Source organism: Dermacentor albipictus, chromosome 5, assembly GCF_038994185.2.
Source record: "Dermacentor albipictus isolate Rhodes 1998 colony chromosome 5, USDA_Dalb.pri_finalv2, whole genome shotgun sequence".
NCBI lineage: Eukaryota > Metazoa > Arthropoda > Arachnida > Ixodida > Ixodidae > Dermacentor > Dermacentor albipictus.
In genome coordinates, this window is record NC_091825.1 from 77,630,856 (window position 1) to 77,775,034 (window position 144,179).

At 46.2% G+C, this 144,179-nt stretch overlaps 1 protein-coding gene, 1 long non-coding RNA gene and 1 pseudogene across 3 annotated transcripts; 2 read left to right on the forward strand and 1 right to left on the reverse strand.

Moving 5' to 3' along the window:
• Window positions 1-10,203: 10,203 nt before the first annotated feature.
• Window positions 10,204-65,914, reverse strand: LOC139059909 (DCC-interacting protein 13-alpha-like). Of its 2 annotated transcripts, none has more exons than XM_070538468.1 (21): window positions 65,481-65,914; window positions 63,360-63,458; window positions 61,073-61,132; window positions 60,159-60,233; window positions 57,088-57,175; window positions 52,097-52,138; window positions 50,079-50,191; window positions 44,270-44,448; window positions 42,815-42,973; window positions 38,724-38,808; window positions 38,505-38,602; window positions 37,607-37,736; window positions 34,888-34,964; window positions 33,306-33,440; window positions 30,557-30,684; window positions 24,530-24,638; window positions 22,920-23,006; window positions 19,763-19,850; window positions 18,315-18,365; window positions 14,885-14,938; window positions 10,204-10,746 (listed from the first exon to the last, which is right to left on the reverse strand). In XM_070538468.1, the coding sequence occupies exons 1-21, from the start codon at window positions 65,532-65,534 to the stop codon at window positions 10,600-10,602; spliced, it is 2,058 nt and encodes a 685-aa protein (XP_070394569.1). In that variant the 5' UTR covers window positions 65,535-65,914; the 3' UTR covers window positions 10,204-10,599. The 2 variants fall into 2 exon arrangements, with proteins under 2 accessions (XP_070394569.1, XP_070394568.1); XM_070538467.1 differs by having other exon boundaries at window positions 10,204-10,749.
• Window positions 30,594-64,381, forward strand: LOC139059911 (uncharacterized). The gene is made up of 3 exons (XR_011514493.1): window positions 30,594-30,723; window positions 49,665-49,752; window positions 64,107-64,381. It is a non-coding gene; the product is annotated as an uncharacterized lncRNA (long non-coding RNA).
• On the forward strand, window positions 59,044-60,136 carry LOC135899034 (uncharacterized; annotated as a pseudogene).
• Window positions 65,915-144,179: the final 78,265 nt, after the last annotated feature.

Consider the following 144,179-nt stretch of genomic DNA (forward strand, 5'->3'; position numbering starts at 1 on the left):
AGTTGGAAATATATTTATTTTGCTTTGAAAAAAAGAATGAACTGTGTCCGATAGAGAACAAAAATAAACAGATATAATATGAACAAACTAAAATTTCCAGCAATATATTTATGCTAGTTTATATATAACTCACTAGTGTATATCCTGGGCATGCCTATTTATGGACAGCCAGCGGACGTTCAAAATGGGATGTCCCATGGACATCCCGGTGGGATGTCCTTCGAACATCCAAACAGGATATGGACTTTTCATGTACGTCCCACGGACGTCCGTGTTGGATATCCGGATGGATGGACGTTGGGACTTATGGTGGACGTCCCACGGATATCCGTGGTTACTTGGGTGAAAGGGCACAATCGTTTACAGACGCTATCTCTTTACCGAATACGTACAGTGAACGCCACTGCGCGCGGTTGCCGCGATGGAGTCTCCCGAACCGGCTTCTTGCGTGAAAGGTAGGTAAACGCCGAGAGCAAACTATGTGAAATAGGTTCTTATAGTGTTTGTGTAACTAAATGGAGCGTAATAGAACGAAGCCTCAATGCAGCGATCGCGCAGATTCGCAGCGACCGACTGCGCGTCTGCATGCTTGTCCGCGCACTGTTTCGATTTCTCCGCACGCGCGTTTTCTCGCCGTGCCATGAGCTTTAGGTCGCAGAATATGAGCATTTGACAGTATACAAGCAACCATTGTTGCGTGGGCGCTATCAGAGCTGTTCAAAAATAATTTCATTGTAGAGACTTCGATGTCTACGGGGACTGTAATATGCCGTCGCGACGATTCAATCTTTCTTTCTTCTAAATACTTTGACCTTTCAATATTATTCCTCGAGTTGCGTCGCACTGTATGTTTATCGGTGTTCTCAGCGTGCAATTTCCCGCTGCTCCTTTTTTGTAATCCAGTGCATTAATTCATAACACAAACATGACCATATGCCATGCTTTATTTAAATGTGCTTCTAACCGCTGCCTTTCCACTCCACTGAACTTGCCAGTATCTATAGCATCGACAAGTTCATAGACCAAACCGTCATGACATTAGTCGGGCAGCGGACTCGGGCGAGCGTCTCAGTGCGCGTTTTCAGAACATCGCAGACCGGGCGCCGTAGCAGAAATCTTCCTCGCGTCTGTGCTTGCTGCATACCCGAGTTGTAGCCGATGACTGTTTGCCGGTTTTATGTTTCGCGAGCCAAGCTTCACGCAGCGTCTTGTTCTGCGGCTACGTGTGAATAAGGCCGACACCGGCCTCCGTTACGTGCGTCCGGCCCTGCGGCACCGAGCAGTAGCCGACCATGTTGAGCGCCTTCAAAGGCAGCCACTACCTATTGTAGTGCTTTGAAGCGTTGTGAAGGAGACACTCGAAGCGGGGAAATTTCGCCACTAAATGAGGACCGCAGCGTACGAGGGAATTTAAACTCCTTTTGAGCTCGCTTCGGCGCGCCCGAAGCAGCCGACGCGGCCGCTATGTCCACGTGATCCCTCCTAGCACGTCACGCCGACGGTGGCGCCCGCTTTTCCAGTGGTGGAGCTCGAGGCCAATACGCCAAAAATCGTAGAAGTGAACAACCCCTCATGCCAGGCGTACACATCTCATCATTAAAGGGACACTAAAGGTTACCAGAAAGTCAAGTTAAAGTGGTAGAACAAGGTTCTAGAACGTCTAAGGCGTCAATCTAATCGCGAACAGAGCTTTAGTAATCGAGAAATTGAGGTAAATGCATGACACGATTTGAGACGCATTCCGGTACTAGCCCGATGACGAAAGCACTCCTCATAATTTGTGTTACTAATACTCAACTACTCGTATTAAAAATATCATTTCATTCGATTATAAGACGGAAGAAAATGCTACTTGTCTACGTCTTTGATTCTAAGAAAAAATAACATTTTGACGTTACCCTTCAGTAATATGGGTATGGTGTCTAGATACACTATAGTATGGGTGGTCGAAAGGTTTCGTTTTCGCTCGATTCTGCGCCGCGCAAGCTTCGGAGTTTCAGTAGTTTCGTTATCGCGTCGTGCAGTGCGGGTTCTGCTGGCTCGCGAAACTTTCATTTGGAACAAACGGTGAGAATGCCACGTCCTTGTGATGTCGTGGGAAGCCCTCGTTGCTTTTCCGCTCCGGAGAGCCGGTGTCGAGGCCGCCGTCGTAGTACGCAACGAAGCCGGCAGCGCGAGCCCTCAGCAGCAGGTGCTCAAATCGCTGAAGTTGAGCCCAGCATCGCGAGCCAATCTGTCGTTGTCAGGGTCCATTGTGACGAGCGTCGAAGTTTGCGTCATAGAATGAAGTACCAGCTTATGGTCGCGCGTTTCTCCTTCCGTTAGCCACCATACTCCCGCTTTCGCTCTGCTGTCGGCTCTGTTTCTGGCCGCGCGTTTGCGTTTTGCGTAGAAAAGCCGTAGCGCCGTCTGCGGACGCTGTTCTACTCACCGATGGCGCAACGTCACTATGAGACCATGTCAGTACTCGATCGGAGGGCAGGCGATTAGAACTGCGCTAGAGGTACGCGGACGCTTCAGAACGCATTTTCCCTTAAAATAAGTCTCTCCTTGGCACGAAACAAGCGTTTCGAGGTTTCTGGGATGGTATTTCAACAGTCCACGTTCACTTAATAGTAACGTTTAGTGTCCCTTTAACAGAGGTGTTGGTCGAGATAGATGTTGCTTTTTCTGTAAAAAAGGCCAGCTCATCGCGCATATCCTGGTCCCTTTGGAAGCCGGCTAGTCTCGGTTTATACGCAATGTCCACACCCACTTTATATATATATATATATAGATATATATATCTATAATCTATATATATATATATATATATATATATATATATATATATATATATATATATATATATATATATATATAATCAACAGCAGTATATTACTGCCCCCCTTGATAACCACTTCTGCTCCTTCAGATATTACCAATATCTTTTGTCAACAGCTGGCCTTAATTAGACAACAAAAGTTACGTGGCAACCCAATTTTCTAGAAAGGACACAAACGGTTCCCTATTTAATGCTCATCTCCTATGTTGAAGAATTTATGGCTTTATATCAAATAGCTCTCTTTAGTTTTTGGCAATAAAAAAAATTGGAGTAGGCTTAAGCTTTGCCTTTAAGAGTGGGACGTGGTAGCATTGAAAGATCCCAGATTTCTTACGCTTCCTGCCAACTGTAGCATACGTAACTGTGGAAACGCTCGCGGCGAATGCTATGCACAAAGGATTTTCTGGTAGAAATGCAGCCTCTTGCGCAGGCCGCCATGCGGCGGAGGCGAGCACCATCTGGAGGTGTTGCAAGGAACCATGTGTGCCGCTCCATGGCCTCCAAGATATTCGCAAGCAAATGGCGGCCGCCGTGGCCAGTCTATGAATGGTAGAAACGCTAGAAAAGGAGTTTGAGTGTTCGCATAACAGAATTGTTTGCTCGTATATTCAAATTGACATCCGATGCTATCATGTCTGTAGGTTGTGTGCAAGTCGTACTTTACAATTTTTCGACGTATTTTAGTGTGAGAAATTCGATTATTTCAGTAACTTCCTTGTGCCATATGAAGGGCCTGGGTATGTGTGGTTCTAAAATCCTTGTCAAACTGACATCTCACTGTCAGATTTTCTGCGACACGGGGCCTTTAACACTATCGCGTTAAAGGAAAAAAAAGAAAAGTTGCCTCTTTTTGGATACCTCTGTGGTGTGTATTGCATGACTGTACACACTGAACTGTTTGTTCACGTGAGCAACATGTCTTGTTTGTATCAGGTTGTTTTCATTTTTCAAGGCATTACCACCTGGTTGCAACTGCCGATGCCATATCGTGCAACCTGTTAAAAACATGCAACAATGCAAGAAATATCTGCTACCTCAACATTACACCACCATATGCTCTATCAAGGGCTTTTCTAAGCAACTTATTCAGAATGTTTCACAACTGCAGCATCGAGGGGGGGCCTAGAGGCAAATGCAGGACAGATGTAATCCTCAGACCTTTCTTGTATTGTTCAGTGGCACCAATGTGCAAAGTCAGGGTGATCACAAGTGCAAAGAACATGCTAGGAGTGTTAAAGAGGGTTGAGTGGCACAAGCCAGGGAGCGTGATTTAGTTAAAATGGGATTCAACTTGTGATCGTGTTCTTGGACTTCTTGAGCCAAATTAGTGGCTACAAGGTCGTCGTTGCCTGAATTTGAGCTGGCTCGGTGATTCAAGATGCATTGGTGCATGTGGGGAGGTGATTATGAAGTCATCTTAACAGTGTCTGGCCCTGTGAAGACTGTGGTGAAGGTGGCTGCTGGTCCAGCCATGCACCGGGCGTGTTATAAGTGTGTACGAGGTCAATTTCCATGTAAACATAACCACAACAGCAATGGTGCTACAAGTTCTACACTACTGCATGCAACAGTTGCGAATCATTAGATAGCCCAGTCAAATATGATCATTGGCAATTAACATTTTCATAACTGTAGCAGCCTTAAGTTCACAAGGGCACTTTTACACACCTGATGTTTGCACAGAAGTTCAGAACATGCACAGACAGGGGATAGAGGATAGGTGGACTAGTTTGAGCACGTATATAGGGAAAACAGGAAGTGCAAAACAGCGGGATCACTCGGATTTTGTGTGGGTTTATTCAAGACTTTCAGAATACTGCAATTTGTTTTTTTGCTGCATATGCCAACACAAAACATTCTTGAAGCCTCCTTCATCAAGCATGGTGGTGGTAAAGCATACTGTGTTAAACAGCCACAAGTAGTGCTATCTGAAAAATGAAATTAGACACCTTCGGTACATGTGCTATACTTGAAGCACATGGTCTGACAATTCTGCTGAAGACGTGGCTGCTATCATTGTTAACATCTTTTATTTTCTGTTGATGCTTCTGGTTTTTCTTGCCTGTCCCGATTGTTTTATACCTTTTCAGTCAACTTTTGTGGAGAGTAAGGACACATTCATTTTCTTGCCCATGTTGCTTTGCGCTTCCCGTTTACCAATGTGATACAAAGCACTTCGGAATATATTTGTGTGCGCACGCTTTCATTTTCAGGTATTTTGCAGTTTGAAAAACCTACCCCATACAGTGATCTGAAGCCTACTGCCATGTAAAGCGAGAATTTTTTTTTCAGAGCACCGTGCTGGAATTGCTTAACAAGTACGTGAGCTATTGGAATAAAGATGGCATATCTTATATAATATTTGTTTAATTCACTTTCTTACACACACAGTATTTCAGTGGTGCAGCATGGCACAACCAAGAAAGCATAGCAATGACAATGCCCGACTTCTCTGGTTGTGCTGTTCACACGCGGTGAAGAGCAAGTGAGCAGAAGTAACAGGCAAAATAAATCAAGTTACAGCCAGATTGGTATTTCAAGATGATTTGTGCACTCTTTTGTCACTTTTCCAAGACAATGGCTGTGGTTTTCATGCACAACATCAATATGCGTTATAATAATAAACTTTACATTTTACTTTGCTCCTTTCAAGATGTCCTAAAATCAGCCTGTCTTGTCGCATACATGTGAATACGGTATTTCATGGCATTGATTAAAAAAAACATTTACCAGGACATTTTTGCGGGCTTGTTCGTGAATGCCCCACGTGGTAAGAGGACCTGCATGACACCTAAAGCCTGATCTTCACCACAGTTTCATTTGGTCAGAGTAAGAAGGGGGGAAGCTGCAAATAAATGGCGACACTGTCTGTGCAAGAGAGCACCATCGTTATTAGCAGCAGCTTAATTGCGTTCACTGCAGAACAAAGGCTCTCCCACAGCCGTCTACTTATTCCCATCCTGTGCTTACTGCACGCCAACTATATGTATACTGAACTGCATGAACTTGTCACTCCATTTGATCCTCTTTCATATCTGCATTTAACAGACAATTGCATTCAGGGAGGACACCCTTCTCTTGGCATCCATTGTGCTGCCCTAACATGCTGTTAATTGCTAGCTTTATGCATTACATGCCCTTGCTGACACCCATTTAATTCTCTTTATCTTCAGCAAGAACAATGTGAACACGTGTTTCTCCTTCACAAACGAGGTTTGATAAAGGTCACTCACTCGGCAGTTTATAACGAGGAATACAAACACAGATAGCCAGCAGTGAGCTTTTTTTTTCCCAAGTATATATTTACATGCAAGCAGGCCTTGCCTTTCTGTAGATATAATGTCAAAGCTATGGCACCATAAACACGCCAGAAAGCAAATTTTAGGGCTAATACACAACTACTAAGGACTCAAGTGCATTTTCTATATGCATAACACAAATGACATCAAACTCTGTCAAGTTCAGCTGCCTGCAATTAAATTGAGGCTATGTAATGCCATCTTCTGACAAACCCTGTCAAAACCAGAGGCAGCTTAACTCGTTACGTGCCGTACATTTGTTTTGCACATTGCGTTAACATCACAGTGGTGTCAAAATAAAGAGCTCGCAACATGAAAAAAAACAAGCAAAAACAAGAGCTTCTTGTGGAGCTTATTGGATTTTTTATGCCCATTTGAAAAGTGATGCCAAGTAAAATAAATGTAAAGAAATCAGAGAGGATATAATGGCGGAAGAACAGTTTTTCTAATAGAATGGAGCAAAATGTAACTTCATTCATGCTAGAGATCTTTAGCACCTTCGTTTATATGGTCTGCAAGAGTTATATAATCCTTAAAACATACACAGAGAAACATTCAGGCCCAGTTCAGAGAGCTAAAAGGAACTGGCTGACCCATTCCATATAATCAAACAATTAATTAAACAGTGTACCATATGTACACGTTGCAACAAGAGATAGGTAAATATAAATTGCAGCGCTTCTTACGTGTGACTACTCAAAAATGTGAAAAGTGGCATCACTTGTACAGTCTTTGTCAAAAGTTTACAAACCAAGGAATCTCGGACAACATTTGGTTTTCCTAGAAGTATGTGACTGAAGCAAGAAAAACTGCACACAACTGTGTTGTTTACATATACGATAGTACAGGCTGCAAATTTAAATACCAGGCTGTGAGATATTTTTTTTTCAGATCTGGCGGTCCGTAAACTATTGAAGCCGACCACATTTGACCACAGCACAACATTGGCAAGCACACAGAGAACGCCCACGAAAATGATGACAGAGTTCTAGCACCTTGTAAAGTGGCATGCAAAGTGCAAATAAGCAGAGGGGACTTGCAGTACTTGCATAGAATGCAAAGCCAGCTTTGTGTATTTGCGAACTTCTGCTATTATAGAAATTTAGCATCAGAAGCCATGTGCCCAAATGATGCCTAGCATGGATACATGCTGGTGTCCTTCAAAATGATGGCAACATGTGTAACACCAATCATCAACTTGCTGTGTTGAACTGTTGGACTCGCTGATCGCCAGTAGATGTTAGTAGTAGTGGTAGTAGCAATGGCTTTCACTTTGACATCCTTTTGATTTGGTGACAAAGTGTCAGCAAGGACTTTGCCCCACATTTTTTGTAGCATTCTCAATTACTGGTGCTTCTAAACCTAATGGAGGACGTGTTGCTAGAGTGATGCCATTGAAAGGATACACGAACAATTTGCAGCTTTTTGCTGTTTTATACTATCTGGATATTTTTGGAACCTCTTGGCACTCAATGGCTGCAATTTTCGCAATATTATTGGCACTTCCAAGTGATGACTAGTGTTTCTTGCTTGTGCACCTTAAGGTTTCCTTCTGTTTTCAGTGGCCAGTAGATGGTGCTGTAAACTTCAATGGGTTTCTTCATGCAGCACTGTTTACATGTCAATGGTAGAATTTGGGTTATGGGTAGCAAAGCCTTTGTATGCAAGCCATACTAAGTGCCTTGCTGCTTTGCTTTTGTAAAGAAAGTCTTCGACATGCGTATCGTAAGGCTTTTCTGCATGTTACTCCGTACTGCATTGTGGTGGAGTATGAATTATTGCCAATCAGCTTGCCTTACTGTAACCCTTATGTGGCACCACTGTGCATCCGATGAATAAACAGACTTAAGCCACAAAGCTACATCTGGGAACGAAGCATCCCAACATTGCACACACTGCTTAAAGGGACACCAGAGAGAAACAATATCAGTCTAAACTGATATCTAAACCACATTTCCACAAATTTTGCAGTAAGAGGCTGATTACTACAAGGTAAAGTGAAGGTTAAACAATTTTATTGAATGATGTGCTGGTACATCATGTGTGGCATCACAGATTTAAATGTATTTGTTTTGTATTTAGGCCATTTTCAGTGCCGCAAATGTAATAGAAACTTGCCAAGTTCAGTCCTTGACTTTTTTAAGATACAATGTGGTCCATTATTTCCAATAAAAGATTAAATAGGCCAGAGCAGGTGCCATGAAATATTCATGACGTCACTTCAAGCTGGTGTGGAAACTTAAAGGCAGTGTCACCACCCATCTTCATTTCTGCATCTTTGGTGGCTTATCAAGCCACTCTTCACTGTAACAGTGGCCCCTCTGGCATTGTAGAAGCGTAATTAACTAGTACTACTAAACTTATTTTTCTCATAAGTGCCTATTTAGGGGGAAAATAAGAAAGAAAAAGAAAGCACTCTAGCTTGCTGCAACTTGTTTGCATGTCAATTCGTGCTAATGGAAGTTTGCGAGCTACTTGATGACACAGAAGGTACACTGGTAAATCTCGGCGATTGACTCGAAGCTGCTTTTTATCCAGCTCTGCAGATTGGAACACACATTTGTCTGGATGACTCGGTGCGAGGCGATGCCTTCCTCTTGTTGGTAGATTCGAGGAGACTCGTTAAAAATGTGCCAGCTAAATGCGCCACCCCTGCGCTGACCTGACTAGAAAAACATGCCTCTTCCATCTCAGTGCTGAGGAAAGCTGCTCCTAGTCAACCACTGGAAGTTTTGCACTATGACAATGGTGCATACATATTTCTTTCCTCTGAGATCTCAATGAAGCACACTGTGGTGGCTGACATGTGCATTTCTTCACACATGCTCCATGCTTATTTATGAAGACTCTGTTACAGCTTTTGTGTATTTCTGTCAGACATGGCTGCGTACAAAGCTTTTTTTGGAATATGAAAACTGCAAGAGTGCTCGAATACTTTGCAACATTGGTGTCCAGCCCGAAGGGAGGAGGCGTGTTCTGAAGGACATCTATTCGTAAGTAACACAACCCTGAATGGCAAGATGCAAGCCACATGCATGAACCATGCTATTTTTGAGCTTTCTCTATAGCTTCTGCATACATAGCATGAGATGGCTGGATAGGATTCTTCAGGCCACAGGGAAGCATCTCAGTGAGCTTAAAGAACTTATCTTAAGCAGATGTAATTGGTGTTCACAAGTTCATGGTGTTGCAAAGATTCGCAAGTGACTCGATAATACGTAATCTAGTGTACATGGCATAAAACACCTACTTGCAAACATTAGTTACCTTTCTTCACACTGTGCAGCTTATATTCAGCACAAGTAACAGTTGGCATTCATAGTTTACAGGGCATACATTTAGCGAAAATGTTGTATTCTTGCTTGCAACCCCAGTATTGTGTTGGTTGTGCACACAACTGCCAATCTAAATTACAGGCTGCATGCCCAGGCTGAGGAGATGGTCAGATTCTTCAGAGATTTCGCGTCTCCTTAACTTTTGATGCTGACTGCAAAAAGTATTTGCCAAAGGTATAAAGCCACGGTGCATGTGATCAGGCCCGTCAAGACCAACTTCTGAAGCTTTCAAGCTATCACAAATATGACCATATTTGGCATAGCAGTAATAACTTTTTTGTGCCTGCTATGCATGTGACTGGGCACGAAGCGACTGAATCCCTGTGGCGTTCACACCTCCACTGGTTACTCTCTTGGGGTTTGACGTGCCCTTTGTGCTCAGAATCACTGAAGCAAGACTTGTCAACAGTGCAGTGGCTTCAAAACTTTTGACAGTGACTGTGTATGCAAAATCACTGAACATAAATAGACTTTCTAAACAGAGTCCTACACTAATATTCTTGCCCCTGCACTTCCCAGCCAGCTTCCATGCCATTACACCATTACAGTTACAGGCAAAATATAAGACTGACAGCAGGAGCATGCTATAATGGCACACTGACAAGACTTCCTTGAAAGTATTACTAGGAATGTTTTTTAGGGGCTTACAGTCACTTTCAAAATTTAGTTTCGACCTCGTAAGATGAAATCTACATTTCGTTACCTTCTAACCATTGAGTCTGCCTAATACACACATGCTCACAAAAATGGTTCCATGGCACCTTTATCAAAACAATTCATGAAACCATTCTGTGGTATGTTTAGTTAACACAATCACAAGGTAATCTAACAACAACAAAAAATGCGCCAGACATTTAGCTGTGTCACCACATCACGTTGGAGGACAGTTTCATGTCGACCTCCTTGGGAAACGTCCACTGTTGACAACTTTTACTGAGCTTGCACAGCTGATCAACATAAGAGGTCGCTCTGCATGGCAAACAGAAATGAGCGTTTCCAGCTGGAAAGCTGTGCACACTGTCCAGTGTAGACGGGCAACCTAACAAAGACTGGCAAAGACGCCCGGTCACTCAAAGCTATTTTAAATTGGCAGTCCAAAGAAACCAACAAAAAGAGAAACTGCTCAAGGATGCGCGTGTGGTCAGGTTGCCTTGACGTCGCCCATCTCTAAAGGTACAGTTGTCGCGCCTTCTCCTGTAGTAGCACCCAACTCAACTTTCTTGGTGGTAGAAGGAAAAAGGGCGTTTTCATCTGCCGAGAGCTTCAGTTTCTGTAGGAGCTCCTCGTTCTGCTAAAAAATATAGGGAAAAAAAAGAGGAGATAAGGTGATGGAAGGCATAAGGCTTTAGCCACACTCTGGCCTTATTGTACACAGCAGATATCTTTTACAGAGCTGCGCTGCACAAGAAATTACATGTGCAAACCACCTGCACTGTAATGTGGTCTATGTGCAAGGAAGTTACAAAAAAAAAACGCAACATTCTGCAGTGGCAGCGTCTGCATCTTCCAACAAGCAGAGGTGAAGCCAGCGCTTGCCTCTACTTCACATTTGAACGACAGCCACACCAGCTGGAGCCTGCTCACAGGTTAAGTGCCTTTGTTCTGCTCATGTAAATGCCAAGCTAACTGGAAAATAGAAGATTGTTGTTTCTAAGTAAAGTATTACCTTTGGCTGAGTACTGATATCATAATCCCCCATAAACTTGAATATCTTTGCAAATCTTAATTCTAAAACCTGTGACACGAAAACGTTGTGTAGGATCCGTAAAAGAGACACCCACTCACCTGGCCCCCCTCCCCTAGTGTGCGCTCGATCCTGTCACTGTGTGCTCCTTTCCATCCCCCTCGTACGCACTTGATCACATGACCTCCAACACTTGTAACGTAGGAAGACTGTGCACATGAATGCACTATACTTCTCTGACTTGTTCTCCCACACTTTCCATAACACCCACAGGCATGCTATGATCTTATCGCACTTTGACTTTATACAGAACATCACAATGACAATGGTGAAAATTTACTGGGAGTATGACAATAAAACTGTGGTTAAGTGGGATGAGGGGTTCAAGTCCAAGTAGTCGCGCGAGTGGAAGGGTATTTGGTATTTATAAATTAATGAGCCTTTGTCTGAATGTCGTGCTCAGGCATAGTTCATAGCACTGAATAGTGAAACTTTGAAATCAAACAAAATAATAATAATCTGTAAATACGGGTTTTCGACATCGAGTGCCAAACATTTTTCATGCTTCTGAAGAAACAGAAAATAGAATTTAGAAAGAAGACGACGTTTGATATTTTTTCCTTAAATCCATGCAATGCTTATGAAAGTCTCTTTATCTGGCTGAATTCGATTCTATTCACTATCTGCAAACTTTCAGCACTAGCATGGGAACACCATTCACTCCCATGTGAGCGAACATTTTCATGAGACAGCTTGAAGCAGACTTGTTGAAATCCTACTCTTTAAAACCCCACATCTCTCCTCGTTACATTGGCAACATAAATATAATATGGGAACACGGCACAAGCATGTTAACCAACTTAATTAGCCATTTCATTCACTTTTACCCGAGTATTACATTTACTGCTCACCACTCTCTTAGTCAAACCAACTTCCTCGACACGACGGTATACATGGAAAATGGAAAACTGAGAATGACACTTTACCGGAGGACAACGGATAGCCAGCAATATTTAGACTACAACAATCATTACCCGCGACACTACAAGCAAGGAATTTTTGTCAGAAAAGCAAAATGAATAAGAAGAATCAGCAGTGAAGATGACGATTATATCCGCTACCTAAATTACCTTAAAACAATGCAGCAGAAAAAAACTATCTACAAGTTGCTCTCGACAAAGCTTATGATGTAGCGTCAAGATCGGAGAGACAGTCGAAATTGGCTAAGAAACAGCATACACCAGAATCTGGCAGACCGCCAGCCTTTAGAACAAAATATTCTAATGCACCCCCAAACATAAACAACATCCTATGAAGATACCGCCCAATATTAGCAAGTAATGAGCGTCTGTGAAAACCGTTCCCAGGTGTACCGAGGGTTACATATCGCTGCAACAGAAACATCAGACATGTTGGTGCACACAAAAGCCAGCCAACATCATTCCCTCGTAATAAAAGCATGTTGTCTCCCCAGGTGCAAAACCTGTAGGCAACTTCAAAGTGACATTAAAATTAAAAGCACCACAAACAGTTATACAAACGAAGTCAAGGCTAGCTTTTCTTGTACAAACTCTGATGTGATTTATATGCTCGAATGTTCCTTCTGTAAGAAACAATATATCGGTGAAACAGGACAATCAATGAATGTCAGATTAAACGGACATCGCGCGGACACCGCTAAAAAGCTTCCCAAAGCCGTCGTCGAGCATTTCAACCAACAGGGTCATAACTTTGATGAACTTAAACTCTACATCTTACAGTCAAATTTCCATTCTGAATGAGAAAGAAAATACAGAGATTCATACCTTATTCTTAAGTTCAAGACGTTGGAACCAATAGGCATAAATGTTTAAAAAGGAGCTTTAGAATCTATTTGTTATGCTAAATTTCAAGCTATAGGTAACAACACTTAGTCTGGTTGCTTATCATTTTCTTTTGCTTTTACTTTCTTTCCTTTTATTATCTATTTATTCAATTTAAGTATCTCTTTATATGTATTTTTTTCATGAGCACCAGTTTCTGCCCCTCCTTCTATTATCTGTTTCAGAGACACGATAGCCCACGACCACCAGCGAAGCAGGTAACAGAGGGGTGCTGTGCATGTTGTTGACATGCGGCTGACGGAGGGCTGGGTCACCGGCCTTGAGCACAGCACTACTTTACCCTCAATTTGACACACTCACCGCTAACACACCCACCCGCCATACCCCCTTTTCCCTTTAGAAGAACCGTGCCTATGTATACTGTGCCAAGAAAAGCATACGTCGCATTGAAAAAAGACAAGTCCACTTGTCGAAACGTTGGCTCCCACTTTCACCTTGTTCACGCTTTGCTCATCGTCTTGAATTTCCATCTCCCGCCTTCCCCCCGTTTTCCCTAATCTGCATATGATATTATATGCAATGCTGATGCCAGAAAAAATGTTTTGGTACTTGAAAAAATCTAGAACTTAGCAAAGGCATTTTGCTTTCAACACAGATACTACACACACCAATTTCAGTTGGAGATAAGATGCAAAGTTGGCCCTGCATTGTGCGTGAGAAAACTCATAGCCTCGTCCATGAAGTAAGACAGACGGCAGTAGCTGGCTTGCCTGACAAAGCAGTCCACCAAATGTCCTGCCGACTCAAGATTTGTGGAGCAACACATAGGAGGCAGAATGGTTGCGTGCTGGGCTAGCCAGTTCACTACAACTTATGCAACAGCACAAAAAATAAGGAAAGGACAACGACAGAGACAGTGAAAAGAGCGTTGACTTGCTCGTGCAAGAGAGGGGTGTGTAATCATGCCATCACTTACATTGATCAAGGAAGAGCTAAGGTAAGGTATTTGTATGGTTGGTGATTAGGATTATGGTGATAATCAACTCGGTGCCATTCTTGCTGATTGTTCTTTTTCTTTCCTGCTGGTGCTTTGTATGAGTGTATACAGCTAGCATTGTCAGTAAAATAAACAGTTGGAAGTCAGCGCTCTTTTCAATCTGTCTCTATTGTTATACTTTCATTATTTTTTCATGCCATTACATTAGTTGTATAGGTGACATTGAAGTTTACAGCTACGCCTAGCAAATGCTGCACAACATGCTGCCTATGTCCTTCCCTAACACCAATGGTGTAAGCTGACCCGCCGTGGTTGCTGAGCACGAGGTCGCGGGATCGAATCCCGGCCACGGCGGCCGCATTTCGATGGGGGCGAAATGCGAAAACACCCGTGTGCTTAGATTTAGGCGCACGTTAAAGAACCCCAGGTGGTCAAAATTTCAACAGTCCTCCACTACGGTGTGCCTCATAATCAGAAAGTGGTTTTGGCACGTAAAACCCCAAATATTATTATTATTAATGGTGTGAGCTCTCGCCACAGCAATGTGTCTGTCGCAATTTTTTCCAGCTGCAGATAAAGAGGTGACACACTTAAATGCAATCGCAGCCGGGTTTCAAGAAGCTGGCTTGGCCAGACTTGCCAATGGGCACTGTTTGTTCCTAAGTGCAATTTATTTTTCTTGCTGCCCTATCTGCACGATGGCACACACATTTAACATTAACAGCTAGCAGAGGAACAAGGGGAAGAGAGCATGTTTCAAATGTTCAAAGAGAGGGGAGTGGTGAATGAGAGCATTGTATAAAGTTGGAGCAGCCATAATGAAAGTTGGCCATGCCAAATGAACTGCGAGACAGGCAAGTCGATGCTCCTGTCTATCTTCCTTTGTGGTCTTGCCACACTGCTGTGAGACCTCACCACTTACCTTTTCATCTTCTTTCTGTGCTTGCTTTTCTTGCTGTTGTTGCTGCTGCTGGCCCTGGAGAAAACAAAAAGCGTATAAAAGCCCTTTTGAGCAAAGCTGCCATCATGAAGACATGCAAACAAATTAAATTCATTCCTCCAATAATTATCGACCAATTTCATTGACATGCATTCCAAGTAAAATATTAGAGCACATAATTTATTCACACCTCATTAATTTCCTCGAGATGAATTCTTTCTTTAACAACGCATAGCATGGATTTAGAAAATTCTTTTCCTGCGAAACCCAACTCTTGTCTTTTACCAATGACTTGTTTATTAATGTAGATCAGCAACTTGATACTGACTGTATTTCTGGACTTCTCGCGAGCTTTTGATTCTGTTCCTCATGATTTACTTATTTTCAAACTTCCTCTTCTTAATATTGACCCAAACGTATTTGCATGGATTAAGGATTTTCTCTCTAACAGGACCCAGTATGTAACCGCTAATGATTATACCTCTAGACCTTGTTCAGTTACCTCCGGTGTACCGCAAGGATCCGTACTGGGGCCCCTGCTTTTTCTCATCTATATTAATGACCTTCCTGACTGTATCTCTAACTCAATCATTAGGCTGTTCGCGGACGACTGCGTCATCTACCACAAAATAACTAACCTTAATGATTCCAGTAAGCTTCAAGATGATCTGGTTAGTGTATCAAATTGGTGTAACAAATGGCAAATGCAGCTTAACACAAATAAATGCAAACATATGCGTGTCTCCTGCCGCTCTACCCCTTCTGATCCGCCCCCCTATTCTATTAATGGTACTGTCCTGTCGATTGTTAACTCTTATAAGTATCTTGGCCTGCATATTACTAGCAATCTTTCGTGGAACATGCATGTTGAATATATCACTAACAATACTAACCGAACATTAGGTTATCTAAGACGAAACTTTGCATCTGCTCCGACCTCACTAAAGCTTACCATGTTCAAAACGCTCGTCCGTCCAAAATTAGAATATGCGTGTGCCATATGGGACCCTGCTCATTCCAATCTCATTAATTCACTTGAAAGCATTCAGAACCGTGCAGCGCGCTTTATCCTGTCTAATTATTCACGTCATTCTAGCGTAACATCCATGAAAAAAACATTAGATCTACCTGACCTTTCACTACGTCGCAAGCATTCTCGCCTTTGTCTTTTTCATAAAATATACTACCTCAATCCTTTCCTGAAAGAAAATCTCTTCACCAGACCCAGTTACATCTCATCTCGCATCGATCATCAATACAAAGTTGAAGTGCCAACTTGCCGCACTAATTTATACCATTCTTCATTCTTACCTGGAACCGCCTTCCCACCTCCTTAGTCACCATTTGTGACAGCACCAATTTCAAGCTTGCTGTTCAAAGTGCCTTATAGTTCCTTCATTATTTTTTATTTTTTCTCGTTCTGCAAATATTGTACTCTACCACTCCTTTCTGTTGTGCCTGCCGGCCTTGAAAGTATGTACAATAAATAAATAAATAAATAAATTAAATTCTGAAACTTTACGTGCCAAAACCATTATCCGACTATGAGGTGTGCAGTACTGAGAAATCCCGGAATAATTTTAACTATCTGGGATTTCTGGACACTAAAGAAAAAATATTAGGTTAGCTACATCGATGGATTATTAATCTAGAAGTCTATTATCATTTTCTCTGTGCACATATTTCACTTTGTTCCATAGAAAATTGCCGCCAAGGGTCATGTTGCTGATTCTCAATTTGAACCGCTTCTGTCAATATGGATGAGTTGATGTAATCTCCACATGACCTCCCTCTATGCCACTCTGAGAATCAGCCAATGCTGATGACACATGTGAGGTACAGTTAAACCTCGACATAACAAACTCCAATATAAGGAAATTTCCGCGATAATGAATTACATGTATCTAACTTTTTACAACTTCTTGTCCACAGAACACTAGCATGCGCAGACGCACATAGTTAAATGGTTGAATGACATGCAGCTGCTTGCCGATGCACTTCCTGAATAGCACGACAGAGAGCACCTGGCCATGTGGAGCAGCATCGTGTTCTGTATAAATTCCAAGTGCAATTAGATTCTATCGCACCCCGCGCACCATGTGCTTTAGGCACGAGTGAAAGCTTGCTAGGGTGATACGAGAAGGATGGTGGCTTGGGGGTGCTCTCTTCCAGTGCTAGCAAGAGGAAAGAGGGAAAGGGGAGCAAATTGAAATTAAATTATGGGGTTTTACGTGCCAAAACAATGATCTGATAATGAGGCACCCTGTAGTAGGGACTCCAGAAATCTGGAGCACCTGGTGTTCTTTCATGTGCATCTAAATGTAATACGCAGGTGTTTTCGCATTATAGTGGCCAGTGGCCCTATTTCGCAAATAGGGCCACTGTGGGCCTGGATTTGATCCCGTGACCTCGTACTTAGCAGCCCAACACCACAGCCACAGTGGGTGGGGAGCAAATTGCAGTAACGTGGTTAAGTGCACATGAGGGCAGGGTGTGAAGGAAGTAGGGGGCAGGCTGGCGCGTTTCCTTTTTATAATGAAGCCATGGCTGTGGATGGTTGTCAGAATGTCTGAGCGCATATGCAGCCCACATGTCCTGTTTTAGAGATAATTTGCCATGTGTGCAAAGACTAGGTGAGCTGAGATGGTGTGACGTCATGCACTGTCTTCCTGCACATTTAGTGCTGGGGTTGCATAATCTAGAGCTTCGAAGACGCATTAATGCAAGATGCAGACGAAGCATTTGCTCCCTGCTGCAGGCGCTTTCCTTGATAGCGTCATCCTACTGTGGGCGACATTTCAGTCACGGGCGCAGAGAGGATGTGAAAGCGTGGCTGGCTTCGCTTCATACCGCTGATCTTAAGATATTGTCGACACAGCATGAAACCGCATCTATCGTCACCGGCTGTCAAATTCAACAAAACGTCTATTTCCTCTTTCAAATTTGCTTTTTCTTACTGACTAATAAATTGGGCAATTTTGTTGCTAAAGGATCGAATTTCAAAATAACGAACTTTCAATATAACAAAACAAATTGCCGATTTTACTGACTTCATTATATCTAAATTTAACTGTACTATAGCCCACAACAGGTTGTACCAAACTGATTCTTTATTTTCGTAATTTTCTCACTTACAAAATTTCACTTTCACTTCAAAGTTCTCACTTCGAATGACAAATTCGTTTATTACAGAAGCCTAACGTTCTAATCTAGCTTGACGTAAACTGTTTGCCTTTACCATCTCTTTAATGTGCACTAATGCACTGTATACAAACTTTTTTGAACTAAGCCCCCATCCTAATGTGGCTGCCATGGCTGTGATTGAACTCGTGACCTCGTGATCAAAAGCACAATGCCATAGCCACTGCTCATCGTGGTTTCTCAATGTGGACGTGCAGATATGTCTTCTTACCATGAGGGCCTTGAGGGCAATGTTGGCAGCCACCGAGAGGGCATTGCACACCTGGAGGTAGACAGAGAAACAAGAAATTATCAGGCAAGCTGCCGTGTGCAACCTTAAAAAAAACTTTATAAAATTTCAGAAATACTATACAGTTTCTGGTTTTAGAAATACTAGAAAAACCTCACTTCTGCAATTGTACTACCCAATTCCAGTACAAAATGCGATCTCAAAAACTTTATGAAAATACATTGCTTCAATGAGATGTTCGCCAAGAAAAGAAAAGGCATTACGCTGAAAAACGTATTATTCAGAATCATATCAACAAGATTTCACTATATACTGCCATCTACGTGGCTCTTAATGTTCTCTCAGTAGTGGTAACGACCAAATGGAAAGTCATGGACATAATGTCAAAAGACATGAATGACAGAGTGCTAACGAGCACACAGGAAAGGTGCTATAAATGTGAGGGGCTTTCTACAGTGCATTCCCATTGACATGAATCGATTTGCATGCCTTCTTTCAAAATTATGTCAATGAAGGAAACCTTCTCATAAAAAAATGAATAAATAAACATATGTTTTTCAGCTCGAAATCTTTCTCTTAAGGCATTGAAAGATAAACCCAGGCTAGGAATATTATATGGAAAAATTCCAGGAGATCAACGAAGAACTGTTAGCATTTCTTAACATTTTTCACATCATTTCTGGTTTATGAATGCCTCATCCATAATGGTGCTGAGCTCTGACAAGTTGCAGCTAACACTGCCTTTCTTATTTGCCATATTTAGATAATTCTAACGTAACGCTTTCTTCAAAGAAAATGAGTTTGAAAATTCCCTGCACATTACAACCGCACACAAAAGTGAAACCCTGCTCATGGCATTGGCTACTGTTAAAGCCAGCATCACCACTGTTTGTCATCAGGAAATGACCACAGAACAAGTTCCGCAATGACAGCATGAAGCTTTCATTATGAAAGCTCATTAAAGAAAGTTATTAAGCTTAGGAGAGCCGTGTCAGATGTTTTTGTAGTTTCAGAAACTTGCATGTGTTGCAGGACAATTGAGGGAGTGGTTAGCTGAGGCGTAGGTGACCATTCTGTTCATGTGATCCAGAGGCAGCAATAAAGAGCTGTCTATAAATTGACATTGTATAAAGGCAAATTCCCCAGGTTTCTTCTTGTTTCGATTACGAAAGGTGGAGGCATGCTACTGCTTTTGTGTTATAAAACCTGGTGCGCAGCAGATTCCGGTGCACATTCTCTTTACATTGAATCCCTGAAAAGTGGGTGTGCATTAGTTTAGGGGCTGTATTAGAACCTGGTAAAGACCATACTTTCTGTGAAGAAAGTGAGGCACAAGGGGTGTGGAGTTTCCAGACTGGGCAGGAACTTACAGTATTGGCAACAGCAAGGGCCACTTGCACTCTAAAAAACATACTTGTATCAGCACTCACCTCTTCTGCGCTCGTATTCACTTCAAAGACGTGGCACCTGTACGTGGGTGGTCCTTCGCCTGAGTTTATCGTGATGAAGCCCAGCAGTCTGCATAAGCCCACAAAGTGGAACCTCTGTTGAGTCACTGTTTCCAGACACACTGTACTCATTTGTGGACGAAAAAGGGAAGCTTTAGCTTGGAGCAAATGAATTGACAAGCTTCCTTGTCGAAACGTTGGCTCCAGGCTGAAGCTTACCTTCATACCAAACTCTCAAACGGTGCCCACTAATTCAATAAAGAGTGTGTTCCAATTTTGGCCAGCATTGAGGATAGTCTAAACTGATTGCTAAGACAGCAACCTTGAGCCCAAGGAATGGAATGCATCTGTAAGACGTCTCTGCGACTGGATGCCAACTCGCGTCCACAATAAAAAGCTAGAAAAAGCACATATTATTAGGGGTGCGCAAATACCGAATAGTAGATTTCCAACCGAATATTGAATCGAATCAAGGACAAAAAAAAGCTCAATATGTATTGAATCGAATATCAAAGATGAGAAAAATCTTGACAAAATTTAATACTTATAAATTCTGGACAAGACAAAATGGCGTTGCACATGCTCGGGAGTCTCCTAGCACTGCATAACAAGAATGTAGCAAGCCATCAGTTACTTATGCATGTAGAAATCAAGATATACAGTCAGGCGTACTCCTATTAAAGGAAACATCAAATTGGTATTCTAGCACTGATTACAGCTCAGTTCTGAAAAACTGAGTAATAACTGACTTCAGGGAAGGTCTGAAAAATATTTTTTGATCTATAGTGATGAAAGCTCAACGCTGGCCAATGTGGTTATGAGCTGCAAGCTGTCACGGAATGCCTGTCGATAATATCTTTGTATGGGTGGCTCATCAGTGATTGGTCACAAGATCATGGGTGCGGGCTAGACTGATGACTGTTGAAGTGGCGTGGAGCTAATCGCTGCATATCTTTGTGTATATTGGCAGCTAATCAGCCTAATCTTCGAATTTTACAAAATATATGCTGCTTTTGTTGCCGTTCCTTCTGTCCACGTCGCATTATCATTTCGATCGGACCTGTCGACCTGGGCGAACCTTGTACCGACAGAAGTGGACCCAGCTGACGTGGCGCCATTCTGCGAATTATGGCATTCGGGCATTGTGTGTTGGATTCCTGCATCGGGCCAATTTCGGGGAGCGCTCACAGTGACAGTCTGCTACCGCATCAGCAGGTGGTCCATATGCAGTGTGCTTGGCACTCCTTTTGCACAGAGAATGAAGTGAAATGCTTGCTTGGGCGGAATCGGGCATGAGGAGCTCTGCAGCGCACGAAATATGTGGCACTGTGTACGTCGAATAAATAGAATATTCGAACGTCCACTATTAGATTTGATTTGGTGATATAAAAGTACAGTAGACTCCCTTTAAGACAAACTTGAAGAGACCATGAAAATTTGTCTTATCAGAAGAATAATTGGCAACATGACCAGGGGCATCCAGATATCTTACTTCAAAATGGTAAATGAAGTAATCCTTCTGTAACTTTGTGCTGCTGGTAAAAGTTCATTAAGGAGTTCAAGCAGGCATTAGCCACTTCACAGGTCATCGGTGCCAGCTCCGAGCTATCCTAAGTAAGAAGGAGCACGCTGAGCATGCGGCAAAGCAACGCAACCTACAGGAAAGTCTAGGTGATGCTGAGCGAAGTGGGGAAGGAGACACGAGGCTAAGCGTATCAGACGACGAAGGTAGGCGGAGGCATGCTGAGTTGACCTCTTCTTGGCAGTTGCTACAGGTTTTGTTTGCGACATAGACGTACCGGGTTCGTCTTGTGATAACGTCATCCTTGCGTGCCGTACGCTGTGTGTGTAAGTGAAAGCCTGTTACAGTGAGCCGATGATGGCTGCTCAGCATGCGTAAAGGAGGAAATGGGGGTGGGGAAGCACGCCGTCCTTTGTCGCGTGCATGGCACCGGGAAGGGGAGGGAGGGAAGTGTACTTCAGCCGTGCCCGGTCGCACAGGCTTTATCTTGAAAGTGATCTGCTTTGGCAGCACAGTCCAGGTGGGCCGATGGCTCGTAGATTTGCGTGCGCTCTGTTCTCGTCGGTCAGTTTGCATTGAAGCGACAGACAATGTGGAAGGTCCCTCCACTCGCTGCTGCTGCCGCAAATCCTCAAGCCAGCATTTTGACTGCGAGCGTCCATGGTCGAGTGTGATGTAATCATGCTTGCATATGTGCACCGACACCATGCTTGCCAATTTAGTTAGTAAGCAAACAAAAGAGGCGTTCTACTCCAGCTGCTGCTGTGTATGGTGCAGCTGTTCGAGCCCTCTCTTGAATATGATCTGTGATGCGGACAGTCCAAGTGCACCTAGAGCCGATAGCTTCGTGTGCGCTATAGCACCCATACACTCGCGTATAACCTACATTCACGAAGTGAAACGTCCCTGTCTCTTTTTGCTTTCACCTCTTGTTTTTGCTTCTGTCCACAGGTGATGTGCGCAGCAGGCCTCCGGTAGAGTGCCTCAATGCGCGTGCCCCTGAATACCCTACCCTGCAGGACCGGTAGCGGTGGCAGTCACTCCGAATGGTTGTCTTAACCGTAGGGCACGTCTGAGGCGGTTCGTCTTAAGCAGGTTTTTTTCTTTTTTTTGGACTGAGTCTACAAAAAGCCAAACAGACATTCCCATGTTGTTCGTTATATGCGAGAATTCGGCTTAACTGAGTCTGTCTTAACAAGAGTTCACTGTATTCCCACACCCTTCATTTTAAAAATTGCATATCTGCACCTTCAAAAAACACTATGTAGCTTATATTAAGAGCAAAAGAAAGCGCAACTACATTTTCTTGAGCACAGGCAACCTTTCCAATGAGTTTGCAAGCATTCTGCTTAGCTCCAATTGTTTGGACAGCAAAATAGCCTGCATCATTTCTGATGTCAATGCTGTCTTTCTGTGAAGCTGTTTAATTTACCAGCATGTTTACTGGCTTCTTCAAAACTTAAACAAGACTTATATGGCCCATTATATCCAAAAGTCTGTTGTAAAGAGCGTGTAGTCTATATAAGGACTAATTCAATTTAACCAGGTGTGATATAACCAGGCTTAACTGTACACAGCAAACTCTCTAAGCGCACTACAGTGAACTGGGCTACTTGCCTGTTGTTCTCCTTGTGGACTGTCCAAAAGGACACATCAGCCAACGGGAAGCAGGCACGCACAGCCTGATGGGAAGGATCTAAAACCCTGCAAAATGCAAAAAAGAAAGGATTGCCTTGTTACAGTGGACAGTGCCAGGGAGTTATTTTCTTAAACTGATGGCAAAGAGAAACAAAGAATCAATTCAGATTGCAAGGGTATTCTTGCAGACTTCTATGTACTCTCCTGTGATGGGAAAAGGCCGATTACGGAAAATACCTAAAGGACAAATGTTTTTTTTCCTCTTTACTGCAACAAAAGATTAAAGCTTCAAGCTGGAATTGTTGAGTTTGTCTGTTCACCCTTTTTTCCCCGTTATGCTGACGATGACCACCATTGTTATCACTGTCAAGTTGTTAGGCCCCCTCATCCTTCACCCATGCCATATGGTAAAGGAAAAAAAAAAAAAAAAACTTTGTCTACCACTATCAACAACATCACCGGACAACAACAACACAATGTTGTTGTGAGGACCTGCTTCTGTCGCACTAAATGAGTTCAGAGCCATAGGAATTCCCAACATCTGCAGATGTAGAAAATTTTGTGCTCAAACCTTGGCACAGACATCACAGATGCCACGGGATTTTAGTACATCTTGGGCCATTCTATGAAGAAACGAAGTCCCCAAAAGCTCTGGGCTCAGCCACTGCTTACTCATGTGTTTATAATGTAATCACTTTTTATTAATAATCAAGTAACCAGTCCTCAGCATGCGCTCAAAATTAATCTAGTCACGAAATTTCAAGGTAGCATTGCCACATGCCTTTCTTGTGTCTATTTTGGCTCACTAAGCTTCTGCTAAGGCTGGTTTTGCAGACCTGTAGCCTACTAGTCTACCTCAACTCCACATGCCATTTTAGCATCACATTAGCATGTACAGGATAGTTAAAAAAAGTAATCAAACAAATCGATGTTGGCAACTCCAAGTGGGCAATTGACTTTTTGATAAACATACCTGGCAACCTGTGAACAGTAAAACTCATGAGGAGCTTGCCATTAAAAGGTTGAGAGGAGCTTGCCCTCAGCACATAAATATTGAGGGACACCTATGAACTTCATCAACAATGAAGTTGATGAGGCACAGCGCACAAGCAGCAGCAGCAAACTTTGAAGGAACACCAAAGATTTACAAGCGGCACATTGTTTTTTGATCACAGTAATTTTTTAAGCAACATTGCTATTGTAAATTTCACCTTCTTCAGGAACTTGTTTGCAGAAACTTGCTCGAAGCAAGTACCCCGCTTTCATTCTTTCACCATCAGGAGACTTCTAATGGAAGGTTCACAGACTGACGAGCAAAACATTTTTGTGAACATAACTTCCTTTACGTAATAGTGACTGAACATTCCTAAAATGGCAAAACAAGCCCAAATTCGTGAACTTTACAAAAATGAGAGAGAGTTGGCAGGTATGCATCGTCTCCATTTTCCTGTGAACCTTTTTGCCACTAGTGGATTGCTCAGGCGTAGCCCCACAGGTAATGCAGATGTGCAGCAGTAACTCGCAGAAACCTTTCAACCAGCCTGCAAAATGCAGTGACGGCTGGTCACAGCTGACTAGCAGCAACTAACCTCAGTTCCTTCTGGCTGACCACCATGTGTGACTCGGCCATCTTGAAGACGTTGTGTGCCATGCGGGCAGCCAGGATCAGGCGCATGGTCTCGCAGACCAGCTGGTCTCCTGCAGGAAGATGGCCCGCCCAAACATATCGGGTACCGTCTCAAAGAGGCGCCACGACAAAGGTGGAGTGCCAAACTTTGCAGCGAAAGCTTGCTGACAATTTTTTCCTTATTTCACGAAAATGACAGTCACCACAAAAGCAGACAGGAAAATCACAGGCGCAAGCGAACAAGGTAAGTGGCCTTTTGATTTTCTGGGATGAGCTCCCCCACAACAAGCATGGGGCACTTCAATAGACGGGAAACAGCGAAGTGGCATTCACCATTCGAACTGGATGCACAAATAGACAACAATGCAGAATTCAAAGAGGAAGAAGAGGCGCGGTTCATTGTACAGTCTGCGAAAAAAAAGTTTAGAGGACACAGCATTTGTGAAAAATCTGAACCCCCCACCGTGCCTGGGCACATAGACTTGAACTAAGATTCTATGAGTACATCAAGCCTCTGTGACCTATACAGTGATCTATTAAATGAGAAGTGCTATGTCCTATTAACAGAGCTGAAATTCACATTTGTCATAGAACTCGTGTCCTGTAAATTATTTTGGCTGACTGCACATACCACTCTGTGCCCTTGGTTCTCTATGAAGCTAACTTCTAAATATGTATACAATATTAAATTGCCTAAATTCTTGCAATTATTCAGCCAGCACACAGAGGAAATCTTCAGTCACTCAAGCTTTACAGTGGCATGCTATAAAAAGGAAATTTCTTTTACGCTTTCCCTGGTTTCATTGCATCGTTTGCTTCATATGTACTAGTAGGCAAAAAAGAAAAAATGTTGACAGGAACCATCTCCTGATGATTGTTGGCACTAATGTGACTAGCACCGAAACAATGTAGCGACACACCGTACTGCCACCGCCAAACACGCCATGTATGAGCACGTACGCAGCTGGGCTCTCCATTGTACCATTTGCTGGATACGTTGCGTCATCCGGCATCACTGCTGTAAAGTCCCCTCTTGACGTTTGTCTGAATATACAGTTAACGACCGATTTTACGGACAGCTGATTTGTTGGACATGCCCAATAATTCGGACGCCCTCGCGGCACCGCCATGTATCCCATATAGCCAATGTATCAGAATGGATGGATGGATACAACTTTATTGTACATCCGGCAAGGTTTAACGTGACCCGGGCTCAGGTTTCTCATGGGAGATTGTCAAGGCCCTGCCTCAACGCCGCCTCACGGGCTTGCTGGACTGCCCATCTGGATGCTGAGGTCTGAACTGTGCAGAGTTGCGGCCCACCTCGACGACAGGGTCTCCTGAGCAACTGCCATCCATTCTATAACTACATTGCACTCCCACAGCACGTGTTTGAGTGTTGCTGGCCTTTCCTGGAACAATTTCAATGTGCCGTACTGATGCTTATCTGGGAAGATACGTTTCAGATGGAATGGGTTAAGGAAGGCGTTCATCTGGAGCTGTCTACAGGTGACGGCCTGCCTCCGGTTTAATTTGGGACTTGGCAGTGGGTATATCCTTCTGGTGTTTAGATATGCACTGGTTATGTCATTGTATCTAGCGAGCCTGTGCCGTTATGTGCGAGGAGTGTTCGCTGTCGTGCAAGAGGCATTGCCCTGTTTGGCGTGGCAAGTCATGTCTCGCGCCGTTCGGTGCATCGTTTCATTCAGGTTCAGGAGCGCGTCGCCTTATGTGGTGATGTGCGTGGGGATCTGATTTTCCGGACTTTTTGCCATGACTGCAGATCTGAAACAGTGTTATCAAAGCCAAAGCCACTGTCATTTTTATTATCTTGCCGTCACAAACAAGTGCCCTTGCACGCAGACCCGCTGGCAGCTGTAGCTACCACTGCTGCAACGTTCGCTATCAAGCTTCCTGCTGTTCAGTGCCGTGTTCTATTGCGATGGCAATTACATGGACACTCCAGGTGCATTTCTGCCATCATCGCCATGAGGTTCCGTATGAAGACAAATGGTAATAAAATGGCTGTGGCTTAGCTTGGCTAGGCCCTGTTAGGCAAGCGAAAGCTTGTTATACTTGGTTATGCTGCGTTGTCAAGCTGGGTTAGGCTCATATAGACAACCACATGTTTTGCATTGTTTGCATTGTTTATTCAAGGCTTCATCTCGTCGCTGTCGTCTTTCTGTATCCTTCTCCCGATGCTTAGCTCACCGAAGTTCCCGTTCTTCACTCATTTCAGCCTGCTGCTTTGTGCGCTCGTACTCAGGTTTCCGCTTGTAACTCATCAGCAAGCCGAGCGACATCTGCAGGATGGTCCGACACAGCTTGCCGCTTTTGCCACTGGGATCGTGCAGACCACTTTGGCACAGATGGACCAGCACCCTTGCTCCCTCCTTACATCACACAACGGCTGAACTGAAGCACAGGCCCGGCTATAGCGAGAAACTGCGAAGCGGCAGAGAGAGCGGCTCTGTCTCCCTTTCAAGCAATCTGAGTCACGTGGACACAGCTGGCGAGGTGGCGGCTGGTGCAGTGGCGGCAGCCGGTGTGCAGCTGCAGCTGAAGCAAGCCATGTGGTATCGCTTCTTTACTTCAAGGTCAAACTGTCGCGCACAGTGAAACTCGCTCAACTAGGCCAGTAAAGCTTTTGCTTTAAAATCGTTGCCACACGCTGCATGCTGTATGTGCGATGAAAGTGTGCGAGGGTGAGCCGGCAATCGCGGCTCAATCTTGTGCACGCAGTATTCTGTATCATAAAAGCCACCTGCGAGGGCGGCAGAGACTGCCATACGCTGTCATTTCGTGCCTTAGTTTGTGCTGATGCAAGACGCAACACGAAAGTCAATTTGCTCGCGCTGCTGCTGCTATGCTTCCTCGCTCCAGCATTTTGACAGCGAGTTTCCGCGGTCATTGAGTCAGATGTGTTCATGTTTGCCTGTGCACGCATGACACCATGCTTCTTAATTTAGTTTGCATGCCTACGTTTACATAAAACTACTGTCCTTACTTTGTACAGCTGTCCACTAATTTGCTATCACAATCGATGCTTCGCCTTTCAGGCGAAACTGCGACTTTTCTCATTAAAACAATTCGCCACTGTTAGCAATGGCACCAGGCCCGCCTTTGTAATCGTCGTCAATGGCTTCGAAGCTTGGAAAGCACGACTCAGGTTCGGAAGTCAGGTTCGTTTAAGTACAGCAGTGTTACGCGGTGAAGCATACAAAGAGTGGGAAGGGGTGATTGTCGCGGGATGCCGTATGTATTCCTTAATTACACATGCGTGCACCCGCCGTCTCCTGTCAGAGTACGAGCACTGATACGTCTAATAAGTGTACTGGCAGGCCTTCAGAGCCATTTCGGATGTGCCTGTGGCGATTGAAACCCTTGAAGCCAGTAAAAGTTCCACGTTCACACTCACAAGCACAAGCACCAACGTTCACAATACGTCGCTAAACTACGATCACAAGACTTGCCTGCACCATCTCATGTAAAAGCGCCGGTGCACACTCGGTTTCTCATTTTCGTACCAGAAAACCTTTTCTGATGTCGTCGCAAGCCACATTCACAGCTATCGCTGCCAAATCTATTGTAATAAGCGTCTTCGCCCATCTGTTTTAAAGCGTGTGGTGCATAGAGCACTAATCCAAATGCACCGCTGTTCCCTGCTGCAGGCGGTGCAATGCGGGCATCATGTTTTGCTTCGATGGCATCTGGTGTTGCCCACCAGCTCGATTTCTTTTCAATTTCTCGTCACCCTTGAAAACAACACGCAATAGGAAAACAACAAAACACATCTAGGGCAGCTCGACGCACCACCAGCTCGACACGCATCAGCATCTCTTGCTGTAATGATCCGCACGACGCTTAGTATTACATAGATGCCAACAGTAGTTGAGTCTGTCAAAATTTTTTAGTTACTTTGGATTGTATGTTTCCCTGGTTAATACGTTTTTTTCTCACATTTTATTCCAAAACGTATGAATGAGGTTCTACTGTATAATATGTTCTAAGAGTTTACAAGCTATGCATGTCAGAGAAATGGGGGTGATAATTTGATGGATCGGAACGGCTGCCAGATTTGTATATTGGAACGACATGGCTGATCTTCCAGTCTTTGGGAATCAAGCTGGTGGTGATGGATTGATCGAAATTAATTTGCAATATGGCAGTGGAAGTTGATTTGGTTCCCTTTTGGAGTTTAACAAGTATGTTATCGGGGCCTGGTGTACTTGAAGTCTTCAGGTCACCGATAAGCTTGGCTATACCTTCTACTATAGTTGTTATGGGTGGCATGTGCATGACTTGCTACCTGTCAAAGAATCTAAAATCTGGAAGGTCATGGCAAGTTTGTGCGACACTCACACGCTTCCACATCGGCCAGCAGCGAATTTTCATCACTGCCTTATTCATCCACTGTCTACACAAATGCATGCAACCTGCACACGACACTTTCACACCCGCTGTATAAATCCAAAGCTATTCTCATGACAGGTTGCTTGAAGCTACAAAAAGAGACCAGTGTTAGTCTACGAATGGCGTTGGGAACAAGAGGCTGTCGTACAATGTCTTGCAAAAATGGTGGCTGTGAACAACTTTGTTGCCATGCCCTGTGCTTGCTTTCGTTTACAAGGTGGTTTATCGACCTTCAGAGTGTCACGTGGCTGCTGTGAATAGATTTGCATCGATTCGGCACCAAATCATTCCTTTAATTGCCGACGCCTCATGCAGCAGCGCTGATTAGGCCTACTTGCCTAGGCAGCATGGTCGTGACCAAAATTCATCGCTGGCCAATGTGGTAATGGGCAGCAAACCATCACGGAATGCTTGCCGCTAATATGCTCATATGGATGTCTCATCAGTGATTGGTCCCAAAATTACGCGCGACGTTTAGACTGATGGCTGCTGAAATGGCAGGAACTTTGTCACCGCGTGTACAAAATGATCTGCGCGACTATCGACGCCTAATCGGCCCGATCTTTGCACAAGCTTTTGCAGTTAAAATATGCGCTGCCTATGTTGCCATTCCCTCTGTCCACATCGCATTATCATTTTGAGTGGTCCTGACGACCCGGATGAACTTTGTACCGACTGAGATGGGCATCGGGTCAACTTGGGAGAGTGCTCACAGCGACGTATCTGTGGCACTCTCGGTGATCCTTTTGCGCCGAAAACAAAGTGAAACGCTTGCCTGGGTGGCATTGACCAAGAAGGGCTCCGCAGTGCTCAAGCGACATGTGGTGCTGCACGAATCGAATATACTGAATATTTGGAAAATTTAACAGTAGATATTTCATTAGCGAATCGAATTGTGTGAACACTCGCTATTCAATTTGGTTTGGTGATATTTGGGTACTCGCACACCCTTAGTATTAAATGGTTTGTACCACTTAGCTACAGATGCTGTTGTAGGGGTGCGATCTTGTACGCGTTCCAAACTCGAACGGAGGCGGTCCGTTCTTTCCGTCGCGAAATCGGCGGTCCGTTCCATTGCGTTTGACCAATAGCAGACAACACGGAATGATTGACAGCAGATATCACTTCACAATTGACGTCATGGCGTTCTTCACCGTTCAAACTGACCAACCGTGTGCGGCTCGGTGGAACGGACCACCTCCGTTCTATTTTGGAACGCGTACAAGATCGCACCCTAGATGTCAAACAAGATGTGCTGCGATATGCCACACCTGTACATGAGATTTCGGCACAAGATACCTGGCAAATGATGCAAAGAAATATCAACCACTTTTTGTGAAGCCATGCGAGGCTCTCGAGGCTCCCAAGGGTCAGGAAGCCACTATGGAGGAGAGGGCACTTGGACTCGGCCACGGTTTCTCCCGACTGACACTGAGACCACAGAGAGCCAAGGTTCAATCTTCTGATAAAGCCAGGCCAGCTGCGACGAGCTGGGCGTTCTGAGCACAGCTTGAGACATAAAATGACACAGCTTCGGTTTCTGCAGCAGCCTGCCAGATGCCCTGCCCCCACACACCTCTGTCACAGGGCACTTGCATGGAGCCGAGGAATCGCACGGTGAAGGCCTCCCAGAAGGAGCACGACGCATCCTTGGCCGACTCCATTGTGATAGAAGAACCGCATTGGTCAAAAGGGTTGATTCGCCTGCACCAGATGAAGAAGACAAAGCGTTGAGGAGAAATGGTGAGCTAGTTATCATCCTATTTGCATGAAAATGATAAGGGTACGTGAACAGTAATTTCAGAGACTGAATCAAATACAAATTGAATAGTGCCAGAGTCAAATCAAAATGAGAAAGTATCAAATACATTCTGAATAGCTTTTGAATAATGAGAAGTTGTTTTCACATTAGGAAAAATAAATCTACACATCCTAGTATTTTCACAGTTAGCAAGTTTCTGCCATTACATAGCAAAATTAGCAAGTAATGAAGTGTTGCTTTTTAAAAGCCCAAACGGAGCATTTGTAGCGAATAAGTTTATTCGTGTACTCAGGCCTCATTAGTGAGTGCAAATGAGGGCAGTCTAGCCGAAACGGTCTGATTCCCTGAGCAACAGAGTGTGCTTCGTGTTGTTTTGTGACTAAAGTGGAATCTCATTGATTAGCTCCTCGCTTTGTGTTTTCGCAGCTGCTACGTTGCATTTCTGCAGTCTTTCGTTGCGTCTGCACTTCGTGATGATGCGCATTGCAACAAGCAAATGTGAAGTGCACTTGTGGTGTTAACCGATTTTTTCTTAGTGCTGGAATTGCAAAAAAAAGAAAAAGAAAATTGACTTTACCGCTGAAAATGGTTTTTATGGCCTGCCCGATAATTCAGACATCTTTTTAAACCCTGTCTGTGTCCAAAAATATTAGTCCCCAACTATATTTACTTTCCACACACAAAGTGAAGAGCAAAAGAACAGCAAGGTGCATATATTTGGTGTGGAACGTTTGCCGCTGACAAGCCGACAGAGCAAAAGACTTCTTCTCCATCACCTGGGTAACTACGGTGTTCGCGCCGTGTCAGCATACTGCCGCCTCATATTTTTTTATTGCGATACGAATTACATGGACACTCCAAGCGTATTTTTGACGTCGCCGTGAGGTTCCGTATATAGTCGAGCAAATGTATGACATAAGCCATGCCATGCTATATGACATACAGTATATGTGGGTTATACTGCCACACCATTCTATCACTAAAGTTGCTCATGCCAGGTCTTACCTTCTTGACAAAATTATTCCTCAGTGGCAGCCTACAAACTAATGCCATGAAACAAAACACTGACAGCACATGCCGTTTGTCTTAAATCTTCCCAGATTTAAATATTAGAAGTGTTCAACAATAACTGAGGTCTGACCTGAAAATCATGTAATTTTATTGGTGTGGCTTACATTACCTCCGAGATCGGCCTAGGAAAGAGGTTTGAAACATACCCGATACAGAAATGTGGTGGTAAGTCGCTAAGAAAGATGCTGGTTTTAATTAATAAACATAAATGAAACTGTACGGTGGCAGGATTCAAACAGAGGACCGCTAGCACAACAGTATTTTTACTTAGTCAGCTTACGTTTACTTCAATTGAAAGTATCACTACAGCTACGAGTTTTCTTACACTTCGTGTATTATTTCTAACATGCTGCTATCACATTCATTGCTTTGCCCTTATGACGAAACTGTGATATTTTCTTCTCTCCATTCCCTGTTTGTTTGCTTGCGCTGCATCTCCTCCTCCTCCTCTGCGTCCCGCTCCTCGCCATACCCTTGGCCGGCACACCTGCATCGCTTGTCTGCGGGATTTTCCGGTAACCACATTATAACCACTATTTCATCTCGTGTGGTTTCACTACAGGCAGTATGCTTGTACATTGATTTCTACGGGAAGATAAACGGGAGTCAGAAGAGACCGCATTATATCTGGTCCTGCACTCTAAGCGGTTACGTTATAAGTGGTCTGAGCTGTACTTGATTTGTTATTCGAAAGTTTCGAATATTCGCACAGCGGCGGTATTTTTTTCAGTGTTGGTATCAAGAATGGCTATTTCTTGCAAGCTTTTTGCCACACTTCTACTTCAAATGTGAAAGTTTGCGCGGAGTCTTTTCTACATGTACATCATCTTAAACTAGGCTTTTCATGCAGTCCGAAATTTTGTTGCAGTTGGCCTTTAATGATAGCCATATGAAGTCAACACATAATGAAGCCAAAGAACGATTAGGGAGAATTAAGAGAAGAGAACTGAAAGGAGAATTGTTTTGTCCCACACCTATGTATAGAAAAAAATACTGACCCCTCCAGCCCACACATCCTGTCGCCTTTTGAACCCTTGTGCCGTCTATTACCTACGTAGTTCCAACTTAGAAGTGCAAAATGGGGGCCGAGCTGCTGTATTTCATACTGCCGAAGAACATTGTGAATCCGGCACAAGCACAGGTGTGCTCGTGTCTGTGCTCGTGTTGAGATCCTTTTTTGTCCTTCGTGTGTTGCGCTATTTTTTGTCATTATGGTTCAACGAACACATTCAATCAATAGTTTTTACCTACTGCCGTAGGAAAGCAGAACAAACTGCAAGACAAAATTGTCAGTGAATGTAAACCACCAATATTGGAGAGTTTTAGCTTGTCCAGTACTCCAGTTAATGCAAGTGGACTGGGCGTTTTCCCTGAGCAGCATAGACATAAATGTGAGACAACACACCACCGACACATTTCTTGCTACAAATGGCCGACATTCAACACACAGCATTTCAACAAGAAGCAGAATGAAGATTTTTCTCGTACGCACACAGCAGGTCCATCTTTTGGCGAGTGCCCAGACGAAACCTTGTCCTCGGATGGGGAGAACATGTCGAACTGAATGGGCGTGTTTGCCAGTTCCTTCATGTCCTGTTGCGTCACTGGCCTTGGCCGTGCTGTTTTCCTGCATAGACAGCAGCAGGAACATCAAACAAAATCAAAGTACGCGTTTTTACATTCCAAACCAACAAATAGGCCATGAGGGATGCCATGAGGACAAGGGGAAGGAGGGGGGGGGTGTATCTGCAGGTTAACATCAATGACACAGGGTTTTTTTCACGTGCACTTAAGTATGTATAAGTGCAATAGCATTTTCACAGTCCGCCCTAGCCGGAATGTGGCCGTTGCAGCTAGGAATCGGTCCCGTGATTGCATGCTCAACAACAGAAAGCCATAGCCACTAAGACATCCACAGTAGGTCACAACAAAACGAAACTAAACCGTATGCTGTTAAGTTTGATGGATCCTCGCAAAGAGCCAAGCAAATGCTCTTGCATTTAGGCATTGAGGTGTCCAAAGCCTAGCAAAGTGAATTTATCGTGAAAGTGGCTCAGTTGGGTTACAGTGACATTCCGCCTTAATTAAAGTGTATCAGTAGAGCTTGCAGCATATGCTAGCAATCTCTGCACAACATCCGTGCGGGAATGCCGGTGTGCTTGTGAACAACACTTATGCCGGCAGTGTAGAGGAGCGGCGTAGAGTAAAGGAGATAAGGGTGGCACAGAATCAAGTGGAATTTGCTACAAACTTTGCAGCCCTGTCACTTTTTGGCGATATTGCAGTGGCACACAAAGCATGGAAACCGTTTGGGTAGCAACCTTTTTTTCTGACATTTTCACACTCAAGATTTCTAGATAATGCTTCAGCAGTGCAAAATAATTTCGAGATGAGACGTGAAATATACGTGGACACTGAGCCCGGAAAAGGTTTTGAGTTAACCAATATTTCGATATATTGTAGTTCGAATAAATGAGGGTTTACCGTATTTGACGTGCTTGGGTTGTGCACCATGCACTGAAAACTAAGCCCTCGGGTTTATTTCCACATTTTTTTAAAGCAAGGCTTTTTTTGTGGAGTGGGGTAGTGGGGTGTGTTTCGATGCTGCAGTGGTGAGATTGTGAAGGGGCAATGTGGAGAGTGGTGCGCGGTGGAGAGAAGGACTGTGGAGGGAGCGGAACACTGCGACATTTTGGCACTTGCTCCGGCTTGCTTGGTCATCTGGTATGCTGCTACATTGAGCCATGCAACGAGTAGCAGCATACCAGACAAATGAGCTAGCCAAAGCAAGTGCCAAGACGCCGTGATGTTCTGCTCACATGAGACCACATTATGAGTCGTGACATCCCGACACACACACATTTCCTGGGAAATTAAACTGAAACTGTTGTACAAGAGCAATTGTAGTAAATTGTTCAGGACACTCTCAAGCTTGCCAATATTATTCTCTAGGGTTTCGAGGACTTTCATTTAAAGCAAGATATGAAAAGTTTAAAAATGTCATGCTGTACTTCTCAAAATTAAGTTCAAGGCATTACACTGACCACTCTGCAGTTATGCGACTTGACACTTACCGTTCTTGACTCTGAGCAGCAGCAGCAGGCATAGAACCGGGTGCTGCTGCATTGGGTAGCGACGGTGTTCTCTCCGTCTGCGTTGTGGGTACGAGACAGGTTGGCATAGGTAAATGTAGGAATGCTGAAAAATAGTCCAACAACACACCACTCTCTTTCTGTCCCAGTAAGTACGTATAATTTCTTCAGTTGTCTTTCAGCAGAAACCTAGTGTCCTTCATCTGTTGCTCTAGTTCAGTGGTGCTCATACAACCTAGCTGCTGCAAGCCCCTTGACCGGCTCACTCCATATGCAAGTGCATTTGGGGGGGGGGGCAGGTTATCTACCGTAAACCCAGCAGTCAAGGTTCATATTTGACACAACACAGAACGAAAATTGGCAATATATTCGCAAACATAAAATAATGGCCAGCTAACGGTTTGTTTGCAGTTTGTTTCTTTGCGCCTAGGTTCCACGCTATAAGAAACGCTTTTAAAAAAGGTGCACAATAGGTGCATTACAATGCCAAAAGGAAATGCAAACATTAAAATTAAAGTGCAGTGCTTTGTGCATGTAACAGCTTGAAATTGTGTGATGTGATCATGGCATAACCAGGAGCTAGGTATGGTCCAGCTTCAAAAGCAAGGCACCTGTGAATGTATGGCACCAGCGTCCCACACACAAACAAAAAGGGAAAGGGGAATGCGTCATCTAGTTTGTGCTCTAGTAATTGTACTTCATTTCGATGTGATAGCGCATACAACTTCTCCTAACAACAAACACTGGTGCCACTGCATAAGTGCTACAAGAGTTGTTGAGTGAAAAAATAAAAAACAAAGAATCGCCCCTTGCAAGAAATTACAAAGGAACTATGTTTAGGCGCCCACATGGAAGCACTGTTCATTATGAAGGGGGAACAGGAACGGTCTGAGGTCATCTATAATTATTTTATTTTGATCAGCAACTGTTATCAGGGTGTCTACCAAGTTGACATTTCCAAATTCCCCGAGTTTTCCAGGTTTTCCCTGAGCACCTTTGCGAAATTCCCTGAATGAGCCAGAACTTTGTTTTATGTGAAGACAGGCTGACACCACGTTGCCCGATGCTGTCACTCTCTAGTAAGCATGCTGAAACAAAAAAACAGACTTAATCCAGTTTGAATAGTAAGGAGTAATATCTATTTTATTTAAAAAGAAAACAGAAGGAAGGTGTTAGTAAAATGCACAGAGAAAGAAATGGTAAAGCCCATTCCAAATTGAGTCGAACATTTTCAAATACGAATGAAAAGGAGATGCATACATAAGTAAATATTTTTTTAATATCAGCTATTTCGATCAACTGATAGCAAGCTCACATGTATGAAGTCCTGAACTTTGTCACAACTAAGGTTCTCTCTCAGCAGCTGGGAAGTCAACCTCAACTGTCGTGACATACTCTCAGCCCGTACACAACATCTCAGTGTTGGGTTTCACTGCTTAAACAATTTATTTTGGTTTGGATGAGGGACACCTGTGTCTCAGCGTCAGCCAACACTTAGTTTTTTTAGCTCAAGCTCCTTCAAAAAGGCGCCGGCAATTCCTTTCCCATTAATTCCTCAGTGCGTCGCTCCTTTCTGTTCTCATCCTTCTACCACGCTTTCACCACATGGATCATCTGAAGCATCCTCTTGGTCAGTTGTACAGTCAACATTTGATTTTTCGGATTTCCGAGGGGCCGCAAAAAAAAAAAGAAAAAAAAGGGCAGTCTGAAAAAAATTAATGAATGTCTTTAACTGCCTTTAAAGGCTAAAATTACCACAGGCAAGTCTGAAAAAGCTCTGAAGGCCTGCCAGTACGCTTATTAGGCATATCAGGGCTTGTACTGTGACAGGAGACGGGGTGCACGCATGTGTAATTAAGGAATACATACTATGTCCCGTGACAATTGCCCCCTTCCCACGCTTGTTATGCTTCACCGCCTAACGCTAGTGTACTGAGGCGAAGCTCTTTCGGAGACTGGCATTACGCAACGCGCTGTGCTCTGCGAGTTTCAAAGCCAATCGCGAGGATTACAAAGGCGGAGTCGGTGCCAACCTCGGCGAATTCTTTCAATGAAAAACACGGCACCGCACGGCAAGAAGCTTAATAGCGAACGTAGAAGCAGCTAGGCCTAACGTTGCCGCGGTGGTGGTTACGGCTGCCAGCGGATCTGCCTGCGAGAGTGCCGGTTCGAGGCGGCGAGATAATCAAAATAGCGGCGGTGGCGGCTTTGATTAATGCCATTTCAGACCTGCAGTCAGGGCAATATACATTGACTATATGGAGTACGTGGTGGTGCCGCAAAACTGTGCAAATTATCGGGCATGTCCGAAAAATCGGGCGTCTAGAAAATCGGTCGTTAACTACTCTGGCAATACATCGTGCCGATGACACGGCGTCAATGACGATTCGTTGCGATTCCTCTGTTACTGGAGCCAGCATTAACACGACTTTCGTTCCCTTTCAATAAAGTTACAGCTAATTTTCCCTGATGGAAGCACAAAATATTCCCTGAGTTTTTCCTGAGTTTTTCCAGACTGTTCAAATTCCCTGAGAATTCCCGGTTTTCCCGGTTGGTAGACACCCTGGTTATGTTTCCTAAGCGATTCATTTAATTTAGATGAGATTCTGCCAGTCCCCCAACTTCCCCAGAGCTGCAGAATCTTTTTCCACCATAATGTCGTCCCACAGGGCAAAGAATTCACGACTGCGGCCCTCCATACCTTGGCTGTTGGTGCCTCCTTGGGAACAGAGTGTGATCTGCCACCCGGGTAGCATTCGGCAGCAACATTCATCACTGTGGTGATCCACTCATCCCGTTCTGGCTCACTCAATGCCTGAAGCACCACCGACCTACGGTACACAAAATGAAATAAAGCTTTCTGTCGGGCTAGTTGGTTCGTAATGCTTAGGAAAAAGATACTGCGAAAAACAGACAAAAACAAGAGGGCTGAGACATGGACTAGCACAACCTTTCAGCTAATTTTATTTCAGCCAGAGTCAACACAAACACACTACTACACTTGCACAGCGAGGCAGCACACATTTGCTATGAGAAAAAAACAATAAAACTGAAATACGCACAAAATGATTGCACCACTACAACATGCCACAATACATCAGAAAAGCTCGACGCAATGCCAATGATGCCAAGATAGGCATTGCATGCCTGCGCATACTTCAGATACAGGGTGCAGTTGCAGACTTGTCAGTCGGAGGGTCTCCTATTACTTTGCATCATTGCCGTCAAGCCATATAGTGCATTTTTAGCCATTACGTAAACCCCCAACCGGCATTCAAATTATCTTGAAAAACGGTTTCAGCATCTACCACTTTGCTGATTCAGTTGCGAAAAATACTAGGCATTTATAAAAAGCACTAGTATGTCGGATTAAGTGAACTTTGAGCAAAAGAGATCAAATTTGTTTACATATTTCTCATTAAGACCTGCAGATTTTTCAGATAAGTTCTCTATGAATCCATCTATCTCAGCTGTTAGCAACAATGATTTGCACTGCATACTGTAAGACGACGAAAATGAAATTGAAACTGAAGTGAACTGAATTTGAGAGGTCACAAGAAAGAGTTGCAAAGGGAAGAGTGGCACGGACGTGGACCTACTTTTTGCCGTTGCTGATCTGGAAGACGTTGCGGCGGTCTTCGTCCAGGGCATGCGCGACGCTACCCCGGTCGATCTCCATTACAGCGCTGCCAACGCTCTAGGCACAGAGTGAAGAGATACCACACATGTATGATGTGCAGTAGTTTACGTGTGTGTCTGCATGCATGTGTGCGCGTTACGTACGTGTGCATCAAAAGTGTTGCCCAAGGGAAACTCACCTCCCCCCGTGGAATGTGCATGAGGTGGCATCCAAGGGTGTAGAAGTATGCTCGGTCCCAGCGGCTTACCATGCCCGCAATCTTCCTGCACAGATAGTATGCAGCAAAACTTCAAGGGGGCCTGTGAGGTTACACTGGATAGATTACACTTTCTGAGCCAAGTTTAGCGACTTCTTGTGAAAGCGAACAATGTGATTCACCACATAACCTCCTTGCAGTGTGACAGATTGCAGCAATCTATTGCGGTAATCTGTGGCCTGGACTAGTAACATTACACTTATTAAAAGGCAGTTCACAAGTCTTGCAGTGACTTAACCAGCTACATCTTTGTTTTCCCTTCCTTGTTAGCAACGTAGTTTAAGTGCTACAAGAGCAGTACCGTTTGCAAGCACCTGTGTAACTGTTATCATTCCTGGAATCAGCCATCCTGTTCAAGATTAGAAGAGAAAGAGCAGAGCCAGAGGAAAAGCATTACGCCATTTATGAACAGAAATCGTAAGCAAAAAAGAAAAAAATGGTAAGATCTGCATTTATATTTTTGGAATCTAACCCAATATTTTTGCTCAGCAGAATGATATTAAAAAAAGTGATGGAAACCAACTCCCAATGACTGTCAATGTTAATGCATTAGCATTGAATCAATCTATTGACACAACATACTGCCACCGTCAAAATGAGTTGTCTGTGAGGCGTGTCCTGCGGTGGGACTCCTCTTCATGCTTCCCTAATAACTAGCACCGCAGCCACAAAGCCTGCATGTAGCCTCTGAAACGCATGTCACGCTGGTGTGTGCAAACTGTGAGAAACGCGTTATGCGGCAACCAGGCTCCTTTCTTGCCCTTCTTTACGGACGTGCTGCGTCATGTAGTGGCACTTCCAAGGAGTGTGCACATGGCCTCGAGACGAGAAGTGTGGCGCACTGGTGTCTGCGAATGGTGAGAATCGCTGCCTCGCCTGCCATGCACTCAGTGGCACAGTACTCAGTGATATAAGTTCGCAACAGGTTCATTGAAGAGCAACACATACTCAGTGCCTTCATGATACAACTTGCTAAAGCGTTGGCGAGAAAAGCATTCATTGAAAGTGGCATATACCAGGCGCATTTGTGGCGCAGCCTGCTAACGTGCCGGGTTGCTGCCTTTGAGGAACCCTTGCGATGTGGGTTCGGGACCGCTCAGCGTCGGAGAAATTTAAGGGATCTTTTTCGTCATTGTAGAGCGGTACATTACCAGTGGCACATACAGTAAGACCTCGTTAGTACGTAGTTGGTGGAAGAATGTGGATCAAGCATGCACTAAGCAATGCATAGTTAACAGCGTCGGAGAAATTTAAGGGATCTTTTTCGTCATTGTAGAGCGGTACATTACCAGTGGCACATACAGTAAGACCTCGTTAGTACGTAGTTGGTGGAAGAATGTGGATCAAGCATGCACTAAGCAATGCATAGTTAAACCTTGACATAACGCAGTAGGTAAAATCGGCAATTTGCTTCTTTATATCGAAATTTTGTTGTACTGAAATTCAACCGTTTATGTAAAGAAGTAAAGTCACTGATTTTTTTTTACACGGAAAGAGGCTGCAGAATTTTCTTTATCGGGCAATTTCAAATAGCAAATCTGAATGAGAAAGCGATTCATTTTGATGAATTTAGGAGTTGGGAGACGAATGATAGTTTTATGCCATGTCTGCCTTCACACTGGCAGCACAAATTAAGCGACGTCAGCCATGCTTTCATGTGCATTCCACCTCCAGGGCTGATAGCGCAGCCCACACAGGGACAATGCTATCGTAGAAAGCGCCGGCCATTATGGTCTGGCATTCCTCTGCTGCGAAAGTGAAATTTCGTTAGATTGAAATCGCATGCAAACACACTTTGTTATATTGAGAATTTTGTTATATCGAAGTTTGACTGTACTAATTAACCAACAATGGCAGATGAGTGCTTTTAGGCTTACCAGCCAAAGAAATGTGTTGATTTTATCTAAAACACACACACAGAGAAGTTTTACTAGTGAGCAGACAGCAAAAAAAAAATCTGATTTTCACTTGATGCCATGGCAGCCTTGCAATGACAACGGCATCCTTAAACTCAAGAAGGCTGCGAGCCAGTTTCTCCAACAGGCCCCACTTCTCTGCGATTGCCCTCATGACGGTCAGCACACTAGCTGCGTCGGATGGTAGGATAGGGATGGGCAATCACCCACGTCATCATCCATGACGACGACGTATAAGCATTACGAGCTATGGGAGCGGGAAACACTTCACGGTTACCACGTTTTGACGTCCCTATCGGTGGCGACTGCAATCCGGAAAAGGTCCGCGTGCCGCAATTTTGCTATGTATGGTCTGCGCGCACAACATTTCGCCAATTCCACGCTTGTATGCACGAAAAAATGAAGCAAATTCTATGCCCTAACAGTTTGGCATGCGTTAAGCAACTATGACTTAAGCGATTAGCTAATACATCAGGTTCAATGGCAACAGGACGGGGCATTCATTGCGACTTTATTTAAACCGGAATCGCTTATTAAGCGGGTATATAACAACAGAATTTTATTGTACCTAGTTACTCAAGCTGGCATGAAGAATGTTCACTGAAGAGCAAACGGCACACATATACTGGCACGTACCCAGTGACTCAAGTTTGTATCTAGCTGTTCAAGTTGGTGTCAAAGAGTTTCTTCACATTTAAAGAAGAAAGACACCCCACGCGAACACATTACACAAGAATTCCGTGAACTTCAGGAGAAATATAAAAATAACGTGCAATATTACGCTGATCGCTCCAAAACGAAAGAACACGTGGGTGTGGGGATTCGATTGCCACAACACGCCTCTGTTTTCACGGCCGAAGTTTTCGCCATATGGGTTGTTGTGAAAAAAATTATCGCTGATAAACACACAAATGCAGTCATATACACAGATTCTTTAAGCACACTGAAGGCACTACATCTGAAATCTGAGTGTGAACCCCTGATTGGAGACATTTTAAACATGGTGGCTTTTAATGAATACGGGAGGTCAATTCGTTTCTGCTGGGTCCCAAGCCATGTTGGGATACCGGGTAACGAAGCAGCTGATACATATGCATTGATGGCAGCACACGAAGACATTACAAACACAACACTCCCATACAAAGATAGCATCCGCGCAATTAGAAAAGCCTTAACGGTAAAATGGCAACGCGAATGGGACCGTTGTTCCGACAACAAGCTACATCTCACGAAACCTATAGTTGGGGAGTGGAAGTCATGCTATCATCAGGAGCGGTTCATCGAAGTAGTTTTGTGCCGACTACGCATCGGCACACACACATCACACACAATTACCTACTTAGGAAAGAAGACACACCAACATGCGAGAAATGTCAACAGCCACTAACAGTTATGCACATATTACTCACATGTACGCAGATTGAAACACACAGACGAGCACTCTTGCACAAATTATATGAACAACACATACCGTTACACTCTGCTCTAATTTTAGGCGATGATCCACTAGTCCCATTTTGTGACGTCCGTAAATTTTTAGACGACACTGGATTTTTACATAAAATATAGATTATTAACACAGTCTTTCACTTTATAAACTGTATTTTAGAACACCTCGTGTTTGGCGCAGCATAGCCTTAGCTGCTTTTGCGCCATTAAACCCCATTAAACTAACTAACAAAGAGTTTCTTCGAACAGTGGTACCCAGTCCCACAACTTACAGCGAACGGCGTGAAAGAGATTCATTAAAGAGCGGCATGCATGAACACATTGCCACATACTCAGTGACCAAAGTTGGTCAGATGGTTGTGAACCCTGTTCCCTTAGCACAGCAGTCCGATGTGCTACCCATTTGACCACGGACTACCCAGTGAGCCAGGTAGGCAGGAAAACGGTCAGAGAGAAACATACATAGATATAAACATAGCCCCCGGAAAGTGCGTGAAGCACCCAAAGAATGCTAACCCATAAAATGTTGTGGCCAACACGCTAGTTCATACAGTCTAGTTCCCGGCAGTTTAGGTCCTTGTCACAGTTTTGTTCACAGTTGTACATGGACAAAGCAAGCCAGTGCAAGTCACCGTAGGGCACACTCACGTCCGATGGAACAGGTAGCCCGACTTGTGGGACATGCTTGTCTGGGCAGGCGAAGAAGCACCCTCAGCGAGATAGGCGGCATTCTCCTCCCCTTGCCGCGCCAATGTGCCCGCCTGCAGTGCTGCCTTTTCTGTCTGGGCCTGCAGCTCTCGTTGCACCCTGCAATGTCAGTGGCTGTTTAGCGAACCTTTAAGCTCATAGCACACAGGCCTCCTCCTATGCACATTTCTGCGATAAGTCGTATACAGTGACAGTTGTTTTGGCTTTCTACACTGTACATATTTTTGTGGTGTCTTTCACAGGCACGTACCGTGCTTACTTGTGTAAGATCTGCACTTTTCTTTCTGAATTTTAGCAGTGTGTGGCTGTTACATGAGTTATGCGTGCGGCTAGTACCTGCTAAAACCATGAACACAACGAATGATGTGCAGAATAATGCCCAAAATGCTGGCTACAAACATTTATTCAGATTGAGAACCACTGATCAGGTTCCATTACACTCATGATCACTCTCGATGCTGCCCCAGTCATCACCGGCACTTACAGCCTTGTCAGAACATTAAAAAAAATGGTTGCCCTTGGTTCCATCCATGCTGTGAGATATGCCTGTAGCTATAAAGCTTTTAGCAATGGTATCAATTGATACCAAATTCAAGATCCAATCTTTGGTGAAACTTTTTTCTTTTTTTTTTCAGAATTTGGAACACTAAAGAAGGGGTGTGAGTCTTACAGGAGCAAATACGGTACCTGCCAACCTGTGAAGATTCAAATTTGTAAAGGTTCTGTAGACATGATACCGAGGGGGGAGGGGGGGCGGGAGATCATGCAAACTTGCCTTGAACGCACACCTCTTGAAGGATAAATGCACACTTTTACAATAATGATTTACCTTTACATGCAGCATACAAGTAGCAGCAAGCTTGAAAGAGCTAAGACTGACAAGTAAAGCATTGTTTTTACAATACAGCGACTATTTTAGCGACTTTTCTATTGACAATTTTGCCTCCTCCTGAAAAATGTCTGGATAAACTTGCTTAAAGCAAGTGCCCCTTTCATCACGAGAGCACTTACAATGAAAGGTTCAGAGACCGACTTTTTACAAAGATGATTTTTTATCAATCTTGACACAATCTTTGTAATAATGTAAAATGAGCCCAAATTCATAAACTTTACAGAAAATTTGGAAGTGTTTACAGTTATGCTGTTGCCCTGTTGTATAACCGTCATGCTTGTGTTCACCGTTTCTTAGTGGTCATAATGATAAAAAACGGGCGTTCGTCTATTGCCTTTCTTGCTCTGGTTGGTCGATCAGTCGGACAGTTGGTGTGTATGTGTGTGAAGTTTATTGGCACAATGGCACCTTGACGAAACCCTTGCAAAACTGCAGAGCAAACCTGAATTCGTAAGCATTGCAGAAAATACGGCAGAGTTGGCCGCTACGATGGTGGCACTCACTCTCCCAGGCTGGTGGCTATGTTGGCGAGGAACTCGTCCTGCTCAGCTGTGTGCATTGTCTCGTGGGCGACGCCAAACAGGGACTTCATGGAGTGCACGTAGCCCAAGAGTGGCTCGATCAGCGCCACCTTGCGGCGGTACTGCAACGCGTTCAGCTGGGCATAGAACTGCAGCGCCACCTGCACGGTCCAAACAGGAAAGAGCAACTTTGTTTTTATTCAGCGCATCAGGCACCCTGGGTTCAAAACCTTGTTCGATGCATAGCTTAACATATTAGGTGGTTAGACGAGCTGGAAGATGTTAGCTGAAGTATGCACAATGCACTGCTGGTTTGGGTACATACATGAAAAAGGAAATGAATGACAAAATGTATACCGTGCAGCTTTTCTACTAGTGCAGAAATTATTGATACCATGAAAGCAGTACACTTGGGTGATGAGTGCGTTAGTGTGACACAGAAGCACACTGCAGGTTAATTTTATTTGGAAAAGAGATAGGAGGGAGAATCAACATCAAATTAGCATCAGTTAGCATCAGCTCAAAAAGACCAAACATTATTCCACACCAAAGAAAATTAAAACAGTTTGTTCGCCTTTATTTATGGCCATCGGAGTACATTTATATAAAGAAAGAGATGTCTACTTACATTGAATATTAATTACTGCAGTAATTCATTACAACTGATTTGCTGAGCTATCCAAAACTGAAACTTCATTTCAGAGTGTAAAAAATGTTATTATGTGTTTCACATTAGGTTTCACATGATTAAATCAGCATTCTGAGGTATCAAACTCGCCATATCAAAATATAATATGCTGGGCATTCTCAGATTAACCTTCAGACGGGAAATTTTTTCACCAAACGCAGCCCCCAGGGTCGATTTTCTTATTGCAGATCTTAAATCCTCAGAGTGACCTATGTTTGAAGAAAAAAAATTATCGCAATTTTTTACGCTGATAATAAAGTCACAAAAAATATTTTTATTAGTAAACACGCATTGTTTATTCATGAATTCAAATGGGCTTGCATAACTACTTATAAGAATAAAATGTTGACAGCCCTTTAGTATATGCTAAAAAGGATGAATGCGAAAACCTGCGTGCTCACAAGACATTCATTAAATTACTTGACAATATCATTTGAATGTGTAGTTACTTCCTATTACTTGTTTTTACCACCAAAAGTCATGTGTTCGAGTGCCTTAATTAACTCTATCTTAATTAGCTGTGCCTTAATTAACACCAAAGGTCATGGGTTCAACTCCCACCAATAGCGGCATCATCAATTTTGTTGCCATTGCATTTTGGTGCCACCAAAGGCTGAGGTTCAACTCCCCCGAAAGGTTGTGGGTTTGATTTCCTTCACTAACTTTGTCTTAGTTAACTGTGCCTTAATTAACACCAAAGGTCATGGGTTTGACTCCCACCAATAGCGGCATCATCAATTTTGTTGCCATTGCATTTGGTGCCACCAAAGGCTGAGGTTCAACTCCCCCGAAAGGTTGTGGGTTTGATTTCCTTCACTAACTTTGTCTTAGTTAACTGTGCCTTAATTAACACCAAAGGTCATGGGTTCGACTCCCACCAATAGCGGCATCATCAATTTTGTTGCCATTGCATTTGGTGCCACCAAAGGCTGAGGTTCAACTCCCCCGAAAGGTTGTGGGTTTGATTTCCTTCACTAACTTTGTCTTAGTTAACTGTGCCTTAATTAACACCAAAGGTCATGGGTTCCACTCCCACCAATAGCGGCATCATCAATTTTGTTGCCATTGCATTTGGTGCCACCAAAGGCTGAGGTTCAACTCCCCCGAAAGGTTGTGGGTTTGATTTCCTTCACTAACTTTGTCTTAGCTAACTGTGCCTTAATTAACACCAAAGGTCATGGATTCGACTCCCCCGCAATGGTGGCATTATCAACTTTGGTGCCATTAAATTTTGGCCCCACCAGAGGTTGAGGGTTCGACTCCACCCAAAGATCGAGCGTTTGAGTATCTTATCTAACTGTGCCTTAATTAACACCAGAAGTTACAGGGTCAACTCCCACCAGTGGTCGTGGGTTTGACTTTTACCAAAGGTTGTGGGTTCGAGTACCTTAATGAACTGTATCTTAATTGACTCCATCATAATTACCTTTGTCTTAATTAACAACAAAGATTGTGGGGTCAACCATCAATGGTGGCACCATCAATTCTGGTGCCACTGAATTTTGGTCCCACCAAAGGTTGAGGGTTCAAGTACTTTAATTGACTCTGCCTTAATTGCCATCAAAGGTCTTGGGTTTAACTCCCACCAAAGGCTGTGGGTTTCAGTTGCACCAATGGTCGTGGGTGGCACCATCAATTTTGGTGCCACTGAATTTTAGTGCCATAACGCCAGACAGTCAATTTTTCGATAACGCTGGACAACAGATTTACCGACACATGAGCCACTTAAAGCTTTCGTCTTAAAAGGTTGCAGCTTCTCAGGAAAGACTATGCACTGATCGCAATAGTAAATTAGTAGACAGTTTTATGAAGTAAGGATGGTAGTTTTATCGGCTGTATAAAATTGTAAGCATTCGTTGACTAACTAAATTGACAAGCATGGTGTCACGTGTGCACAAGCAAATATGAACAGATCTCGCTCGATGACCATGCACACTCACTGTCAAAATGCTGGAGTGAGGAAGCACGGCAGCCGCAGCGAGAACATAGCATACACGAAGCTATCAGCACTTGGCGCACTCTGTCCCCATCGCAGATTGCGTTCAAGATAGGGCTAACGCGCAGCAGCACCGTACGCAGTTGCCGAAGTAGAACACCTCCCCGCCCACAACATCGTCGCACACCATCGCACGCTTTCACTTCCACGTACAGCATACGGTGTCCGATGACAATGACGGTGGAAATGTGCCTGGAGGGTCCGTATAATTGCTATTGCAATAAAAAATAGACACAGTGGAATTGACACATTCGGCACTTGGGCATTAATTTGCATCAAAGGAATCATCGCTCGACTAACTGGAACAAGAACTACTTTCCCTGCACATTCACAGCATAATCAAACTGCGTATATGAGTGCTCGCAAGAAAACTCTATGGTTGTGCACCTGTCACAAAAAACCAAATGAGCCAGAAACTTCTCATTCCATCGCCAATGAGGGGCAACCAGTTTTCGCGAGTCTCATCAAAAGAAATGCATGCATGGCAGCATTGTCCGCCATACGGCGGAATTATTTCTATATACCAGCTTGCCGGTGAACAGATGTAATCCCACCTTTGCAACAAGCAAGCGAGCATCACATGGTGATTCTTTGAGAGATTAGAAATAAGATAGACATCAGTTATTGCGAGCGTGACAAACGGAGCAGCCCGCGAGATGAAACCAAAACTAACCACTGCGCACTTGCAACTGTGCCAGCATTAAGGAGCTATGGAATTGAATACTTCTTTTTTTGCTCCGTAGTCTCAGTTTTGTCTCCACACAGGGTGGCAGCACTTGTTTGCCAATAGAGAGTTGAAAAATTGGTCCGTTCTTCTAACATACAGACAGTGTCGTAAATATACAGCATCGACCATTTGGGACCTAATCGCAACAATATATAGAGTAAAACTTCATTCACACGTTTTGGAAAAAACAGCAAGAGAAAATGTACTAACGGGGAAAACGTATGATCTGAAGTAACTAAAAAAAATGTGACATATTTAACTATTGTTGACATCTACGTAATACAAAGCGTTGCGCGGATCGTTACGGCAGGTGACGCCAACGCGCGTCAAGCTGGTGGTGCTCCAGTGGTCCAAGATGAATTTTGTTGTTTTCCTATTGCGTGGTGTTTGAAGAGGGCAATGGGAAACTGAGACAAAATCAAGCTTGTGGGTGATGCCAGGTGCTGCTGAAACGAAACATCATGCCCACGTCGCGCCTCCTGTAGCAGGGAATGGCGGTGCATTTGGATTATCGCCTACTAAAAGCGTGCAGTGTATGCTACCAATGGCACTATGTATATGCATCCTGCACTTAAAACAGACGGGTGAAGATGCTTATCACAATAGGTTTGGCGGCAATAGCTGTGAATGTGGCTTGCGACGACCGGGGCGGAGATTTGCTGGTACCAAAATAAGAAACTGTGCATGCCGTCGTTTTCATGCGAGACGGGAGGCTATATACTGCTCTCGATCGCGTGCGCCTCACGCCGTTTCTTGTTCACATGGGGTCTTTCGGCTGGAAAACATATATGATCACAGTCTAATAATAATAATAATAGTATTTGTGGTTTTACATGCCAAAACCACTTTCTGATTATGAGGCACGCCGTAGTGGAGGACTCCAGAAATTTTGACCACCTGGGGTTCTTTAACGTGCACCTAAATCTAAGCACATGGGTGTTTTCGCATTTCGCTCTCATCGAAATGCGGCCGCTGTGGCCGGGATTCGATCCCGCGACCTCGTGCTCAGCAGCCCAACACCATAGCGGGTAATATATGATCACAGTCTGTAGAAGGGAATGGCGGCGCCTTTCGGTTATCGCCTATTACAAGCGTGCGCTATGCTTCTTACAGTACTATCCAATATGAAACAGACAGGCAAAGATTGACAGGCATTTGATTGGTTGAAATTTTGTTTGTGCATGTTTCCATCTAACAGTTAGCCCTTTCTTTTATGTGGCTGAGATGGCAATGTGCTCCATGTGTTTCATACATGTCCAACAGTGTGCAGAATGTCCACAATGGCTTGTTTGATGTGTTTGCTGGCCAGACAGTAATTAAATGTACGCATATGTATAACAGTAAGACTATGTTCTTTTGCTTGCACTCGCCGCATTATAGGCATGATAACAATATTATTGGCATTAATAAGGCACTTTATTCTATCACTGAAAACTAACCAGGTATAGGAGTAAAGAAATCAAAATGTTGTCCCCGTCTTCTTTAGAATGAATTGTTCCTGTCTTCTTTCATGCGTGTGCTCACATCATTTGTCGTCATAGCTGCGTAACTACAACATTGATTTCGGCTAGCACATGTCAGGTGGAGTAGCCCAACCATAGGAGAAACGTGAGCTGTGCAGAGAACACATGTCAGAATATGCTAGTCCAGCATCACCATAGACTGACAGAGGATGTAAAACAGGCTGAAGATGATGACGTATGCCCCCATATATAGTTGCATGCCAGAATTGTGCGCTGGGCCAAGCATATAAAGTGTTGAGGGATACAATGGCCCACATACCGCATTGCTATAATCAAGTTGCAGGAGAGTGACTCCTTCAGTCAGAATTGCAGTGCTTCTGGGATCACAGTGACTGTGTTTAGTGACTGTAGACATCTGCATATTTGCTTTAGGTTAAGTATTAATGTATGTTTCTGATCAAGAATTATAATGAAAACAAAAAAGGCATCTTAGACTTGTGTAGTATGTTCTTTCTTCAGAAAGCTGCCAACAAGCATACATGGTTCAACAAGCCAAATACTTATGTCAAGTTCTGTATCCAAGGAAAAAAGGTAAGCTTTCTATAAATGTTTTGGGCACTCATTAAAGCATCAAAAATTATGTCTGTTAATTTAGACAGCATAAAACACAATGCACTCTAAACCTCAGAATGTTTATGGTGCACCTAGATGATGCCTTTAACTCTGCTACTAGAAGCAGTGACCAGTAACACTGCGGAAGATGAATCTGTGGTCATGAATAAAAGAATGCAGTATTCACAGGCCAATGCTGTTAAAATACAAATTTTTTTACCCACTGTCATTAGCACTTGAGGCTCTTCAGAGACTAGCATGCTTGAGTCAGAAAATGATTGTGGTCAGAATGACAATGAACTGACTGTGTGGAATCGGCGGTTTGCCAGGTACAGCTCCTCGCTCAGGTCTAGTCGCTGCCGATCGGTGTCTTTTCGCCGTGACTGCTTGCAGTAGCGTCCCATTGCTTGCTCCCGCTCTGCATATTTAGAACAACAGCACACACTATGTCATTCACACTATGCTATGAGCATTATCAAGTTTCCAGTGTGGGTGCCTCCCTTGTTCATAGTGGCCTCAATTAGTATGGAGTGTTATCTGCATAACCATGTGCTTGCTGCTTTCTTGTCCATGTCAAAAACTTCAAGGCATGAATTTTATGAATGAAGTCATAGTAAATTGACTATTGATAGTATTGTAATCAATACTATCACAGGTCACTTACTTAATAGTGTATGTACTGCTTTTTCAAGATACAAAGTTTGGCAAGCCGATGTCACCAAAAGTTTTTTGATAACTGACTTAATATTCAGTTTACGCTTTTTTGGAACAACTTTATTTTTTTGGCAAATGATTAGCATTGTTCTCCTGAACTGTCAAAATCCCAAATATGGCTATTACTAAAGTTATACTGAAAACGAGCTACTTTTATGCCAGAGAAGCAAAATTAAACACTGTTATTATTTTCAAATCTATTAATGGGATACAAATTGCTTGCAGTACAGTTGAAAACATACAACTGTTTTCCCTACACATTCACAACTGCTTTCTTTATGCTCTAGCTGAACCGTGACACGTGCAACTTAATCATGCTTCAAGTGCTGACCTCGGATGTCGCAGCTGCTATTAAAGAGGAAGTGAGAAAAACTGGGTGCTAAGGACTTCAATGATGTTTACTGCAAACTGGAGGTTCACGGTGGGCCCTAGTATGCACAAGCTCTGCAGTCATAGTGTGAAAAGTACATCTGCAGCACTTGGTGATGAGTGGACAGATTGCTGCGATCATCACTATCATTTACATAGTAATGACCTAGGACTTAGCAAGCATGTGTTGCAATGGTCATGTGCAGTATGTTGCATACGATCTTACACCATTGATAATGCTATAGATAGCTTACTATTGGAAGTTTTTCTTAGCATTCATAGTTCAATAGTGACTCAACTATCAATAGTATTGACAGCAGTTTCGATAATTCTTTTGTGTCACCATATATTTCTCAACTATATATAGTACTACTGCTAATACTCCATCACTAAAGCTTAAATTGCATGGAGTGAACTTTCAGGATGAACGTAGTGCATCAAAAAAGAAGCAGCAGCATGACACAGGATGTTCGCTGGCTTGCGCTACATGGAACGAAAAAGAGGTGTAAGCCACCACTAGTTCGCCTACTCACTGTCAGTGTCACCTATGCCTGCTTTGAGACATAGCTGCATTTTGTGACTGCCTGTTGAGAAATGTTCAAGGTGCATATGTAACATGGCTGCAGCTCCTTTTTTTGCATGTGCGAGAAAGCATGATGCCCGACACTATTTTGCTTTAAGCTCTAGCTGTTGTAGCACGCCGCCCATCGGCACATTCTTTCTTCTTTATTCCCAATACTGCATTCAAGTATACCTTCTTTTGCTGCATATAACCTGCCACCATGTATAACTGCAGCCCCAATTACAAGAGCCTAGAAAGAACAAAATAATCTGTGCGTACAACCCGCAGAAATAACTGCGTACAACAATGCTCACATCTTAGCAAAAACAGTCTCTATTTGCAGATGCACAACTCGTCTAAGTTGTATCTTCGGCCAGCAGCTTATCGCTATCGCCACGTGCACTTCGAAACTACTTAACGCAAAATGGCGACTCGTAAAGAGGAGGAGAATGGGCGACCACGAAGGCGGGAGAAGGTAGGATTGCCTAGGAGATAATGAAACTTTCAATGGAAGAGAACCTTGAATCGAGGTGTGGCTTCATGGCAGTGCACAACACACTGCCTTAAGATGTGGCCTCATGGCAGCATTGAAAGTAAGAATCAGCCTATTTTGTAAGTGGTAGTGGCAAGAACTGGTCAGGATATTTGCCTGCTTTGCATGAAAGTGCATAAACTTACCTGCAGTGGCCTTGTTGTACTGTTCTTCAAGGGTGAAAATTTCTAAAAGCAAGAACGAAAATACAAAATATGAATAAATAATACAAATACCAGTTACCAAACGGCCAAAAGCAACATGTACCTATTTCTGGAAAATATTCTAATGGGACAACATTGCTAGTCTAGAAACACATGCTGTGCTGGCTCACAGTTCATGAAAAGCTAGCTAGGTGATACTCGCAAAAAGACATTGTGTGCGAGGTCATAAGATGAAAGAAGCGAATACTACAGCTTGCCAAACTTCCCATTCTGGTTGAAGCATTGATGAAGAAAAGCACACCTATGCTCGTGGAACATTTCCCTCTAGTGAAAGTAATAATACAGACAAACTTCAATAGGACAAATTATCAGATATAATGATGTAAATCTAAAATGTTTCTTGCCAATATGATTATAAATAAATATATGTTGTAACAAGTACAATAGAGACTCGTTGATACGATTCCATTACGTACAATTTCTCAGTGCCAAGATTCACAATCGAGAAAATAAAAAGTGACCCAATACAGTTACATTTCTTTTTTACTGGTTCCTGAAAGATTCCTGGAAAAGATCATATTTCCACACAACATTCCGTACGTCGCCAAACTGTGATCGTATACATTTTCCGGCCACTACATCCCAAGTAAACAAGAAGAGGTGCAAGGCATACTTGCCTGCCCATCTTCCGTAAAAAATGCTGGTGCGCACTCAGTTCCCCATTCCAGTACCAGCGTATCTCCTCCTAGGTCATTCAAGCTGCATTCACAGCTATTGTTGCCAACCCTTATTGCAATAAGCCCCTTCACCTATCGGTTTCAGAGTGTGTAGGGCATATTGCTGTTGGAAGCGTAGTTCACACTGTGGTGTTCTACTCCGTGCTCTTGGGACAAAGGAACGACAACAAAGTAGTGCAGCAAACAGTCACAAGGGCATTTATTGCACCTTTCATAGATCAATGCCTGCTAGCCGAGTCACTATCCACAAAACATGCCGATGGGCGCGCGACAAATCTAGAAGTCCGACTCACCGCGACCGGAAAACGAGCGAATATGTTCGCCCCATGCTGGATCCCAACGCCTGGTCGTTCGCGTGTTCGGTCACGCCAACGGTCATGCGTTAGAAGGCGGCCACGCGAGGCGGTCCCACAGAAGCGTGGGTCGCCGCGCGCGCGCGGGACGTCCACGCCGTGCGCCGACCCGCCGGGAAAGAGCCAGCCCGTTCTGCCCTGCGGCCCCAAGTAACCCTGCCGTGAGGCGGCGTTAGCAGCGCAACACTCGCGCCATCTCTCGCACTGCGCCCCAACCACATCGACCGCCGCGAGCATCAAGCAGGCCACGCGGCGAAGCCGGGTTACAGGAGACGCGCCATGCAGGAAAACAACATATCAGGGGATGCGTGAGAGTCGCGCATTAAAATCACTTCTTATTCCGGCGAAACAAGTCACTCGGTCTAACATCAATGCGTGCTTCGCGAACAAGGTAGCACATGTAACAGAGGCCGCGCCGAAGAAATGTCCACACGCTGTCCATAGCCTGCGAGCCGACATTGTCCCCGGGTACACCGCTGGCGTCCGCCGGTCACAGCAGCAGCTTTGCAGACTCGACGGCACGATTCCAGGCCAGGACTCCGGAGACGACGACGCAGTAGTCGGTACGAGCAAGCGTCGCTCGCGCCGACGCGCCCTGCTGGGAGGAGCCGCCGTAGCTGTTGGTGACCGCCGGCTCTTTTGTCCGCCGCCGAGGGTTGTGAGCTGGATGCAGGAGGCCGCCGAAGTCGCTGCGCCGAAATAGGCCACAGCATCACCATCGCCCGGGTGGCTAGATCGTAGTCCGGGGCAGCAGCGCAGACGATGTGCAGGTGACAGCAAGCCAGGGGCGACTCCAATCACGCGGCGTAAACTCAACACACTTGGCAAACACTAAAGTAGTGCAAGGGAGAGGAATTCTGCATGTGCATCGCCCACGTGGCACGATGTTCAACTCGGCTAGCAAAAGATCAGGCAGCTACTCAGATGCTAAGTTCACGTGAACGAAGCTCGCTTCCTTGAGTCGAACGAGTAATTTCAATTCGTGCGAGGCTAACTAGAATGAGGGAAGCAACTTGCAACACCTCAACGCCACGGTCCACCAGGTTGTGTCCCTCCACGTGCGACAGGCAGCTTCGTAAAGCCTTAGGCCTAAAGCGTCGCTACCCTGACAACAACCGGCATCCAAAAACAACACCCAAAATGAGCACAAAACAGGTAGCCACGAGGAGACGTAAGCTCTGTGAGGTGGTCCTACTCCGCTCGGTGCACACAGCATCCGAGTTGACGGCGCCCACCGTCCCAGACGGTGTCGGAGCGCCCGGTGCCAGGCCGCAATACCAGTCACCCTGTAGTGGCATCCGTGGCCCGCGGCCACCCGGCTCCCAGAGCCGCGACTTCATCCGAGTCAAAGAGATAGAAGCTATTTACATAAGAAATTCGGACCACCCACGAGGCTTCCGTACTCACTCGCTTCAGGCTTGGCAATGCTCCGCGGGCGCTGAGCCTCGCTCTCCCAGGATGCAGACCACGTGGCTCTCGTACCGACGAATGGCATTAAAAAAAAAACACTTGCGAAAAGGCTTAGCATGTTGACATGTTCAAACACACTACAGCCACCGTCACCTCGCTCAAGAAAGCACGCCGCCGACGCTAGCGATCAAAATTCACGCTAGGCCTACGCTTCGGTTCAAACAAAGGTCTCGAATGAAGCAAAACTGTTAAAACTATCGTCCGATGCCCCAAGAGTCCCACGTTGGGCAGCCAGATGTGGTGTTCTACTCCGTGGTCTTGGGACAAAGGAACCACAACACAGTAGTGCAAACAGTCACAAGGGCATTTATTGCACCTTTCATAGATCAATGCCTGCAAGCCGAGTCGCTATCCACAAAACATGCCGATGGGCGCGCGACAAATCTAGAAGTCCGACTCACCGCGACCGGAAAACGAGTGAATATGTTCGCCCCATGCTGGATCCCAACGCCTGGTCGTTCGCGTGTTCGGTCACGCCAACGGTCGTGCGTTCGAAGGCGGCCACGCGAGGCGGTCTCGCAGAAGCGTGGGTCGCCGCGCACGCGCGGGACGTCCACGCCGTGCGCCGACCCGCCGGGAAAGAGCCAGCCCGTTCTGCCCTGCGGCCCGAAGTAACCCTGCCGTGAGGCGGCGTTAGCAGCGCAACACTCGCGCCATCTCTCGCACTGCGCCCCAACCACATCGACCGCCGCGAGCATCACGCAGGCCACGCGGCGACGCCGGATTGCAGGAGACGCGCCATGCGGGAAAACAACATATCAGGGGATGCGTGCGAGTCGCGCATCCCCACAATACTTAAAATAGGCAGCAACACAAGCCTGCCGCCATTCCCTGCTGCAGGTTGCATAGTAAGCGTCATGTTTCGCTCTGGCGGTATAGAGGTATCATATTCCGGCGCCAACCACCAGCTCGATTGCCGCTTCAAATTCAAAACACTACGCAATAGGAAAACAACACAGCATGTCTTGCGTAATTCAGGCCCCACCAGCTTGAAACACCTCGGCGTCTCATGCCGCAGTGATTTGCTTCGACTGGGCTCATCAAAACTTCCCGCCAAAATTCCTCACTTGAACAAGCTGCTTACCCAGGCTGAACTTGAGGAGTGCAAACGTAACCTCGCCGAAGCTGCAAAACGACAAAGCGCATCGCTAGCCTCTCGGGCCTAACCAGCTCGCTGTGCGTCGGCATCTCGTACTACAACTAATCCCGCAACGTTTCACATCGCCTATATGTCAACGGCAGTTGAATCTGTCAAATTTTTTAGTGGCCTTAGAATGTACGTTTCCCCGGTTAGTACGCTTTTGGGTATTGGTAATTTGGTAATAACGGTAGCTAGAGATCACTGGGAGAGGCCTTTGTCTTGTAGTGGACATAAAAAAAGGCCGCCGCTGCTGCTGCTGCTGATGTTTTTCCTTGTGTTTTGTTCCCCAAGACGCATGAACGAGGTTCTACTGTACTGTAATGAAGGTATTTTTATGTCACATGCGGCTTTGCTACAATGACATTTTACTATATAATACTAACAAGTGAATATTTTACATCATAAAGTCACAATTTACTTGTGTGCTATAGGAAAAATCCTCCAGGTTAATTTTGACTCCCTGGCTTTGTTGTGCGAATAGCAATTATTTAGACTGAATCAAATACTGAATTCTTTTCAAACAGCTTTTGAAATACAAAATCTGTTTTCAACATCAACATAACACAATGTAATATTCATTTCCCCATATACTGCTCACAAGGTAACTAATTTCGTGTAATTACAATACAAGTAATAAACTATAGTTTAACAAAAGCACAACTGGAGCATAGAATTAAATAATCGGCTTAGTATTTGTATACTCGGGACTTACTGGTGTGTGCGAATGACAGCAGTATAGCTGGAAAACTCTGTCTTCCTGAGCAATTTAGCGCACTCCACTATGCAACTTCTCATATTTTATGTCTAATATGGCCACCTGGATGAAAATTCTTGCACCGTTGCTCAGTCTATGAATACAGTTGTCAATTTAAAATATTCAAGAACTATTGAAGAAATATTGGTAGTTACAAATAGTGAATATTCAATTCATAGACCCAATCGAATAGGGCAATATTCAATTCGTTATTCAAAAGTTTCGAGTGTTCGCACACCTCAACTACCTGACAGTCTTTAGTGCATCTCAAAATTTCTGAAAGAAACCTCTGAACCAGGGTTGAACAATGGTAGAGAAATTTCAACATTTCAAGGGGTCTTCATTGATGCAAGTACCCATGTTGCAATGTTACCTCCAGGCTAAGGCTTTTCTTGTTCACCCACTGTTGATTAAATCGAGTCTCCATTTTGAAGTGACATCCACGTTATTTGGGCCTATTATTATTGTTTTTGAAACCTCAAGTGAAGTACGTGCATGCCCCGTAAGACAAGACTTGCCTCTGAGGTCGGACTCCAGAAACCTAGAAAGAGGGTAGACCATGCCGTCCCCTATGTGGGCACTGCACATTTGATGCCACGAGCTTATCTGCAAAAGGGCAACGGCGGGACGCATCGGTCAGGCGGTATCCCCCAACGCACGTCAGGCTTAATGCAGATACCAATTGGCTGAATACGAAATAACTAGTATTTATAGTACTGTATAGTTCGCTCCCTTTCAATTAATCGGGTATTGGTTCAAGCGAGCAAGAAAACTCAATAAGAAATTTCACTAACTGTTTCTGAGTGACCGTTTTCCAATATAAGTGAACCGACATTATTCAGTGCTTACTACACTGCCATGTAGCACGAAGCATGCCTGAAAATGAAAATGTGTTACCAAACTATCGTATGCTAAACTCTTAACTCATTAGGACAATATGCTTGTTTGTAGGCAATTGTAAGTGGGAAAGGAATTGTGCAGGAAGAACACCAGACTAACACGTTGACTATTTTATGCTTCACTATTAGCAATTTTAAACAATTATATTTGCCAAGTAACTTTTTAAAATGTGGGTGCACTTACTCATGTTGCCTCCGACATTTTCTTTTCTTCCTGCACCGAATGTGATGCAGTAGCGCCACATATTCATGATGTCATGTCTTGCAGCTCATCCATAAGTGTGCTTCTTTTTTTTTAATAACATGCTTTCTAAGCAAAGTGTGCCACAATGTAATTCACATGCAAATGTTTTTTGAAGCATTCCAACCTTTAAAGATGACGAAAATTGCTTTGTATAACAAATACAAATAATGAAACCCATATCAAGAATTATTTTGTATAACTATTATGCTTAGTAGATTATTGCTGCCGCTCATGCCACCAATGACATAAGAAATTGCTGCCTGTTTATTTCTATATAATGTTAAGCTGATTTCTCACATACAATATGTACTTTCACAGTGTGTACATTTATTTGCTCTGCTGCATTACACTTATTTTGACCATAAGCTTTCTGTTGAATACATGTTCTTCACAGACCCCCCACTCCCTTTTAACCCTTTACTGCACCTTGTTGCATATATGCAACATACCGATAAACGGCCATAAAAACAAAATCTAAGTTCATTTGGTTCTTCCTGTACACGATGTTGCATTTCTGCAACAATAGTTTGAAAAAAGCGTCTTTATTTTCTGCTCTCTGTGTTCATTCTGCGCAACTATTGCCAAACAAATATGGTGGACGCTGCTCGCGCCAGCACGTAGCTATACAGGTAAGTTTTGCCAGTTATAAACGCCTTTCTGAAGGAAATAACCTGTGGAAAAAAAATGTTAAGCTGTGCAATACATCCTCCTAATCGTTTAGATGGCAAAAAACATTATTTTCTCGCAATAGTTTATTTCTCGCGACGGAAAGTTACTACGTTGCGTATTTGCAACAACGTGCTCACTGGGTTTGATTTTTGTTCTGGAACTAGAAATGGATCCTAAACGTTATTATTGCCGAGCAATTCCGTCAGATAGCCAAGACAGCGAACTTTCCGGGAGTGGCGACGACCCCGAGTGTAAGTCTGTTTGGATTTATCGTGTGTGAAATGTGTTGCCTGGTGGAATGCCCGAATTTTTTTATCGGGGTGAGCGCGCGCGCGCTCTGCTGTCTCGCATCGTTACGGCTTCACCCTTATGTCTGTGCTAGTGGCCTGGCCTGCTAGGTAGGCCGGGCCCGCTGGACAGCCCATGCCTACCTAGCGAGCAAGAAATGAAAAAAAGGAAGAGGATATTTTGAAGAGAGAGTTGCGGTTGTGGATGGAATTGAGCTGTCATGCACAAGGTAGCAAGATACCCGAGCAGTGACTTTGCTCTCTTCATTTGTTGGAACAAAGCCTGCTACAAGTGGATCAAGGTATAATCGTAAAAAAAAAAAAGAGCAGAGTGAGATACTATGCCCTGCAGTGATCACCATCTACAATAAGCAAATGGGAGGCGTCGGCCTTTTGAACTCCCTCATCTCCATTTACTGTCCCTACTAGAGGTCGAAAAAATATTATTTTCCTGGTTTTCTGCACATTCTTGACTTGACAGCTGTAGGTGCTTGGTTCCTTTACAAGAGGAACGTCATGAAAAAACGCGATCAGTACACTGAAAGGCTACTTCCGTTGGCTGAGTTCAGGATGGACCTGGCTGCATCACTCTGCAAGGCTGGGAAGACGGCGCTGAAAAGCGAGGAAGGCCTAGCAATGAGTCAGTAGAACAAGCCTCTGAGGAGAAGAAAAAAAAGGGACCATCAACTCCAACTCAGGATGTCAGGCTAGATCATGTATTATTTCTCAACAAGAATATCTGCCTCAGTGCTCATTATTTTCATTGCTTTCCTGAGGTTGGTCACTGGGTTCTTTGCAGCAAGAAGCGGCAGCGCTGCAAGCTTCCTGGCTGCACAGGAATCTGCATGAGCTACTGCGTTAAATGTGGAGTGCATCTCTGTTCCACAAACAAGAGCAATTGCTTTTTTGTGTACCACACTACAAAATGAGTCCACCATTTCTCATTACTTACTGATTACTGCTCAAGGTATAGAACCAACCTTTTCAAGCAAGCAAGTGAAATAGCTTTCTATTGTACCATGTGTTCCCCCCTTGCTGATTGTCATGTAAATAAATGTGACAGTTTGAAACACAATAACCCGGGCTTTCCTCAACATTTTCTTTATGTGCACGTTGTTGCAAATATGCAACGTACCCTTTTTCTGCCAATACAAACTGTAAAAGTCCACTGAACATATTTTTTTTATTATTACAACTATTGGTATGGTTCCCTGCAACGACATGAATAATCTTATGGCAAAAGAAAAAATTGTGCGGTAAAGGGTTAAGCTTTCCTGACAATTTACACTTCTGAGCCTCCTTCTGTACTACGTTACCTTTGCATTCCATGTAACATTCCACATAAACTTAAAAAGTTCAAACACTACAGACTTTTGAAATTCTGAGATGTACTGTGCTGGGTACTCATAAAATGCGTGAAAGATTAAGCGCAGAGAAAGAAATCAACGGTTTTACAGTATAACTAGAAAAGGGGTAGTAGTGCCTCTTACCTCTTCTAGGCTGCAGGAAAGTTGCCTGAGTGTCGACCGGAGGATGCTATCCGGATCTGTGTCCAGAGGAAAGTCCTGCACATTGACGTTCCAGTCCACTCTCAATCATGGTTTACTGGACACAACCAAGCACTGTTGCCACTCTCACAGATTTTCTGCTACATCTTTTCAGCTTCTTCGGTGGCAGAAATGTCTATTTAGCTGAAAGAGCATTTCGAGTGAAATTGCTCTCAACAAATGCTTATCAGTTTCACAAAAATAATTAATGCATACTGAACATCTTGTTATTTTTGGCGGCCTGTTTACAAGAAAACAACAACACTGGCAATCTTTCCCAGTACCTGCAGTCAATGCCCTAAATGCTGCTGTAAAATGTCCGTTGGTAAATTTTTATTCTACAAGACAAAGAGTGTTTCGTGAAAGGTGTCCAACCGACATTTCACATCTGGCACAAGTAAATTATGCAGTATAACAAAGTTGACAGGTCTTAGATGTGTCTTTTCAGAATTTGTGGGTCTGCCAGCTAAGCTATTCAAAAATTACTTAAAAGAGCTTGTCTACTACACTAGATCTTAATTCTTGTCGAAGTCTTTCTTAGTGAACTTTCGGTGAATCTGCGACAACATTTATTAGGTAATGAATTTGTTTTCAGTACAATTACTGGGAGAAAGAGAAGGCAAGAGTAGCATTCCACGCACGTAATCACATATGCACACGCACACATATGCACAATGTCCCATCTCCTGAGCTAGTGTAAAGTGCCACACTATCGGTTCATGGCTGCACAGGTTGGCGTACCCACTCAAGCTCGTTTCAAAGGCGTAAGTATGAGTGAGTATGAACGTGCCTGTGCTTGGCTGCTAAGCAAAGCTGCTATGTGCCTACTATAGAAGAGACACATGTTGTGCCCTCACCTGACAGTCATACTGCCTCATATGGAACGCCAAGCTTGCTGTGGCATCAGCCAGTTCCTTCTGCAAGTTATGAAGAAGTTGTCAAAATAATCAAGACATGCACAAGAGCATGTAAGCCACCATATAAGTAGATGAAAAAAACCGCACGCATTAGCGTGACAGGAAAGAGCAGTGCATTACGAAAATGAGTGACACAAGGGTGTTCTTGAAACACAAGAAGCAAAACACAAAACAATTTAAAAAATGCAATACCATACACATGGTCGTACACATACACAAAAGACAGCTGATGACTCCACAGTAAACTACATTCATGAAGAAACTTTTCAATTATTCATTTTTGCCTATTCCGCGCAAAAATTTATGTTCTGGCAAGAAAATTTTAATAGATCAGTATGAGTGATTTATATGAAGTGCTGTGCACAAAGTGCAAAAATGACATTACTTGTGAAGAAATTTTTTTTTTTAAATTATGGGGTTTTACGTGCCAAAACCACCTTCCGATTATGAAGCACGCCGTAGTGGGAGACTCCGGAAATTTCGACCACCTGGGGTTCTTTAACGTGCACCTAAATCTAAATACACGGGTGTTTTCGCATTTCGCCCCCATCGAAATGCGGCCGTCATGGCCGGGATTCGATCCCACGACCTCGTGCTCAGCAGCCTAACACCATAGCTACTGAGCAACCACGGCGGGTTGAAGAAAACTTGCACATTTGCTTTCTAATGAGCACATGCACATTATGTGATGTTCACAGCACTTCAATAGTAGGCCTGTTGACAGAACCAAACATGGTGAACACATGTTTGAGGACAAAATCCAGGAATTACATTTTAAGCTTTCATACTAAACTTCCATTTTAAGGAACACTGCAACATTGAGTGCTTCATGTAAAAAGGATTAATAAATAACTTTTACAATTTGGAGTTTGTTGCTTGCTGTATTTTCATGATCGTCATAAAGAAGACTTAGCACTAGTGCATAACTCTAACTCTGTCATTGTTGTCTTGTCGACTTACGAGCTCTCCACATAAAGTGTTGAATTATTTTACTGTGTGAAACTGTGTGTGCTGTTTGTACAGCTTCTCTTGTAATTGGTGGGTGATAGCCTTGCCAGCTGAAGAAGTGCAACATTTCCCCCCTCCCCCCATACTTCAAGAACTTGAAGAATATTTCATATATTGAAAGCACATGCAACTTATCTGACTGTTGATACATACAGACAGTCTACATAAGCCTGGTTTTTAAACCTGAACTTTAACAATAAATCTGCTCTAATTGAAGGATTTGTCAATAAGGCAGCAGCTAAGCAGGATCTGTTACTGCTACGTTCAATTTGTCCTTCAGACCTTACGCCATAAAATCTGCTTAAAACGGAAACACCAAGAGGTAAAGTGCAAGCCACACATAATGCTTTCACAACTGTTGTCACCGTGATATGATGCACTAAAGTTTAAACAGCAGCTGAAGAATAGTTGCAGGCTATTTGAGAGTAATGTTCTTTTCCATCACTTTCATCAATAAGCATAAGAAGAGCGTGATTTTCGATGATGATAGAGCCTAACCATTCATGTAGAGCTATATTTCAGTGTTGAATCTACATTGTAGAAATTGTATACTAACAGTAAAACCTTCAATACAATGTAAAAACAGCATATCAGATATGAAGTCCATTGGCACAAACTTGATTGATGGACACTACAATTTTTGGAGAAAGGTAACCTAATGAACAGTGATCATCACACACATAAATATAGGTCGGTGAAAGAGACTCAATACTCTAGTTTCTCATCTCCAGTGCAGTTCCACTTTACATTCAACACAGCTCATCCATCCGAGTTATGAAAAAAAAAGAAAACAAAGAAAATTTCTGGCAGAAACCAGCTACAATAATTGTCTAAGGCAAAGTTATGCAAGAGCCCCATTCACACAACAAACACTTCATTCAACTTCGATTACAGCCAACTGAGAGGAGCTAGGCAGTGCGCCCATTTGGCTTTGTTGCTTTTGCAGCCAAACACATTGTGTGTCGATATTGTGATGGTACGATGGTGGCAGTGTTATTCCGCTCTACGGTTGTATGTATTGTGCACGCCTTCTCAACCGTTGATGCAACACCAAGGCTGGCACTCGCTTATCATGCTGCAGGCCCAAAGTCATTTTTTTTGTAGGGACCACATTTTATTCAGTATTTTTATGTGGTCCTCGTATTGAGGCCAGATAGTTCAAAACAAGGTAGGGTAGCTAAAGAGATACTCTTGAATTTAAAATGCAACAGACACTCACCTCGGCGTTCCATATGCGGTTGGCATGCTCGTACATCACTCTGACATATTTGTCAAGGTGGTGAGCATCTTGCTCGAAGAGATGGACCAGAGACCGTGTCTGCACAAGCCATGAATGCAAAAGTAACCACCATGAAAGAATGCAAAAAGTTCTGTGGCCTATAGGTAGAGCATCGGGCAGTATGACAGGTTAACATATGCTTGCTGATGAAATTTAAATTTTGTAGCGTCTGTTCCGCAACATGTTTGCTACTAACCTGATGCGTAAAATGTTATGCATTTAACATTAGCAATTTTTCTGCTACAAATTGTTAAATTACTTGTATTATTTATCTAATTACCTTATTTATTTTGTACTTGCAGCAATATAATATTTCATTTATTTTTACCATATGTGTAATTCTGGATTGTTGGCTGGTAGACTTGGATTGTATGCTACTGTGTATCACTATGCATTTTGTTACACCTGGCATAATATGAATTGGCTTACTTTGTTCACATTTCTTTATGTATATATGTACTTCCAGGCTAGTAGCTTTTACGACAAAACCTACTCCTGCAATACTTTGATTTGTACGTCATTGATATACAAGGACATGAAATTAAATATAAACAAGAAGAGCATATTCCATGCAGATGTTTCAAACCTTCTATTGTAACCATTTTTAGTTTCGTTCATATCTTTTCAACACAGCTGTTAGATACAGTGATGTACTTGCTTGTACATTGCTTTTTTTTCTTTTTTCAGGGCAACAATGAGCACATATGTACTGAGTAAAACCATATGCAGCTCACTCAGGTGCTCAGTGCAGAACATCTACAATCCATCGGAAGCTGTCGCCTCAGGCAAGACAAAGGAGCTTCCCATGAACATGGATAGCGGTGAAAAAATGAGCTGTTATGTACCTTGTTCTGTGAAACAAAACATTTATAGCTAAACTGTCGTGAAGCCAGTAATGGATACTTGTGGCTTCAGTTCCTCCATGTTTTTATTTCCTGCATTAAATGATAATCAGCCCTTGTGTCGTGTGGTCTTTAATTCTGTTGTTGTCTACTTTTCGGGCTGCAATTTCAACACAAATTTTTGGTCCGGATATTGCTGTGAAAAATGTAGCAAAATCAATTGCTTCATATATAACTCACACGAATTCTGGTTGGTAACCTGTCGGCTCACTCAGGAATGCTAACCATGAGGCACCATGTGCAAGATATATATTTTTCTGTGCAAGTACAAGAAAAACATTGCTATCATTTTCAAGCTCCATAATCTGGGCAAAGTGCAGTTTGATATGTCCACTGCTGATAACCTTAGCACCAGATCTATGTACCTGCCCTCTCAGAAGTCACTTCTTAAGTACACTTGCAAAGCAAAGATCGTCAATGATAAAAGGACTTGTTTACTGCTTAAGCATGATAAAGTGGTGCATTTACGTGTTTTCCTAAACCTGCAAATGCCGGGACTTAGAGCTACAAACTTAAACGAATGCTAGCAATGGTTTAACCATCTGCATGTTATTGCGTTCCTTCACAGCAAAAGCATTATTTACAGTTAGTTTACTTAGTTGACGGACATCTCTTCCTCCCTCTCTGCTGCAACCGTTACTAGATATCTCAAGTAATTACAACGTTCCCTATTGTAGCGGAGATCTACACAGGAACCGTACCGCTGACAAGCAGAGTGTGAAGTGCGGCACTTCCTGCCACGCCTGAACAATGCAAAAAGGATAAAAATATTTATCTTTTTTTTTACCCTACAATCACGCGTTTATTGTCGACTACCCTGCCTATTCCTTGCACGCAGAGAAGTCTTTGCGAGAGCTACTGTAGATGTGATGCCGAGGCCAATCACGTTGTCCTCTTCGGCGCCAAAGCGAAGGACACGGCGCGTAAATAAAGGCGGGTGGGCTTGGCACGAACTAGAAATGCGTGCGCGCCAGGCAGAAGCGAAAGTACAGGGTGACCGAGCTGGCAAGCTGTTGTGAGCTCGCGAGAAAATATGCGGGAATCACACTGAGACAGAAAAGGCGAGGGATTAAGATAAAAACGATGCTACTGGCGGGCACGCCCACGAGATATTAGAATCGCAAAGGCCCGGGAACACTGCTGATTGGCAATCACCAACCTGCGGATTATCCTCCAGCGCGTCTTCCAGATGAAGAGCTTCTGGACCCTGCATCTTGGCGGTAAATGAAAGAAAACACTAGCGGCAGCGTGGTGGGCGCCAGCGACGATATGGATCTTTCTCACGGGGCACCGTGATGTTGCCGGGCTCTCGCGAATGTTGGCACACACGCGCACACCTGCTTGTCGACGAGGGGCTCGATCACCGCGCAGGGTCGCCACCCATTGGTGACAGAGCGAATCCCCGTACAGCTGCTGTCGAAGCGGCGCGCTGCTCCGAGTGATGGCTGGTTCGCAGCAATCGCCCCCTTCACCCTTGCTTTGCACAGCGGAACTTGTTTACGGAATTACGCGCACGGATTTCACTGCTTCGCCCCTGCAGACAAGCAGCATCCTCGCAGAGCAGCCACTGACAACAGCTGGCTCATCGAACGGATTGGATTGAACGAACATTCATATTAACTTTTGGCAAGGCGCTAGTTTCGGTTTTGCTTTGGAAAGGTGCTCGGCGAGCCGTTTGCGACGTTCTTGACGTGCTGCGGTGCTTGTTGCAGTAAAATTGACCCGGAAAGATGGAACCGTTATGGTTCGATTAGGGACGGCGAACGAATATTGTCGAAAATGACTAATCCCTGAGTCGTTTACGTAATTTTTTATCTACGGAAGCCCCGCTTACGGACGTCGCGGAAAAGCAACGACACGCCGTGCAAAGAGAGGAGTCCCAAAGTGGTCATAAACGAGTGTGGCTTTAGAATAAGCGGATCAGTAGAAAACTATGTGTGAAGGCTATGTGATTGCGACTTTATAAATTGAATATATTAAAGGGACTGACAACCAATTTTCATGGTGCCTATATCTTTTTAAGGCAATGGAATGCTTACCGGTCAGAGTGCCTAATCATTAAGTGGTAACGAGGAAAAATCTGTCGAACATTTTTTATCATTATTTTTCTACCTGCAGTGAGGATGTAGTCGTTCACTGGAAGCATGCTGAAAACAGTGATAGGTGATATGAGCGCCATAGCGATTATACGCCGGCATTAGTGAGAGGCAGACAAGTGTAGCCGTATCTGTGATAAAGTTTTGTTTATCAAGCCGATGTTCCTGCTATTCATGTTTTGCCAAGTGATAAAGTACTTGTACAATAATATCTACGTGTTTTCGTGGTTTCCTATAATACTGCTTTGTTATTTACCTTGTAAAAACGAAACCAATCGGATCAAAAACGAAACGACGCTTTTACACGTGATACGCAGTTCAGCGCCAACGTTTTGCTGCAGCCATGCGTGCGCTTTTGATTTCCGAAGCAGAGGATAAAGCACAAGTGTATAATAATATAGCAACGGCAATTTTAAGCAACAATTATGTTGTACTTAATAACAGCCGACTTACGTAATCTCATAGACTACATTCGAAGTGCCAAGATTTCACCGCCAGGCCTCGCCACTCACCGGTTCTCGAGATTTTCTTTGCCAATTTAAAATTATAATTCCTACTTAAATCGCGAACAGGGTGCTGGATTCTACCAGTATAAATCATGGTCATTTAATTTCCATCAACGTCTCACAACACATTCTGGCCAGTTGTCAGTCCCTTTAAGTTCTAATGCGTACCAATGCACCAGTGAAAACACACTGTCCGCAAGGCATTCACATCGTGTCCCAATTTCCCTACTGCGCTGTTTTGGAGACAAATAGGAAATCCGCAGGACATGCAAGTTGAATATCCTATCGAGGACGTACGTCCGAAGTATATTGTATCTGGACCTTTCTTTCGGCCCGCACGTGGATTGGTAATGGCAGAGGCTACTTTCAGTTTTGTCATGACAAAATCACGTTTTTCGCATTGCAATTAAGCCGAGCATGCAATACGTCTGGCGCTCAAGCGTACATCTTGCAGCTGCCTAGCGTTTTCTTTATCTTTTTTTTGGGCGCAATTTAACTTGAAGACTTCAGATGGCCACTTGCTCATGGCGGAAAGCCTAGAAGGAAGCGTACACTGCATGCCAGGCATGTAGCCATCAAGAACAACTCAAAGTTTCGTTCGGCCATATCAGACATCGTCATTCCCGGATGCAAATAACTAATCAATTTTGCTGTAATAGCTAAACACCTTTTGCTGCCTTTGTTATTTACTTATGTATATGTTTCTTACCCACTCCCCTCTGTAATACTTCGGTCTTGAGGATACAATAAAATAAAGATAAATAAATAACAATGGACTGCTGTTACAGTATTATCATGGCCGAGTCGTTCAAGCGATCGCTCATCGGGTCGAGGGAAAGGCCACTGAATTGAGGGCGTGATACAGTTTGATATTCTCGCGGCTAAAAGATGGCTGAATGTTTTCGCTTTTCTCGTTATTTCAATGTTTATTTCGAAATCTCAAAGCGCTGGCGCTGGAAAGGCCCCACAGATATATTTTCAACGATCTACGTTTCACAGCCATCCCCCCAAAATTTCATAATTTCAATCAAACCCAGCAATAACCGTTGAAACCATAAGCAACAAGAATGTCAACCGTTACCTCTTCTTGTTTTCCCCCTGAATTGCACAGCGCTTTCCGTGCAAAATTGGCAACAGGAAAAAAGAGCCGCAAGAATTTGAAAAGTTAAGCGATCTACTAATGGAGAGAGCCGAGGCAACAGCCAAACAGTAAGGAAAAGCAAAAATTAACGAATTTAACCGTTGTTTGTGAAAATATTTATGCACGGAAATCCTTTTAAAACGCGACCGGAAGTGAAGAATGGTTCCCTGTATTTTGAATTACGCTTCTACAGTTATCATTCGAGCCGCCTGACATAGTCACTTCTCTGCTGTGCTTATGTGGGTGTTTTTCTAACCTTCCACGGTGGACGCAGTAGGTATAGAACCGCAGCGTCCTGCGCTGAACGCGCTTCTACGGGACTGGCGGCCATGCTTCATTACGCAAGTTCCCAAATAACAATACGAGTCGGTTTTGGCGCCTGTAACTTGGCAGAGCAGTCAACGATGGATACAAAAGAACTGCGATTGTTCCGCAAATATCTTTCTCGATAATTCTTCCAGAGCTAATTAGAAAAAACACTACTAGAAATCTTTATCTTATGCTTTCGTTTGTTTACTTGTTTTTGGCTGTGTGCTTCCTGCGTTTCTTTCCTGCGCGAGTCAATTTCATGCGATTCCTGGTTTACCAAGCAAAGGATACGTTTACATCATAGGCGTACTTGTGAGATACACCTTATTTAATTTCTGTTTTGCGGGTTCATCATCATCATCATCATCCTGATTACGCCCACTGCAGGGCAAAGGCCTCTCCCCTACATCTCCAACCACCACGGTCATGTACTAATTGTGGCCATGCTGTCCCTGCAAACTTCTTAATCTCATCCGCCCAGATAACTTTCTGCCGCCCTCTGCTACGCTTCCCTTCCCTTGGAATCCAGTCCGTAACCCTTAATGACCATCGGTTATCTTCCCTCCTCATTACATGTCCAGCCCATGCCCATTTCTTTTTCTTGATTTCAACTAAGATATCAGTAACTCGCGTTTGTTCCCTCACCCAATTTGCTCTTTTCTTATCCCTTAACGTTACACCTATCATTCTTCTTTCCATAGCTCGTTGCGCCGTCCTCAATTTAAGTAGAACCCTTTTCGTAAGCCTCCAGGTTTCTGCCCCGTACGTGAGTACTGGTAAGACACAGCTGTTATATACTTTTTTCTTGAGGGATAATGACAACCTGCTGTTCATGATCTGAGAATGCCTGCCAAGCGCACCCCAGCCCATTCTTATTCTTCTGATTATTTCAGTCTCATGATCCAGATCCGCAGTCACTACCTGTCCTAAGTAGATGTATTCCCTTACCACTTCCAGTGCCGCACTACCTATCGTAAACTGCTGTTCTCTTACGAGACTGCAGAAAACTAAAGTAATGTTAAACAGATTAATTTTTAGACCCACCCTTAGGCAACGACAATGTCTTCGTCTTCGACAACGACCACCGCGGCGAGTGATTTTGGATGCAACGTGCGTCGATCAACGCGGAAATCCGCGTGCCTCGTCATCAATCACGTGGTTTGACGGCTGTATTCATTTGTGCGTTTCGTATTGAAACGAAAGCTGAGCTGCATGTTCGCTTCGCGCCTCAGCCATTGCTCCTGGCCCTGCACTGCGGCCGCGATAGGCCCACTACATTTTCTGGCGACGTGACGGGAGCGAAAAATTCCGTGTTCCATAGACATGATCGGCTTCCGCGCCGGATTCTCAACGCAGGATGCCATGAAACTAATCAAGCATCAGATTGTGTATGGCCGTTCCAGAGACGTCAAGGCTCTGCTCGGTCTGGACCTCGAGAAGGCTTTCGACAACGTGCTCCACACCTTCATCGTCAAGACCATTTCAGACGTGGGTCTCGGCTTTAGATTTTTTTATTTTTTTATTTATTTATTTTACCCTCAGGGCAAAGCATTACAGAGGGGAGTGGGTATAGTACGTAACACTGAAATACAAGCAACAGTAGAGAACAATTACCAAGACATAGATAAGTTACTATAAGTCATCAACACAATATATCATTCAATAGAAGCGGTAACAGCAGTCTGAAACAATACAGGGTCAGGAATTGTGGCAATTGAGGAAGGAAGGTGGTTCCAGTCATATGACGTGCGAGGAATAAAAGAATCCAAGAATGTTTTAGTTTTGCATGTAGAAATGCCTACCTTACGTATGTGATCTGTGCGGCGTGAAACATATGAAGGGCGAAGAAGTAACTCGTAGCCAATGGACTCATGATGAAGTAGTTTGTGAAAAAGGCACAGGCGTGCAATTTTGCGTCGTGATGCAAGTGAAGTTAGGCCCAGGGTAGTCTTCATAGTGGTTACGCTTGATGTACGCCGAAAGTAAGAAAGAATAATATCCTATCGAGGACGTACGTCCGAAGTATATTGTATCTGGACCTTTCTTTCGGCCCGCACGTGGATTGGTAATGCCTAAGGCTACTTTCAGTTTTGTCGTGACAGAATCACGTTTTTCGCATTGCAATTAAGCCGAGCGTGCAATACGTCTGCCGCTCAAGCGTACATCTTGCAGCTGCCTAGCGTTTTCTTTATCTTTTTTTGGGCGCAATTTAACTTGCGCCCTTTGCGCAATTTAACCTACCATGCGCTGATTTGTGTTGTAACATCTCCAGTTGGTCGATCAAACTCTTAACACCAGGGTCCCAGATTGATGAAGCATATTCGAGTTGTGAACGTACGAGTGTGGTACAGAGCAGAAGTTTGATGCTAGTTGGGGCTGCGTGAAAGTTGCGTTTCAGATATTTGAGCATGCGATTAGCCTTGTTAGCTGGCATGCGCACATTGAGCACATCACTAAGGTTAGACGTAATATGAATTCCGAGGTCCTTGTATATTGTAACAGGGTCAAGCACCACACCATTAGGAGTATATACTGGCAATTCACTATTAACACGAGAGATGCGCATAAGTTTGCACTTTTCAGCATTTAAAGTCATATTCCAAGTTTTGCACCATGTTGAGATAGCGTTAAGGTCAGACTGAATCATGTGCTTATCACTATCATTTGTTATTTGCCGAAAAAGGACGCAGTCATCGGCGAAAAGATGTACAGAAGAAGAAACGTTACTGGGTAAGCCGTTGATAAATATAAGAAAAAGCAGGGGCCCCAAGACAGTGCCTTGCGGCACACCGGAAAGAACAGGGTGAACGGTGGAGTTAACATTGTTGACGGTAATAAATTGCTGACGATGGGTAAGGAACACTTCAAGCCATTTTAGAATGTTAGTGTCTAATCCTACCATGCGCAGCTTTAGTAACAAAAGATGGGAAACCTTATCAAATGCCTTCGCGAAATCTAGAAAGATGCAGTCGGCGATAGAGCGGCAGTCTAAAATTGCGTGAAGTTTGTGCGTGAATAAGAGTAGCTGTGTTTCGCATGAATAGGAATTCCTAAAACCGTGCTGAGAAGGATGAAAAAACGAGTGTGATTCAAGGAAAGTGACAATATGTGAAAAGAGTATGTGCTCTAAGATTTTGCATAGGATGCTGGTAATAGATATGGGCCGGTAGTTAAAAGGCGAGTGTTTATTACCAGATTTATGTACAGGAACCACCTTACCTATCTTCCAACCGGCCGATAGTTCACCGTTTTCCAATGATTGCTGAAATATTTTAGTTAAGGCAAGTGATGAATACATTTTAGTACTTTTCAGTAACTTTGTAGTAATGCAATCGACACCAGCACTGGAAGATATCTTAAGATTGTCAATTATTTTAGCTATACCATCAGGATGGATGACTACAGGGTACATTGGGAGGAAGTTGCTTTGATCCAGTTGAGGCAAATCCGTAGTTTCACCATTTGAAAAAAAGCTCGAAAAAACATCGTTCAGTACATTTGCACAGGCAGTATCGGATATAGGTTCGTCCCTTGAATTCGTTAGTACTATTCTAGACGTTTCAGAGGGGTTACTGACACTCCAAAATTTTCTTGGGTTATTGAGCAACATACCCGGTAGAGTGTTATTCTGGTAATTTGCTTTAGCGTTCATGACCGCAAAATTGTAAGTGTAAGCTGCAGACCGATAACGGGACCAATGATGTTCAGTGCGTGATTCTTTAGCTGAACGGAAGAAGCGTTTTTTACGGTTAGACAAGCGCTTAAGATGCGCGTTATACCATGGCGCATGCAGGTGATAAGATATTACGCGAGTGGGTATGAAACGGCTGGTGAGATCTAAGATTTTGTTCTTGAATAAGAGCCAGTTTGCGTTCACCGATCGCGAGTCGAATTTGTCGAAAAAGGTGGCCAGGAAAGAGCCTAGTTCATTATCAACTTTGTTGAAGTCGGCGCGATGATACATGCGTATTATTTTACTGTGACTAGCAGATTTTTGTGTGGGAATGTCTACAGAAAAATTTAGCGAAGAATGGTCGCTTAACTGGGGCATGTAGGTTATTTCTGAACACAGTTCTGGGCATGTTGTTAGTACGAGGTCTAATGTACTTGTAACTTCAGTAATTCTTGTAGGCTGAGTAACAATTTGGGTAAGATTGAACAGTGAACATAAATTAGTGAATTCCTTGCATAGCGCCGAAGAGGAGGATGGTTGCACCGAGGACCAATTGATGCCCGAAAAGTTAAAATCACCCAATAGAAAGATAGATGACGAGGGGTAACGCGTTACTATGACATTAATGGTATCGTGAAGGTCTGCAACAAATGTAGGAGAGGCATTAGGCGGTCGGTAGCATGCGCCTAGGATTATTCTGGGGTAGCCTAGTTGAAGAGATACCCATATAATTTCGATGCTTGACATTATGTGAAGAGAATATGACTATTTTTTTACTGACTGCTATTAGTACGCCGCCACCTTGCCGATCTTTCCTGTCACAACGATATAAGTGGAACCGATTTGATGAATCGAATATCTCAGAATCACGATGTATTCGTGCAGCTAAGTTTCAGTTAGGACGACGATGTCAGCGGAACACGCACTTATGGCAGAGGAGAGTTCAGTGCGTCTTTTGATGACACTTCGGATATTAGTAAATAAAACTGATGTTTGAGCTGCGCTTAAACAACGGCCACCGCCCCTCGGTAACCGTTAGGCAGATTGACAAGAGCTAGATGCAGCGGGGAGAGGCGAAGGCGTGCGCTGGGTCACCGGCTTGGTGCGTTCTGCGGTAATCTCAAATGTCTTATCGTTTACGCGGTCATACATGTAAGATATATCGTTTACGACAAACTTATTGTATTTTAACTTGAAAGATGGGGAGCCGGGCAGTGATTTGGCGAAGCCAATAAGTTTTTTGCGTGCTTGGCGTGTGGCAAACGAGTAATCTTCTGCCACTTGAATGTCTTCTTTTATGTCTTTTTTACACTTCAGAATTCTTTCTCTGGTTTTGAAGTTGTTGAAATTCACAATCACCGGACGGCATCCAGAATTAGAATACCGCCCTAATCGATGAGCCCTACCTATGTCATTCGGCGAGAGTTCGGGGTCAACGTATTTTGACCCCCGCAGGGGCGTCTGCGCAAGCAGGCGTTTGGTGTGTTGCGACACCACGGACCCGAGCACACGAGGGTTGGACCCTCCCGCGTTTAACCGTGCGTGGCTTAGCCGTGTCCGGGGAAAAGGGGATCCTGGGGGTTGAGCCGATGCTGGGTGTTCGGACCTTTAAGGCCCCCCGGCGGAGGCAACACACCCCTTTGGCCTCTGCTTCACGTAGACGGCACCCCCGGACTGACCCACCCGGGGGAAATCGGTAGTTGCCTTTTCCTGTCTCTCTCTCCCTACAACCTTCGTCTTTTCCTTACTTTCCACCTTTCCTGTCTCCTTCTCATTTCTTTATTACTTCCGACCTTCCTGGCAGCAAGGGTTAACCTCGTGTGAGTAGCCAACCTTGGTTATATCATATTAGGTTATAGCGGCAACGTACAGCTGGCGTTTGCAGGCCTGTTTTTCAGGCCCTGCAGCGTCCCCTTGTTGGACTCCATGGTGGGTGGCTAGCGTTGCTGCCGAAATTTCACATATATTTATGGATAGCTCCTTTCCTCCATTCCCTGATCGCCCTCAGAAAAGAGGGCGCACCGATGAAGTTTTTCAGTTTTTCGGACGCCAAGTCCACAACTTTCCACGTTTCCATGTAGTTCACTCGGAAACACCAGGCAAACCAGTACGCACCATTTCACCTTTCATTGTATCAAAGACCCTGACTGATGTTTTTGGAGCCGGTTATAAGGCGACCAGGATGGCAAGCGGTGATCTCCTCCTGGAGCTCCGCGATAAGAAGCAATACGAGAAACTGCCTAAGCTAGTGTCATTTGGGGATAACCAACTAACAGTAACCCCGCACCGTACTATGAACACCACCCGCGGCGTTGTGTCGGACGATGACATGCTAGAGCTCACTGAAGCTGAACTCTTGGAGGGCTTCAGTGAACAGAACGTCATAAATGTTAAGCGAATTAAGATCAGGCGAGACGGTAAAGAGATCAATACGAAACACCTGATACTCACTTTCGGTTCAAGTGTCCTCCCCGAGTCCATCGAGGCCGGTTATATCAAACTTCGTGTTAGGCCATACGTGCCCAATCCTCTCAGATGCTTTAAGTGCCAAAGGTTCGGCCACAGTTCACAGAACTGTCGATTAATTAATTAATTAAATGGGGTTTAGTGGCGCAAAAGCGGCTGAGGCTATGCTGCGCCAAACACGAGGTGTTTTAAAATCCAGTGAATGAAGGAAAAGGCTCTGTTAATAATCTATATCTTATGTAAAAATCCAGTGTCGTCTAAAAATTTACGGACGTCACAAAATGGGACTAGTGGATCATCGCCCAAAATTAGAGCAGGGTGTAACGGTATGTGTTGTTCATATAATTTTTTCAAAAGTGCTCGTCTGTGTGTTTCAATCTGCGTACATGTGAGTAATATGTGCATAACTGTTAGTGGCTGTTGACATTTCTCGCATGTTGGTGTGTCTTCTTTCCTAAGTAGGTAATTGTGCGTGATGTGTGTGTGCCCGATGCGTAGTCGGCACAAAACTACTTCGATGAACCGCTCCTGATGATAGCATGATTTCCACTCCCCAACTATGGGTTTCGTGAGATGTAGCTTGTTGTCAGAACAACGGTCCCATTCGCGTTGCCATTTTACCGTTAAGGCTTTTCTAATTGCGCGGATGCTATCTTTGTATGGGAGTGTTGTGTTTGTAATGTCTTCGTGTGCTGCCATCAATGCATATGTATCAGCTGCTTCGTTACCCGGTATCCCAACATGGCTTGGGACCCAGCAGAAACGAATTGACCTCCCGTATTCATTAAAAGCCACCATGTTTAAAATGTCTCCAATCAGGGGTTCACACTCAGATTTCAGATGTAGTGCCTTCAGTGTGCTTAAAGAATCTGTGTATATGACTGCATTTGTGTGTTTATCAGCGATAATTTTTTTCACTACAACCCATATGGCGAAAACTTCGGCCGTGAAAACAGAGGCGTGTTGTGGCAATCGAATACTTTTTCCCCAATTTTCCGTTATGACCCCCACACCCACATGTTCTTTCGTTTTGGAGCCATCAGTGTAATATTGCACGTTATTTTTATATTTCTCCTGAAGTTCACGGAATTCTTGTGTAATGTGTTCGCGTGGGGTGTCTTTCTTCTTTAAATGTGTCAATGTCCAGTCACATAACGGTTCAAAATCGCACCATGGGGGCAAACGCTGTGGCTTTCTGGCAACCTGTAGGGCTTCGTGGGGAATGTCATAATCCCGACAGTATTGCTCATACCGCAGGACAAGTGGCCTAATCGTGTTCGGTTTATTTGTGTAGTGTAAGCGTGTGTTGCATTGTGTGAGGATGTTGTGGCATATGTGTTGGGGTGATGACTGAATTCTGAGTACGTAGGAAAAAGTGAGGAATGCTCTGCGCTGTTGTAAGGAGGGTTCATTACACTCGACGTATAAACTTGGTATAGGTGAAGTTCGGTAGGCACCACATGCCAGTCGCAGTCCTAGGTTATGTACCGGATCCAGTCTTTGGATGTAGGACTGTCTGGCTGAGCCGTAAACAACGGAGCCGTAGTCTAAAAGGCTACGCACAAGAGACCGGTAAACACGTAAAAGGCATGTTCGGTCGGAACCCCAATGCTTATGAGACAGAATTTTAAGGATATTTAGAGCTTTATTTGCTTTAATCTTCAGTGCTTTTATGTGAGTTAGAAAGTTAAGTTTGGTGTCAAAGGTTACTCCTAAAAACTTATGGTCTTGTTTCACCGGCAGTATGGTGTCGTTCAATTTTAGGACTGGATCGCTGTGTAGCCCTCGTTTCTGAGAGAACAAAACAGTAACTGTTTTCTGTGTGGAGAAACGGAAACCATTTTTGTTAGCCCATTGGGTAAGTTTATTAATTGTTATCTGGAGCTGCCTCTCACAGGTTAGCAAATTTGAGGCACGGCAAGCCACTTGGAGATCGTCTACGTATAAGGAGTGCATAAGAGACGACGGTATGATCTTATTAACTGTATTCATTTTTACTATAAAAAGTGTCGTGCTGAGAACACAGCCTTGTGGAACACCATTTTCCTGTTTAAAAGTATGAGATAGTATTGAGCCCAGACGTACCTGAAATGTTCTGTTACTCATAAAATCAGCTAGGCAGTTCAGCATTTTACCCCGGATGCCGAGGTCAGCCAGGTCTTTTAAAATTCCATATCTCCATGTGGTATCGTAGGCTTTTTCTAAATCGAAGAAAACTGTTAGACAGTGTTGTTTGTGTAAAAATGCATATCGAATTTCATTTTCTAGACGGACAAGATGGTCAGTGGTTGAACAACCCTTTTTATATCCACACTGATGGGGGTCAATAAGGTTTCTTGATTCTAAAATAAATGAAAGTCTTATGTTGATGATGCTTTCATATGATTTTGCCAAACAGCTCGTGAGGGCAATGGGTCTGTAGCTGCTTGCGGATGTTGGAGATTTACCGGCTTTTAGAAACGGAACTACTATTGCTTTTTTCCACTCCTCGGGCATTATGCCAGATTCCCAGATTAAGTTAAAAAATTTAAGGAGAGCTTCTAGAGATCTCTGAGACAGATGAGCCAGCATGGCGTAGTGAATGCGGTCGTGACCTGGCGCTGTGTTTTTCCCTGCAGAAAGAACTCTGTTTATTTCTTGTTGTGTGAGGGGGGAATTGTATGGTTCATTTGATGCACCAGTTGTGGGCAGCTTCTGTTTTTCAGCAGACTGTTTGTATTGTAAAAATTCCTTTGTATAATTCCCTGAACTGGATACATCACGAAAATGTTCTCCAAGTATATCTGCCTGTTCTTGTATTGTTGTTTGTGTGCCTGGACTTGTAAGTAACGGTATTGTGTAAGATGAGTACTGTCCTCTAAATTTCCTCACCTGGTCCCACATTCGTTTCGATGTTACCGTACTATTAATTGAGGAGATGTATCTTTGCCATGATGATTTTTCAGCATGTCTTCGAATGAAACGTGATTTGGCCTTGGCTCGTTTAAAGTTTACCAGGTTGCTATAGGTGGGGTACCTCCGTAGGATTCCCCAGGCCTTATTTTGTTCTTTTTTAGCGTCGGTACACTCCTTCGTCCACCAGGGGTTTAGCTTTTTGTGCACTATGCCCGATGTCAGGGGTATGGCCTTTTCTGCCGCACAGATTATAACCTCGGTGATTTTTTGATTAAGTTCTTCAATACTAAGCCCTGGCGAAAAGACAGTTTCCACTTTCGCGTTTTCCATAAAAACCTGCCAGTCAGCGAGCTGCATTTTCCATCGGCGTGGTCTTGTTACTAATGTTTGTGGTGATGGTAGGAGTTTGATGAGAGCGGGTAAGTGATCGCTACCATATGAGGTGTCGAGAGCTTCCCATTTAAAATCGGTAAAAAGAGAGGGCGAACAAAGAGCTAAATCTAAACAACTAAATGTGCAGGAAGTCGGTGAGAAGTAAGTTGGCGCACCTGAATTTAAAAGACAGATATCGTTTGACAGAATAAAATCTTCAACGAGTTGCCCTCTTTGGTCAGTTTTTACACTGCCCCAAAGAGTACAATGAGCGTTAAAATCTCCTACCATGACAAATGGCTCCGGTAACTGATCTGTTAGATTTTCTAAGTCTTTGATAGTAAAATGTGTGTGGGGTGGAATATATAGTGAGCAAATGGTGATTGTTTTGTAGGATAGAATGGTGACAGCTACGGCCTCTAAGGATGTATTTAATGAGACATTTCGGGTAGGAGTGCCGCCCTGCACGACTATAGCCACTCCACCTGACAACCGGAGGGAACAATCGCGGTCCTTTCGGACAACGGTGAAGCCTTTAAGGAATTGAGTGTGTTTAGGGCCTAAGTTTGTTTCCTGTAGGCAAAATGCGACTGGTGAAAAGTTATTTGTTATGTCTTTTATGTCACCTAGATTGCGAATCAGTCCTCTACAATTCCAATGCACGATAAAAGCCATAATGGCAGAATTGAGAATGGTAATTTAGACATATGTGCTAAGTAACTGTAGGTGACATTTGTTAGTGGGAATGTACTATTGGAAGAACGGTAACCATTCAGGTTACCGGTCCCTTTGTTCGCGTAGTTATTGTGAGCTTGTCTTTCTTAGTGCGCTCCAGAGAGCGCTGATGTTTTGGCGTCGATGACGCCGGAGTTTTGGTGTCGACATCCATAACCTTCTCCGAGGCGCTGGATGATCGAGAACCGGGCGCTGAGACGCGCGTCTCAGGCCTGGGAGTTCGATTTAGCCTGGGACCCTGTGGGACCGGGGTCTGCAGGCCCGTCTGTGATGATGATGATGATGATGGAGCAGCACTGGCTGCTGCCACCAAGGGGACGGATGGAGTTACTACTGGGCCACTGACTGCGGTCCCTGTAGACTCCGTAGACCACTGCGGTGCTGTCCCCTGCCGCACCGCACTGGCGTAGGTTGTTAGAGGTAGGTGTGCTAGTTTTTTTCGTGCTTCATAAAAGGAAATCTTCTCTTTCACTGTGATTGCAATTATTTCTTTCTCTTTCTTCCAGCAAGGACAAGATCGTGAATATGCTGGATGCTCTCCTTTGCAGTTTGTACAGTGTGGAGCAGCGTTGCAGTTCTCCGATTGATGGTCATTAGCACTACACTTTGCACATGTCGATTTACCTCTGCATGATTGCGATGCATGTCCGAATCTCTGGCACTTGAAACACCGCCTCGGGTTCGGGATATATGGTCTTACGTTGATCTTAAGATAGCCTGCATCAAGTGTAGTAGGTACAATACTGGTGCCAAGGGTAAGTATAACGTGTTTGGTCGGGATTTGTTCGTCATTTCTTCGGAGAGTTATTCTTTGAACCTTGATTACATTTTGTTCTTGGAATCCTTCCAGGAGTTCTTCATCGCTCAGGTTTAGGAAATCTTCTTCTGATATTACGCCTCTGCTTGTGTTAAGCGAACGGTGCGCTGAAATTGTGACTTTGATGTCTCCGACACAGGTGAGATCAGCGAGCTTTTCAACTTGATCTTTGGTTTTCAGTTCAAGGAGGAGGTCCCCACTTGACATCTTTGAAGCTTTGTATTGTTTTCCAATTTTTTCGATTAGGCATTTTGCTATTAGGAATGGGGATACTTTTCTCATTGGCAGAGATCCTTCACTGTGGATCACATGGTAGCGTGGGAACGTTTCTGCGTTGGTTTTCAAAGTGAAATCGAAGATTGCTTCGGTGCGCCCTCTTTTGTGAGGGCGATCTGCAAGTGAGGGGAATGCATTTGCCATGTATTCTTAGAATATTCAGCGGCGATGGTAGCCACCCACCACCGAGCCCAACAAGGGGACGCTACGAGGTTAGGAACATACCTGTAGACGTCAGCTATACAACGCCGCTATAACCTAATATATGTACCCAAGGTTGGGTAGATACACACGGTTAACCCTTGCTGCCTGGAAAATGAGAAGAAAATTGAAGTGAGTAGAAGACAGGAAAGATTCAAAGTGAGAGAGAAAGACGAAGATTGGAGAGGGGGACAGGAAAAGGCAACTACCGATTTCCCCCGGGTGGGTCAGTCCGGGGGTGCCGTCTACGTGAAGCAGAGGCCAAAGAGGTGTGTTGCCTCCGCCGGGGGGCCTTAAAGGTCCGAACACCCGGCATCGGCTCAACCTCCAGGATCCCCTTTTCCCCGGACACGGCTAAGCCGCGCACGGCTACACGCGGGAGGGGCCAACCCTCGTGTGCTCGGGTCCGTGGTGTCGCAACACACCAAACGCCTGCTTGCGCAGACGCCCCTGCGGGGAGAACTGTCGAGGCCGGCTGACATGTGCCAAGTGTAGTGACACTGAACATTCCTCCGAAACATGCCAGAAGACTCCACATTGTGTCAACTGTGATGGCGAGCACGCCGCATACTCGCGCGCCTGTTCGTCCTGGAAAAGAGAAAAAGAGATTGTGACAATCAAAGTCAAAGAAAATATATCTTTCAAGGAGGCACGTAGGCGGGTGTCATACCTGTCTAAGAGCAGCTTTGCCGATGTGGCGCGTAAGGGGGCAGCGTCACAACGGCCTCCGGCGGCTGTCCGACCCACAGGCAGTGAGTCGGCAGTTACGCCATCTGCCCCCGCGGCGGTTGCAGCTACCGCTGCTCCGTCTACCCAGCCGACGGGGCCAACGACCCCGAAGGTGGGCGCAGCCGAGGCTGCTTCACCCTCCCCCGCCCCTTCTAGCGCTGGCAACGGCCGGCGCAGCCAAATCCCCCAGGGAACCCCATCGACCTCCGGGCTGGTGGGCTCAGGGGTCTTGCCCTCCAAGGCGGGACCTTCCCTGGTAACTTCTCGCTCGCAAGAGCACGTGTCCGGCGCCTCACAAGAGGCAATGGACACTACACCTACCCCCAAGGCGCCCCAAGCGCCTAAGGAGCGGCGAGGTTCCCTCGAACGCTTCAAAAAGAGTAAAACCCCGGTTACAGGGCCTCGAAAGGGCTCTGTAATCTAAGACATCCCTTCCGTTTCCGTAAACACAGCACCAATTAAATATAAAATATGGATACACAAATCATTCAATGGAATGTCAGAGGTCTTCTTAGGAATCTTGATGATGTGCAAGAACTCATCCATACACACAATCCAAAAGTGCTGTGTTTACAGGAAACACACTTAAAATCTATACACACACACTTTCTCCGAAAGTATGTTACATTTCGTAAAGACCGCGAGGATGCTGTCGCATCATCTGGCGGTGTAGCCATTATTGCTGACAGAACTGTAGCGTGTCAGCAATTAAAACTCCAAACGGCCCTGGAGGCCGTGGCCGTTCGAGCCGTACTTTTAAATAAACTCATTACCATCTGCTCTTTGTACATACCACCACATTATCAGCTTCACAGACGCGACTTAGAATCATTAATAGATGAGCTCCCAGAACCCTATATGATTCTCGGTGATTTTAATGCACACAGCAGTTTGTGGGGCGATCCACGCTGTGATGCGCGAGGTCGCGTCATTGAACAGATGCTTTTCTCTTCTGGAGCATGTCTCTTGAATACAAAGGAGCCCACATATTTTAACCTAGCCAACAAGTCATACTCTGCCATAGATCTTAGCATTTTATCGCCGACGCTTTTACCATATTTTAAATGGAATGTGGTTAACAACCCATATGGGAGTGACCACTTCCCAATAACCCTAACTACGCCGAAACAAGATAAACTTGCCCCGCAGGTCCCTCGGTGGAAGATTGACACAGCCGATTGGGAACGGTACAGATCTCTTACACAAATGACTTGGACTGAGATGTCTGGTATAACTATAGATGATGCTGTTGCATATTTTACAGCTTTTATACTGGATGCCGCCTGTAAATGTATTACTCAAGCGAGCGGCATGGGTTCCAAGCGGCGTGTTCCTTGGTGGAACGATGCATGTAGGCAAGCACGGAGGAAGCAGAACAAAGCGTGGGCGCTGCTTCGCGATTCGCCAACGGCAGAAAACTTGGAAAACTTTAAGCATGTCAAATCCCAGGCAAGGAGAACGCGCCGGCAAGCAAGACGAGAGAGCTGGGCAAAATTTATATCAAGCATCAACTCGTATACAGATGAGAGAAAAGTCTGGAATAGAGTGAAGAAAGTTAATGGGCAGCAAACGTATTCCTTACCTCTAGTAAATAGCCACGGAGAAAGCCTTGAAGACCAAGCCAACTCTCTCGGTGCACATTTTGAATACATATCGAGCTCTTCACACTACTCCGAAACCTTCCTTAAGTACAAAACACAAATAGAACAGCAAAAATTAGAAAGAAAGTCTGCTAAAGAAAGTGCGGCGTACAACGATCCATTCTGTATAGCAGAACTGCAGGCAGCACTAAACTGTTGTAATACATCCGCCCCAGGTTCAGACCGCGTAATATATGAGATGCTAAAACAACTACCACCTGAAACACAGAAAACCCTCCTCTACCTATACAACGTTATATGGTCTTCCGGCGAGATCCCCTCCGTTTGGAAGGAGGCTATTGTAATTCCAATTCTGAAACACGGGAAGGATCCTTCCTCTGTATCAAGTTACCGACCTATAGCGCTAACAAGTTGCCTCTGCAAAGTATTCGAAAAAATGATTAACTGTCGCCTACTACATATCCTCGAATCTAATAAATTCCTCGACCCATACCAGTGCGGTTTTCGCGAGGGTCGATCCACCAGTGACCATCTCATACGTATCGAGGCACGTATTCGTGAAGCTTTTGTTCATAAGCAGTTTTTTTTATCAGTATTCTTAGATATGGAGAAAGCTTATGATACTGCATGGCGGTTTGGGATATTGAGAGACCTCTCACAGTTAGGTATACATGGCAATATGTTTAGTGTTATTGAAAGCTATCTGTCTAATCGCACATTCCGTGTTCGAGTGGGCAATGTCTTGTCACAGAAATTTATACAGGAAACAGGAGTGCCGCAGGGCGGTGTGCTCAGCTGCACGCTCTTTATAGTAAAAATGAATTCTCTTCGTCTATACATACCACGTAACATCTTCTATTCCACATATGTTGACGATGTGCAGATAGGATTCCAATCAAGTTCTCTTGCAATCTGTGAGCGACAGGTCCAGCTTGGCCTTAACAAGGTCTCCAAATGGGCTGACGAGAACGGGTTCAGACTGAACCCACAGAAAAGCACATGTGTCGTTTTCTCGAGAAAAAGAGGCCTGCACGCTGATCCTGAAATTCTCTTGCATGGTGAGCGTCTGCCTGTAAACAAGGAACATAAATTTTTAGGCATAATTTTAGACGCGAAATTAACCTTTGTACCGCACATAAAGTATCTTAAAATCAAATGTATGAAAACAATGAATATCTTAAAGGTGCTCTCACGCACAACCTGGGGCAGTGATAGAAAATGCCTCTTGAACTTGTACAAAAGCCTCATACGCACACGATTAGACTATGGAGCCATAGTTTACCAGTCGGCTACTCCAACTGCTCTAAAGATGCTTGACCCTGTCCACCACTTAGGAATTCGCCTGTCCACAGGCGCCTTTAGAACAAGCCCAGTGGAAAGCCTGTACGTTGAATCGGATGAGTGGTCACTGCATCTGCAGAGAACATATTCGTCTTTCATGTATTTTCTTAGAGTGAACGCAAACAGTCAGCATCCCGCGTATTACACCGTAAACGATTTGTCCAGTTGCCAACTTTTCCGCAACCGGCCCAGAGTGGCACAGCCTTTCTCCATGCGTGTTAGAGACATGGCTGAAGAAACAAGGGTTCCACTGCTTGGATACCACCTTATGTCCCCTGCTATACGGCCCCCGCCGTGGCAGTGGCAACCAATAGACTGTGATACATCTTTCGTAGCTGTCACAAAGCACGCGCCCGTCGCGCATATACGAATGTATTTCCTCGAATTACAGCACAAATACTCCTCTCCTGAATTCTTTACAGACGCATCAAAGTGTAATTTTGGCGTATCTTACGCAGCGGTCGGTCCATCCTTTACAGATGCCGGTGTTCTGCACCCTAACACAAGTATTTTCACAGCAGAGGCCTACGCGATATTGGCTGCCGTTAAACACATTAATGAATCTAATATCCCAAAGGCAGTTATATACACAGACTCTTTGAGTGTTGTAAATGCTTTGAAAACTGTCAGGAAATATAAAAACCCTGTAATTCTATCTCTTTACACAACATTATGCACAACCTATCAGTCCAAACAGCATATCGTCGTATGCTGGGTGCCGGGGCACCGAGAGATAGAGGGAAACGTGTTGGCTGACGAGCTAGCCACATCCGTCAACGCCAACGCCTCCAACACTTCCACAACTGTCCCTGTAATGGACCTCAAGCCCTCAATAAGAAAAAAGCTAAGGGCTTTCTGGCAGTGCTTGTGGGACGAACAAACAGAAAATAAACTACATGTTATCAAGCCGTATCTTGGCAACTGGCCGCCGGTATCAAAGAACCGCCACACAGAAGTAACACTTTGCAGACTCAGGATAGGACACACATACAGCACACACGCATACCTCTTGTCCGGTGGCGATCCACCCACGTGTGATAAATGTGGTGAGCCACTAACCGTGCTTCACATCCTGCTGCAATGCACTCAATTAGATGCTAATAGGAGAAAGCATTTTCCATTACCACATCGGCAGCTAATTCCATTCCATCCTCAAATGATTATAGGTATAGAACCTCTCTTTAAACATGAATGCCTGTTTCGATTTTTAAAAGATGTACATAGTTTTCATATTATAGCCCCAGGAAATCCGTAGCACAGCCTCTAACAGAGGTTTCTGCTGCGGTAGGTGCAATAAAGAAAGCACCTGCCTCCCAGCCTTTAGGCTCAAAGGCCCACCGGAGGCATAAGTGCTAGTTACATATTCTTGCATTTTAGCTCCATGTCCACTTATCACGCGTACTATATCCACAGACCACTACATGTATCACTATCATAATTTTATGCTTTATACTATTTTACGCTTTCATGACACTGATCGATTTTAGGCCACTTTACAGCCATGTTACATCCCACCATCTCCACTCACACATCAGTGCTTAACACAACATTATCAGTCATGGCGCTCTTTGGCCATACCTGGCCCTTGCGCCACTAAACAACACACATCCATCCATCCATCCAACGTATTTTGACAGGACATTTAGAAGTTTTTGTTCCGTTTCATCCCATGTTTCATGGGCATTCTCATCGACGATACCATGAAAAATTAAATTATTTCTACGACTCTGGTCTTCTAATTCATGAATTCGTGCCTGCAGCAGTTGATTTTGTTTGCGAATATCAAGAGCAGTGCATTCGAGGTCCTGCTTTACTCCGTCAATTGCTTCAAGTGAGTGTTCAACTGTCGTAAGCCTGGAATTCATATTTGCGAGAGCTGAATTAATACTCTGCTGTCCGCTCCGTAGTTCTTCCATGGTTTTCTTTATATCTCCGTTACTTGCAGAAAGCGCGACTGACTGTGCCTGCAATTCCTTCAAGATACGAAGTATTTCCATGTTTTGCTCCGATTGTGTTAATATGACGTCAGCGGCACTGCTGCTTTCCTCGCTCGAGGTGTCTGTGCTCGAAGCACCGCCGATAATTTTGGTACGCGTGTGAGAAGGACCTGGATTTACTTCCACATCTCCCGACAATAGCAAAAGAAGACAGCTGTTGAAACATTCAGTCAACACGATCAAAAACACCCGTGGGTACGGGAGTAGCAGTAAGCATCGATTGTCACTTTTCTTAGCATTCAAAGGAATGTGGTTACGCACCTGGATGGCAAACAAAGGCGGTCTGTTAGTCATTGTCGCTGCGACGCTGCTCACGTGCCCACTGAAGTGGTCCCACGGATACCGGCGCTTAAATACTGGCGTTGAACTTGCTGTCGATGACCATGCCGCAGCTCTGGAGTGGAAAGGACTGTTCACAAATCCTGAGGGCGCCGCCTGATGAACGAACGGAGGCAATTGACAGAAGGCAAACTGCGTCACTTGGTGCAAAAAAGCACTGTCACGGGCAGGATTGCAGATACTGTAGATGCCGTGCGCCACAAGTGGAAGCAGCACCTGGATGGCAAACAAAGGCGGTCTGTTAGTCATTGTCGCTGCGACGCTGCTCACGTGCCCACTGAAGCGGTTCCACGGATACCGGCGCTTAAATACTGGCGTTGAACTTGCCGTCGATGACCATGCCGCAGCTCTGGAGTGGAAAGGACTGTTCACAAATCTTGAGGGTTCCGCCTGATGAACGAACGGAGGCAATTGACAGGAGGCAAACTGCGTCACTTGGTGCAAAAAAGCACTGTCACGGGCAGGATTGCAGATACTGTAGATGCCGTGCGCCACAAGTGGAAGCAGCACCTACGTCAGCTACGCCCACAACTACGTCAGCTCTTTTCTAACTGACAGGAAGGCCAAGCTTCGCATTGGAGATTTCCGCTCCGAAGATGTGCCCCTCGGAGGGCGGGGCACTCCTCAGGGCGCCGTCATCTCCCCAACATTGTTTAACATCTGTATGATTGGTCTTTCCGAGAGGTTGGCGCTCGTCGAGGACGTCAAGCACACCATTTACGCCGATGACATCACCATAGGGTGCTCCCGCGGGTGCGAAGGCAGAGTCGAAGAAGCCATGCAGGAGGCGACTGACGTGATCGAGGAGTATCGCCGCCCAACCGGACTTCGATGCTCCCCCGCCAAGTCGGAGCTGCTACTTTACAGAAAAGAGAAGGGAGGCAGACCCAAAGATTGGAAACCAGTCTCTGAAAGCAGCATCAGACTTCGCACTTGTGACAGGGGGGTGATACCCAGGGTCGACGTTATTCGGATCCTGGGCATGTTTGTCGAATTCAACGGCGGAAACGGAACTGCTCTCCGCAAGATTATCGCAAAGACGGATAACGCTTTCCGCCTAGTTCGCAGAATTGCAAACCGGCATCGAGGCATGAAGGAAAGCAATCTTCTCAGGCTGATCAATGCCTTCGTACTCTGCCACCTCACGTACACGATTTCTATGCACAACTGGCTCAGAGCGGAGCGAGACAAGCTCAACGTTCTCATCCGCAAAGTAGTCAAGAGGGCTCTGGGGCTACCCATCAGGACCCATACCGAGGATCTCTTGAAGCTGGGGGTACATAACACCGCCGAGGAGGTTGCCGAAGCCCAAGAACGCACGCAACTCAGTCGCCTGGCCCCCCGCAGGGGCGTCTGCGTCAGCAGGCGTTTGGTGCGTTGCGTCACCACGGACCCGAGCACACGAGGGTTGGCCCCTCCCGCGTGTAGCCGTGCGCGGCTTAGCCGTGTCCGGGGAAAGGGGGATCCTGGGGGTTGAGCCGATGCTGGGTGTTCGGACCTTTAAGGCCCCCCGGCGGAGGCAACACACCTCTTTGGCCTCTGCTTCACGGAGACGGCACCCCCGGACTGACCCACCCGGGGGAAATCGGCAGTCGCCTTTTCCTATCTCTCTCTCCCTCCAGCCTTCGTCTTTCTCTCACTTTCCACTTTTCCTGTCTTCTCCTCTTTTCCATTTACTTCCTTTCTCCTGGCGGCAAGGGTTAACCCTGTGTGGCTATCCAACCTTGGGTACACCATATTCGGTTATAGTGACAGCGTACGACTGGCGTCGTGCAGACTTGTATGCAAGCTCTGCCGCGTCCCCTCGTTGGGCTCCGTGGTGGGCGGTCGGCGCTGTTGCCGAATGTATACATTTTTCATGGAAACTTCTTTCCCCTCCCTTGCTGATCGCCCTCAGAAACGAGGGCGCACCGAAGATGTTTTCAAGTTTTTTGGACGCCAAACTCAGAATTTTCCCCGCTTCCACGTTATTCATTCCGAAAAGCCAAACAAAGCAGTGCGAAACATTTCACCATTCCTTGTTTCAAAGTCCCTAACTGATGTTTTTGGTCCAGGATACAAGGTGTCGAGGATGGCAAGCGGCGACCTCCTCTTGGAGCTCCGCGATGTAAAACAATATGAAAAACTACCGCAACTAGTGTCATTTGGAGAGACCCCCATAACAGTTACCCCGCACCGTACAATGAACACCACCCGCGGCGTTGTGTCAGACGATGACTTGCTGGAACTCACTGAGGCTGAGCTCTTGGAGGGCTTCAGTGAACAGAATGTAATAAATGTTAAGCGAATTAAGATCAGGCGAGACGGTAAAGAGATCAACACGAAACACCTGATTCTCACGTTCGGTTCAAGTGTCCTCCCCGAGTCCATCGAGGCCGGTTATATCAAGCTTCGTGTTAGGCCATACGTGCCAAATCCTCTCAGATGCTTTAAGTGCCAAAGGTTCGGCCACAGTTCACAGAACTGTCGAGGCCGGCTGACATGTGCCAAGTATAGTGACACTGAACATTCCTCCGAAACATGCCAGAAGACTCCACATTGTGTCAACTGTGATGGCGAGCACGCCGCATACTCGCGCGCCTGCCCGTCCTGGAAAAGAGAAAAAGAGATTGTGACAATCAAAGTCAAAGAAAATATATCTTTCAAGGAGGCACGTAGGCGGGTGTCATACCTGTCTAAGAGCAGCTTTGCCGATGTGGCGCGTAAGGGGGCAGCGTCGCAACGGCCTCCGGCGGCTGTCAGACCCACAGGCAGTGAGTCGGCAGTTACGCCATCTGCCCCCGCGGCGGTTGCAGCTAGCGCTGCTCCGTCAACCGAGGAGAAGGGACCATCCACCCCAAAGGTGGGTGCAGCCGAGGCTGCCCCAACCTCCGAAGCCCGTTCCAGCGCTGGCAACGTCCAGCGCAGCCAAATCCCTCAGGGAACCCCATCGACCTCCGGGCTGGTGGGCGCAGGGGTCTTGCCCTCCAAGGCGGGACTCCCTCTGAAAACCTCTCGCTCGCAAGAGCGCTTGTCCGGCGCCTCACACGAGGCAATGGACACTACACCTGACCCCAAGGCGCACTAAACGCCTAAGGAGCGTCGAGAATCGCTCGAACGCTTCAGAAAGAACAAAACTCCTATTACAGGGCCTCGAAAGTGCTCTGTAATATAAGGCATCCACTCCGTCTCCGTAAACACAGCACCAATTCACCTTAAACATGGATACACAAATCATCCAATGGAACATCAGAGGTCTCCTTAGAAACCTTGATGATTTGCAAGAACTCATCCACAAACATAATCCAAAAGTGCTGTGTTTACAGGAATCTCACTTAAAATCTAAACACACAAACTTTCTCCGTACGTATGTTACGTTTCGCAAAGATCGCGATGATGCCGTCGCATCATCGGGTGGTGTTGCGATTCTTACTCATAGAAGTATTGCGTGTCAACCTTTACAGCTACAAACGCCCCTTGAAGCAGTGGCGGTTCGAGTTGTCCTACTAAACAAACTCATCACCATTTGCTCCCTTTACATACCCCCGCATTACCAACTGAACAAACATGAATTTCACTCCTTGATCGATCAATTGCCAGAACCTTATGCTGTTCTTGGCGATTTCAATGCGCACAGCTCCCTGTGGGGCGACTCTCGTATAGATGCGCGAGGTCGCCTTGTTGAACAGTTCCTTTTCTCTTCTGGAGCGTGCCTTCTCAATAAAAAAGAGCCCACATATTACTCTCTTGCAAACCGATCCTTTTCTTCAATAGATCTCAGTCTAAAGGTGTTTATTAGGCAGAGCTCGGAGCAGCGCAACGTCGACGGGCAGGGCAGTCACAGCTTCCAAGCACGAGAGCCGTTGCTGAGCAGGAGCGCTCGACCCACTAGCGCTTAGCGCCAGTAGCGCTGAACCCACTAGCGTCTCTTCTACAATCTCTTCACTACAACCACCCCCCGGGAGCGAGAAGGGAGCCGTCCGGCGACCTAACAGCTCGTCACGATGAGCGGGTCGTAGTAAGGCTTTAAACGGTCGACATGGACAATGTCGCGTCCACGGCGGCGCATGTCTGAAGATGGCTCAACTGGTTCGATTACATAGTTCACAGGAGATGCACGTTCGAGAACACGATAAGGGCCAGCATACTTAGGGACCAGTTTTGATGAGAGGCCAGGGGCAGTTAGAGGAACTGAGAGCCACACGAGCGCTCCCGGATCGAAGGTGACCGTGGCAGTGGCGTCACCGCGAGTGCTCCTCTGGCGCTCTTGATCAGCGGAAGTAAAGGCCCGTGCGAGGTCGCGGCACTCTTCTGCATGTCTGACCGTGGCAGAAATAGGCACGCACTCGGATGCATCCGGCCGGTACGGCAGAATGGTGTCAATGGTGTGCGAAGGGTGTCGACCATACGGCAAGAAATAGGGTGAAAATCCAGTGGTGCTCTGCGTAGCGGTATTATACGCGTAGGTGACGAATGGCAGAACGGCGTCCCAATTCGTGTGGTCGGAGGCAACGTACATTGAAAGCATGTCGCCGAGTGTACGGTTGAAGCGTTCTGTGAGGCCGTTCGTTTGAGGGTGGTACGCCGTAGTCGTACGATGAACAACGTGGCACTCTTTGAGAATCGCTTCAACGACTTCCGAGAGGAAGACGCGTCCGCAATCGCTGAGCAGTTCTTGAGGTGGACCATGCCGCAGGATGAATCGGCGTAGCAGGAATGATGCAACATCGCGCGCTGTAGCTGCTGGGAGAGCGGCGGTTTCGGCGTATCGTGTCAGGTGATCTACTGCCACAATGGCCCAGCGGTTACCAGACGACGTCAGGGGAAGTGGCCCATACAAATCGATGCCAACGCGCCCGAATGGCCGGATAGGGCAGGGTAGAGGCTGCAGACCAGCTGGCGAATGGTGGGGTGAAGAGTTTCGGCGCTGGCAGTCGGGGCATGAGCGAACGAACTTTTGAATGTAGTTGTACATTCCCCGCCAGTAGTAGCGTCGTCGGAGGCGCTGGTAAGTTTTGAAAAGTCCCGAGTGAGCACACTGTGGATCAGAGTGGAACGATGCGCAGATTTCAGAACGCAGGCTTCGAGGTACAACTAATAACCACTGGCGGCCGTCAGAGGTGTAATTGCGTCGGTGAAGCAGGTCGTCTCGAATGGCGAAATGGCGAGCTTGACGGCGCAATGCACGAGTGGTTGGCTGCGATGACGGATCAGCAAGGCAGTCTATGATGGAGGCAATCCAGGGGTCCTTGCGCTGCTCAGAAGCGATGGTCCCAATGTCGACGGAAGAAACGTCAAGCTGGGATATTGCGCAGCAGGGATTGTCGACTGGCAAGGGAGAACGTGAGAGGGCGTCAGCATCAGCGTGCTGGCGTCCGTTCCGGTACAGTACACGGATATCGTAATCCTGTAAGCGAAGCGCCCAGCGGGCGAGACGGCCTGAGGGATCCTTCAAAGACGACAGCCAGCATAGTGCATGGTGGTCCGTGACGACATCAAATCGTAGACCATACAAATAGGGCCGAAACTTGGTAAGCGCCCAGATGATCGCCAGGCATTCTTTTTCCGTGACTGTGTAATTGGTCTCGGCTTTAGTAAGCATACGGCTTGCATATGCCACAACATATTCAGGAAACCCTTCTTTGCGCTGCGCTAGGACAGCGCCGAGGCCAACACCGCTGGCATCTGTGTGTACCTCAATAGGTGCCGTTGGGTCGTAGTGGCGCAAAATGGGAGGAGACGTCAGCAAACGACGGAGCTTAGTGAACGCCTCGTTGCACTCGGACGACCACGAATGGAGAGGTCCGTTGCTGCCAAGGAGCTTCGTCAGGGGCGATATGACGGCGGCGAAATTGCGAATGAAGCGCCTGAAGTAGGAACACAAACCTACAAAACTGCGCAGTTCTTTGACGGAGGTCGGTTTAGGAAATTCAGCTACGGCACGAAGTTTGTCTGGATCGGGGAGGATTCCATCCTTCGAGACGACGTAACCAAGTATCGTGAGCTGCCGCGCTGCAAATCGGCACTTCTTTAGGTTCAGTTGGAGGCCAGCGTTTGCTAAGCACGTCAAAACACGCCGTAGGCGTTGAAGGTGAGTGTTGAAGTCAGAGGCAAAAACAACAACGTCATCGAGATAACATAAGCACGTGTGCCACTTCAAACCGCGGAGAACTGTGTCCATCATGCGTTCAAAGGTTGCTGGCGCATTACAAAGTCCAAACGGCATGACGTTAAATTCGTATAAGCCGTCGGGTGTGACAAAGGCTGTCTTCGGCCTATCGACGTCAGCCATGGGTACTTGCCAATAGCCGGAACGTAAATCTAGAGATGAAAAGAATTCTGCTCCGTGTAGGCTATCGATGGCGTCATCGATTCGCGGCAGCGGGTATACATCTTTGCGAGTGATCTTGTTCAGGCGCCGATAGTCTACACAGAACCGCACCGAGCCGTCTTTTTTCGTAACAAGGACGACAGGAGATGCCCATGGACTGTTCGAGGGTCGGATCACTCCGCGGCGAAGCATATCGTCCACTTGCTCATTAATCACACGACGTTCTGTGGCAGAGACGCGATATGGTCGTTGCCGCAATGGCGGTTGGGAGCCAGTGTCAATATGGTGCGTGACAGCAGACGCCCGGCCAAGGGAAGGGTGCCCGACATCAAAAGAAGAACGAAATTCTTCTAAGATGCGCAGAAGCTGTGAACGCTGAGGTGGGGTGAGGCCATCGGCAATAGATGAATCGAACACGCCTGTGGGCAAAGGGTCCAACGTAGAGAGAGAACCGAGCGTGTTGTAACTGGTGCAGGACGTGTCTTCGGGAACATCCGTAATTTGCACGGCGTCGATCCCTTCCAAGTGGCCAAGACATTCGCCTTGAAGCAGCATCACAGGGAATGGGAAGGGGTTACAGACAAAAATAGCTGTGGAGCCCTGTTTGACGTTCACAGTCGCAAAAGGCAGCAGCAGACCTTTTCGACTATAAAAGTGGCCCGACGGAGAAAGTAGTGCGATGGCGTCAGAGAGGCTGCTGCACTGCATTGACACAATCACTGACGAGTTGGCAGGAACGTTTGTGTCGTGCCTGACGAGTAGTTTATGCGCAAAAGAAGCATTATCGGCAAGCGTCATATCTGCGATCGGCGACAGTTCTAGTTCGGCCCGTGCGCAATGAATGACGGCATCGTGGCGGGCGAGAAAGTCCCACCCCAGAATAACTTCGTGGGAGCACGAGGAAATCACAATAAATTCGACGGCGTATACAACGTCCTCGATAAGAACACGAGCGGTGCACGCCGCAATCGGGTGAATACGCTGTGCGCCTGCTGTTCGGAGGGCGAGTCCAGCAATGGGCGTCGTAACCTTTCGAAGGAAGCGACAAAGCTTTGCGTCCATAACTGATACAGCGGCTCCGGTATCCACGAGGGCATATGTGTGCACACCGTCAACTAACACGTCTATCACATTGGCCGGGCTACGTTGAGGACTTCCGCGTTTCGATGGGGTCGCAGTCCTTGCCTCATGGACTGCGACGATTAGTTTTCCTCATCCCGAGCTTCGGGCCGAGGCCGCATCGGTGATGGGGAGCGTCGGCGTGGAGAAGTTGAGCGGCGGATGTTGGCGGACCGGCGGAATGGTGGTGACGCAGCCCGAGGTTCGTCGTCGTAATAAGGGCGCGGAGAACCCACCATAGAACTTGGCCCATATGGTGTAGCGCTAGGCGACTGCACGCGACTACAGTAGCGTGCGACGTGGCCTGCGTAGCCGCACGCAAAACATATCGGTCGATTGTCCGCTGTACGCCACCGAGTCGTTGCGGTAGGTCCCATCCATGTGGAAGGACGCGTTGGACGTGGCGGCTGGTGAATTGATTGCATAGCAGGCTGTTGTCGGGGCATAGCGAGGACTTCGGCGTACGTGAGAGGTCCCCGCTGAGGGAGTTGTTGAGGCTGGCTGACGACTTCCGCGTAGCTGAGTGGCACAGCTGTCGGGATCTGCTGGGGCCTGGCCATGACCTCGGCGTAGCCGTGGGGCGCAGCCGCAGGAACACGCTGGTGGTGTTCAGGCAAGACCTCGTGCAGTTCTTGCGCTATGACACGACGAAGCGGAGGCGCAAAACTTGGCGTAGGCGCGTGTACCGACTGCGGCTGTGCAAAATCCATCAACGAGAGTTGCCGGGCAACTTCCTCGCGGACGAACGCCTTCATTTCTGCGAGCAACGCTGCCTGGTTGGACATGGCAGACAAACCAGCGAGGTGTTCGTCACGCGGTACAGATCGACGGGTCAGTGACCGCTGCCTGCGGAGTTCTTCATAGCTCTGACACAGTGTGACAATTTCAGCCACAGAGCGTGGACTTTTGGCCAGCAACATGTTAAAGGCGTCGTCTTCCATGCCCTTCAGGATGTTTCGGATTCGATCAGACTCCGCCATGGTCGAATCGACTTTCCTGCATAGGTCCAGGACATCTTCGATATAGCTGGTGAACGTTTCGCCTGGCTGTTGAGCTCGTCCTCGCAAACGTTGCTCGGCACGCAGCTTGCGAACAGCAGGGCGACCAAATACATCGGCGAGGGAAGTCTTAAATTCCGACCATGTCTGGAACTCTGCTTGATGGTTGTTGTACCACAGGCTGGCAACTCCAGCGAGGTAGAACAGAACATGGCTTAGTTTGGCCGCTTCGTCCCACTTGTTATGGTCGCCTACCCTGTCGTACGCCGTGAGCCATTCGTCCACGTCAGTGTCGTCCGCTCCAGTGTAGATAGGAGGGTCGCGATGACGAGGCACCCCGGGACACGCAGTGGGTGCAGGAGGAGGCGTTTGCTGGGAGGCGTCTTGGGGCATGGTAGATGGTAGGGTACGAGACCGGAGTTCCAGGATGATCTTCTGAGGTTACCCCGCACACTCCACCAATTCTAAAGGTGTTTATTAGGCAGAGCTCGGAGCAGCGCAACGTCGACGGGCAGGGCAGTCACAGCTTCCAAGCACGAGAGCCGTTGCTGAGCAGGAGCGCTCGACCCACTAGCGCTTAGCGCCAGTAGCGCTGAACCCACTAGCGTCTCTTCTACAATCTCTTCACTACATCAGTATAGTCTCCCCGTCTGTACTGCCTGAACTTGATGATGATGATGATTGGAGTTTAATGGCGCAAGGGCATCTAAGGCCAAAGAGCGCCAGGACATATGTTTTTGTTTAGTAAAATTGTGGGTTTGGTGCTGTGACTTAAAATGGAGGCTGTATTGAGGCCTACACGTACGAGAAATCTATAAATACTGGTGGATGAATTCTAAAATTATTGGTTATAGGGACACATGGTAAATTGTTGCGGATTGCCCGAGTCCCTTGCTGTACAATTCTTGCCTACGCAAGAAGTGCAAGAGCTCGGACATACTTATGTGCATCAGACTATACTTCACCTGTGAGGCACAGTCTGATGGTTAGCATGGAATGAGATGATATCTAGAAAGTTAGCTTGAGCAAGATAATTAAGCACTCTTTTAAAGTTAAAAAGTGCATCTTCTGATAAGAACATCGAGGGATGGGGTGGTATATGGTGTGTGTAGAGTTCCTTAAAATGAGCTAATCGCTCTCGGTGAAGTTCGGGACATTGAATGAGGATATGTAGGACGGTTAAGATCTCACCGCAGCGTGTGCACGTCGGGGGGTCAGTTGCAGTCAATAGGTGTTTGTGTGTGCCATAAGTGTGTCCTATTCTGAGTCGTGCTAGGGTGACTTCCGTGTGCCTATCAAGCTTCAGTCGGAAAGGTTTGCTTAATCGCGGTTTAAGCAGATGCAGCTTATTTTCCACTTGCTTGTCCCACTCAGCTTGCCAATGGTCATGAAGCACCTTTCGTACAGCCGGTTTCATATCTACACCAGGTACCCAGCTTACATCAATAATATCCCGATGAGCCGCTTGTCCAGCATTCTTGTCTGCCATTTCATTGCCTGCAATCCCAGAGTGTCCTGGCACCCAGCATACAACAAGAGCTAGGTTTTGTTTATATGCTAGGTGAATGTGTTTAATGAGCATGTTTAATACAGGGTTTCGGCTTGTTTTGCCACAGGACAGGGCTGTGACAACACTTAAGGAATCTGTGTATATTATGGACTTTTGTATATTGTGCTGCACTATGTATTCAACAGTGATCAGGATACCGTACGCTTCGGCTGTAAAAATGCTGCTATGGTTATGTAAGGTTTTAGCGTTGGAGAAGTTTGGGCCATGGGCTGCACATGATACTGAAGTTGCCGACTTCGAAGCATCAGTGAAAAATGCCGTTGATCTATACTTGTCTTCAAGGGCCAAGAAATGTTGCTGGATGAGGGCACTTGGACAACTCTTTTTGTTCAGTTCTCTAAAGGACAAGTCACAGGTACCCCGCAGGGGCGTCTGCGCAAGCAGGCGTTTGGTGTGTTGCGACACCACGGACCCGAGCACACGAGGGTTGGACCCTCCCGCGTTTAACCGTGCGTGGCTTAGCCGTGTCCGGGGAAAAGGGGATCCTGGGGGTTGAGCCGATGCTGGGTGTTCGGACCTTTAAGGCCCCCCGGCGGAGGCAACACACCCCTTTGGCCTCGGCTTCACGTAGACGGCACCCCCGGACTGACCCACCCGGGGGAAATCGGTAGTTGCCTTTTCCTGTCTCTCTCTCCCTCCAGTCTTCGTCTTTTTCTCACTTTTCATCTTTCCTGTCTTCTCCTAGCTTCCGTTTACTTCCAAATTTTCCAGGCAGCAAGGGTTAACCTTGTGTGAATAACCAACCTAGGTTATCTCATATTTGGTTATAGTGATAACGTACAACTGGCGTTTGCAGGACCTGTTCTTACAGTCCCTGTAACGTCCCCTAGTAGGGCTCCACGGTGGGTGGTTGGCGTTATTGCCGAAAATCAAATTATTCTATGGCTAGTTCCTTCCCTACCCTCCCAGATCGCCCTCAGAAAAGAGGGCGCACCGAAGACGTATTTCAGTTTTTTGGACGACAAAAACCCAACTTCCCACGATTTCACGTAATTCATTCGGAAAAGTCAGATAAACAAGTACGCACGATCTCCCCATTTCTAGTTTCGAAGTCTTTAGCTGAGGTTCTTGGTTCAGGTTACAAGGCATCAAGGATGGCAAGTGGAGATCTCCTTTTGGAGCTCCGTGACCTGAAACAATACGAAAAGCTACCTAATCTAGTGTCTTTTGGAGACTTTCAAGTGACAGTGACTCCGCACCGCACTATGAACACTACACGCGGCGTTGTCTCAGATGATGACCTGCTTCAGTTGACAGAGGCAGAGCTCCTAGAGGGCTTCAATGAGCAAAATGTTGTTAATGTGAAAAGAATAAAGATGAGGCGCGATGGTAAGGAAATTGCGACCAAACACCTAATTCTCACATTCAATTCAAGTGTCCTGCCCGAATCAATCGAGGCCGGGTACATAAAGCTCCGTGTCAGGCCTTACGTGCCCAATCCACTCCGTTGTTTCAAATGTCAGCGCTTCGGCCACAGCTCGCAGAGCTGCCGCGGCCGCCAAACTTGTGCTAAATGCAGTGCCACAGAACACACCACTGAAACTTGTGAGAACGCTCTCCGCTGTGTAAACTGCGATGGGGAGCACGCCGCGTACTCGCGGTCGTGCCCTTCCTGGAAAAAAGAAAAGGAAATCGTTACAATCAAGGTCAAGGAAAACATAACTTTCAGAGAGGCACGGAGGCGGGTATCATACCTGCCCAAGAAAACCTTTGCCGATGTGGCGCGTCAGGGGGCAGCGTCACAACGGTCTCCGGCGACTGCCCGACCCACACGCAGTGAGTCGGCAGTTACGCCGTCTGCCCCCACGGCGGTTGCAGCTAGCGCTGCTCCGCCTACCGAGGAAAAGGGGCCATCGACCCCGAAGGTGGGTGCAGCCGAGGCTGCCTCAACCTCCCAGGTCCCTCCTAGCGCTGGCAACGGCCGGCGCAGCCAAATCCCCCAGGGAACCCCATCGACCTCCGGGCTGGTGGGCGCAGGGGTCTTGCCCTCCAAGGCGAGACTCTCCCTGGTGACTTCTCGCTCGCAAGAGCAGGTGTCCGGCGCCTCACAAGAGGCAATGGACACTACACCTATCCTCCAGGGGCGCCAAGCGCCTAAGGAGCGGCGAGGTTCACTCGAACGCTCCAGAAAGGGCAAAACTCCCGTTACAGGGCCTCGAAAGGGCTCTGTAATTTAATCACAGCAATTTCCATAAACACTACTTCTGTTTCTGTACACACAGCACATATTATCACCCAATATGGATACACAAATTATTCAATGGAACGTCAGAGGTCTTCTCAGAAACCTTGATGACGTGCAAGAGCTCATTCAAAAACACAATCCAAAAGTGCTGTGTCTACAGGAAACACACTTAAAATCCAAACACACAAACTTTCTCCGTACGTATGTTACGTTTCGCAAAGATCGTGATGATGCCGTTGCATCATCGGGTGGTGTGGCGATTCTCACTCATAAAAGTATAGCATGCCAATCTTTACAGCTACGTACGCCCCTTGAGGCAGTGGCGGTGCGAGCTGTTCTGCTAAACAAACTCATCACTATTTGCTCGCTTTATATACCCCCACACTACAATCTAAACAAACATGAATTTCAGTCCTTCATAGATGAATTGCCAGAACCGTACGTTGTACTTGGGGATTTCAATGCGCACAACAGCCTTTGGGGCGACTCTCGTATAGATGCGCGAGGTCGTCTTGTTGAACAGTTCCTCTTCTCTTCTGGTGTATGCCTGCTGAATAAGAAGGCACCCACATATTATTCTCTCGCCAACAGAACATTTTCATCAATTGACCTCAGCCTAGTTTCCCCGTGTATATTGCCTGAACTCGAATGGGAAGTTATGGAAAATCCTTACGGGAGCGACCACTTCCCCATACTGATAAGAACATCTAAAGAAAACGAATGTCCTCCACAAACTCCTAGGTGGAAGATAGACACAGCCGACTGGCAGAAATTTCGAACTCTCTCTAGCATCGCATGGGCTGACCTATCTTCTTTAGAAATTGATGCTGCTGTGGATTATCTTACAGCATTCATAATAGATGCCGCATCACATTGCATATCCGAAGTAAGTGGTTTGGCATGCAAACCACGTGTACCGTGGTGGAACAGTGAATGTCGGACCGCCCGTAAGAACCAGAACAAGGCGTGGGGGTTGCTGCGAGCTTCTCCCACCGCTGAGAATCTTGTCAACTTTAAAAAAGTAAAATCCCAAGGCAGGCGAACCCGCCGACAGGCCAGAAGAGAAAGCTGGCACAAGTTTTTATCGAGTATTAACTCGTTTAGGGATGAGGCCAAAGCTTGGAACAGAGTAAATAGGATTAGAGGGCGGGAAACATATTCACTCCCCCTGGTAAACACACAAGGCGATACCCTGCAAGACCAGGCAGACTCACTTGGGGAATATTTTGAGAGCGTGTCAAGTGAAACAAATTATACACAACCCTTTCTCAAATACAAACAAACAGAAGAACGTAAGCCACTAACAACAAAAGATCGAGAAAATCAGCCTTACAACCGTCCTTTTAGTATTGCTGAATTGAGAGCTGCCTTGAGCGCATGCAAGAGCTCCGCACCAGGATCGGATCGAATCATGTACGAAATGCTCAAAAATTTACACAATGATACGAAAGTCACACTACTCACACTCTTCAACACCATCTGGGATGCAGGGCACCTTCCAATTGCGTGGAAGGAAGCCATTGTGGTCCCTGTTTTGAAACAAGGAAAAGACCCTTCCTCAGTGGCGAGTTACCGCCCGATAGCCCTCACAAGTTGCATTTGTAAGGTGTTCGAAAAAATGATAAATCGGCGACTCATCTTTTTCCTTGAACAGAGCAAAATTCTTGATCCTTATCAGTGCGGCTTCCGAGAAGGACGCTCCACAACTGACCACCTTGTACGTGTAGAAGCAAATATCCGGGACGCATTTGTACACAAACAATTCTTCTTATCCATATTCCTCGATATGGAGAAGGCGTACGATACGACGTGGCGTTACGGAATCCTAAGAGACTTGTCAGAAATGGGCATCCACGGTAATATGTTTAATATAATAAAAAGCTATCTGTCAAATCGTACCTTCCGGGTAAAAGTCGGCAATGCACTCTCACGCCCTTTTACCCAAGAAACGGGCGTACCCCAAGGAGGCGTGCTCAGCTGCACGCTTTTTATCGTGAAGATGAACACGCTTCGTGCATCCTTACCACCCGCCATGTTTTACTCTGTTTACGTGGACGACATTCAAATAGCTTTCAAATCTTGTAACCTCGCAGTCTGCGAGAGACAGGTACAGCATGGCCTGAATAAAGTCTCAGTGTGGGCAGACAAGAATGGATTTAAGATCAATCCTAACAAAAGCTCTTGCGTTCTCTTTACAAGAAAGAGAGGCCTGGCTCCGGATCCTTCCTTAGAACTGTGTGGACAACGAATACCTATCAGCAAAGAGCACAAATTCCTAGGTGTCATCCTTGACTACAGACTCACTTTCGTCTCCCACATTAAATATCTTAAAGAAAAATGTCTGAAAACAATGAACATAATCAAACTTCTATCCCAGACTACGTGGGGTAGTGACAGAAAGTGTTTAATGAATATCTATAAGAGCCTCATTCGATCACGACTAGACTATGGTGCCGTGATCTATCACTCTGCAGCCCCGAGCGCGCTAAAGATGCTAGATCCGGTCCACCATCTAGGAATCCGTCTGGCCACTGGTGCTTTCAGAACGAGCCCGATTCAAAGCTTATACGCGGAATCAAATGAATGGTCCCTCCATCTACAGAGAACTTATATCAGCCATACATATTTTCTGAAAGTCCACTCAAATCCTCAACATCCCTGTTTTAATACCATTCATGACATGACATATGCTACACTCTTTCGCAATCGTCCCTCCGTAAGACAGCCTTTCTCGCTGCGTGTGAGGGAGCTTAGTGAAGAAATGCACGTTCCACTCCTCGAGCTTCGCCTAATGCATCCAGCCAAGCTGCTACCTCCTTGGGAGTGGCAGCTCATACATTGTGATATATCTTTCGTGGAAGTCACAAAGCATGCTCCAGAGATTGAAATCAAGATGCATTTCCGGGAACTCCAGCACAAATACTCCTGCACGGAGTTCTACACAGACGCATCAAAGTCACACGACGGGGTGTCCTATGCAGCCGTCGGTCCATCCTTCTCAGAATCCGACGTACTGCACCCGGAAACTAATATCTTTACGGCTGAGGCCTATGCCCTGCTGTCGGCCGTAAAGCATATAAACAAATCAAAACTCCCGAAATCAGTGATATATACGGACTCCCTCAGTGTTGTGAAGGCCTTGATGTCTTTCTGTAATCATAAAAATCCAGTAGTTATTGAACTTCACTCCGCACTGTGCAAATCATATATATCTAACCAACATGTGATCATATGCTGGGTGCCTGGACATAGGGGCATCGAGGGAAACGTTCTAGCTGACCAGATGGCCACATCAATCTCATTGCATGCAGATAATCCTACTGCTTCGGTCCCTGTCACAGACCTGAAGCCTTTTTTAAGAAGGAAACTACGAAGCCACTGGCAACGCATGTGGGACGAAGAAATCAATAATAAACTGCATGTAATAAAGCCACAATTAGGTTTCTGGCCTCCTGTAACAAAATCCCGCAGGACAGATGTCCTATTCTGCCGTCTTAGAATAGGACACACTTTTGGAACACATAACTTTTTACTCACAAGAAACGAGCCTCCAACCTGTGGTAGATGCGGGGAGAGGCTGACCGTCCTCCACGTCCTACTGGAGTGTCGGGAAGCCGAATATGAAAGAAAGAAACATTTTCCCTTAGCATACCGACAGCATATTCCCCTTCATCCTGTAATGTTACTCGGCCCAGAACCGCTCTTCGACACTAACGCAGTCCTAAGTTATCTGAAAGATGTTGTGTTGCATGTTGTTAGCCCAACATGTTCGTAGCGTCTCCTCTCTTCAGAGGATGGCGCTGCGATAGTTCTTTCGTGTAGCACGTGCCTCTAGGCCCTTGTGTTTGAAGGGCTCTGGCGAGGCAACAGTGCTCCAGGCATTTTTACCATCTCATATATTTTCTATTCTGCATCATTCTTTCACGATGGATTTTAGTGTTCATAGTATTCGTCATCTGTCATCGCCATAATTTTATAGCACGTAGATTTTACGCACTTTACAGCGACAATTTTTAGGCCACTTTACAGCCAAGTCACATCTCCATAACACATCGTCAACATCACCACTTGTCATGGCGCTCTTTGGCCAAACCTGGCCCTTGCGCCATTAAACACCACATATCATCATCATCATCATCATAAGTGTCATGGTGCCGGAAGATACCTAATGTTAGACGACCATGTCATCAGAAGGCATCGCTTTCTCTAAAAGCCGGGTCATTTCCAATTATGTCCACGTTTGGTGAAAATAAGTGAGCCTAACTGGAAGGTGCACGTCAAGGAAGAACCGTTCGTTAGCTCATTAGACGATGAAAATGGCGAACGAGCACTGCTGATGCTTACAAATGGTCAAAAGTGTGAACTAGGCGAGGATCAGCAAGGTTAGGAGGACCAGGGTGCAGTCTCGGAATTGAAGCATTGACCCGACTCCTCCTATACTGTAAGAAATAAGAAATAAATAAAAAAAGAACAAATGACTTTGAGAAGATCGATTCGTCTCGAATAAGTAGTTTTGCGCTGTAATATATTTTTGGCCGCGACACTTGCCACATGTGTTGTGTTGGCCTTAGAAAATATATTTTAGTTGCAAGCGATTGAATTCTGCCCCGCACAAAGATACTTGCAGGCATGTTAAAATTTGTGTTGAGCTTATGGAGTCTCCATTTCGTACTCTCGGACCCGAGCACATGGGGGTTGGACCCTCCCGCGTGTAGCCGTGCGCGGCTTAGCCGTGTCTGGGGAAAAGGGGATCCTGGGGGTTGAGCCGATGCTGGGTGCTTGGACCTTTAAGGCCCCCCGGCGGAAGCAACACACCCCTTTGGCCTCTGCTTCACATAGACGGCACCCCCGGACTGACCCACCCGGGGGAAATCGGCAGTCGCCTTTTCCTGTCTCTCTCTTCGCGCACCTTCGTCTTTCCCTCTCACTTTTAGTCTTTCCTGTCCTCTTTTTCTTCTGATAACTTCCAACTTTCCTGGCGGCTAGGGTTAACCTGGTGTGCTATGACCTACCTTGGTTATAACATATGTGGTTATAGCGATGACGTACAGTTGGCATGGCAGGGCTTGTTTCACCACATACCTTGCCTTGTCCCCTTGTTGGGCTCGGTGGTGGGTGACTGGCGTCGTCGCTGAATATCCAACATATCTCATGGGAACCTCCAACCCTTTTTCAACCGATCGTCCCTCTAAAAGGGTGGCGCACCGATGCTACATTTCAATTTTCTCTCAAAGCCATTCAGACATTCCCGAAATTTCACGTTGTTCACAGTGAAAAACCTGACAAGAAGGCAAGAACGATTTCACCATTCGTTGTGACGAAGTATCTCACAGAGACCATTGGAGGCGGTTATAAAATCACCAAGCTGGCCAGTGGCGACTTATTACTCGAATTGAAAGACAAAACACAACATGACAAGCTAACGAACCTTGTAGAACTTGGAGACATCCCCGTCAGTGTAACAGCACACCGAACCATGAATTCGTCCAAAGGCGTAATTTCTGACATTGACTTAATGGACTTGACCGAAGAAGAACTCCTGGAAGGATGGAAGGACGAAAACGTCATAAACGTACAAAGAATAAAGATCAGACGGGACAACAAAGAGCTGCCAACTAAGCACCTGATAGTTACCTTTGGCTCTAGCACATTACCAGAGACATTAGAAACTGGATATATCAAAATCAGAGTACGACCGTACATCCCCAACCCGCGACGTTGTTTTAAATGCCAGAGGTTTGGCCACGCTTCCCAGAGCTGCCGAGGGCGGCTAACATGTGCGAAATGCGGCATCAACGATCATTCTGCAGATGACTGTAAGGCTGAGCCCCGTTGTAGCAATTGTAATGGTGGCCACCCTGCATACTCTCGAACATGCGAAGTCTGGAAAAAAGAAAAAGAAATAATTGCGATAAAGGTAAAAGAAAACATAACTTTCAGAGAAGCAAGACAACGCATCTCATCAACATTTACACAGACCGCATCTTTCGCCGAAGTGGTACGTCGGGGGGCAGCACCACAACGGCACTTGGCGGACGCCAGCACCACGCATAGCGAGCGTGCGGCAATGCCACCCGCCCCCACGGTGGGAGCAGCGAAGGCTGCCCTACCTCTCCCCAATTTGACCACAGTGGAGGCCTCTGCTAGTGCTGGCACCAGTCAGCCCAGCTCCGAGGCCAAGAAAAACCCACCAACCACCAGTATGGTGGGCTCCAAGGCCTTGTCTTCCGAGACAAGGCTTTCACGTAAAACACACCGCTCGCAAGAGCGGCTGTCCAGTGCCTCTCAAGAGGCCATGGACACAACACCGAGTCAGAAGGCGCAGTTGACGCCTAAGGAGCGGCGCGACTTTGTCCACCGCTCCAGGAAAGACAAAACTCCAATTACAGGGCCTCAAAAGGGCGCTGTGAGCTAAATCAAGTTCTCTTTGACACATAGCACAACATTTATTTTAATATGGATACACTAATTATTCAATGGAATATCAGAGGCATGCTTTGCAACCTCGATGATATCCAGGAACTCCTTAAAGAACTAACTCCAAAAGTGCTGTGTGTCCAAGAGACTCATTTGAAATCTAATCATAAAAACTTCCTACGTCAGTATGTTATTTTTCGGAAGGATCGCGATGATGCCCTCGCATCATCCCCCCGCAGGGGCGTCTGCGTAAGCAGGCGTTTGGTGTGTTGCGACACCACGGACCCGAGCACACGAGGGTTGGACCCTCCCGCGTGTAGCCGTGCGCGGCTTAGCCGTGTCCGGGGAAAAGGGGATCCTGGGGGTTGAGCCAATGCCGGGTGTTTGGACCTTTACGGCCCCTCGGCGGCGGCAACACACCCCTTTGGCCTCGGCTTCACGTAGACGGCACCCCCGGACTGACCCACCCGGGGGAAATCGGCAGTCGCCTTTTCCTGTCCTCCTCTCCAATCTTCGTCTTTCTCTCTCGTCTTTTTCATCTTTCCTGTCTTCTCATTACTTCTCCTCACTTCCTAGTTTCCCGGCGGCAAGGGTTAACCTTGTGTAGCTAGCCAGCCTTGGTTATGCTGTATTTGGTTATAGCAGCGATGTACGGCTGGCGTTGGCAGGGTCTCTCTAGCAGGAACTCCTGTCACGTCCCCCTGTTGGGCTCCATGGTGGGTGGTCGGCATCGCGGCCGAAAACCCTACTGAACTTATGGAAAACGCTTTTCCCAAACTCCCTGATCGCCCTCACAAACGAGGGCGCACCGAAGATCTCTTTCAGTTTTTCGGACGACAAGTCCAGAACTTTCCTAAATATCATGTGATCCACTCAGAAAACCCAGACAAACTAGTGCGTAACATCTCACCGTTCCTCGTTTCGAAGTCTTTAACTGAAGTTTTTGGAACAGGATATAAGGCGTCGAGAATGACAAGTGGTGATCTTCTCTTGGAGCTCCACGATAAGAAGCAGTACGAGAAACTGCCGAAACTTGTCTCGTTTGGCGAAACCCAAATAACAGTAACTCCGCACCGTACCATGAACACCACCCGCGGCGTTGTCTCGGACGATGACATGCTAGAGCTCACTGAAGCTGAACTCTTGGAGGGCTTCAGTGAACAGAATGTAATAAATGTTAAGCGAATTAAGATCAGGCGAGACGGTAAAGAGATCAACACGAAACACCTTATACTCACGTTCGGTTCAAGTGTCCTCCCCGAGTCCATCGAGGCCGGTTATATCAAACTTCGTGTTAGGCCATACGTGCCAAATCCTCTCAGATGCTTTAAGTGCCAAAGGTTCGGCCACAGTTCACAGAACTGTCGAGGCCGGCTGACATGTGCCAAGTGTAGTGACACTGAACATTCCTCCGAAACATGCCAGAAGACTCCACATTGTGTCAACTGTGATGGCGAGCACGCCGCATACTCGCGCGCCTGCCCGTCCTGGAAAAGAGAAAAAGAGATTGTGACAATCAAAGTCAAAGAAAATATATCTTTCAAGGAGGCACGTAGGCGGGTGTCATACCTGTCTAAGAGCAGCTTTGCCGATGTGGCGCGTAAGGGGGCAGCGTCGCAACGGCCTCCGGCGGCTGTCAGACCCACAGGCAGTGAGTCGGCAGTTACGCCATCTGCCCCCGCGGCGGTTGCAGCTAGCGCTGCTCCGTCAACCGAGGAGAAGGGACCATCCACCCCAAAGGTGGGTGCAGCCGAGGCTGCCCCAACTTCCGAGGCCCCTTCCAGCGCTGGCAACGTCCAGCGCAGCCAAATCCCTCAGGGTACCCCATCGACCTCCGGGCTGGTGGGCGCAGGGGTCTTGCCCTCCAAGGCGGGACTCCCTCTGAAAACCTCTCGCTCGCAAGAGCGCTTGTCCGGCGCCTCACACGAGGCAATGGACACTACACCTGACCCCAAGGCGCACCAAACGCCTAAGGAGCGTCGAGAATCGCTCGAACGCTTCAGAAAGAACAAAACACCTATTACAGGGCCTCGAAAGGGCTCTGTACTATAAGGCATCCACTCCGTCTCCGTAAACACAGCACCAATTCACCTTAAACATGGATACACAAATCATCCAATGGAACATCAGAGGTCTCCTTAGAAACCTTGATGATTTGCAAGAACTCATCCACAAACATAATCCAAAAGTGCTGTGTTTACAGGAAACGCACTTAAAATCTAAACACACAAACTTTCTCCGTACGTATCTGACGTTTCGCAAAGATCGCGATGATGCCGTCGCATCATCGGGTGGTGTTGCGATTCTTACTCATAGAAGTATTGCATGTCAACATTTACAGCTACAAACGCCCCTTGAAGCAGTGGCGGTTCGAGTTGTCCTACTAAACAAACTCATCACCATTTGCTCCCTTTACATACCCCCGCATTACCAACTGAACAAACATGAATTTCACTCCTTGATCGATCAATTGCCAGAACCTTATGCTGTTCTTGGCGATTTCAATGCGCACAGCTCCCTGTGGGGCGACTCTCGTATAGATGCGCGAGGTCGCCTTGTTGAACAGTTCCTTTTCTCTTCTGGAGCGTGCCTTCTCAATAAAAAAGAGCCCACATATTACTCTCTTGCAAACCGATCCTTTTCGTCAATAGATCTCAGTATAGTCTCCCCGTCTGTACTGCCTGAACTTGAATGGGAAGTTACCGACAACCCTTACGGTAGCGATCACTTCCCTATACTGCTAAGATCATATAAAGAAAACGAATATCCACCATACGCTCCTAGGTGGAAGATTGAGACAGCTGATTGGGAGAAATTTCGATCTCTAACTAGTATCTCATGGGCTGACCTGTCTTCATTAGAAATTGACGCTGCAGTCGAGTTTTTTACAGCATTCATAATAGATGTCGCATATAAATGCATATCAGAAGTAAAAGGCTTGGCCTGCAAACGGCGTGTCCCATGGTGGAACGACGATTGTAGGATCGCTCGTAAAAAACAGAACAGGGCGTGGGGGTTGCTACGCGCTTCTCCCACTGCAGAAAATCTAGTCAACTTTAAAAAAGTAAAATCCGAAGGCAGGCGAACCCGCCGACAGGCCAGACGAGAAAGTTGGCAGAAGTTTCTATCAAGTATTAACTCGTTCAGAGATGAGGCGAAAGCCTGGAACAGGGTCAATAGGATAAGAGGGCGACAAGCACATGCACTCCCTTTGGTAAACACAGAAGGCGATACCCTACAAGATCAGGCGGACTCACTTGGGGAGCACTTTGAGAGCGTGTCAAGTGCCAACCATTACTCGCAATCCTTTCTGAAATATAAACAAATAGAAGAACGTAAGCCACTCATGAGAAAATGTCAACAGAATGAACCATACAATTGTCCTTTTAGCATTGCCGAGTTGAGAGCTGCCTTGAGCGCATGCAAGAGCTCTGCCCCGGGATCTGACAGAATCATGTATGAAATGATCAAAAACTTACATAAAGACACCCAACTTACACTACTCACACTTTTCAACACCATCTGGGATGCAGGGTACCTTCCAACCGCGTGGAAGGAAGCCATTGTAGTCCCTGTTTTGAAACAAGGCAAAGACCCTTCCTCAGTGGCAAGTTATCGCCCGATAGCCCTCACAAGTTGCCTTTGTAAGGTGTTCGAAAAAATGATAAATCGGCGACTCATCTTTTTCCTTGAACAGAGCAAAATTCTTGATCCTTATCAGTGCGGCTTCCGAGAAGGACGCTCCACAACTGACCACCTTGTACGTGTAGAAGCAAATATCCGGGACGCATTTGTGCACAAACAATTCTTCTTATCCATATTCCTCGATATGGAGAAGGCGTACGATACGACGTGGCGTTACGGAATCTTAAGAGACTTGTCAGAAATGGGCATCCACGGTAATATGCATAATATAATAAAAAGCTATCTGTCAAATCGTACCTTCCGGGTAAAAGTCGGCAATGCACTCTCACGTCCTTTTACGCAAGAAACGGGTGTACCCCAAGGAGGCGTGCTCAGCTGCTCGCTATTTATCGTGAAAATGAACACGCTTCGTGCTTCACTACCACCCGCCATCTTTTACTCAGTCTACGTGGACGACATTCAAATAGCTTTCAAATCTTGTAACCTCGCAGTCTGCGAGAGACAGGTACAGCATGGCCTGAATAAAGTCTCAGTGTGGGCAGACAAGAATGGATTTAAGATCAATCCTAACAAAAGCTCTTGCGTTCTTTTTACAAGAAAGAGAGGCGTGGTTCCGGATCCTTCCTTAGAACTGTGTGGACAACGAATACCTATCAGCAAACAGCACAAATTCCTAGCTGTCATACTTGACTACAGACTCACTTTCGTCCCCCACATTAAATATCTAAAAGAAAAATGTCTGAAAACAATGAATATAATCAAACTTCTATCCCAGACTACATGGGGTAGTGACAGAAAGTGCTTAATGAATCTCTATAAAAGCCTCATTCGATCGCGACTAGACTATGGCGCCGTTATTTATCACTCTGCCGCCCCCAGCGCGCTAAAGATGCTAGATCCTGTTCACCATCTAGGTATCCGGTTAGCCACTGGTGCTTTCAGAACGAGCCCGATTCAAAGCTTATACGCGGAATCAAATGAATGGTCCCTCCATCTACAGAGAATTTATATCAACCTTACATATTTCCTTAAAATACAATCCAATCAACAACATCCATGTTTTAACACTGTTAACGATATGACCTGCACTACCCTTTTCCATAATCGCCCCTCTGTAAGAAAGCCTTTCTCGCTACGAGTGAGGGAGCTTAGTGAAGAAATGCACGTTCCACTCCTTGAGCTTCGCCTAATGCATCCAGCCAAGCTGCTACCTCCTTGGGAGTGGCAGCTGATACAATGCGACACATCTTTCGTTCAAGTTACAAAGCACGCTTCAGATATCGAAATCCAAATGCATTTCCGGGAACTCCAGCACAAACACTCCTGCACGCAGTTCTACACAGACGCATCGAAGTCACATGACGGGGTGTCCTATGCAGCCGTCGGGCCATCCTTCTCGGAATCCGACGCACTGCATCCGGAAACTAGTATCTTCACGGCTGAGGCCTACGCAATATTGTCGACCGTGAAGCATATAAGGAAATCAAAACTCAAAAAATCAGTTATATATACGGACTCCCTAAGTGTTGTGAAGGCTTTGATATCGTTCTGCAAGCACAAAAATCCTGTAATAATTGAACTCTATTCCGTCTTATGTGAAGCATATGCATCTAACCAGTATGTGATTATATGCTGGGTGCCAGGTCATAGGGCCATCGAAGGTAATGTTCTGGCGGACCAGATGGCCACGTCAGTTGCATGGCATTCTGCTAATCCCACCGCTGCAGTTCCTGTCACGGATCTGAAGCCCTTCTTACGGAGGAAACTACGCAACCACTGGCAACGCCTATGGGACGCGGAAACAAATAATAAGCTCCACGTGATCAAGCCACAGTTAGGATTCTGGCCCTCTGTAACAAAATCACGCCGAACAGATGTCCTATTCTGTCGTCTGAGAATAGGACACACATTTGGCACGCATAACTATTTACTCACTGAAAATGATCCTCCAACCTGCGGTAGATGCGGGGAGAGGCTGACCGTCCTCCACGTCCTCCTGGAGTGTCGGGAAGCCGAATATGAAAGAAAGAAACATTTTCCCTTAGCCTACCGGCAGCGCATCCCCCTTCATCCTGTTATGTTACTCGGCCAAGAACCTTTGTTTGACACCAACGCAGTCCTAAATTTTCTGAAAGATGTTGTCTTGCATGTTTTTAGCCCTACATGTTCATAGCGGGTCCTCTCTTCAGAGGACGCCGCTGTGATAGCTCCTTGGTATAGCACATGCCTCTAGACCCTTGTTCTCAAGGGCTCTGGCGAGGCAGCAGTGCTCCAAGTAATTTTACCATCTTATACATTTTATATTTTGCATCATTCTTGTACGATGGATTTTAATGTTCATAGTATTCGTCATTAGTCATCGCCATAATTTTATAGTACGTAGATTTTACGCACTTTACAGCGAATATTTTTAGGCCACTTTACAGCCAAGTCACATCTTCCATAATACATCCTTAACACTACCACCCCCCGCAGGGGCGTCTGCGTCAGCAGGCGTTTGGTGTGTGGCGACACCACGGACCCGAGCACACGAGGGTTGGACCCTCCCGCGTGTAGCCGTGCGCGGCTTAGCCGTGTCTGGGGAAAGGGGGATCCTGGGGGTTGAGCCGATGCTGGGTGTTTGGACCTTTAAGGCCCCCCGGCGGAGGCAACACACCCCTTTGGCCTCTGCTTCACATAGACGGCACCTCCAGACTGACCCACCTGGAGGACATCGGCAGTCGCCTTTTCCTGTCTCTCCCTCCTCAAATCTTCGTCTTTATCTCTCACTTTTTGACCTTTCCTGTCGTCTTCTCTCTTCTTTTTACTTCGTTTCTCCTGGCGGCAAGGGTTAACCCTGTGTGGCTATCCAACCTTGGGTACACCATATTCGGTTATAGTGACGGCGTACGACTGGCGTCGTGCAGACTTGTATGCAAGCTCTGCCGCGTCCCCTCGTTGGGCTCCGTGGTGGGCGGTCGGCGCTGTTGCCGAACATATACAATTTTTCATGGAAACTTCTTTCCCTTCCCTTGCTGATCGCCCTCAGAAACGAGGGCGCACCGAAGATGTCTTCAAGTTTTTTGGACGTCAAATCCAGAATTTTCCCCGCTTTCACGTTATTCACGCTGAAAAGCCAAACAAAGTAGCCCGAAACATTTCACCATTCCTTGTTTCAAAATCCCTGACCGATGCTTTTGGTCCAGGTTACAAGGTGTCGAGGATGGCAAGCGGCGACCTCCTCTTGGAGCTCCGCGATCTAAAACAATACGAGAAACTACCGCAACTAGTGTCATTTGGCGAGACCCCCATTACAGTAACCCCACACCGTACAATGAACACCACCCGTGGTGTTGTGTCAGATGATGATTTACTTGAGCTGACTGAAGCGGAACTCCTGGAAGGCTTCAGCGAACAAAATGTGATCAACGTCAGAAGAATAAAGATGAGGCGTGATGGTAAAGAGATTCAGACGAGGCACCTAATAATTACTTTTGGATCAAGTATCTTGCCCGAGTCAATCGAGGCCGGGTACATCAAGCTCCGTGTTAGGCCTTACGTGCCCAATCCACTCCGATGATTCAAATGTCAGCGCTTCGGCCACAGCTCGCAGAGCTGCCGCGGCCGCCAAACTTGTGCTAAATGCAGTGCCACAGAACACACCACTGAAACTTGTGAGAACGCTCTCCACTGTGTAAACTGTGATGGGGAGCACGCCGCGTACTCGCGGTCGTGCCCATCGTGGAAGAAGGAAAAAGAAATTGTAACCATAAAAGTAAAAGATAATATATCGTTCAAAGAGGCACGAAGGCGGGTAGCATACCTGCCAAAGAAAAGCTTTGCCGAAGTGGCGCGTCAGGGGGCAGCGTCACAACGGCCTCCGGTGGCTGTCCGACCCACAAGCAGTGAGTCGGCAGTCACGCCATCTGCCCCCGCGGCGGTTGCAGCTAGCGCTGCTCCGTCTACCCAGCAGACGGGGCCACCGACCCCGAAGGTGAGCGCAGCCGAGGCTGCCCCACTCTCCCCGGCCCCTTCCAGCGCTGGCAACAGCCGGCGCAGCCAAATTCCTCAGGGAGCCCCATCGACCTCCGCGCTGGTGGGCGCTGGGGTCTTGCCCTCCAAGGCGGGACTCTCTCTGAAAACTTCTCGCTCGCAAGAGCACGTGTCCGGCGCCTCACAAGAGGCAATGGACACAACACCTATCCTCAAGGCGCACCTAGCGCCTAAGGAGCGGCGAGGCTCCCTCGAACGCTCCAGGAAGGGCAAAACTCCCGTTACAGGGCCTCGAAAGGCTCTGTAATTTAATCATTGTAATTTCCATAATCACTACTTCTCTTTCTGTACACACAGCACCTACTGACCTCCAATATGGATACACAAATAATTCAATGGAACGTCAGAGGTCTTCTCAGAAACCTTGATGATGTGCAGGAACTTATACAAAAACACAATCCAAAAGTGCTGTGTTTACAGGAAACACATTTAAAAAACAAACACACAAACTTTCTTCGACAGTATCTAACTTTTCGCAAAGATCGCGATGATGCCGTCGCATCATCGGGCGGTGTTGCCATAGTCACTCATAGAAGTATAGCTTGCCAACCTTTACAGCTACAAACGCCCCTTGAAGCAGTGGCGGTTCAAGCTGTCCTACTAAACAAACTCATCACTATTTGCTCGCTTTACATACCCCCGCATTACCAACTAAACAAACATGAATTTCAGTCCTTGATAGATCAATTGCCAGAGCCCTATGTTGTTCTTGGCGATCTCAATGCGCACAGCAGCCTGTGGGGAGACTCTCGTATCGATGCGCGAGGCCGTCTCGTTGAACAGTTCCTTTTTTCGTCTGGTGCGTGCCTACTAAATAAGAAAGAACCCACATATTACTCTCTTGCAAACAGAACCTTTTCGTCAATAGATCTTAGTATAGTTTCCGCGTCTATACTACTCGAACTCGAATGGGAAGTTACCAACAATCTTTACGGAAGCGACCACTTCCCTATACTGCTAAAAACACATAAAGAAAAAGAATGTCTACCACAGGCTCCAAGGTGGAAGATCGATACAGCCGACTGGGAGAAGTTCGGAAACTTAACTAGTATCTCATGGAATGACATGTCTTGTTTAGGAATTGATGCTGCTGTGCAGTATCTCACAGCCTTCATTATAGATATTGCATCTAAATGCATATCAGAAATAAATGGCTTGGCATACAAACGGCGTGTCCCGTGGTGGAACGACGATTGTAGGATCGCTCGTAAAAAACAGAACAAAGCGTGGGGGTTGCTACGAGCGTCTCCCACTGCGGAGAATCTTATTAACTTTAAGAAAATAAAGTCCCAGGGCAGGAGAACCCGCCGACAGGCTAGAAGAGAAAGTTGGGAGAAGTTTTTATCGAGTATAAATTCCTATACAGATGAGGCCAAAGTCTGGAACAAGGTAATTAGGATAAGAGGGCGACAAACATATTCACTACCTCTAGTAAACACACAAGGCGATACACTAAAAGACCAGGCAGACTCACTTGGGGAGCACTTTGAGCGAGTGTCGAGCTCAACGCACTATTCCCAATCCTTTCTTAAACATAAAGAAATAGTGGAGCGTAAGCCAATCATACGAAAGTCTAGGCAGAACGAACCGTATAATCGGCCTTTCGGTATTGCCGAGTTGAGAGCTGCTTTGAACACATGTAAAAGCACTGCACCGGGACCAGACAGAGTCATGTATGACATGATCAGACACCTACATACAGACGCACAAATTACACTTCTTACACTATACAATACTATTTGGGCTTCGGGATACCTCCCATCCACATGGAAAGAAGCGATTGTGGTTCCTGTTCTAAAGCAGGGAAAAGACCCTTCCTTGGCGGCAAGTTACCGTCCGATAGCTCTAACTAATTGTCTGTGTAAGCTTTTTGAAAAAATGATTAATCGCAGACTTATACATTTCCTTGAGCTCAACAATATACTCGATCCTTATCAGTGTGGATTCCGAGAAGGGCGGTCTACAACCGATCATCTTGTGCGCATGGAAGGAAATATCCGTGATGCCTATATACATAAACAGTTTTTTCTATCAATATTCCTCGATATGGAGAAGGCATATGACACGGCATGGCGTTACGGGATCTTGCGAGACCTGTCGGAAATTGGCATCCGTGGAAATATGCTGAACACAATTGAAAGCTATTTGTCAAACCGTACCTTCCGGGTAAAAGTCGGCAATGAACTATCACGTCCCTTTACGCAGGAAACTGGTGTACCCCAGGGAGGCGTGCTCAGCTGCACTCTCTTTATCGTCAAGATGAACACGCTACGTGCTTCACTACCACCTGCCATTTTTTACTCCGTATACGTAGACGATATACAAATAGGCTTCAAATCCTGCAACTTCACAGTATGCGAAAGACAGGTACAGCAGGGCTTGAACAAGGTTTCCAAGTGGGCAGACGAAAACGGATTTAAGGTCAACCCCCATAAAAGTTCTTGTGTTCTCTTCACAAGAAAGAGAGGCCTGCTCCCAGATCCTTGTGTAGAACTGGGCGGACAACAAATTCCTGTCAGCAAAGAACACAAATTCCTTGGTGTTATTCTTGACTCTAGGCTGACTTTCATTCCTCACATAAAACATCTTAAAGAAAAATGTCTAAAAACAATGAACCTACTTAAAATCCTATCCCACACATCATGGGGTAGCGACAGGAAGTGCCTGTTGAATCTTTACAGGAGCCTAGTTCGGTCACGAATAGACTATGGAGCCGCAGTATATCACTCTGCTGCCCCGAGCGCGCTAAAGATGTTAGACCCCGTACACCATCTGGGAATCCGTCTGGCCACTGGCGCATTTAGAACAAGCCCTGTTGAAAGTCTGTATGTTGAGTCCGATGAGTGGTCACTCCATTTTCGGAGAACTTACATCAGCTTCAACTATTTCCTGAAAGTGCGCTCTAATAAGGAACATCCGTGTTTCACAACCGTTAACGACTTGACATGTGAAACACTTTTTCATAACAGGCCCTCTATGAGACTTCCTTTCTCACTGCGTGCAAGGGAACTTAGCAGGGAAATGGATGTCCCAGTTCTCGAACAACGCCTAATGCCTCCAGCTAAGCTAGTACCGCCCTGGGAGTGGCAGCTGATAGAGTGTGACACATCCTTTGTACAGGTCACAAAACATGCGCCAGAGACACATATCAAAATGCACTTCTTGGAGCTCCAGTACAAGTACTCGTGCACAGAGTTTTATACAGACGCTTCTAAGTCGCATGCCGGGGTGTCATACGCAGCCATTGGCCCATCCTTCTCGGAATCCGGTGTACTGCACCCTGAAACAAGCATATTTACGGCTGAGGCCCATGCACTATTGTCGGCTGTGAAACATATCAGAAAATCAAATATTCAAAAAACAATTTTATTTACAGACTCCTTAAGCGTCGTAAAAGCCTTGAAGTCGCACTGTAAACACAGAAACCCCGTAATTACTGAGCTCTATTCCGTCCTCTGTAGAGCGTATATGTCTAACCAGCATGTCATTATATGCTGGGTGCCTGGACATAGGGGCATCGAGGGTAACGTTCTAGCAGACCAGATGGCCACATCAATTTCATTGCATACAGTCAGTCCTACTGCTTCGGTGCCTGTCACGGACCTGAAGCCTTTTTTAAGAAGGAAACTGCGAAACCACTGGCAACGTAAGTGGGACGCAGAAGTAAATAACAAACTGCACGTGATAAAGCCACAATTAGGTTTCTGGCCTCCTGTAACAAAATCCCGCAGGACAGATGTCCTATTCTGCCGTCTTAGAATAGGACACACTTTTGGAACACATAACTTCTTACTCACGGGAAACGAGCCTCCAACTTGCGGTAGATGCGGGGAGAGGCTGACCGTCCTCCATGTCCTCCTGGAGTGTCGGAAAGCCGAATCTGACAGAAAGAAACATTTTCCGTTAGCATACCGGCAGCATATTCCCCTTCATCCTGTAATGTTACTCGGCCCAGAACCGCTCTTCGACACTAACGCAGTCCTAAGTTATCTGAAAGATGTTGTGTTGCATGTTGTTAGCCCAACATGTTCGTAGCGTCTCCTCTCTTCAGAGGATGGCGCTGCGATAGTTCTTTCGTGTAGCACGTGCCTCTAGGCCCTTGTGTTTGAAGGGCTCTGGCGAGGCAACAGTGCTCCAGGCATTTTTACCATCTCATATATTTTCTATTCTGCATCATTCTTTCACGATGGATTTTAGTGTTCATAGTATTCGTCATCTGTCATCGCCATAATTTTATAACAAGTTAATTTTACGCACTCTACAGCGAATATTTTTAGGCCACTTTACAGCCAAGTCACATCTTCCACAATACATCGTCAACATTACAACTTGTCATGGCGCTCTTTGGCCAAACCTGGCCCTTGCGCCACAAAACACTACACATCATCATCAACACTACCACCGGTCATGGCGCTCTTTGGCCAAACCTGGCCCTTGCGCCACAAAACAACACACATCATCATCGCATCATCCGGCGGCGTAGCCATCATAGCTGACGAATCTATAGCCTGTCAACACCTACGGCTACGAACACCCCTTGAGGCAGTGGCCGTTCGTGCTGTACTTTTAAATAAACTGATAACCATTTGCTCTTTATACATACCGCCGCATTTTCAGCTTCACAAACAAGAATTCCAAACATTAATAGATCAGTTACCCGAACCCTATCTTGTGCTTGGAGATTTAAATGCACACAGCAACCTATGGGGCGACTCGCGCTGCGACGCGAGAGGTCGCCTGATTGAACAATTCCTTTTTTCTTCAGGGGCATGTCTTTTGAATGGGAAGGAGCCCACGTATTACAATCTGGCAAACAAAACATACTCCTCAATAGATCTTAGCATTGCATCTCCAACTCTTCTACCCCACTTTAAATGGAAAGTTATTAAAAACCCTTACGGGAGTGACCATTTCCCTGTAGCTCTATGCACACCAATGTCTAATGAATGTCTCCCACAATTACCTCGCTGGAAAACTGACTCAGCTGACTGGGAAAAGTTCAAAAATCTTGCTACTTTATCCTGGGACGACATGTGTGCTTTAAGCATAGACGCTGCGATTGAATATTTTACGGTTTTTCTCCTTGACACCTCCTCCAAATGTATCCCTGTAACAAGTGGATTGTCCACAAAACGCCGTCTTCCGTGGTGGAATGATGAGTGTCGAAAAGCGCGAAAGAAGCAAAACAAGGCATGGGCTTTACTTCGGGATTCTCCGACGGCAGAAAATCTAGTTAATTTCAAGCAGGTCAAATCCCAGGGTCGGAGAACGCGGCGACAAGCTAGAAGAGAGAGTTGGAGAAAGTATATATCGGGAATTAACTCATACACTGATGAAACAAAGGTTTGGAACAGAGTGAATAGAATAAACGGTCGACAGCCTTACTCGTTGCCTTTGGTGAATACTCAAGGCGACAGCATGGAAGACCAGGCGAACTTTCTTGGCGCACATTTCGAACAGATATCCAGCTCGTCGCACTATTCTGAAACATTCCAAAGGTACAAAAAGCAAATAGAAGGAAAACCACTAGACCGGAAAAGCACAAAATGCGAGGCATACAATAGACCTTTTTGCATGGCAGAGCTTCAGGCAGCCCTAAACAGCTGCAACGAATCTGCCCCCGGTTCTGACCGCATCTTATATGAAATGCTAAAACATCTGCCGCCTGAAACACAAAAAACGCTTCTTTGTCTTTACAATTCTATATGGTCGTCCGGCCAAATTCCCTCTGCTTGGAAAGAGGCCATCATAATTCCTATATTGAAATCGGGTAAGGACCCTTCTTTGGCAAATAGTTATAGGCCTATAGCTTTGACGAGCTGCTTATGCAAAGTTTTTGAGAAGATAGTAAACAGACGCCTGGTACATTATCTAGAAATTAACAAGAAATTAGATCCATATCAATGTGGCTTTAGAGAAAGCAGATCGACGACAGATCAGCTTGTACGCATGGAAATGTACATCAGGGAAGCGTTTGTCCACAAACAGCTTGTGTTATCAGTGTTTCTTGACATGGAGAAGGCGTATGATACTACGTGGCGCTTCGGGATCCTTCGGGATCTTTCTGCAATGGGCATTCGCGGCAACCTCCTAAGAATAATTGAAAGCTATCTCTCTGACAGGACATTTCGTGTTAGAGTTGGCAACGTACAGTCTCGACCATTCTTGCAGGAGACAGGTGTACCGCAGGGTGGAGTACTGAGCTGTACGTTATTTATTGTTAAAATGAACTCCCTCCACACCGTATTGCCTCGCACACTTTTCTATTCCGTCTATGTGGACGACGTACAGATAGGGTTCAGGTCATGCAATCTTAGCATTTGCGAGAGGCAGCTACAACTTGGCTTGAATAGATTCTCAAGGTGGGCGGATGAGAATGGTTTCAAATTGAACCCCCAAAAGAGCACATGTGTCCTGTTTTCTAACAAGAGAAGTGTACTACCACAACCCGATATTAACCTTAATGGAGAAACACTAACTTTCAGCACTGAACACAAATTCTTAGGTGTCATCCTGGACACAAAACTTAACTTTATTCCCCACCTAAAATATCTTAAAGAAAAGTGCCTGAAAACCATGAACCTCCTCAAACTGCTCTCTCGAACAACCTGGGGCAGTGACAGGAAGTGTCTGCTTAGCTTGTATAAGAGTCTCGTACAATCACGCCTCGACTACGGAGCCGTCGTGTACCATTCCGCTACAGACAGCGCGCTAAAGATTCTCGACCCAGTCCACAACCTCGGTATAAGACTGGCAACAGGCGCCTTTAGAACAAGCCCTGTTGAAAGTCTATACGTTGAGTCCAACGAATGGTCCTTACATCTACGAAGAATATTCTTAAGTTTATCATACTATATTAGGGTAAAATCAGACACCGAACATCCATGCCATTCGATCGTTAGCGACCTGCGTGCTGCCAGACTTTACAGTAACCGCCCGCGTATTAGAACTCCTTTGAGCCTACGCTTGGAAGCAATGACAGAAAAAACAGACATACATCTCCCAGAAAATATCCTAATGCCTCCCACTCGCATTCCACCGCCTTGGGATTGGCAGAACATAGAGTGCGATACCTCGTTTATCGAAATAACAAAACATGCACCTGAGGCACACGTACAGTCACACTTCCTCGAGCTCCAAGCGAAGTACTGCTGTCCCGAATATTATACAGATGCTTCCAGATCATGTGCTGGTGTCGCGTATGCAGCTCTTGGGCCATCTTTTTCCACCTCGGATTCTCTAAATCCCTACACAAGTATTTTCACGGCTGAGGCGTACGCGATACTCTCTGCTGTAAAACATATCAGACAAACAAATCTCAATAAGGCCATCATTTTCAGCGACTCATTAAGCGTAATAAGGGCCTTAATGAGTTTTCGAAAACATAGGAATCCTGTTTTAAATAAACTGTACATAGAACTATGCTTAGCCTTAGTATGCAACCAAAACATCGTCCTATGTTGGGTACCTGGCCATAGGGGCATAAAAGGCAATGTAGCTGCTGACGAAAATGCAGCGTCAGTTGTCTTTAATGAAACGGATGTTAATAGACCCATAGCAGCAACCGAACTTAAGCCCTTCTTACGCCATAAACTTAGGAAGTACTGGCAACATCAATGGGATAATGCAGTGCAGAATAAGCTACACGTTATAAAACCAAAATTAGGGAACTGGATAACTGAAAGAACAGCAAGGCATAAGGAAGTACTTCTGTGTAGATTAAGAATAGGACATACGTACGCCACTCACTCTTATCTTTTGACGGGAAGCGAACCTCCTACATGTCCCAAATGTGGCAACAGGCTTACAGTTATTCATGTTCTTATCCAATGCACTGAAATAGAGGCAGAAAGGAAAAAGTACTTCCCCTCCGCTTATCTCCAACACATACCATTACACCCAGCATTCTTTCTAAGCAACAAACCCCTTTTTACTTTTGGAACAGTATTAAACTTTTTAACTGAAACTGACACCCTAAATGTAATTTGGCCAGGCTACTTGTAGCACGGCCTCCACCTGGAGGTCGTAGCTGCAATGGAACCATTTTCTAGAGCACGTGCCTCCCAGCCCTTGCTTTCAAGGCCTTGCTGAGGCACTAGTGCTACAGCCATTTCTTGTTTTACTGATCACCCATATCTCATGAAACATCTATTTTCATCGCAGACACCATCACTCACTGTCATGTTTTTAGACTTGTATTTTACGCACTCCAGAGCGAATGAATTTTAGGCCCTTTTACAGCCACATTGCATCACATGTATATTTTCCACCTTTTAGCGAATATTTTTTAGGCCACTATGCAGCCATGTATCATATACTCCCCACAATCAACACCCACATATCATTGACAAGCACAGATCATCGACTTGGCGCTCTTTGGCCACATCTGGCCCTTGTGCCAATAAACTCTACAAATCAATCAAATCAATCAATTTCGTACTCTTCGGAATAGTGATCAAATCATAAATCGGCCTGAAGTTTTTTAGTGGTCAGGTATGCTCGTGCAAAATGCCTCGCAGCACGCACGCTGACATATTTAACACAAGCCCCCGCAGGGGCGTCTGCGTCAGCAGGCGTTCGGTGCGTTGCGACACCACGTACCCGAGCACACGAGGGTTGGACCCTCTCGCGTGTAGCCGTGCGCGGCTTAGCCGTGTCCGGGGAAAAGGGGATTTTGGGGGTTGAGCCAATGCCGGGTGTTTGGACCTTTACGGCCCCTCGGCGGCGGCAACACACCCCTTTGGCCTCGGCTTCACGTAGACGGCACCCCCGGACTGACCCACCCGGAAGAAATCGGTAGTTGCCTTTTCCTGTCTCTCGCTCTCCCTCCAACCTTCGTCTTTCCCCCACTTTCCATCTTTCCTGTCTTCAGCTGGCCTCTCTTTACTTCCAATTTTTCCAGGCAGCAAGGGCTAACCTTTTGTGAATAACCAACCTAGGTTATTTCATATTTGGTTGTAGTGGTAATGTACAGCTGGCGTTTGCAGGCCGTGTATCACAGGCCCTGCAGCGTCCCCTTGTAGGACTCCACGGTGGGTGGCTGGCGTCACTGCCGAAATTACAATCTCCTATGGCTACTTCCTTTCCCTCACTGCCTGATCGCTCCCTGAAGAGGGGGCGCACCGATGTCTTTGAATATTTTGCCCGTCAAAAAGAAACTTTCCCTCGCTTCCATGTAGTCCACTACGAAACACCAAACAAACCCGTGCGAACAATCTCACCATTCCTCGCGTCCAAGTCTCTTACACAACTTTTTGGTACAGGTTACAAAGCATCCAGAATGGCAAGCGGTGATCTCCTCTTGGAGCTCCGCAACAAGAAGCAATATGAAAAGCTACCCAATCTGGTATCATTTGGTGACGCCAAAGTAACAGTAACTCCGCATCGTACTATGAATACCACTCGTGGCGTAGTCTCCGATGATGGTCTCTTGGAGCTGACTGAGGCTGACCTCTTGGAGGGCTTCAGTGAGCAGAACGTCATCAACGTTAAGCGAATAATGATGAGGCGTGATAATAAGGAAATACAGACCAAACACCTGATACTTTTGGCACAAGTGTTCTGCCCGAGTCCATCGAGGCCGGGTATATCAAGCTCCGTGTTTGGCCATACACCCCTAATCCCCTGCGATGCTTTAAATGCCAGCGTTTCGGTCACAGTTCACAGAGCTGCCGAGGCCGCCAAACCTGCGCGAAATGCAGTGCTCATGAGCACACTTCTGGATCTTGTGTAAACGCTCTCCACTGTGTAAACTGGGATGGGGAGCATGCTGCATACTCGCGGTCGTGTCCATCGTGGAAGAAAGAAAAGGAAATAGTTACAATTAAAGTAAAAGAAAACATAATTTTCAAAGAGGCACGCAAGGGGGTATCCGTCCTGCCAAAGAACACCTTTGCCGAAGTGGCGCGTGAGGGTGCAGCGTCACAACGGCCTCCGGCGGCTGTCCGACCCACAAGCAGTGAGTCGGCAGTTACGCCATCTGCGCCCACGGTGGTTGCAGCTAGCGCTGCTCCGCCTATTGAGCAGAAGGGACCATCGACGCTGAAGGTGGGTGTAGCCGAGGCTGCCCCAACCTCCCCGGCCCCTTCCAGCGCTGCCAACAGCCGGCGCAGCCAAATCCCTCAGGGAGCCCCATCGACCTTCGGGCTGGTGGGCGCAGGGGTCTTGCCTTCGGGGGCAGGACTCCCCCGGAAAACTTCTCGCTCGCAAGATCACGTGTCCGGCGCCTCACAAGAGGCAATGGACACTACACCTATCCTCAAGGCGCGCCAAGCGCCTAAGGAGCGGCGAGGCTCCCTCGAACGCTTCCGAAAGGGTAAAACCCCTTTTACAAGGACTCGAAAGAGCTCTGTAATCTAAGGGATCACTTCCATTTCTGTACACGCAGCACCGATTTTGTTTAAATATCGATACACAAATTATTCAATGGAATGTCAGAGGTCTTCTTAGAAACCTTGATGATGTTCAAGAACTTCTCTGCGAACTCACTCCAAAAGTGTTGTGTGTACAGGAAACCCATTTAAAATCTAAACACACTAACTTTCTTCGTCATTATGTTCTTTTTTCGTAAAGATCGTGATGTGCCATCGCGTCATCTGGCGGTGTAGCCATTATACTCGACAAAGGTGTAGCGTGTCAACATATACAACTACCAACGCCCCTAGAGGCAGTGACCGTTCGAGTCGTACTTCTAAACAAACTTATTACCACCTGCTCTCTGTACATACCCCCAATTATCAGCTCCATAAACATGCATTCCTTACATTAATAGATCAATTACCCCAACCCCATTTGGTTCTAGGAGATTTAAATGCACACAGAAACCTATAGGGTGACTCATTGCGATGTGCGAGGTCGACTAATTGAAGAGTTTCTTTTTTCTTCTGGTGCATGTTTTTTGAATAGTAAGGCACCTACATATTATAATACTGCACATAAAACCTTTTCCAGCAACAGCGGAGCCGCAGTCTCGTTATGATTTAACGATGACACATGTTTCTTATCTAGAAATGCGCACCGAAGAGTTCGGTGCTTTGTCGTTACTCTAGGCCCCCTTACAGAGAATGTTGCTGAATTGCCGACGACCTGCAAAATGATTCGCATAGCGTGGATTCGCACAGTGCATGTGATCTGCCCAACTTAATGTTGTAGGATATTAGGGAAAATTGTCTGACTGCGCTGAAATGACGGCCCGGGGTGCCCTTCCAACTATGTAGCCTTGCACTTTGTCGCCAGAGGCAAGAAGCGGGATCTTCGCTTGTTGCCGGGAAATTTGGTGCCTTGCGGGGCACCGGACGCCGCCGGGATGTCGGACGCAGCGCTGGAGGCGTTGTCGGGCATCGTGCTTGTTTGAGTGTGGGTTTCCGCCGTTGCGTGGATGGATCGGTCCTGGAAGCGGATGCCCGATGGCGAGCGAACATAGAGCAATGTTAAAGAACATTTTCTGCTGTGCATTGAAGGTACACTGTCGATAATTGCCATGCATAGGGAAGCTATATTCGTTATTTATGCTTAAACGATAGCCGTGTGGCCACTGCTGCACTGAGAAGAGTTGTGGAAAGCAAGACAGAACACAGGAGCGATATACAAGTAGGAAAAAAAAAGATTCAACGAGAAATGGCGACTTGAATCGATCAACGCTGGTCAGGCAATGTGTGTCTCGGCTTGGCTGGAGCTCAAGAAGGCAACCGCTAGAAAGCATGCTAATATGCTTTCGAATTATGCCTGAACATCAAATTAAAGTACTTCACAGTCTCTTCTAGAGCGATATGCTTTCAGACAGTTAATATACACTATGTGAGGATACCATAGTGAACATCAAATTTCCTTTTCAGTGGTGACTACCCGGGATGCCTAGATTCTAATGCGACATGTTCGCATGAAACAAGTGTTCTTCCTGTCGAACACTAAGTCTCATTGAGCGTTTTCGTATTTGAAAAAAAATTGCGATAGAGTTTAGTAGCTTTCTTCAAAAGCAGTAGTTTGGTGGTTGCGGAAACTCAACAGGAAATATTTAGAACGTGAAGGAGTGTTTTAGTAGAGGTAATGCGGGACATGTAGGTTTAGCAAGTAGAACATGTTGAATATTATCTTGTGATCCCTTTCATACTGCTTAAGGGGGTCGTCCCTGGTGAGTTCAGCATCAAACTGAAAAAATATGTCACTACGCATGAAACAACGTACGTGAAGTATAACCAGGAAGAATAAGGATAGCTGGAAAGCATGCTCCTCACAATGCGGGAAATGACAAGTACCATCGCAACGTGCTTGAAGTTGACGCTGCTCACCATGGCGGTAGTGCGAGGTTCCACAGTAATCAGAGTGATGCGCACGCTTGGAGCTTGACCACCCGCTCGTCGGGTGTCTTCCCTGTCTTCAGGAATGGAGCGAATATCGCAGCAGGTGGTGGCATGGTCTCAAGTGCTGCCGGACGAGGTGACTTTTTTTGCATCCAGAAACCTTCGACACAATGATCAAACTCACTGTTGTTGTTTTCAGGGCTGGAAACTATAAGAGGCTGTTCCCTCCTTTCATCAGGGAAGCGAACGGAAAGAACGTACCATCAGAATGCATGTCGATTAGTCTCGCAAGACTGCGGTAGGAGCCGATGATACGCACATGCATGTGTGGGGGCAGGTGAGAGAGAGAGAAGCTCCTTTGTTATGCACTGTTATCGGCATGATATTGAAAACTGTCTTCGGCTGTGCACTAAAATATGTAGCAAAACACGCGCGCACACACACACACACACACACACACACACACACACACACACACACACACACACACACACACATATATATATATATATATATATATATATATATATATATATATATATGTATATATATATATATATATATATATATATATTGTAATGAAGCAGACGCGCCCCTGTGTATGTGCCGTCTGAAGAGGAAGACGAACGGCCGTGCCGTGATCTCGAGCGACCCCGTGCTTCGGACAGCCCTTGCAGTGCCTTGTTTTGCCTAGCGTTCCACAACGTCGTGAACGAGAATAAACCTTCATCGCATTTGGTGGAGGTTGCTGAGATCCTTCGCCTCGTCCTGGAGCTCCGCACTCGAACCCTGCCAACAAGATCCCCTTGCACTATGCCTGATCCCGCCACCTCGTTGCCCGCCCCACCGGCTGCCACTGTCATCTGCGCCGGCGTCCCTCGTCAGCGCGACCCACCCATTTTCAGTGGGACCGCCGAACACGACGTGGAAGACTGGCTCTCATCGTACGAACGTGTAAGTGCCCATAACCGATGGGATGACCAGTCTAAGCTGACCAACGTGCCGTTCTACCTCGCCGACGTAGCCAAACTTTGGTTCTTCAACCACGAATCAGACTTTACAAGCTGGTCCGCCTTTAAGACTCTGTTTGCAGAAGTGTTTGATCGCCCGGCTGTGCGTACGCTACGCGCTGAACAGCGTCTACGCCAGCGCGCACAGCAGCCTGGAGAAACATTCCCCAGCTACATCGAGGATGTTCTCGATTTGTGCAAGCGGGTCAATCCCAGCATGTCAGAGGATGACAAGATCAAACACATCCTCAAGGGCATCGAGGACAGCGCATTCCAGATGTTGCTGGCCAAAGGCCCAACTAGCGTATCCGTCCTCATTAACCTCTGCCAGAGCTTTGACGAGCTGCGCCGCCAACGTTCCATCGCCCGCCAGAACATCCAGCACGCCGATTCCGTCTCCAGCATCGCGGTTTCTACCGAATTCACCAACTCGACCCTCTCGCAGCATATCAAAGATTTTATCCGTGAAGAGGTGGCCAGGCAGCTCTCGCTGCTGCCTCACAGTGACGCACCTACGGCAGCTTTGCCTCCAACGCTGCAGGAAGCCATCCGAAATCACATATCTGAAGCGCTTCCTGCAGCTACTACAACCCCCCCACCCAACCCTATGAGTGTGTCGCTGGCCCATACCAACTTTGCCAACCACCCTACGTCGCTGCCGCTCAGTTATGCAGCCGTGGTTGCACGGCCACCTGAGCAGACCGCTTCCTTTCCATCGCCCATGAATCCGGCTTCATTTCAAGTTGCCCGACCGTCACCACACTTTTTTCGTCCCACCGAGACGTGGCGCACTCAAGACAACCGGCCTATCTGCTTCGCCTGCGGCATTGCTGGCCATGTGGCACGCTTCTGTCGCCGCCGCGCCTCAACTGCGTGTACCAGCTTTGACAGGCCCCGCTACGCACCACAATACGCCGCCACGCCTCCACTATCACCGCGACGTCTCGACACTGATCGCCGGTTGGAAACTCGGCGTTCCCCTTCCCCTCGTCGGCGTTCGATTTCGCCCCTGCGTCGTCGACCCCGCAGGGGCGTCTGCGCAAGCAGGCGTTTGGTGTGTTGCGACACCACGGACCCGAGCACACGAGGGTTGGACCCTCCCGCGTGTAGCCGTGCGCGGCTTAGCCGTGTCCGGGGAAAGGGGGATCCTGGGGGTTGAGCCGATGCCGGGTGCTCGGACCTTTAAGGCCCCCCGGCGGAGGCAACACGCCTCTTTGGCCTCTGCTTCACGTAGACGGCACCCCCGGACTGACCCACCCGGGGGAAATCGGTAGTCGCCTTTTCCTGTCTCTCTCTTCTCAAACCTTTGTCTTTATCTCTCACTTTACATCTTTCCTGTCTTCTTCTCTCTTCTATTTACTTCCTTTCTCCACGGCGGCAAGGGTTAACCTTGTGTGGATATCCTACCTTGGGTACACCATATTGGGTTATAGTGATGGCGTACGGCTGGCGTCGTGCAGGCTTGTACACAAGCTCTGCCGCGTCCCCTCGTTGGGCTCCGTGGTGGGCGGTCGGCGCTGTTGCCGAATCTTATATATTCTCATGGAAACTTCTTTCCCCAAACTTCCTGATCGCCCTCCGAAACGAGGGCGCACCGAAGATGTATTTCAGTTTTTCGGGCACCAAATCCAGAATTTTCCCCGGTTCCACGTCATTCACTCTGAAAGGCCAAACAAAGCAGTGCGAAACATCTCACCGTTCCTTGTCTCAAAGTCCTTGACTGATGTTTTTGGACCAGGTTACAAGGTGTCGAGGATGGCAAGCGGCGACCTCCTCTTGGAGCTCCGCGACGTAAAACAATATGAGAAACTACCGCAACTAGTGTCATTCGGGGAGACCCCTATAACAGTAACGCCACACCGTACAATGAACACCACCCGCGGTGTTGTTTCCGATGATGATCTGCTTGAGCTGACTGAAGCGGAACTCCTGGAGGGCTTCAGTGAGCAAAATGTTATTAATGTTAAAAGAATAAAGATCAGGCGAGATGGTAAAGAAATTCAGACGAAGCACTTAATAATCACCTTTGGTTCAAGTATCCTGCCCGAGTCAATCGAGGCCGGGTACATCAAGCTCCGTGTTAGGCCGTACGTGCCCAACCCACTCCGTTGTTTCAAATGCCAGCGCTTTGGCCACAGCTCGCAGAGCTGCCGAGGCCGCCAAACTTGTGCTAAATGTAGTGCCCACGAACACACATCTGAATCTTGTGAGAATGCTCTCCACTGTGTGAACTGTGACGGGGAGCACGCCGCATACTCGCGGTCGTGCCCCTCCTGGAAGAAGGAAAAAGAAATCGTAACGATCAAAGTCAAAGAGAATATTTCATTCAAAGAGGCACGTAGGCGGGTATCGTACCTGCCCAAGAAAGCCTTTGCCGATGTGACGCGTCAGGGGGCAGCGTCACAACGGCCTCCGGCGGCTGTCCGACCCACAGGCAGTGAGTCGGCAGCTACGCCATCTGCCCCCACGGCGGTTGCAGCTAGCGCTGCTCCGTCAACCCTGAATGAGGGATCATCGACCCCGAAGGTTGGCGCAGCCGAGGTTGCCCCGGCCTCCCCGGCCCCTTCCTGCGCTGGCAACAGCCGGCGCAGCCAAATCCCTCAGGGAGCCTCATCGACCTCCGGGCTGGTGGGCGCAGGGGTCTTGCCCTCCAAGGCGGGACCCTCTCTAGTAACTTCTCGCTCGCAAGAGCACGTGTCCGGCGCCTCACACGAGGCAATGGACACTACACCTTTCCTCACGGCGCGCCAAGCGCCTAAGGAGCGGCGAGGCTCCCTCGAACGCTCCAGAAAGGGCAAAACCCCGATTACAGGGCCTCGAAAGAGCTCTGTAATCTAAGACATCTCTCAGTTTCCGTACACACAGCACCAACTTACTTTAAATATGGATACACAAATCATACAGTGGAACGTCAGAGGTCTTCTTAGGAACCTTGATGATGTGCAAGAGATTATACACAAACACAATCCAAAAGTGCTGTGTCTACAGGAAACACACCTCAAATCACAACACACAAACTTTCTCCGACAGCATGTTACTTTTCGCAAAGATCGCGATGATGCAATCGCATCATCGGGAGGTGTTGTAATTGTAATCCAAAAGAGCATAGCATGTCAACATTTACAGCTACGAACGGCCCTTGAAGCAGTGGCGGTTCGAATTGTTTTGCTAAACAAACTTATCACTATTTGCTCGATTTATATACCTCCACACTACAAACTAAGCAAACATGAATTTCAGTCCTTCATAGATGAATTGCCAGAACCGTACGTTGTACTTGGGGATTTCAATGCGCACAACAGCCTGTGGGGCGACTCTCGTATAGATGCGCGAGGTCGTCTTGTTGAACAGTTCCTCTTCTCTTCTGGTACATGCCTGCTGAATAAGAAGGCACCCACATATTATTCTCTCGCCAACCGAACATTTTCATCCATTGACCTCAGTCTAGTTTCCCCGTGTATATTGCCTGAACTCGAATGGGAAGTTATGGAAAATCCTTACGGGAGCGACCACTTCCCCATACTAATAAGAACATCCAAAGAAAACGAATATCCTCCACAAGCTCCTAGGTGGAAGATAGACACAGCCGACTGGCAGAAATTTCGAACTCTCTCTAGCATCACATGGGCTGACCTATCTTCTTTAGAAATTGATGCTGCTGTGGATTATCTTACAGCATTCATAATAGATGCCGCATCACATTGCATACCCGAAGTAAGTGGTTTGGCATGCAAACCACGTGTACCGTGGTGGAACAGCGAGTGTCGAACCGCCCGTAAGAATCAGAACAAGGCGTGGGGGTTGCTGCGAGCTTCTCCCACCGCTGAGAATCTTATCAACTTTAAAAAAATAAAATCCCAAGGTAGGAGAACCCGCCGGCAGGCCAGAAGAGAAAGCTGGCACAAATTTTTATCGAGTATTAACTCATTCAGAGATGAGGCCAAAGCCTGGAACAGGGTTAATAGGATTCGAGGGCGACAAACATATTCACTCCCTCTAGTAAATACACAGGGCGATACACTGAAAGATCAGGCCGACTCACTTGGGGAGCACTTTGAGAGTGTATCAAGCTCAAAACATTATTCGCAATCCTTCCTAAAATATAAACAAATAGAAGAATGCAAGCCCCTCATCAATAAATACCGACAGAATCAACCGTACAATTGCCCTTTTAGTATTGCCGAATTGAAAGCTGCCTTGAGCGCATGCAAAAGCTCCTCACCGGGATCCGATAGAATCATGTATGAAATGCTCAAAAACTTACACAATGACACGCAAGAAACACTACTTACACTTTTCAACACTATGTGGGACGCAGGGTACCTTCCAACAGCATGGAAAGAAGCTGTTGTGGTCCCTGTTTTGAAACAAGGGAAAGACCCTTCTTCAGTGGCAAGTTACCGCCCGATAGCCCTCACAAGCTGCATGTGTAAGGTATTTGAAAAAATGATAAATCGGCGACTCATCCATTCCCTTGAACAAAACAAAATGCTTGATCCCTTTCAGTGTGGCTTCCGAGAAGGGCGCTGCACAACCGACCATCTTGTACGTATTGAAGGACATATTCGTGACGCGTTTGTACACAAACAGTTCTTCTTATCGATATTCCTCGATATGGAGAAGGCGTACGATACGACCTGGCGCTACGGAATCTTGAAAGATTTGTCAGAAATGGGCATTCATGGTAATATGCTAAACATTATAAAAAGCTACTTGTCCAATCGTACCTTCCGGGTGAAAGTAGGCAATGTGCTGTCACGTCCTTTTGCACAAGAAACCGGTGTACCCCAGGGTGGCGTGCTCAGTTGCACACTCTTTATTGTTAAGATGACAACACTTCATGCTTCCTTACCACCGGCCATTTTGTATTCAGTCTATGTGGACGACATTCAAATCGGTTTCAAATCCTGTAATCTCGCAGTGTGCGAGCGACAGGTACAGCATGGTTTGAACAAGGTGTCAGGGTGGGCAGAGAAAAATGGATTCAAAATCAATCCTCATAAGAGTTCTTGTGTTTTGTTCACAAGGAAGAGAGGCCTAGTTCCGGATCCCTGCTTGGAAGTCTGTGGACAACAGATACCTGTAAACAAAGAACATAAATTTCTAGGTGTCATACTTGACTACAGACTCACTTTCGTCCCCCACATTAAACATCTTAAAGAAAAATGTCTGAAAACAATGAACATAATGAAACTTCTTTCCCAGACCACGTGGGGTAGTGACAGGAAGTGTTTAATGAATCTATATAAAAGCCTCATTCGATCACGACTAGACTACGGTGCCGTCATTTATCACTCTGCCGCCCCGAGCGCACTAAAGATGCTAGACCCTGTTCACCATCTGGGCATCCGTTTAGCCACAGGAGCTTTCAGAACGAGTCCCGTACAAAGTTTATATGCAGAATCAAATGAGTGGTCACTTCATCTGCAGAGAACATACATTAGCCAAACATATTTTCTGAAAGTCCACTCAAATCCACAACATCCCTGTTTTAATACCATTAATGACATGACATATGCTACACTCTTTCGCAATCGTCCCTCCGTAAGACAGCCTTTCTCGCTGCGTGTGAGGGAGCTTAGTGATCAAATGCATGTCCCACTCCTCGAGCTCCCCCTAATGCATCCAGCCAAGCTGCTACCTCCTTGGGAGTGGCAGCTGATACAATGCGACACATCTTTCGTTCAAGTTACAAAGCACGCTTCAGATATCGAAATCCAAATGCATTTCCGGGAACTCCAGCACAAACACTTCTGCACGGAGTTCTACACAGACGCATCGAAGTCACATGACGGGGTGTCCTATGCAGCCGTCGGGCCATCCTTCTCGGAATCCGACGCACTGCATCCGGAAACTAGTATCTTCACGGCTGAGGCCTACGCAATATTGTCGACCGTGAAGCATATAAGGAAATCAAAACTCAAAAAATCAGTTATATATACGGACTCCCTAAGTGTTGTGAAGGCTTTGATATCGTTCTGCAAGCACAAAAATCCTGTAATAATTGAACTCTATTCCGTCTTATGTGAAGCATATGCATCTAACCAGTATGTGATTATATGCTGGGTGCCAGGTCATAGGGCCATCGAAGGTAATGTTCTGGCGGACCAGATGGCCACGTCAGTTGCATGGCATTCTGCTAATCCCACCGCTGCAGTTCCTGTCACGGATCTGAAGCCCTTCTTACGGAGGAAACTACGCAACCACTGGCAACGCCTATGGGACGCGGAAACAAATAATAAGCTCCACGTGATCAAGCCACAGTTAGGATTCTGGCCCTCTGTAACAAAATCACGCCGAACAGATGTCCTATTCTGTCGTCTGAGAATAGGACACACATTTGGCACGCATAACTATTTACTCACTGAAAATGATCCTCCAACCTGCGGTAGATGCGGGGAGAGGCTGACCGTCCTCCACGTCCTCCTGGAGTGTCGGGAAGCCGAATATGAAAGAAAGAAACATTTTCCCTTAGCCTACCGGCAGCGCATCCCCCTTCATCCTGTTATGTTACTCGGCCAAGAACCTTTGTTTGACACCAACGCAGTCCTAAATTTTCTGAAAGATGTTGTCTTGCATGTTTTTAGCCCTACATGTTCATAGCGGGTCCTCTCTTCAGAGGACGCCGCTGTGATAGCTCCTTGGTATAGCACATGCCTCTAGACCCTTGTTTTCAAGGGCTCTGGCGAGGCAGCAGTGCTCCAAGTAATTTTACCATCTTATACATTTTATATTTTGCATCATTCTTGTACGATGGATTTTAATGTTCATAGTATTCGTCATTAGTCATCGCCATAATTTTATAGTACGTAGATTTTACGCACTTTACAGCGAATATTTTTAGGCCACTTTACAGCCAAGTCACATCTTCCATAATACATCGTCAACATTACAACTTGTCATGGCGCTCTTTGGCCAAACCTGGCCCTTGCGCCACAAAAAACCACACATCATCATCTGCGTCGTCGAGTTCCCACTGAAGAGGGAAACTGACTGCTGCAGTTCCTGAGGCAAGAACTGCAAATACGTCGATTTTCTCAAGACCTCAATCTTCGCCGCAAAATGTAATTACCGTTTTTGTAGAGGGAGTACCAGCAGTGGCACTAGTCGATACCGGAGCAGCCGTTTCCGTCATTCACGAGGGCCTTTGCCGCAAGCTACGAAAAGTGACTACAGCTCGCTCTGGCCTGGTGCTCGCCACTGCCAGCGCGCAGCGAATCCACCCTTCAGCTGTATGCACGGCCCGTGTCGTCATCAACGACGTTCTGTACATAATCGAGTGTTTCGTGCTACCATCGTGCTCTCACGACCTCATCACTGGTTGGGATTTCCTGTCACGTCATCATGCTGTGATTGACTGTTCACGTGCAGAAGTGTCGCTTTTACCACTATGTGAATCACTGCCGACCAGCTCTCCTCACTTTGCCGACCAACTCACTGTTGATGCCGACACAACCTTACCCCGCAGGGGCGTCTGCGCAAGCAGGCGTTTGGTGTGTTGCGACACCACGGACCCGAGCACATGAGGGTTGGACCCTCCCGCGTGTAGCCGTGCGCGGCTTAGCCGTGTCTGGGGAAAAGGGGATCCTGGGGGTTGAGCCAATGCTGGGTGTTTGGACCTTTAAGGCCCCCCGGCGGAGGCAACACACCCCTTTGGCCTCTGCTTCACATAGACGGCACCCCCGGACTGACCCACCCGGGGGAAATCGGCAGTCGCCTTTTCCTGTCCTCCTCTCCAATCTTTGTCTTTCTCTCCCGTCTTTTTCATCTTTCCTGTCTTCTCATCACTTCTCCTCACTTCCTAGTTTCCCGGCGGCAAGGGTTAACCTTGTGTAGCTAGCCAGCCTTGGTTATGCTGTATTTGGTTATAGCAGCGATGTACGGCTGGCGTTGGCAGGGTTTCTATAGCAGAAGCTCCTGTCACGTCCCCCTGTTGGGCTCCATGGTGGGTGGTCGGCATCGCGGCCGAAAACCCAACATTACTTATGGAAGATGCTTTTCCTAAACTACCTGATCGCCCTCATAAACGAGGGCGCACCGAAGAAGTTTTTCAGTTTTTCGGACGTCAAGTCCACAATTTTCCCCGTTTTCATGTAATCCACGCAGAAAAACCGGCTAAACAAGTACGAACAATCTCCCCGTTCCTAGTATCTAAGTCCCTTACCGAAGTTTTTGGCCCAGGATATAAGGTGTCAAGGATGGCTAGCGGTGACCTCCTCTTAGAGCTCCGCGACCAGAAGCAATTTGAGAAGCTGCCACAGCTGGTATCATTTGGGGAGACCCAAGTAGTAGTAACCCCGCACCGCACGATGAATACCTCCCGCGGCGTTGTCTCGGACGATGATTTGCTGGAGCTCACTGAGGCTGAGCTCTTGGAGGGCTTCAGCGAACAGAATGTTACAAGTGTCAAAAGAATTAAGATAAGGCGAGATGGAAAAGAACTTGCGACCAAACACCTAATACTCACCTTCAATTCAAGTGTCCTGCCCGAGTCAATCGAGGCCGGGTACATCAAGCTCCGTGTAAGACCATACGTGCCAAATCCCCTCCGATGTTTCAAGTGCCAGCGTTTTGGCCACAGTTCGCAGAGCTGCCGAGGCCGCCAAACTTGTGCGAAATGCAGTGCGCACGAACACTCCTCTGAAGCTTGTGAGAATGCTTTCCACTGTGTCAATTGTGATGGCGAGCATGCCGCATACTCGCGGTCATGCCCGTCTTGGAAAAAAGAAAAAGAAATAGTAACAATTAAAGTCAAGGAAAATAACACTTTCAAAGAGGCACGCAGGCGGGTTGCACACCTTCCTAAGGCCAGCTTTGCCGAAGTGGCGCGTCAGGGGGCAGCGTCACAACGGCCTCCGGCGACTGTCCGACCCACACGCAGTGAGTCGGCAGTTACGCCATCTGCCCCCACGGTGGTTGCAGCTAGCGCTGCTCCGCCAACCGAGGAAAAGGGGCCATCGACCCCGAAGGTGGGCGCAGCCGAGGCTGCCTCAACCTCCCAGGTCCCTTCCAGTGCTGGCAATGGCCGGCGCAGCCAAATCCCCCAGGGAACCCCACCGACCTCCGGGCTGGTGGGCGCAGGGGTCCTGCCCTCCAAGGCGGGCCCTTCCCTGGTAACTTCTCGCTCGCAAGAGCACGTGTCCGGCGCCTCACAAGAGGCAATGGACACCACAACTATCCCCAAGGCGCCCCAGGCGCCTAAGGAGCGGCGAGGTTCCCTCGAACGCTTCAAAAAGAGCAAAACCCCGGTTACAGGGCCTCGAAAGGGCTCTGTAATCTAAGACATCCCTTCCGGTTCCGTAAACACAGCACCAATTAAATTTAAAATATGGATACACAAATCATTCAGTGGAATGTCAGAGGTCTACTTAGGAATCTAGATGATGTTCAAGAACTTATCCATAAACACAATCCAAAAGTGCTGTGTTTACAGGAAACACACTTAAAATCCAAAAACACAAACTTTCTCCGTACCTATGTTACGTTTCGCAAAGATCGCGATGATGCCGTCGCATCATCGGGTGGTGTGGCGATTCTCACTCATAAAAGTATAGCATGTCAATCTTTACAGCTACGTACGCCCCTTGAGGCAGTGGCGGTGCGAGCTCTTCTGCTAAACAAACTCATCACTATTTGCTCGCTTTATATACCCCCACATTACAAATTAACTAAACATGAATTTCAGTCCTTTATAGATGAATTGCCAGAACCTTATCTGGTTCTAGGCGACTTCAATGCACACAACTACCTTTGGGGCGACCCTCGTATAGATGCGCGAGGACGTCTTGTTGAACAGTTCCTTTTCTCTTCTGGTGCTTGTCTACTGAATAAGAAGGAAGCGACATACTATTCTCTTGCAAACAGAACATTTTCTTCAATAGACCTACCCCGCAGGGGCGTCTGCGTCAGCAGGCGTTTGGTGCGTTGCGACACCACGGACCCGAGCACATGAGGGTTGGACCCTCCCGCGTGTAGCCGTGCGCGGCATAGCCGTGTCCGGGGAAAAGGGGATCCTGGAGGTTGAGCCAATGCCGGGTGTTTGGACCTTTACGGCCCCCCGGCGGCGGCAACACACCTCTTTGGCCTCTGCTTCACGTAGACGGCACCCCCGGACTGACCCACCCGGGGGAAATCGGTAGTTGCCTTTTCCTGTCTCTCTCTTCCTCTAGTCTTCGTCTTTCTCTCACTTTTCATCTTTCCTGTCTTCTCCTAGCTTCCGTTTACTTCCAATTTTTCCAGGCAGCAAGGGTTAACCTTGTGTGAATAACCAACCTAGGTTATCTCATATTTGGTTATAGTGATAACGTACAGCTGGCGTTTGCAGGACCTGTTTTTACAGTCCCTGTAACGTCCCCTTGTAGGGCTCCACGGTGGGTGGTTGGCGTTATCGCCGAAAATTACATTATTCTATGGCTAGTTCCTTCCCTCCCCTCCTTGATCGCCCTCACAAAAGAGGGCGCACCGAAGATGTGTTCAAGTTCTTTGGTCGTGAAAGACCCAACTTCCCACGGTATCATGTCATCCACTCTGAAAAATCCGATAAGCAAGTACGAAATATCTCCCCTTTTCTAGTTTCCAAGTCCTTAACTGATGTCCTTGGTCCAGGCTACAAGGTATCAAGGCTGGCAAGTGGCGATCTCCTGTTAGAACTACATGACCAGAAACAATACGAAAAGTTGCCCAGTCTAGTGTCATTTGGGGATGTTCCATTGACAGTAACTCCTCACCGCACTCTGAACACCACCCGCGGCGTTGTGTCTGATGACGATTTGCTCCAGCTGACAGAAGCTGAGCTCTTGGAGGGCTTCAGTGAGCAGAACGTTGTCAATGTCAGAAGAATTAAGATCAGAAGGGATGGTAAAGAAATTCAAACGAAGCACCTAATACTCACATTCGGTTCAAGTATTCTGCCCGAGTCTGTAGAGGCCGGGTACATCAAGCTCCGTGTCAGACCATATGTACCGAACCCCCTAAGGTGTTTCAAATGCCAGCGTTTCGGCCACAGCTCGCAGAGCTGCCGAGGCCGCCAAACATGTGCGAAATGTAGTGCCCTTGAACACGCCACTGAAGCATGTAATAACCCTCTCCACTGTGCAAACTGTGACGGGGATCACGCCGCGTACTCGCGATCGTGCCCCTCCTGGAAGAAGGAAAAGGAAATAGTAACTATAAAAGTAAAAGAGAATATATCATTCAAGGAGGCACGCAGGCGGGTTGCATACCTGCCAAAGAAAAGCTTTGCCGAAGTGGCGCGTCAGGGGGCAGCGTCACAACGGTCTCCGGCGACTGTCCGACCCACACGCAGTGAGTCGGCAGTTACGCCATCTGCCCCCACGGCGGTTGCAGCTAGCGCTGCTCCGCCAACCGAGGAAAAGGGGCCATCGACCCCGAAGGTGGGTGCAGCCGAGGCTGCCTCAACCTCCCAGGTCCCTTCTAGCGCTGGCAACGGCCGGCGCAGCCAAATCCCCCAGGGAACCCCATCGACCTCCGGGCTGGTGGGCGCAGGGGTCTTGCCCTCCAAGGCGAGACTCTCCCTGGTGACTTCTCGCTCGCAAGAGCAGGTGTCCGGCGCCTCACAAGAGGCAATGGACACTACACCTATCCTCCAGGGGCGCCAAGCGCCTAAGGAGCGGCGAGGTTCACTCGAACGCTCCAGAAAGGGCAAAACTCCCGTTACAGGGCCTCGAAAGGGCTCTGTAATTTAATCACAGTAATTTCCATAAACACTACTTCTGTTTCTGTACACACAGCACATATTATCACCCAATATGGATACACAAATTATTCAATGGAACGTCAGAGGTCTTCTCAGAAACCTTGATGACGTGCAAGAGCTCATTCAAAAACACAATCCAAAAGTGCTGTGTCTACAGGAAACACACTTAAAATCCAAACACACAAACTTTCTCCGTACGTATGTTACGTTTCGCAAAGATCGCGATGATGCCGTAGCATCATCGGGTGGTGTGGCGATTCTCACTCATAAAAGTATAGCATGCCAATCTTTACAGCTACGTACGCCCCTTGAGGCAGTGGCGGTGCGAGCTGTTCTGCTAAACAAACTCATCACTATTTGCTCGCTTTATATACCCCCACACTACAAACTAAACAAACATGAATTTCAGTCCTTCATAGATGAATTGCCAGAACCGTACGTTGTACTTGGGGATTTCAATGCGCACAACAGCCTGTGGGGCGACTCTCGTATAGATGCGCGAGGTCGTCTTGTTGAACAGTTCCTCTTCTCTTCTGGTGTATGCCTGCTGAATAAGAAGGCACCCACATATTATTCTCTCGCCAACAGAACATTTTCATCAATTGACCTCAGCCTAGTTTCCCCGTGTATATTGCCTGAACTCGAATGGGAAGCTATGGAAAATCCTTACGGGAGCGACCACTTCCCCATACTGATAAGAACATCTAAAGAAAACGAATGTCCTCCACAAACTCCTAGGTGGAAGATAGACACAGCCGACTGGCAGAAATTTCGAACACTCTCTAGCATATCATGGGCTGACCTATCTTCTTTAGAAATTGATGCTGCTGTGGATTATCTTACAGCATTCATAATAGATGCCGCATCACATTGCATATCCGAAGTAAGTGGTTTGGCATGCAAACCACGTGTACCGTGGTGGAACAGTGAATGTCGGACCGCCCGTAAGAACCAGAACAAGGCGTGGGGGTTGCTGCGAGCTTCTCCCACCGCTGAGAATCTTGTCAACTTTAAAAAAGTAAAATCCCAAGGCAGACGAACCCGCCGACAGGCCAGAAGAGAAAGCTGGCACAAGTTTTTATCCAGTATTAACTCGTTTAGGGATGAGGCCAAAGCTTGGAACAGAGTTAATAGGATTAGAGGGCGGGAAACATATTCACTCCCCCTGGTAAACACACAAGGCGATACCCTGCAAGACCAGGCAGACTCACTTGGGGAGTATTTTGAGAGCGTGTCAAGTGAAACAAATTATACACAGTCCTTTCTCAAATACAAACAAACAGAAGAACGCAAGCCACTAACAACAAAAGATCGAGAAAATCAGCCTTACAACCGTCCTTTTAGTATTGCTGAATTGAGAGGTGCCTTGAGCGCATGCAAGAGCTCCGCACCAGGATCGGATCGAATCATGTACGAAATGCTCAAAAATTTACACAATGATACGAAAGTCACACTACTCACACTCTTCAACACCATCTGGGATGCAGGGCACCTTCCAATTGCGTGGAAGGAAGCCATTGTGGTCCCTGTTTTGAAACAAGGAAAAGACCCTTCCTCAGTGGCGAGTTACCGCCCGATAGCCCTCACAAGTTGCATTTGTAAGGTGTTCGAAAAAATGATAAATCGGCGACTCATCTTTTTCCTTGAACAGAGCAAAATTCTTGATCCTTATCAGTGTGGCTTCCGAGAAGGACGCTCCACAACTGACCACCTTGTACGTGTAGAAGCAAATATCCGGGACGCGTTTGTACACAAACAATTCTTCTTATCCATATTCCTCGATATGGAGAAGGCGTACGATACGACGTGGCGTTACGGAATCCTAAGAGACTTGTCAGAAATGGGCATCCACGGTAATATGTTTAATATAATAAAAAGCTATCTGTCAAACCGTACCTTCCGGGTAAAAGTCGGCAATGCACTCTCACGCCCTTTTACCCAAGAAACGGGCGTACCCCAAGGAGGCGTGCTCAGCTGCACGCTTTTTATCGTGAAGATGAACACGCTTCGTGCATCCTTACCACCCGCCATGTTTTACTCTGTTTACGTGGACGACATTCAAATAGCTTTCAAATCTTGTAACCTCGCAGTCTGCGAGAGACAGGTACAGCATGGCCTGAATAAAGTCTCAGTGTGGGCAGACAAGAATGGATTTAAGATCAATCCTAACAAAAGCTCTTGCGTTCTTTTTACAAGAAAGAGAGGCCTGGCTCCGGATCCTTCCTTAGAACTGTGTGGACAACGAATACCTATCAGCAAAGAGCACAAATTCCTAGGTGTCATCCTTGACTACAGACTCACTTTCGTGCCCCACATTAAATATCTTAAAGAAAAATGTCTGAAAACAATGAACATAATCAAACTTCTATCCCAGACTACGTGGGGTAGTGACAGAAAGTGTTTAATGAATATCTATAAGAGCCTCATTCAATCACGACTAGACTATGGTGCCGTGATCTATCATTCTGCAGCCCCGAGCGCGCTAAAGATGCTAGATCCGGTCCACCATCTAGGAATCCGTCTGGCCACTGGCGCATTCAGAACGAGTCCCATACAAAGTTTATATGCAGAATCGAATGAGTGGTCTCTTCATATCCAGAGAACATACATCAGCCATACATATTTTCTGAAAGTCCACTCAAATCCTCAACATCCCTGTTTTAATACCATTCATGACATGACATATGCTACACTCTTTCGCAATCGTCCCTCCGTAAGACAGCCTTTCTCGCTGCGTGTGAGGGAGCTTAGTGAAGAAATGCACGTTCCACTCCTCGAGCTTCGCCTAATGCATCCAGCCAAGCTGCTACCTCCTTGGGAGTGGCAGCTCATACAATGTGATATATCTTTCGTGGAAGTCACAAAGCATGCTCCAGAGATTGAAATCAAGATGCATTTCCGGGAACTCCAGCACAAATACTCCTGCACGGAGTTCTACACAGACGCATCAAAGTCACACGACGGGGTGTCCTATGCAGCCGTCGGTCCATCCTTCTCGGAATCCGACGTACTGCACCCGGAAACTAGCATCTTTACGGCTGAGGCCTACGCACTGCTCTCGGCCGTAAAGCGTATAAACAAATCACAACTCCCGAAATCAGTGATATATACGGACTCCCTCAGTGTTGTGAAGGCCTTGATGTCTTTCTGTAATCATAAAAATCCAGTAGTTATTGAACTTTACTCCGCACTGTGCAAATCATATATATCTAACCAACATGTGATCATATGCTGGGTGCCTGGACATAGGGGCATCGAGGGAAACGTTCTAGCTGACCAGATGGCCACATCAATCTCATTGCATGCAGATAATCCTACTGCTTCGGTCCCTGTCACAGACCTGAAGCCTTTCTTAAGAAGGAAACTGCGAAGCCACTGGCAACGTATGTGGGACGAAGAAATAAATAATAAACTGCATGTAATAAAGCCACAATTAGGTTTCTGGCCTCCTGTAACAAAATCCCGCCGGACAGATGTCCTATTCTGTCGGCTAAGAATAGGACACACTTTTGGCACACATAACTTTTTACTCACGGGAAACGAGCCTCCAACCTGCGGTAGATGCGGTGAGAGGCTGACCGTCCTCCACGTCCTCCTGGAGTGTCGGGAAGCCGAACATGAAAGAAAGAAGCATTTTCCCTTAGCATACCGGCAGCGCATCCCCCTTCATCCTGTTATGTTACTCGGCCCGGAACCTCTATTTGACACTAACGCAGTCTTAAGTTTTCTGAAAGATGTTGTTTTGCATGTTTTTAGCCCCACATGTTCGTAGCGCTTCCTCTCTTCAGAGGATGTCGCTGTGATCATTATTTTGAATAGCACATGCCTCTAGGCCCTTGTGGTTCAAGGGCTCAGGCGAGGCAGCAGTGCTCAAAGTAATTTTACCATCTTATATATTTTATATTTTGCATCATTATTCTACGATGGATTTTAGTGTTTAGAGTATTCGTCATTAGTCATCGCCATAATTTTATAGCACGTAGATTTTACGCACTTTACAGCGACAATTTTTTAGGCCACTTTACAGCCAAGTCACATCTCCATAATACATCGTCAACATCACCACTTGTCATGGCGCTCTTTGGTCAAACCTGGCCCTTGCGCCATTAAACACCACATATCATCATCCGGGACGCGTTTGTACACAAACAATTCTTCTTATCCATATTCCTCGATATGGAGAAGGCGTACGATACGACGTGGCGTTACGGAATCCTAAGAGACTTGTCAGAAATGGGCATCCACGGTAATATGTTTAATATAATAAAAAGCTATCTGTCAAACCGTACCTTCCGGGTAAAAGTCGGCAATGCACTCTCACGCCCTTTTACCCAAGAAACGGGCGTACCCCAAGGAGGCGTGCTCAGCTGCACGCTTTTTATCGTGAAGATGAACACGCTTCGTGCATCCTTACCACCCGCCATGTTTTACTCTGTTTACGTGGACGACATTCAAATAGCTTTCAAATCTTGTAACCTCGCAGTCTGCGAGAGACAGGTACAGCATGGCCTGAATAAAGTCTCAGTGTGGGCAGACAAGAATGGATTTAAGATCAATCCTAACAAAAGCTCTTGCGTTCTTTTTACAAGAAAGAGAGGCCTGGCTCCGGATCCTTCCTTAGAACTGTGTGGACAACGAATACCTATCAGCAAAGAGCACAAATTCCTAGGTGTCATCCTTGACTACAGACTCACTTTCGTGCCCCACATTAAATATCTTAAAGAAAAATGTCTGAAAACAATGAACATAATCAAACTTCTATCCCAGACTACGTGGGGTAGTGACAGAAAGTGTTTAATGAATATCTATAAGAGCCTCATTCGATCACGACTAGACTATGGTGCCGTGATCTATCATTCTGCAGCCCCGAGCGCGCTAAAGATGCTAGATCCGGTCCACCATCTAGGAATCCGTCTGGCCACTGGCGCATTCAGAACGAGTCCCATACAAAGTTTATATGCAGAATCGAATGAGTGGTCTCTTCATATCCAGAGAACATACATCAGCCATACATATTTTCTGAAAGTCCACTCAAATCCTCAACATCCCTGTTTTAATACCATTCATGACATGACATATGCTACACTCTTTCGCAATCGTCCCTCCGTAAGACAGCCTTTCTCGCTGCGTGTGAGGGAGCTTAGTGAAGAAATGCACGTTCCACTCCTCGAGCTTCGCCTAATGCATCCAGCCAAGCTGCTACCTCCTTGGGAGTGGCAGCTCATACAATGTGATATATCTTTCGTGGAAGTCACAAAGCATGCTCCAGAGATTGAAATCAAGATGCATTTCCGGGAACTCCAGCACAAATACTCCTGCACGGAGTTCTACACAGACGCATCAAAGTCACACGACGGGGTGTCCTATGCAGCCGTCGGTCCATCCTTCTCGGAATCCGACGTACTGCACCCGGAAACTAGCATCTTTACGGCTGAGGCCTACGCACTGCTCTCGGCCGTAAAGCGTATAAACAAATCACAACTCCCGAAATCAGTGATATATACGGACTCCCTCAGTGTTGTGAAGGCCTTGATGTCTTTCTGTAATCATAAAAATCCAGTAGTTATTGAACTTTACTCCGCACTGTGCAAATCATATATATCTAACCAACATGTGATCATATGCTGGGTGCCTGGACATAGGGGCATCGAGGGAAACGTTCTAGCTGACCAGATGGCCACATCAATCTCATTGCATGCAGATAATCCTACTGCTTCGGTCCCTGTCACAGACCTGAAGCCTTTCTTAAGAAGGAAACTGCGAAGCCACTGGCAACGTATGTGGGACGAAGAAATAAATAATAAACTGCATGCAATAAAGCCACAATTAGGTTTCTGGCCTCCTGTAACAAAATTCCGCCGGACAGATGTCCTATTCTGTCGGCTAAGAATAGGACACACTTTTGGCACACATAACTTTTTACTCACGGGAAACGAGCCTCCAACCTGCGGTAGATGCGGTGAGAGGCTGACCGTCCTCCACGTCCTCCTGGAGTGTCGGGAAGCCGAACATGAAAGAAAGAAGCATTTTCCCTTAGCATACCGGCAGCGCATCCCCCTTCATCCTGTTATGTTACTCGGCCCGGAACCTCTATTTGACACTAACGCAGTCTTAAGTTTTCTGAAAGATGTTGTTTTGCATGTTTTTAGCCCCACATGTTCGTAGCGCTTCCTCTCTTCAGAGGATGTCGCTGTGATCATTATTTTGAATAGCACATGCCTCTAGGCCCTTGTGGTTCAAGGGCTCAGGCGAGGCAGCAGTGCTCAAAGTAATTTTACCATCTTATATATTTTATATTTTGCATCATTATTCTACGATGGATTTTAGTGTTTAGAGTATTCGTCATTAGTCATCGCCATAATTTTATAGCACGTAGACTTTACGCACTTTACAGCGACAATTTTTTAGGCCACTTTACAGCCAAGTCACATCTCCATAATACATCGTCAACATCACCACTTGTCATGGCGCTCTTTGGCCAAACCTGGCCCTTGCGCCATTAAACACCACATATCATCATCATCATCAATAGATCTTAGCCTAGTCTCCCCGTCACTACTGTCTGAACTCGAATGGCAAGTTAACAACAATCCTTACGGAAGCGACCACTTCCCAATACTGCTTAGAACACCCGAAGAAAAGGAATATCCACCACAGGCTCCTAGGTGGAAAGTTGACACTGCCGACTGGGAAAAATTTCGAACTCTATCTTGTATTTCGTGGGATGACATGTCCTCGCTAGAAATTGACGCTGCTGTCGAATATTTTACAGCCTTCATAATAGATGCCGCATCTAAATGTATATCACAAGTAAATGGTCTGTCCTGCAAACGGCGTGTCCCGTGGTGGAACGACGATTGTAGGATCGCACGTAAAAATCAGAACAAAGCGTGGGGGTTGCTACGCGCCTCCCCCACTGCAGAGAATCTTATTAACTTTAAAAAAGTAAAATCACAAGGCAGGCGAACCCGCCGGCAGGCCAGAAGAGAAAGCTGGCAAAAGTTTTTATCAAGTATTAACTCGTTTAGGGATGAGGCCAAAGCCTGGAACAGAGTAAATAGGA

What these genes read in the sequence shown, in the direction of transcription:
- LOC139059909 (XM_070538467.1), bottom strand. Translation starts at nt 65,534, where the DNA reads ATGCAGGGTCCAGAAGCTCTTCATCTGGAAGACGCGCTGGAGGATAAT. An exon ending in TCTGGAGTCCGACCTCAGAG is followed by an intron (nt 52,139 to 57,087) that starts GCAAGTCTTGTC and finishes TCTTGCTTTTAG; the next exon opens with AAATTTTCACCCTTGAAGAA. An exon ending in GCAAGTGCCCTGTGACAGAG is followed by an intron (nt 24,639 to 30,556) that starts GTGTGTGGGGGC and finishes ATCTTCCTGCAG; the next exon opens with GAGACCAGCTGGTCTGCGAG.